Source organism: Nymphalis io, chromosome 23 (assembly GCF_905147045.1).
Source record: "Nymphalis io chromosome 23, ilAglIoxx1.1, whole genome shotgun sequence".
NCBI classification, from domain to species: Eukaryota; Metazoa; Arthropoda; class Insecta; order Lepidoptera; family Nymphalidae; genus Nymphalis; species Nymphalis io.
In genome coordinates, this window is record NC_065910.1 from 2,946,990 (window position 1) to 3,091,168 (window position 144,179).

At 32.4% G+C, this 144,179-nt stretch overlaps 3 protein-coding genes across 10 annotated transcripts; 1 reads left to right on the forward strand and 2 right to left on the reverse strand.

Annotated features, from left to right (window-relative positions):
- The first annotated feature begins 6,737 nt into the window (after positions 1-6,737).
- LOC126777713 (probable 28S ribosomal protein S16, mitochondrial) lies at positions 6,738-8,383 on the forward strand. The gene is made up of 3 exons (XM_050500867.1): positions 6,738-6,964; positions 7,156-7,315; positions 8,204-8,383. Exons 1-3 carry the CDS (start codon positions 6,848-6,850, stop codon positions 8,323-8,325), a joined length of 399 nt encoding a protein of 132 aa, XP_050356824.1. The 5' UTR covers positions 6,738-6,847; the 3' UTR covers positions 8,326-8,383.
- A 1,089-nt stretch (positions 8,384-9,472) lies between these two features.
- LOC126777702 (receptor expression-enhancing protein 5) lies at positions 9,473-19,136 on the reverse strand. Of its 4 annotated transcripts, XM_050500852.1 has the most exons (6): positions 18,892-19,136; positions 18,588-18,820; positions 13,930-14,053; positions 13,128-13,232; positions 11,207-11,242; positions 9,473-10,320 (listed from the first exon to the last, which is right to left on the reverse strand). In XM_050500852.1, exons 1-4 carry the CDS (start codon positions 19,019-19,021, stop codon positions 13,138-13,140), a joined length of 582 nt encoding a protein of 193 aa, XP_050356809.1. In that variant the 5' UTR covers positions 19,022-19,136; the 3' UTR covers positions 9,473-10,320; positions 11,207-11,242; positions 13,128-13,137. The 4 variants fall into 4 exon arrangements, with proteins under 4 accessions (XP_050356809.1, XP_050356811.1, XP_050356808.1 ...); XM_050500854.1 differs by lacking the exon at positions 13,128-13,232; XM_050500851.1 differs by lacking the exon at positions 11,207-11,242.
- Positions 19,137-21,585: 2,449 nt separating this feature from the next.
- LOC126777625 (multiple C2 and transmembrane domain-containing protein-like) lies at positions 21,586-101,463 on the reverse strand. 5 transcript variants are annotated; one of them, XM_050500719.1, is made up of 19 exons: positions 101,247-101,463; positions 83,249-83,464; positions 80,739-80,836; positions 75,389-75,500; positions 73,059-73,213; positions 63,803-63,994; positions 31,842-31,993; positions 31,265-31,423; positions 28,903-29,089; positions 27,737-27,933; positions 26,280-26,493; positions 25,620-25,765; positions 24,464-24,609; positions 24,268-24,324; positions 23,530-23,606; positions 22,926-23,032; positions 22,530-22,639; positions 22,226-22,323; positions 21,586-22,111 (listed from the first exon to the last, which is right to left on the reverse strand). In XM_050500719.1, the coding sequence occupies exons 2-19, from the start codon at positions 83,364-83,366 to the stop codon at positions 22,034-22,036; spliced, it is 2,403 nt and encodes an 800-aa protein (XP_050356676.1). In that variant the 5' UTR covers positions 83,367-83,464; positions 101,247-101,463; the 3' UTR covers positions 21,586-22,033. The 5 variants fall into 5 exon arrangements, 4 of the variants coding, with proteins under 4 accessions (XP_050356676.1, XP_050356678.1, XP_050356677.1 ...); XM_050500721.1 differs by lacking the exon at positions 24,268-24,324; XR_007670070.1 differs by lacking the exon at positions 21,586-22,111 and having other exon boundaries at positions 22,249-22,323; positions 24,257-24,324.
- Positions 101,464-144,179: the final 42,716 nt, after the last annotated feature.

The window sequence follows — 144,179 nt, forward strand, 5'->3', positions numbered from 1 at the left end:
CAACATTGTACCTATCGGGAAATACGGACTTAGGCAAAGCATTCCAAAGTTTCGCAGTGCGAATGATGAGTATAGACTCAAAGCGCTTCGTTCGTAGGTGGGGAATTTCCACTGTGTACCTATGGCGCTTTGGTCGCGTTTGCCTGGCCGTTCGATAGTAAAAAGGGGCTGGAGGAATCAGTTCATGTAATTCCTGAGCACATTCTCCGAAATGTACCCGATAGAAGACTGAGAGTGATGCAACCACACGTCGATGTTACAGACTTTGGAGCCTAGACTCGACCAATGCGTCGTCTTCTATCAACCTTCTGGCACGCCTCTCAATCAACTCTAGAGCCTGAAGGTAGTTCTTGGCAGGGCCATCCCAAAGGTGAGAGCAGTACTCCATACATGACCTCACTTGTGCTTTATATATGTTGAGCAGTTGTTCTGGAGTAAAGTAACGTCTCACTTTGGAGAGGATACCAAGTTTTCGAGCGGCTATTTGGGCTTTGGACTCAATAAAAGAGCCGAAATTTAGAGTCGACGTGAGTAATGCCAAGAAGGTCAAGATGGTTAGTTATAGGTACAGATACATTTCGGAAGGAGGGAGGTAGCTGGAATTCCCTCTTTTTGGCGGAAAACAGACACTCCTGCGTCTTAGATGCATTGAACTTGACCAGATTGGCATCGCCCCAATCGGACACTGCCTTAAGGGTCACGCTCAGGCGCTCTACAATGGCCTCTCTCTGAGCCTGGATTTGGGCCTCACTAGCTCGTGCGTTGGACTTGTAGCTCTCGACAACTGTGCAATCATCTGCGTACCCATGGATACCGGGCATCATTAATGTGCAGCAGAAATAGTGTCGCCGAGAGCACTGACCCCTGGGGAACACCGGCATTTATAGCCATTTGATCCGACGAGTGGCCATCAACCACTACTCGTAACGATCGATTCCTCAGGAAGTCTGAAAGCCACGTACACAGGCTAGCAGGCAGGCCATATGCAGGAAGCTTGCTGATAAGGCCATCATGCCAAACCATATCACAGGCCTTCGAGATATCCAAAGAAACAGCAAGTGCCTCCCCGTGTTTCTCGATGGCCTTACTCCAGATTTGTGTGACGTACACCAGAAGATCACCAGTGGACCGGTTTCGGCGAAACCCGTACTGACGGTCACTGAGAATGTTTTTGGCTTCCAGGTACGTCAGGAGCCTAGTATTTAGGATACGTAACCGACATGGGTCTGTAATTGGCAGGGTCAGCATGACTGCCCTTTTTAGGCACGGGCTGCACGTTAGCAAGCTTCCAGGACTTAGGCACTTGACCAGTCTCAAGATAGAGGCGAAACAGACGTGTCAGGATAGGAGACAGTTCAGGCGCACAGTCCTGAACATCCTTCCTATATAATATATTATTATTTTAAAAAAAAACAGACTTCATAAATCAGATTTATAATATTATATGGAAATGTGTTGTCTCATTAATGGAATAAAACTTTAAGGAGACATTGAAATTTATTCCATCCTGCTAACACAAGTCCCGGATTCTGATCTGCAACATTTGTTTTGTCAACAAATTAAAAATAAACATTTATGATGGTTCCGTTATTAAAATAACAGGTCACAGCACATCTCTACAGCATCCTATCTTGAACTCATTTCAGTTCGCTTCCCGTTTGAAACACACCCTGCTAAACAAGGTTCATTAACTTTATAGTGACTTATGAAAATTTGAAAGTTTCACGGAAATATAATTTTTAAACATATTTAACGCTTAATTTAGTTAATAGCGTCCCGCCTCCCGTAGTCCCGAGGCGGGACTGTTAATGTATTACGAGATTGTCTTTAATTGTCTATTTTGGTCTAGTACATAAGGCCGCAGACTCCAAAGTCTTGGCTTCAAACTCCGGGCCTGTATAATGGGAGTTGCTTATACTCCAGTACCTCGGAAAGTACTCCAGTGCTTCGGAACTGTTTTAGATCGTGACGAACTTCCAGATCGGGTTATGAGAGATAGGAAATAGAGAGTGCACTTGTGCAGGCTACTCTCGTACGGCCACTTACAAGAGACTAGCCGTTTCCGTGGTGGAAATCTAACCGCATCATCATCATTTTCGAAAAAAAACATCAATCATTTAAATAGTAATTACTAACTGGTACATATGTAACACTTAAAGTCACATACAATGTTAAAAGTGGTTTATATTTTTTAACATGACAGTGTTTATGAACCAAAGTGATCAGTGATCATTTACCATCAAGTATATTTATTCCTCTACCTTTCTGAAATAAAAAAATATATATCTAACATATCTTGACGGCGTTGGGGAGATTGCTCCTAAAATAAAAAATGTAACTTTGAACTTCGTTCCTTTCAAGATGAATGATATCTAAGAAAGAGTATAATTTTATAATTCCTTATTTACCTTTCTTTATAATCAATTAATCGTACAGATTTGTTAAAAATAATTTACTTGTATAAGAGAATTTAAATTTCGAACGAAAACGTATTTATATGTACATGATTACCTGAAATTATTTATACAGCAAGCATTAACTTTTGATACTATAAAAGAAACGTGGGAGGATGACTTTGCGTGTCATTCTTGTGCAGCGGGTTGACAGGTGGCCCATTTGCCAATCCGCCTACATATAACATAAAAACGAACAATAGATTTTTATTAACGTTAATAACTAAATAAAACTCTACGAAGTTCGAACCAAACAACTTAATTATTTAATCCGGAGCTCAGGTCAAAAAGCTGTAAGCTAAGTACAAACTCTAGCCCTCTAGTCTAGACTGGGTTCGTTACGTTTGAAAATATATTTTTTTGTTAATTGGTTGACCCGCGCTATTCTAAAAGTAGCAAAATGAAAGCTCGACATCGATTACAATCGAGAAATTTCGTCAATTTATTTATTGGTAGTTAAGCCGGCTTCGCTTCGGCAGTACATGGTGTGTTCTCCCATAAATGGTGCACATATTTAGCTTAAGTGAATGTAAAGCATGTGCTGGATGATACTTTATGTACAACTTGTTTGAAACCCAAATAAAGAAATACATACTTATACTAAAATTAGTTAGTCGGTTACCCTCTTTATACGTTCAACGCCATATTTTTTTTGGAAGGCAGATGAAATGTGCCCCTTGTTATAAATGGTCAGGTAAGTCTATAGATATTAGCATAGCAAGAAGTGAAATCACTTTACGTTAGATTTTAAATGTGCCTGTAGTTACCCTTTTTTCATCGTTGGAAAAACACGTAACGTGGTATGTATGTCATCCCGAACATCGAAATACCCGCTAAAAAACCAGCGGTACTCTTGCCATCATAACGAGGAGCGCCACGGGGTCGCTTGCTACCGTGACGCTCACCCACCTATGCGGGCTAATCTGTAGTAAGCTGAAATGCAATTGTATTGTTGAGTTTCGGTAATAATATTTTTGGTGATTGGAGTCCAAAGCGTGCGGAAAACCCCTTCCACGGGACGGTTACTTTAAAGTTATTTTAGTACAAAAATATTATGTGAAACATCGAAATTGACGATGAAAACCAATAATAAATATGGAGCAAAATAAGTTATATTTATATACGTTACATAAAAATATTTTTTCTATTATAAGTAAGCTGTACGAATCTTACCCCCGAGGCGCATCAATAGATATTCCTTTCAATTACGGGAACAGAGTAACTACTGGTTTTCTTAGAGATTATTCTCGTTATTTTCAATTTAATACATTACATCGGTAAATATAAAAGTTTCTTCATAAAGGATTTGAGAGACTTTTGTATTAATGTTATAATTGGTCTTAAGTCGTTATATACCTTCAAACTGTTAACGTATTGAATGTCTCTGAGTTAACTGATACAGACCTTGCCCACACGCAGCCTTGAGGCGGACTTTCAATACTGTTTTATGAAAGATATCGAGATGAGATTATAGACAATTTTTAGTACATTTTATAGTATTGACATACTTTACGACTTTTACGACCGTCTGTCTGACACCAATTCCCCTATATAATACTTTTGCTGGTGGTTTGTTTCTCAGCAACCTAACAGGTAACTAAAGTGCTTACATGCTCTATTGATTGATCAGCTGATACGTCACTTGATCCGCTCTTACGATACCCATTGGTTCAAATAGGATGACTTTGTCGTAACCACACGACAAATTAATAAATAAATAATTTATTCGAATACTTTTTTTTTATATGCGCCGGGAGGGCAAATGACTCTACTCCACCTGATGGTAAGTGGTAGTAGCCCCCGCCTTGCCGACCCGCAAGATGCCTCTTCACGCCTCGTTTGAAGGAACCCAGGTTGTAAGAGTAGGGGAACACGTAAGCTGGTAAGAAATTCCATATTTTTGTTAAAAAAAACATAACTGGTAAATAACCGGTCGGCTAAGGTCTTCTCTCATTTGAGAAGGTTTAGAGTTGACACATGATTTCTTCATGATGTTTTCCTTCACCAAGCACAATATGAAATAAAAACGCTCACCCCTGAAAATTTAGTACCAGCCCGCTTTGATCCGCGAAGTTTGGTTAATATTGACGTATTTTAAACCAGTGGCTTTGTGGGTCTTATTTATTGAAATAACCTGTTTAATAACAAGAAATATGTTAATTTTCTATCGGCGAAGAGGTTATCGCACTGTTTTTGATTTTCATAGTTTTCAGTGATTTACATTTCGCGACATTAATTTTCTTTTATTCCTTGAGTTTAATTGGTAAAATAAATGGCATATATACTTGGTAGAATGTTTTTTTTGAATGTATAGGTGTAATAACAGTCAAGCTATGTATAGTACTATAGCTTGACTGTTATCACGCCTAATGGAAAGTGAGATACAGTCTAAGGTTGAGCGCGCTTGCCTAGAAGATGCCTATTCACTCTTGACTTGAAGGTACCCATATTGTACGTGGTGGGGAAAACAGAGGTCGGGAGAATATTCAGAAAAGAGGAAGCAAATCGTTTCGTACGTGTCTTAAATACGTCAACTACGTACGGATGCAGATCTTTTCGATGCCTCGCAGTTCTGTGGTAAAAACGTGACGGGGGAACTAAATTAAATAGTTCGTCAGTACACTCACCGAAATATATTTTGTAGAATACCGACAGACAAGCAAACTTACGATGTTCTATGGTTTGGAGTTTTGTGACTAGTGTCTGGTCGCCAATGAGCCCTCTAGGACGACGATCCACTGAATCCAAAGCATCAGGCTTGTACTTGGCAGAGCCGTCCCATAAATGGCTGCAGTACTCCATGCACGATCTTACTTGGGCTTGATATTATTTGAATGTTATAATAACACAAATCGAATTCAAATCAAACTGTAACGGAATATTTTTTTTTTATTGCAAGACCAACAACCCTGAATGTCGAGATTCGAAATGTCCTTAGAAGTAAAAGTACCTAAATATATTATTATAATTAATGAAAATTGATACTGGTAACACTTATATTGGTAGAGCTTTGTGGAAGCTCGCCTGGCTAGGTACCACCCACTCATCAGATATTCTACCGCAAAACAGCAGTACTTGGTATTGTTGTATACCGGTTTGAATGGTGAGTGATGACAGGCACAAGGAACATAACATCTTAATTCCCAAGGTTGTTGGCGCATTGGTGATGTAAGCGATGGTTAACATTTTATTACAATGCCAATATCTATGGGCGTTGGTGACCATTTACCATCAGGTGGCCCATATGCCCGCCCACCTTTCTATTCTATAAAAAAAATATATACAAAAAATAAGAACGTTATAGCTATATTAAAGAATAAACAGTCAGACAAGGAAATTATTACAATATCTACGAAGACGACTTCCCGGATATAAAATAAATTTCTCATTTCTGTTTCATACGGCTTATAGGATTTAATAAAGTGTGACTAAAGCTATATATTTTTTTCGTATTTCTTACACATAATCAAGTTATTTTTAGATAAAAAATGGTTATAATTGTTTAAATTTAATTAATTCAAATTGTATGTTATATAAAAATTTTAGAGCGATGTCAATATTTTGTAACAAAAATTATTACTTGTTTAAAATAGATTATAATTTACATAAAACCATGTCCTGCAAGAAATAAGACTGAAATAAAACAGCACTCAATTAATTTCATTATTTTTTTTTTACATTTCCATTGACCAGGATTGAAATTAGAACACAAGGCTAATTATTTTTTGTAAATAAATCTAAATATTATAGTCGAAGTAAATTATAAACATGTTAATGGAACTGGGTCACGCGACTATGATAGGTTTATGTTTTACTTAAAAATAACTTCATTAGTGACGTTTATTATGCTACAACACACGCTTTCAGAAAGTTTAGTTCTTTGCTTCAACTTCTTTATTTGTTAAAGAAAACAATCTGGATTGTAAAATTAATAGGTAGAAACACTTTTCTAATCAGTGATATTTAATATAAACTGTCATAAGTATAGTTACAATTTTAACTAATATTAATCATTCATTCGCCAAAATTAAATATAGGAATAATATTAATGGCCAAAAGCATATTTGTGTACAGCTAATTAATAAATAAGGATTTTTCGATGTTGAGCGTTTGTGTTAAAAAAGGCAGTTTGATTCAAACAATTTAATAGTTAAATGTAATAATTCACACGGACAGATAATATTTAATATAATATTAAAAGCTTTTATCAGCGTCAATCTCTGCGTGTTTTTACCAGACTGCCATGGACGGGTTATATTTTATCTAGTAACTATAAACACTCGAAATGTCAAATTTGACAGTGACGTTTTAATTACTGAAATTGATCCAAAATCGGAACAATTTTTTATTTTAGGTTATTTAATGCTAATGATTATTCTTGTTCCTATCTGAAAATGCCTCTACCACCAGCAAGTGGAACAGGACGATATTTTGCCAAAGCGGCAAAATCAATCCGATTACTTCGACATGGTTGCACGAATAGGCCTTTTTTTCACATCTCTGTAACTCAAGTATGTATTTTTGTTAGAGCAAATGAATATTAAATATTAGTTATTTCTAAAGTAAAGCAAAAAGGAAGTGGAAAATATATAACAGACTAATACTCAATGTTTATTTAAAAAGATTGTTTCAAAATTATTATGGTTTGACTTTTGTAATCCTCTAACGAACAAGTTTGTCATTATCGATATTTTTTTTCCAGAGAAGACGACCGAATAAACTACCTGTTATTGAACAGTTGGGCTCATATGATCCAATGCCTAATATGGATAATGAAAAACTGGTCGCCCTGAACTTGGAAAGAATAAAGTATTGGCTCGGTCATGGCGCTCACGTCACACCTCCAGTTGCAGAATTATTAGGTATATTTTACACCTAAATAGTTTTTTTTGGTCAGTAGAAACATTTGTACTGATCTATTATAATAAGTTAAAGCTTAGTTTAATTCAAAGTTAGCTACAGCCCAGTGAAGAGGACACCAGTCTGAATCAAAACAGTCAATATTATTTATTTATTTAATAAGAAGAAGCTTCCACAGAAGTTCATATAAAAATACAAAAAAAAAATTGTAGATAGTTTTTAATTATAATAGTTTCATCCTTAGCAATTCCTAAAAATGTTAATAACACTCAATGAAATTAATTAATAAAACTAAGACTAGGTATTATATAATAATTATGATGCACGATTGATAACTTTTTTTTATAAATAATGGATATAAAAAAAAATAGTTAAAATATCATTAATATTTTTTTCATTATTTTGTACTACATTGTTAATGTGCTTAGCAACTTTAAATATTATATGTATTATGTACCTTACCTTTTCGTGTGTAGTAATTGGAGGAAATACTTTTCTTGATTTTGTAAACCACTGTGTTTCATATGCAGACCTACTGTTTTTGGTACATATTATATAACAAAGCTCTCCACCCCGTCTGTTTGTCTATTTGAATGCAATGAACTCAAAATCTACCTAATAGATTTTTACCAATGAACAGAATAATTAATGAAGAAGTTATAGATGTATAATTCATTAAGGTTTAATGCAAATTGGCTATTTGACGATAATTGTTGAAGATGACGGAGAGAATCATATCTACTGGGACTATCCCTGGTGTTCACCTCATAAACCAATAGAGTAATATGTATTAAATATTCAAAATTCATGACAATTACAATATCATCAGAAAAAAATGTGATTCACTCAGTTTTATAATGTATTGTCATCAATAATTGGTCCTTCTCCAGGTTTAGCAGGTTTCTTCCCCATTCACCCCCGATCATACATGACTGCATGGAGAAAACGAGCAACTGAGAGAGAGAATCAAGCAAAGGAAGCCGAAAAAGCTGCAGAGAGTAAAGACGCATAAGCTAAATCACCCATAAATAGTTTTTATTAGGAAATATAATGTTAAATGAATAACTTTCTTTCATTTTTTTTTTTCTAAAAAAATTAGTCTATTCCAATTGAAGGATTAACAATGAACAAACCTTATTTTTACATATTTCCCAATTGCCATGCCATTTCTTAAATGCCAACTATATATATAGTGTAGTTTCTAGCAGTTCTTGGAGACATCTATTGTTTTGTGTTATATATTATTTCAAACAGTTCATTGTTAATATATATTTATCCTTAAAGCCGTGATGGTCCAATGGTAAGAACGAGTGAATCTTAACCGATGAGAGTGGGTTCCAACACGGGCAAGCACCACTGCATTTTCATGCGCTTAATTTGTGATTATAATTCATCTCGTGCTTTACGTGATAGAAAACATAGGAGAAAGTAAGGAAACCTGCATGTGTCTAATTTCACTGAAATTCTGCCACATGTGTATTCCACCAACCCGCACTGGAGCAGCGTGGTGGAATAAGCTCCAAACCTTCTCCTCAAAAAGGTAGAGGAGGCCTGTCTGAATGTCCCACTGCTGGGCTTTAGCCCAGCAGTGGGACATTCACAGGCTGTTATGATATATTTATCTAAAATGAAATAAAACACTATATATTAATTTACCTATGTACTTTTACTTCCAAAGTTCCGATTCAAAACAACTTCGTATAAACCTCCTATTATTCTAGTATAATATACAACACATTTAGTAGAAGTATTGTGAAAACTAAATAATGAGAATATGGTTATTTTGTGTCTGGCAACAATAAATAGAAAACCAACGAGGTTCCCACTTATGATTTTGAATTCAGAATCCTTTTGATATCTCCAAGTTTCTAGAAAATCTATATATTATAAGTATTTATAGGAGTATTTTCCCCCTTTTATCTTTTAAGTCTCTATTATCCATGGCATTGAAAAGTAAATCGATTCTTCTTAATTGCCATCAAGCAAAATATTCTTATTTCGTCAACGGGCTTTTGTATAAGGGACGGACGAGGGAGGGACTCATTGTACGTTGTGCTATATAGATATTTCGATATTTGATCGTTTTCCTTCTAAGACGTATTGATCACAACATTGTACTGTGTACTGTAATCTTGTGTGTTCGATAAAAAAATAAAACATTTACAATGAATTCCTTTTAATACGTGAAAAAATGGCATAATTTAAATACATTTAAAATTGGCAGCCAAACCTTGAAGGCACACTAACGTGGATTTATATAATGAGCCAAAATATATTATAATAGACTTACATGATAAAGAATGTATCCAAGTTAAAACTAGCAATTTAGTTTTTAATTTACAAAAAAAAAGTGCAATTCTAAATTTAAATGCATCAAGTGACGGTTACAAAATGGCGTCATTAATAGTGTGAATATTAAAAATATAAATTCTATAAACGTACCAACATTTTTTTTTTATAATGCAAACTTAACAACAGACAAATACTAACATTCTTTGAGCAAAATATTCAAAAAAAAAAAAAGGAATTTACAAAAATCAGGAAATTCATTGTTCGACGGGTAACTTAAGAATAGGGATAAAATAAAATAAGGCTAGTGAAGTCTTACTTACCTAATCACAAGAAAATCGAAACCTCGACATTTTTGTCGTATTTGAAACAACAGATTATACTACAATTTTTAAACTAATAAAAAACCGTCACGATCATACAAAACCACTTAACTAAATAATATGTCATTCGCAAATATTTAACGCCAAAACCCAGTTAATAATCAGTTCTTAATAATTAATATTTGCCCATTGTTTTTAAATTATACAATTTTGTAATTGATTTTCAAAAATATATTTTGTCTTGTTTTTTCTTTTTTTAATAGCCGATGATTGTGCGTCGAAGCGTGTACAAAAGCAGATGCAATTATATTTTGTACTTTTCGCTCCCCATGTTTTGAAATATGCACTGGGGATTTATGTGTTCTTTCTAACTGCATCCGCTACCAAACGGGAAGCTGAAAGTATAATTTCGAATTTTAACCACAGATATAAAACTTTTTATTTTACATCTTTTTAAATGCATTTAACAACAGAGAATGTTTTTTTTTTAATGAATGTACTCATTATGTAAATGTTAAAAATACATTCTTTTTAAGGTAGAAAAAAAAAATGTAAATATGAAAAATGATATAAGTAAATTTAAGAGATATTGTTAAATAAAATATAAAAAACGCATTTTTAAATATTTCTGGTATCTGGCAAAAAATACCAATAAGATATAAGGAAATCTAGAAAAACCAGGATTTAGTGCAATGGCTTAAAATTAATCTCTACGGGCAACACTGAAAAAAGAAATTACAAAAGTTATATATAAATAGCACAACTATGTACTATTTATTGTTATAACTAATGCATAGTTTTGCTTTTCTATAAAAAAAAAACTACTAAAATATCAAAGACTTTCCTTCAAATACTTCATCTTTAGAAATTTAATATTTTGTGCCAGATACATATAATGTTACAATTTAATCATATAAACATAATATACGATATAAAGCTTAGTAATGTTACTATGCAAACGATACAATGGAAAAGGGCAGGAAAAGGCAAACGGACGAGAAAATTACACAAAACGTTATACAGTTAAGTTTATATATGTTTATGTACATATTAATTCTTTTTATAACAAGCCATAGCTGATAATTTATTATGTACATATCAATTTATAATATTAATTAGACAACTTTTTTTAAATAGAACAATGAGTCACAAGAAAGCATTGACAATAATAATACTTGATATATTTATTTTATGTAAGAAGCGTTTATTTATTTTTTATTTTGGCCAATTATAAAGCACAGAACTAATACATTAGATACCAGTCAAAGTGGTTTTACTTACATATATCTATGTGTTTACAGCTTTATTCTTGTTTACCTATAATCATGGATTGCTTATTAAGATCATGCACAACGTTAAAGGTGTTTGAAAGGACAAAATAATAAACAGGAAATAAATCTTGGACATTGAATAATGAAAACAAATAATAAATATGTACATTAAAAATAATAATGAGGTTGTGATATCTAAAAACTACTTATAATAATAATTGAAAAAAAAATATAAAGAATTAAACCCAAATAAAAAAAAATACACGGCTGTATAATATGTAGCAAAATCTAGAATATGGATTTTTTTTAAGAATATGAACAATGGTGTAAACTGAATTCAATAATACGATAAATGTACAATTGGATATAGTATAATAACTAAAGGAAGTAACAGATAAAAAAACATACATCAATTAAAAAATGAAATCATTTTGACAATCTTTTCAATGAGCTATTTATCTTCATATTCACACCTTGCACCAATTCATTGATATTTACTGTTCAATAAAAAAAAAAAGTATTTTTTATTTTTCGTTTAAAAAAAAAGTTCTTCATTGAAGAAAAAGGTTCTTTATTTAAAATAATAAGCTAACAGCATTACTTAAACAAACACGAAACTTTATTATAGTTAAGCTTAGCCATTATAAACTTTAATTATTCTTGCGGCTTCAAGTAACTATTGGCTAAGCTTCGAGACGAAAACTTGAACTTGCAAAAAGGGGTCCTTTACATAATCCAATTAAAAATAAATGATTACTATTATTTATCTTTCTTGAACTAATGAAAAAAACTCGTTTAATACTAGAAATATTTCAAATTAATTTAGTAATTATACATGTTATACATATTTTAGTTAAATTCGATCTTAGGGAAAATTTATTCAATCTGTCAAAAAAAACCAGCTTAGTTTTTTTCGCCGGTTTTTCTCAGGTCGAGTATTTTCTATTCCGAACCGGTGTTTTGTTTTTTAATTTGAATTTGTAATTTTTATTAGAGCAACATTAATACTCATCCACTTTTGATTTATTGTTGAATATTTTGATTTTTTTATAAAATATGTAGACATGTTGCACACATGCAATAAAAATAAGTCACGGTAAGTGGTCACCACAGCCCATAGACAGTGGCGCTGTAAGAAATATTAACTATCCCTCTTACATAGCGAGTCATATAGGGAACTAAAATGTCCTTTGTGCCTGTAAAAATACTAAGTATAGCTGCTTAGTGGTAGAATATATGAGGAATGGGAGGTAAGAAAAATATCTAAAATATACTAAAGTGACTTTTATCAACCAGTTTGTATTTTTTATCTTCCTATGAAATATAACCGCGATAAAAACTTATTTACGCTCCAATTTTTTTCACATTTAAAATCGGAATTAAACAATATATGAGTAGCAAAGTATCAATTTCACACTGAAATAGAATAATTTGAAAGTTGACAGTCGAAATTTAATATTTAGTTAGATCTTTGAATATATATGGGATCAATTACATGTGGATTCATTAGGCAAATTTATTAAAATAAAATTAGTTAGTATGTGTAGCTGTTTCTTAAGTCATATTAAAAAAAAATGTGTATGAAATTGTAAATTTCGTAAAAGCTATATATATATATAATATTGCATTTATTATTGATCGAGTCTAAATGTTGCAACCAATATACAAAATTAGTAAATATTGTACAAAGCTAGGAAATTAATGACGTCACTAGAAATCTTATTTATCTGACTGTACTTTGTATATATTGTAAGCCCATTTGAGGATCTACAAAACAACTAGATAGTCATAGATTGAATATCAGATTTATAAGGATATATAAATGTGAAGCGTGAGCAAGACATTATTCAAGTGGTTATGATATCACTAACAGATGCAAAGCCATCAGCCCAATTAAGCCTCCTATATCACCCTAAGTTTCTAATACCTACCTGACAAATCTTAATCTTTATGCAGCTCAGACATTTTTTTGTTGAGAGCCTTAAATGTTTTATCAATATGCTTGTTGGCATCCTTAACCAACTTTTCCACGATATCTAGAAAATAAAAATTCAAAAGTGGATGGAATTGGAGTTTACTCATTAATTTACATTATATTTGCGTCTCAAGTTAATGTAGAAACCTATAATAAAACTTTATAATACACCTTTTTTTTCAATTTGAACCATTATCCCAACCATATAACCTGTGTAGTTGTAAGCCCATAAGTTATATAAAACTAAAGATTTCAGCTATATAAAAAAATATATACTCCCAAAAATACCAAAGGCTTTAAACCATTCATCCATTGCATAAACTGAATTTTTACAAACATACTAATATTAAGAAATGAATTATTCCCTCCATGACACTTTACTTAAAAAAAAAAGTTTTATTTCTTCATACATCTTAGACATTCTTTTTTTATAGAATAGGAAGGCGGAGGAGCATATGGGCCACCTGATGGTAAGTGGTCACCAACGCCCATAGACATTGGCACTGTAAGAAATGTTAACCATCACTTACATTGCCAATGCACCGCAAACTTTGGGACCTAAGATTTTATGTCCCTTGTGCCTGTAATTACACTGGCTCACTCACCCTTCAAACCGGAACACCAAGTACTGCTTTTTAGCGGTAGAATATCTGATGAGTGGGTGGTGTCTACCCAGACAAGCTTGCCAGTCTGGTCATTATTAAATAGTGATTCCAATAGAGTATACATATTTAATAAATGATTTGTTCATTAGTTACCTGAACCTGCGAGGTCATCAATACGTCCATGGTGCTTCTGGTAATAGGGACGGATGAGACGGTGATATATGATGAGTGAACCGTTGTAGTCCGTTGGTAGGTAGCACCAGATTATGAAGATGCACTGAAAATTTTATATATTTATATTTAATAAGAAGTTAATTATTTTATAATAATAAGTCTTCGTTTATAAGAAATGCATGATGAGTACATATGCCTAGTAAAATAACAAAGTACATGGTTGTCTCTAAATTAATACTATGAAAATTAAGTATGTTTTAAAAACTGAGCTCCTAATAGCTGAGTCAATTATTATTATATTTTTAACATTGTTAGCTAATTTTTGGAATAAGCTACAAAACCTTCTCCTCAAAACGGGAGAGGAGCCCTTAGCCCAGCAGTGGGACATTCACAGGCTGTTACTGTAGGTAATTTTTTGTAAGTTACGATTCATAGGTTTAAAAATAATATAAAAATTAACTTCTTTTATACAACAAAACAAACAATTTTCATTTCTGAAACCATTTAATGCATGATGTTTGCTTTATGATATCTGTATGAGATTAATCAACTTGAACAGTTTAGCTGGTCACCATTAAAATTGGCACATATATATAAATATGTATATTTTATGGAGAAGTTTTTTATACCATCCCCACTCTTGCACTTGTTTAGCTGATAGTAAGTGATATATATATAAAATACCTTCAATGTTCGCTAGGCGTACTTTAAAAAATAGTATTTGTTTTCTTTCAAATCAAATAAAAAAAAAAATTGCCCTTATAAAAAGGCCACCCTACTATCAATACTTTCATTTTAATCTATTCAGCGGTTTTGACATGACATACTTTCTGTAATACCATATAAAAGAAGCAACAGATATTTATGTTTTTTTTATTGTAATCGTGTTGTCTGTTCCTTTGGTGTATCTTTTCATTACTTATTAGTTTGGTATTTTGTTGGTTGGCATGTTTTCATTTCCAGGCAGCATTTAAGTTTTGCAGTTTGCGTTTTTGTTGTATGTTAGCTGTTTTTCTTGTGTTGTCAATTGATCTTAGTGGGATTCTGGACTCATAGGCTGGTCTGGATGGTATTCGGCCAGTCTGTCCATACTGGGGTCTCTATTACGGATTGCCTTTATAAGGTTTTTATGGTTGAACGATTTAATTTCAGGAACTACCAACAATATTGAATAATTCTTTTGTATGTTAAATATTATAAATGGTTTATAAAATAAAGTTACAATCTATACCATTTCACATTACAACCCTTAGAAAAACCGTAAAGGATATTAATAATTGTATATAAATAAAACAAAATAAAAATTTAGATGAAACAATAATAAGTCAGGTATTATCCAGATAAAAAAAAAAAAACAATGTCACATTATACAGTGCAGTGATAAGGGAATACAAACATTACTTCTATAAATAACTCTTATATACTATATCTTAAATTATACATGTATGTATGTTTATCTTTAACAAACACATTAATGTTTTGTTGAAAATATGAACATAGTCCGAACTTAATAATGCAAAACCTCTTTAGTGTCACTCTCTCTAAAAAAAAGAATATGTCTATCATTGTAACCACGCTCGGTTTTTTTATTTAATCTTTTCCTAGCCTAGCTCTGTAAAACTATAATCTACTACCAGTTTTCATTATGTTTAAATAACAATGAAACCAGTTTTTGTAAAGAATAATTATAAGATGATATTAATGTACCATTGATAAATATTATTCAACATATAACTCGACAACTTGTACACAAAGGCCTCATCTCCTTTTGAGTAGGCTTGGAGCTTGTCATGATTATAAACATAGATTGTACACATGAAAACTCAGTGCTGCTTGCCCAAGTTTGAAACCACAATCAATGATTAAAATGTCCTAGCCACTGGGCCATCATGGAAATTTTATTATTAAATTGATCAAGACTTTTTAATATTGTAGTTTGATTATTACAATATCTTTATCAGTAATAGAATGTAATTAAAAATAGATTAGTTTCGTCATTCGAAAGCGATTATTATTTAAAAACCAAAGTGAGTTACATCTTTGTGTATAATTAGTAAGTAAGGTTGTTTTACAAATGTCCCTGAACTAAATTTCAATAACACAATGGCTATGTAATGCTAAATGATATTTTAATTAGACAGCTCACTTTGCTGTCTGTCTACTATTTTAAAATACATAAAGTATTTTTAAAAGAAAACTTCTTTAAGCTTTACAAGAATATAATCTCAACGTTGATTTTGTTTCTACGTGTAATGTTTCTGATGCAAATTTTTTTTAGTTTAACTTTTATACATAATGGTACGGTAATGGTTATGATCTTTTGTATAGCAAACGAAATAGATAATCACTGGCTTCAATCTGGGTAAGTCATGTAATTTATATCATGTTTATAAATATATACAGATATGATACACATGGATAATTTTACATCTTGTTTAACCATGAATCTACATTTGGAGCTGCTTGGTTGGTTACTGAAAAACTTTGTTCTTAAGCTGAGATGCCCTTCAAGGGTTTGAAGGGTTCAAACCCAGGCAAGCACCAATGAATTTTCATGTACTTAACGAATGATTATAGTTCATCTCATGCTTTACGGTGAAGGAAAACATCGTGAGGAAACCTGCATGTGTCTAATTTCACTGAAATTCTGCCACATGTGTATTCCACCAACCCACACTGGAGCAGCATGGTGGAATAAGCTCCAAACCTTCTCCTTAAAAAAGGCCTTTAGCCCAGCAGTGGTACATTCACAGGCTGTTACGGTATGGTACGGTTTGTTCTTAAGAGGAGGTAGCCTTTGCACAACAGTGAGAGACTTAAATTTTTTGTAACTAAAATTTGTAATTTTCACGGAAGCAAGTTGTTACATAACAAGCTAGTTACCAAAATGAGGTGAGCTATTACGCATTTTTTCATATAAATATTCATTTATATTACATTTAAAAAATTTTTGTTATGTACACCGTATGTACTAATTTAAGATTGAATTACCTAAAACAGTCTTACGTAAGCACTGAAGATAAAAGATAAATCTAGTCAGAGACTTGTTTGATGTGAATTGTTTTATATAGTATAGAATAGTGTTCTTTATTATATATTTAATTGTACAATGCAAATACATAATGAAGGATAATTTTTATGTTTACATCATTGTATACTTATATGTCATTACATTACTTACAGAATATACATATATACTAATAATTTAATGAGGTTAAATTATTAGTATATATGCATATTTAGTTTAGTAGTTAAGTAATATTATACAATTTTTGCTGTTTATTAGTTGTAATGATGTTGAAATTTTTGCTTTTTTTATTTGAGAAATAATCAATGCTGTTTTTGCCACTAACTACTACACACACAGTCACTATTACAGTGGTGCATGTGATTTATGGATTTGTGATTTTACCTTTACAAATTACGGGATACTTTTATAAGACGATAAGTGTCCCATAGGTGTAGGTATGCATTATCTTTTCAAATTGTAACCATGATAATATCACTCAATTAGCAAACTATTGTTAGCATACTACTATTATTGCAAGCATTTTGTATTTAGGTATACCTTGTAATTGTTAAATTTAATTAAATTGTAAAAAAATTGCATTTATATTTATCAAAATAAATATGTAAACTGTGTGTTATGTACAAGGTTACTCTGCAACAATACATTTGCACACCTATTTATTAACTGCCCCACCCTGTTTCAGATAAAACATTACAGCTAATAACCTTTTTCAATAAAAGGTGTAACTAAAGAGGCCCTTTCAAATCTAACATCAGTTTAGCATATTTCATTCATTAATATTTTTTTATTTTATCATGCAGTCTATAGGCATAAGTATGCATAGATAAGCTATTACAGATAAAGCTGATTATTAAGAGTACGAAAATATAATGTAAATATTGAAAACTATTATATTTTAATTAATAAAAATATCACAATCCATACTTTGTTATACACCAAAACATTTTTTTTAATTCTATTTTTTATATATCAGAAAAACGATCAGATTATTGAATTTTATCATTTGATAGAAATTAATTTCATACAATCATTATCAATTGCAAATTGTTGCCATGCTACCTTAGATAAGTATACCATTAGACTTATCAAATTAAGATATATCAAATGCAATATAAGATAATGTAAGATATATCAATTGTATGACTTAAAATATTATTTTTTGATCAACAGTTAGATACTTGGATTACAGTTAAAATTTCATCATTAGGAATAAAATAACCTGATCAATATCAGATTCCATTATATGTCACTTTTTTTTACAGAACTATATGTCTACAATCATGACTCATTCAAAGATAGAATATAATAAGAATATAAAGATTAAATGTAATCAAGTACGACAGAATAAATAATCTCCACCTCCCATGGGTTTTGTGATTTCTTACAACTAATTACTTTTTACTAAGTCTAATGTTATATTACTATACATTTATTTAACTTTGAAGGCCTTTATAAAGGAAATATTATGCTAATTCCCAATTGAAATATAGATATTAATCTAAACAAAATATAATTAAATAGATCATTTATAAAAAAGGATATATTGAAGTTTCGAAGAATGTAATTCGTAACTAAATTGTTAATTTAAAACATATGTTAAACTAACCTTAATCAACCAGTAGAGCGGGAACCAGCCAACAATGAAATCCGAGAAATATTCGACGATGGAGAAGCAAGCGTACACTACCCAATATGTTAGCCACTTAGTATCGTCATCTTTCATGGGTGATTCCAGTGCCTTCATCGACATGTATGCGGGATACACGAATCCTATAGAATTGCATATCAATTCCGCGCCGAATCCGAACACTAAATATAAACCGGTGAACGCGACCAAGCCTGCGACAGAATAAACGTTGAAATAATCGCTAAGGATATAAATAAACGCAATTGGATAAAATGAAACTCACCGACAAATATATATACTCTGTTCACGCCGGTTTTTTGCTCGGCTATCTCGAAATATTTCGTCCAAGGTTTGCTCTTGTCCATTAAGCTGCGCTCTATAGTGACTTTGTATTCTTGCAATTTAGCACTCATTTTGGTTTCGGGATAAGCCTGGGATGTATGGAAATGTATTTGGCACTTCAGCAAGTCTCACGGCCACGACTCATTGACAATGGTCAATGAAATGACAGAATGTGCTACAGCCTATTATGACAATGGCGGATCTGCTTGTGTATTGCTAGCGTAAACACGGTAATTACTACTATTTTTAATCTTATTTTTTTGTGCTGTGACGTTTTTTATAATTAAAATTTAGTTTAACCATACAAAATATAATGGCAAAAATTAACTTGAGCTGATGAAAATAAGCAGAAATGCATATTATTTTATGAAAAATGTATTTATGACTCATTCCTTTATCATACGTTACATTTTTGTTAATAATTCGACGATGTCAATTCAAAACAATAAAAAGTACCATTGCACCTTATTTTTTATTTATGATTCTTATAAGACGCTACATACTTTTCTGCAATTGGAGCAATGGTGGAAAACGTTCGAAATCACTTTATACATCAGATTTACACGTTAGGAATTAGAATATAAAAAATACATATTTCTATTTTGCCAATAAATAAACTGTCCCCTATATCTATGATCTAAGCTAAACATATTCAAGATATCGTTTTAAATATCGACATCTTTACAATATCGGTACGTACGGTCAAATCTTTCAATAGAGACAATTCTATAGATTAGACATCGATTTTATCTCTACTTCCTCTCTCCTTAAATCATCACCTACTGCAAGGTGTGTCGTTAATATGTAAATATGGGTTAATTTAAATAAATCACAGTTAAGATAATAATAATTTTTAATTTTCTTAAAATATGAAAAGCGTTAACATTGATCATCACCGTTTGTCTTAAATGGAAGGAAAACTTATAAAATTGTTTGATTAGGAAATTTAATATTATTACAATTAATTGTTTATTAAGAAATATTTACTATAATCGTAAAGTTGAGACACAAATTTAAGAAATGACAAGACTATTAAATAAATATAGCTAAATTTTTTATGTAGCGAATGTAAATTAGGTAGCGAAAATATTTTTCATTTTAATACATTTAAATAAAAGAGAGTTAACCAATAATTTTATACAAACTTAAATTAATCAATTATAATTTATACTTTTTTTTTTAAATTGACATCTAATATATTGTATCAAAACAATATTGATAAATATTATTTCAACCAAAATAAAAACAACTCCGCTAATGTTGCCTCCTTATTGGAAGACTATATATACTCAACGATAAATAACAAAAATGTACTTAAAGTTGAAATGCTTAAACATAAAACAAAGTTATTTTAAATTAAATATTATAATTTTTTTTATCTATATCACAATAAGATTTAGCTAATAAATATTTTATTTTAAATGTGCATGATGTGCGCTTTTAGTGAATATAGTGCTCACAATTGTGCTAATAGCGTAAAATAATGTTTTTTTAAATTTCAGTTCAAAAAGTTAAAAGGCATGACTAGATATATGTTGATGGAAAATATTACTTGCACAAAAAGCAATTCTAGAAGGAAGTAAAGATTTTATTACAAATATTTAGTAGAAATTATGTAGTCTGAAAATTCTACCGACTTATTTCCAGATACTGTCAGTATTTTTCTTATTTAAGCGACCAATACCATTAAGTTAAATATATTTTAATGACATCGTGTAAAAATCATATACGATTTTGTAATATTTTCTTTTAAAAAAGATATTATAAACTTTAAACAAATCTAACAAGAATCTCGCTATTATAAATAAGCTTTAAACAGCTTACATAGAAGTAGGCTAAAGATTGAAATATTTGAATTTAGATAAGTAGGTATTATAATTATAAATAATTTAATTCATATTGTATTATTTGTATTTTAATGATTTCTAAGTTCTCATGAGATTGGTCTCAGTCTTATTCTATTGCGGTTTTTTTCTAATGAAAATGTTACCGTACATCATTAATAATATTTTATAAATATCAACACTAACAAAAAATATAACACTTCTTACAAAAAAATGGTACATTTTAAAAATTCTACCTACACGTTACAGTTTTAATTATTTACATTCTCATTTTAAATGCAACGATTTGTAATATAATATTCGAATTGTTATATTAAACTATTTTATAATCTAATAAAGTTAACTAGCGGAACCTATCTCGGATCTAAGACTATGAATATAACAAAAAATGGAAGAATCTAGATACGGTCTATATCTGGTCTTGGACCATATTCACAATCATTATTGTTATAAAATAACTCAACATTATTTCATCAAAAAATGATTACTTCCGTACAACCATAAACTAAGATTTTCAAATCACAGAATACATAGCAAAATTTTTTTACATTTCTTATATATAATGTGAAATAATATTATATTTATTAAATAATTTTATAAATACGTTAAAAAAGTGAAGTGGGCAAAGTTTTAAAAACCATTAGTGAATGAATAACACTTAGTGTATAAAAAACGTGGTTATATACAATAATAGCTTTTATGCATTAACTTTTAAAATTGATAAAGTGATCGGTTTTCGTAATATTTTCTGTAACTTGTTAAATTTTTTTAGAATAATCGTTAATAATATTATATGTAACTAACTTCCAACGGCTTACTTTATAACAGTCAGCACCTTGCATAAGCAATATAAACTTATTTCGAAATCCATACTTACAGTATAATATAGTGCATTTTGATTTTAATAAACAAATTTCTAATGGACGCTAAAACAGGTACAATTAATTACATTATATCGTCAAGATTTGCAACATACGAAACATTTCAGATCTATTTTAAATTAATATTGATTTTTAAAAAGTAATAATATAAAAGTTACTAAAATGGTATTATTTTTAGTATATGGCAACATTCAATTTAACACAATTTTACTTTCATTTACGTTGTGATTTGTGATGCACTTACATCCAACTCAATAAAAATATTATCATTTTTACAACAACAATGTTGCCACTTTAAAAACGTGACTGTTTATTTATTTTTTACAATAAAAAATAAAAATTTTTTTTACAATTTTTGTTACGCTGCTTTGTGCTTCTTTCGGGCGTCTCGTCTGTTGTCACCCGGCGGCTGGGGCTTGAGTTCTCTGATATCCAACTAAAATTTAAAATTGAGAGAAATTAGAGTTATGTCAATATATTTAATAGAAAGTAAATTACAACAACTATAAGCTTTACATTTTTAATTGTAAATAAATAAATTCAATCTTACCAATGTTTCATCATCTGGTACCCTCGACAATAAGTCAATTACTTCATTATTAGGTATCGTGTGAGGACGTAGGATTTTTCTTGTAAATTTGTTAATACCTAAAAAGTATTTTTTATTACTTTTAGTGTTCGAAGTTATAAATTCATGTGATCAAATAATAAAAGCTGGCGCCCAACATGGGACTCATTTAACATTTGCCAATATATAATTTATTAATTAATCCTGTTATAAACCTTTTCTAAAACTTAGATAATTTTGTTTAATAATATGCTGTGAATTACATTCATAATGATTGTGAACTCACCCCACGCCATAAGAAGATACCTCAACGGTATCAAATATAAAACGAACATGGCTCCCATTAGCATAATTATAGCTATATAACTAAGATATGGCACTGTAAAGTTCATAAGACTGGAAAAAATATATTAGTTAATAATGCATAATAAAAATTAAGGAACATACAGGATATATCATCTATTTAAGTCTAGAGTGAATGGGCATCTTCATCGCGCTCCATCTTAGACTGTATCATCACTTTCCATCAGGTGTGATAACAGTAAAGCGCTAGCTTATATATTTAAAAAAAAAAAAACTCGAGAATAATGTGATATGTTTGTTTATTTTACATAAGTCTCGGGTTTATAGTGAAGTACTAAAGTTGCTAATGTATTTAAGATAGTTAAGTTCAATTTCTTACTTTTTAACAGCTTCTCCTAAAGAAGCGACATAACCGATCGCGTTTTGTACTGTTTGTGTTACTTCTTGTATAGCTTGCAATCTTTCTTTAAGAGATTTCTTTTCCTCCTGTTATAAAAAAATAAATAAAAGTTCATTAAGAATTTAGAAATGTATGAGTTCCCACATTATTCTCTAATATCTTACAAATTAAAAATAAACTGCAATAAAGTTGGTTTAAGAAAGAACAATTTTTAGATCACACACGACTAGATTTACTTTAAATTTATTAAAAACTCGAATATTGTCAAGATTCGATCCGCAAAACAACAATACTTGGTATTGTTGTGTTCCGGTTTGAAGGGTGAGTGAGCCAGTGTAATTACAGGAACAAGGGACATAACATCTTAGTTCCCAAGGTTGGTGGTGCATTGGCGATGTATGCGATGGTTAATATTTCTTACAATGCGAATGTCTATGGGCGTTGGTGACCACTTACCACCAGGTGGCCCATATGCTCGTCCACCTATACTCTAAAAAAGATATTTATTTAGTTGATTCGTTAATTTATTTATAATATAAAACACTATATCGTTGAATTTTATAATAAATTGTATTTTTGTTACCTTGTCTACTTCCTCCTCGTCATCTTCCTCAGCTAGTAGATCATCATCATCCACAGGTAAGAGCAAAGGATTACCACCTGTAATTCATTCATTACATTCATTCATCATTATAAAAAAACTATTGGCCAAAACCAGTCACATATTGGACTGTTTTTATTTATTTATATATATGTTATCTGTGTTATCTGTAAACAGTACTGTTACTGTTATCTGTAATGTCATATTAAAAAAAAAATGTAAGAGGTTGACAGTGACAGTACCAACTGTTCGCCATATTAATTTTATTTCTTACCAGTTTATAATGTAAAGTGATCATCAAACATTATTGCTTAACATCACACACATAATAAAATGTCATGTTGACATAACATAATGTTGCCACTCATATTAAAAAATAAATAAATTATAATCATTTCATTTCTCTTACTAACTTCTGGATGATATAGTATGAAGAAGCAAAACAGATAATATATTGATGATATAAGCAGCGTTGACATATGGACTAAGCTGTTATTAAAAACATTGACATCTGTCAAAATGATTTCAGAACTCAAACGCATTCATCGTTTTTAATATCGACACCTAAATTACGAATCAATCAAAACGGAAAACATAAGCTTACATTTTACAGCATTATTACAAGCGTTACATTAAGAAATATTAACACGTTGTTTAATTCGCTATCATTTCAATGAAAGCCAATCATGCAAGACGTAACAACAATCACCTTTAACTTACTACAAAATAATTCTTTCAGACACGCCCAAGGATTACATCGGTAACGTTTTAATGGAACTATAAAATAAAAAACAGCTTAACTAAAAATTATATTGAAAGGGTAACTACGGAATCAATATAATATAATTAATAATACTAATTAGAACGCAGATAAGAAATGAATAATAAAGTGTTAAAAATAAACGTTATATCTTACCCGTAAGTCTATAAATAAGCCAGTTTCTCGCAAAAAATATTAATAATAAAAATGGTAACATCCACATTTGATAGTTGTAACAAAACGCTAGCCACGCTAACAGACCTATGAACGATCGAATCCTGGATTCCCATTCGAAACAATCTCTGGAAGAGAAATATATTAACTGCCAGCATATTTGTAACAAATAAAAACAATATTAAAAAAATAAAATACATAATTTGTAAATGTAATATGGACGAATATTTAAATTGTAACGATTTTTCTACGGTTACAACTTTATTCCAAAAAATCACCACAAGCTAAGATTGTCTCTATTGCATTTACAGAATTTTAATGTAAATATTATAATAATAACTATAAATAATATGAACTGATAATGGGTTTTATGTTTAATTTTAAAGAACGTAAAGTATACTTTTAAATGCATAGCGTTAAGTCATTGGGCATATTTTTTATTCTGTGGATTGAATAATTTGAAGCAAAATATAAAAACTAGAGTTAAAACGTTTAATATGGATTATTAATTATGATCCTCGCTTATTATTAGCAATATTGTGTTACAATAACAATTGACTGTCTCGTCGGTCTACTCTCTAGTGGCTATATGTAAGGTCACAGACCCGGAGTTCCTGGGTTCAAATCTCAGGTCGGGCCAATAAAATGTTATTGATATTTTCTGTCGAAAATTCTCAGTATCAACGGAGTCTGGAAGTTGGTAGTGTGTACACTCCCGTGCCTCGGAAAGCACGTGAAGCCGTTGGTCCTGCGCCTAAACTCTATCCGTTCGTGACGGATTGCCTTCCCATCGGGTTATGAGAGTTAATAAATAGAGAGTGCACCTGTGTTTGCACACACACTTGTGCACTTATAATATGTCCTGCGCAGATGGCTAATCTCTCTTGAGATTGGCCGCCGTGGCCGAAATCGGTCTGGAGGACTATTATTATTATTGTACTACAACGGCTAGACGTATATTTATTATTGTGTGTGAGTGTATCCTCGTTTCGGTATATTAATACGTGTTATAGTGTGAGTAAATCCGTATGCAGGGGTGCATGTATGTATTTGATGTTCTCTGTTTATATGTGTGTTCAAATCATTCTTCATTATCTTGTTATTAAATTGAATGTATTAATAAGATGTCGGTACTTACTGTAATATTTTTCCAATTTCGATAAACCACATAATGATAGCCTTCAGTCTCATTACGTTTCGAATAAACAACTGTCTCTTAAACTTAGCCTCCTGGTGCATGTACTTGGGCTCCTTTGGATTTACAACTCGGATTGCTCCTTTGAGCTAAGAAGGTAAAAACATTGTTAAAAAATAAGAAATACTATGATAGTTATATTTAGTAATACATTTAAAAAAAAGTTGAGAAAATAACACGTGGAATGTAATCGTAAGTGTTTTTTTTTATAGAATAGGAAGGGGGACGAGCATATGGGCCACCTGATGATAAATGGTCACCAAACGCCCTTAGACAATGGCATTGTAAGAAATGTCAACCATCGCTTACATAGCCAATGCGCCGCCAACCTTGGGAAATAAGATGTTATATCCCTTTTGCCTGTAACTACACTGGTTCACTCACCCTTCCAACCGGAACACACGTAATGTAATTGTAAGTTGCAATCCAGACAAGTGTTATCATAAGCTGTGTGGTATGAAATAATAAAATCATATTAGCTAATTCGCAATGGAGCAGTAAGGTCTGACACAATAAGATTTATTTCTCGTCAAATGTTACACACGTACAAAATATTATTCCTAACGCTTTCGACTTTCTCTTGAATAATTTTATATATCTTACTGGGTTCCAAATGACGTTCATCTCTAACAAAATCTGTGGGTAATTCCCCTTCGCTCTCGCCCTCATTTTCTTATCCTTCAGCGCGAACCACCGTTTTTCCCCGTTCCTTATGTTCAACAGAGGTATTGCCAGTTTACCGAGGAATTCAACTTTATGATCGTGGTCTTCGTCGTAAACCGTTAATTCTAATATTGAACTTATATCTTTGACTGTGCTGAAATATAGAAAGAATATTGAAAGTTCTTAGAAATCAATATTAACCATTAACACAGAATTTATATCGATTTTTTATGTTTATTTTGGTACGCTTTCCCCGTGAGGAAAACTCAAGCTGAAATAATAAATAAAACGTTTCATATCGGTATATCGCCTTTAAAACATATTAAAATATAATCTCTTAAAATCATAACAGCAATATAACAGTAGGTATATATTTCAAAATCTCTTTTTGAATGATCAATCAAAAATATATGATCTAGGAAATTAAACAGTTTTCATGTATATAGGCTATTGAGAAATAAAATATTATATATATCAAATTTACAATCGAATCAGAACATATTCTATAAGTATGACAAATTAAAACTATATTTACGTATGTATATATTGACAAACGAATTTATCTAATTAATTCTAATTACTATAATTATTCCATATTTTAGATAATATATCGTTATCAAATATTATTCGCTTCGTTAACGTTAATTTATTATTATATTATGTTTATATACAAGCAAAGATGACCTATTATCTTAACATGATATCGCAGGTTAAAGTAATCACACAAGTATTATTATTACAATTTGTCATACATTTTGTTTGTTACGATAACATTACCATTACATATAATAAAATATATTCCTACGTCACGTCTGTCTGTTTGAACGCGATAAACTCAAAAACTACCGAATGGATTTTCGTACGGTTTTCATCCATGGATGGAGGGTTTCATGAGGAAGGTTTAGGTGTATAATTCATTAAGGTTCTATGAAAATTGGTTGAAATATGAGGATAAATGTTGAAGATGTCGGAAATCATGACGGCTGGTAGCTTTACTGACGCGTGCCGCTTAAACCATTGGAGTTACGTGTATTGAGATATAAGCGTTAATGAGGAATATCATTCTGCCCATGCGAAGCCACGACGAGTAACAACAAGTTATTCATATTGTTAATATAATATATTGAATAAATATTTATAACACAGAATGAATAAAAATAGACAGTGATACTCAATTTAATAAAAAAAAATTTTATTACTTTTTTAATAATAGGTAGGCGGACGAGCAAATGGGCAAAAAATATTAACCAGGTTTTAACGATACGAACGGAAGTATGTTTTTTTTTTTTTTAATTTCATGTAGTCCATTTATTGATAAAGGTTACTTTACATTTAATGCTGATAAAATCGCGCGGAGCAACTACTATATAAATTGATAGAAAATTCTATGAACTTACAATGTAAATATCTTCATCCAGTTCGGTGTAAGTGTCTTATACTCTGTATGTGTTTGTAACCTTGCATTACCAAGTTCTAATACGCAGAAAGGGTCTGATTTCCCCCCTAAATCCGCGGCCGCTAAGCCCTTAGCACCGTACACTTTGACGCACAGCCAACCGACACCACTCGTTGTCTCGTTTAATCGGTGCCACGCCTGTAATTTGTTGCAAAGTTTCTTCAAATGTTTTCTTATATTTATATGGAATAGGTAGGCGGATAACCAACGATCATAGACATTGGCATTGTAAGAAATGTTAACCAAGATTGGGTATACAGGTTTCTCTTATTTTGTTAACAAGAATATTTATAAACATAAAACAAAATTACGATTATTTTACGACTAAATAAATTTAAGCTTGTTATCTTTGTAATACTTTGCAGCTTATAAGCATTATATTAAAAAAAAAAAAAAAAAACAAAAAATTGCCAGCCGTATCATTGCCTGAAATTTGTCTTTGACTTTATTAAATTTTCAAATGAAAAAAGAATGATCGTGCTTCACTTTGCTATACAACTCCGTATAAAGAGATTCTTGCTTTGAAAGCATTCTTAAAGACGAGGTCTCACTGATGTTGGGATTGGAATATTGCCAACACACGTGAAGGTTGAATGGAGCATGGATTCAAATTTTAATGAGACGTATGCTTTGTTGAGTGAAATTTTGGTGGTTATAGTAGCGTCAAATGAGAAATGTGGTAGAGAATATATTGAATAGGAAATCGTATGCGTACAGTCACTTAACGGAAAACAAATCGACTACACTTGACACCTCTGAACTAACATTCTCAACTAATTTTAAAAATAAAATAAATATCCAAATCAAATCAAAAACAAAATTACATTGCACTTATTTCTTAAAAATAATGACATTTATTTTAGATTTGTTGTTATATTTTTTTAAATGGTTTAAATATAGAATCTTATCCCTGACTTTCTTATGCCAAATTTTATTTTAATCTGTCCCGTTTTTTGGCGTGACATTATAAATATGACAAAAAAAAAATTATAACACGAGGATTTGTAAGTTACAATATTATTAATACTTTGACACATAAAAACAGTAGTTGGCCTGTATAGCGTTGAACCAGTACACAAATAGAATTAAAGAAAAAGTTATACTTACATATCTCCTTTCAATAATTTCAACATCCCTAGGGTTTTCTTTATAGCTAGCGAGATCCGTGATTGTTTCCGATTGTGTGGTACCACTTATTGTTAGTAGGAGAAATATCTGTCCGTTACCGTCTTCGAGTTCCTGCCATATATTGTGTGTTTTCTCCCTTTCTAATCTCGAGAGATCTATTGTACATCTAAAAATAGAACACATAACATTACACTCCTGATCCCGATGATCTGCGGAATTGACCGAAAAAGTACAAAAAATCATCGAAAATCAGGCTACATATATATAAATAACCAACCATTTAAATCCTTCTATTTGTATTTCATATAATAAAGTCATTGAATACACGAGGTGCGGTCCGCTTATAAGCCGTAAAGCGAATAGTTTGTCCGCGAAATATTCGGGTGTTCACTATTTATCTTTCGGAATACGTAAAAAACAATTGTCTAAATTGTGATAATATACTCCGTAACCGTAACAGCCTGTGAATGTCCCACTGCTGGGCTAAAGGCCTCCTCTCCTCATTTTGAGGAGAAGGTTTGGAGCTTATTCCACCACGCTGCTCCAATGCGGGTTGGTGGAATGCGGGTTGATAATATACTCAGATCGCAATTATACAATAAATTATCCTGTAATATGTGTACCTTTTATAATCCCTGGTCTTATACAATCAATTGATATTATCAATACAGACGAAATTTAAAGCATCAATTTATTTTCAATGCTTACGTTACGTTTGTATGTATCGACTAATAAACGGGTACGGTTAACAAAACAAAGCATGTTGAAATGGTGGCTAAATAATTTATTTTGCTTTTAATTCCAATGGGACTCTCGGCATTATATAACAAATGTATTCTTATTTTGACTTTAAGAATCTATCTTTTAAACATTATATGGTTTATATTATAAAGCTGGAGAGTTAGTGTGATTGAACGTGGTTATCTTAGGAATTACGTCTTATTTGAATAATTCCATTTGACATTTAATAGTCTGTTTATTGATGAAAGTTATAGACTATATAACTTTACGCTACGACTCTTAAGAAGATGAGTAGTAATAATAAACTTTAAGCTATCTAGCAAACTTTACGAAACAGGTGCGTACGAGCCAAAAATAATGCAAATAAAATGGGGTACAGCTAGAAAAATAATAATATATTTTATTATTTTTTATTAAAATAATTTTGTAATAAATATCCAAAACAATATGTATTAAAATAAATAAAAACATAGTTTCGTTAATTAAATAAATATATTTTTCTTATTATAATAATAATACTGGTGGTAGGGCTTTGTGCAAGCTCGTCTGGGTAAGTACCACCCACTCATCAGATATTCTACCGCAAAACAGCAATACTTGATATTGTTGTGTTCCGGTTTGAAGGGTGAGTGAGCCAGTGTAATTACAGGCACAAGGGACATAAAATCTTAGTTCCCAAGGTTGGTGGCGCATTGGCTATAAGTGATGGTTGACATTTCTTACAATGCCAATGTCTAAGGGCGTTTGGTGACCACTTACCATCAGGTGGCCCATATGCTCGTCCTTCCTATTCTATAAAAAAACAAAATATAACAACGAATGTAGATACTACTATAGAGTAAAGTGCGGCGGTTGAGAGGCATGAAGGAGAGCGCTAAGCCGTAAGCATACGGCCGTCAAATAATGCCAGTAGATGTTTCATAGCAAAAATACTACTGATTCATTATCGTTTTATTACTTAATACAGCTATGAATATTTGTTTACAAATGAAACACGTGCAGATAATTTGTTCATATATAATATTATGAAGTATGCAATTAGTTTTAAATTATACATCGCGTACACCGTTCTATTTAATATTATCGTTAGACTTTGTTCATCACGTTACATAATGTTTGCAGGCTTTTAGTTCCAGTAGCGGTAAAGCGTCTAGTACAAACTAAACTAAGCTAAATTTCATTCGTAAATAATTCTGTGATCGTTAATTTATTAATTTATAATATTTCAACAACTTTGAGTTATGATGATAATAGAGACGAGATGGCCCTGTGACCGATGATCGCGGGTTCAAGGGATACATCGTGAGTAAACCTGTATGTGTCCAAGTTCACTAGAGTGAACACATTGATACACACGTGGGAACAGTTTCCCACATGTGTATCCATGTGCTCCCTTCAAAAGCAGACAAGCGTTATATCAAGAATAAATTCTAATTCCTTATATAAAAATAATTAGTGAAAGTACTACAAGCAGTTTGACTTAACAAAAAGATTCGTTTTTTTAAAGATTTTCCCTGCAATCGTGCATACTTGAATAAAGTTTACTTTCATCGAAAATACATAATATTTAGAGTATCTCACTTATGTACTAAGTTCTTACCTTCCTAAAAAATCGTCCTTAGTCTGTTTATCTTTATCCCATACTGTTACTTCTAAGATTTGTTCCTGGTCATCATATAGGTGGAGATCGAATTGTTCCAACCACGATGGGTGGAGAGTCTTCCATACTACCTTACTTTTATATTTTTCATTACCTAATCTGAAAAAAACAATAATTAAAATATATGATACCGAAAATTTTTTTGGGCTCGGTACAAACTTGGATAAAGCTCGTTCGCGTATTATCACAGAGGTTAATGTAGATTTGTTTTTTTTTTATTAAGTAATCGGACGGGCAAATTTGCCACCTGATGTTAAGTGGTCCCCACCGTCTATAGACATTAACCAACCTGTACATCGGAAATGCGCCACCAACCTCGGGAACCAAGATGTTATGTCCCTTGTACCTGTTAGACTGGCTCATTCACCCTTCAAACCGTTACACAACAATACTAAGCATTGCTGTTTAGCGGTAGAACATCTGATGAGTGGGTAGTATCTACCCAGACGGGCATATACAAAGCCCTACTACCACCAAGTAATCTACCTAAATTATTTTATATATTACCTATTATTACCTAAATTTACAATAAGGGTCGCTTGACCTGGTGTCCAGGTCCATTGCTGGCAGGTTTTTCGCTTCAACTAGAACTATTGTCACCACGGAACTCCATATCTGCGCCTTAAGTCTCTTGTTCACGTCGCTTAGCCTCGTGTTTTTTAACAAATACTGCAATTAAGAATTAATTATTATTTTTATTATTAATTCACATAAATCACCACACCACCCGGTTGAGATAATAGTTTACTGTTGTTTAATACTGTTTTGTTGCCTGTAATATTGTTATGACTTTCGACTTTCGATCACGGATTGGTTCATGCTTCCAAAATGCTTGAGACAATATTTTTTTTTAAATTCAATGACCGCTCTGACAAAAATTGTTTTTGTTATATTTTAAAGTATCTTTATATACAGCAACACAAAAAATTATATTTTATCTTCTGTTATTAAAAAATAATTCCACGTCGATTGAATTTGAACCCTTGATATATGACCCACGTTTTGATTAAATCCAACTTATGATAAAAAGGCAAGGCTTTCCAAATACGATACGAATTGGTTCAAATTGGTTCAAATGGCGATGACTGATCTGTACTCGTGAACCTTCTTACAAATTTGTAACACAAACCAAACCAACAAAAAATACCATGAAATAATTGAATACAGTAAACATACGCCGTGATATAATTGCAACGCTGTCTGAGGCTGCATTAATTGCGATAATTATCAAATGTTAATGACTCGAACACACCGGTGTAAGGAAGCGGAAACAAAGCGATCGCTATGTGATATTTCTTATATAACGGCAGCCCCAAAAATATTAAGCGAAACACGTATATACAATGGAGCGAAAACAATCGCAGAGGTTTATTAGCCGTAAGGTTGTATATATTGGCTCAATATTTTCGCTTCGCTTATTCGCACAAGTGTATTCAATCTTTATAACACTAACTGTCTCCCCATTAGAATAAGTTAATGAGATTGGTTAGTAAAACACGAATCTGTTATATTTGTATTTTATGATAAAAAAAAGTATTTATACAAAACAATCGTATTAAAAAACAAAATAATTACATCAGGCATCATTTTATATATTTATTTTTAACATTAGTTTTATAGTATAAGTAAAAAAACGCACGTTAATATTTCAACTCTAAGATTTCGTAAGTTTGTAAGTGATGTGCTTGTTACGATGTTATATTTGACGCACAGATTGACAACACAAAAATCCTAAATAAAAATTGTGACATTTGTTTAACTAAGTAACATAGAAGCTTCAATAAATATAACATCATTATACATTTTATAAAGTAAATGAAATTTCACACAATTAGTCTTTATATAAAATATTAAAGCCATGTTTGGATTTATAAGCACAAGGATACCATTCTGTGATTACCACTAAACTCGATTCTACACATTGAGTTATCATACAAGCACAAAGATCGCGTCCATATAGTCATGCAACCACCACCCAAGATATGATAAAAATACCCTATGAATTCTATCGCCTTTGCTTTTAAGTCTTGGAAATCGGTTGCCAATTCTTTCTATCAGATCTGAACAGGAATTGATGGCTGTTGAAATGTCGAGTGTATGTCCTGGAGGTAAGCTGCCGGCACGAGGTCTTATTTCTGTACTTCTGTTAAAAATAAAAAAATAGTTGATCAAAAATATGAATAATTATTTGTTGTAAATTTCATGTTTCATCAAACAAATGTATTGATGATTCGTCCATAATTATTCTTATATTGTTTCTTAAATATTGTATTTTTTTAATTTTATAAAACAGATAACAATAAAAAAATCAAAACTATTAATAAAATTGTTCCCAAGTCTGTTTTTTTAAAACGTCTATTATTTAATACTGGTGCAATCTCAAACTTGATTTAGAAGTTAATATATTTAATAAATTAAATATTTTTAGATGAAATGCATGAAATATTTCGTGGTAGTGAACGCGGCCAACTGCAGCGTTAGGACGTTACAAAATTGGCTATTACATATAACGTGCGTTAATTATGAAATATGTTAGTTAAGTATTCATTTATGCAGTAACTGAGATATAATTTCTCAGAAGCAATTGAAAATTACAAGCAGTTCACTTAATTTACGATAAAAGGCCAACTTTTTTAAATAAAACTGTAAGAAAAATATTGTAATAACAATAATTACAGGCACAAGAGACATAAAATCTTAGTTTCCCAAGGTTGGTGGCGCATTGGATATGTAAGCGATGGTTGACATTTCTTACAAAGCCAATGTCTAAGGGCGTTGGTGAGCACTTACCATCAGGTGGTCCATATGCTCGTCCGCCTTCCTATTCTATAAAAAAAAATTGATTTGTGTAACTAACAAGTTATTATGAAACGTATTAATAAGTGCATTCTCACAATAATTATATAATAAGAATGATTTGTATCTAAATAGAACTTGATATAATTTTTTTTAAATTTTTAATTGAATATGATGTAATATAAAATGAGGCAATTATTGTCAAAATTTCATATGTTCATTGTCTTTTTTGATTGTTTGTTATTAAATACTAAAATATTAAAAATAAAGTACTTCGTTGTTATAACAATGAAATTAAAAAAAAAGTCAATTATAATTTAAATTTTGGAATCCATTATTAACAATAGAAAAATTGGTAGTAATTAAAGAAACTAAAAGTCACAGATAAAAAGGTATAAATTGAACGCATTTCTGGATAAACATTGATATCATAATATCTATAAATACTAAGCGATTTTATATTTTTACATAGAGATAATAGCATTATTTATGTAAATTAGATTAAACTATATTTAGTCAGATAGATATACATATATATAGTCTAGTAATTTTAGTAAAGTTTGTATGGTGATACTTTTGTTTAAAACAGCTTAAAGAGTGTGTATATCTTTGTAGTTCGTATAAACGTTAGATTCAAAATCTCCCTTTTTTAATTAGATTGTTATAAAATAATTGACTTATAAATAAATTAACCGCGAAATTATTCAGTCCCGTCTTTATAATTTTAAAATCTTGATGTTGAAAGAAAAAATATATTTATGGTTGTGTGTGTGTTGTGTGTTTGATATTGTTACACGTGCAAGTTACATTTTTGCATCAGTTTACGGCTTTGTCTTTTTTATTTTAGAAAAACGCTTCACGCTAAAAAACTTAGGTTATTAAGCACTTTTAAGTTTAATTGAAATTGTTTTATCTGGCGTTCAGTCGATTTCTATTCTATGACTACATACGATATATTTATAACATTTGTGAAATTGGCCGAGATGTGGTAAGAACGCGTGAATCTTAACCGATGATCGTGGGTTCAAACCCGGGCAAGCACCACTGAATTTTCATGTGCTTAATTTGTGATTATAATTCATCTCGTGCTTTACGGTGAAGGAAAACATCGTGAGGAAACCTGCATGTGTCTAATTTCACTGAAATTCTGCCACATGTGAATTCTACCAACCCGCATTGGAGCAGCGTGGTGGAATAAGCTCCAAACCTTCTCCTCAAAAAGAGGAGAGGAGGCCTTTAGCCCAGCAGTGGGACATTCACAGGCTGTTACGGTTACGGTTACGGTTGTGAAATTAATATCATTAATGCATACAAAAACGTTAAATATAATTCGTGAACACGCTGTATAAATTGCCAACGAAACACATCGCTAATGTTAATTTTGTGTAACATATAGTCTTATCATATTTCAAGTGTTATATACATAATAATTTTGGTAATTTGAAAATGGTTAAATAAACAAACCAAAAGTATGAAAGTAGTGTTTTTGTGTTATGTTTTTACTTCTTACAAAATGAAATGAAATAATATCTTAAAAAAAAATAACTTTTATACATCGTTTGATTTATCCGGTAGTACTATTTTATTATTTTTATAATATAGGTAGGCGAACGAGCATATATCCCACCTGATGGTAAGTAGTCACCAACGCCCATAGACATTGGCATTGTCAGAAATGTTAACCATCACTTACACCGTCAACGAGCCGCCAACCTTGGGAATTAATACGTCATGTTCCTCGTTTCTGTAATTACACTGGTTCACTCACCCTTCAAAAGGGAACACAACAATATTAAGTACTGCTGTTTTGCGGCGAGCTTGCACAAAGCCCTACCACTAGTAAAAGTAAAACTTTTAGAATAAAACTATCAAATATGTACTGATGGTCAGATAGCTTTATTGTACTCTCGAGTTTTGAATAGATCAAGTCTTATTAAGTAGTTACAGAAATAAACAATTATAGCGCGATTCAAAATACAACTAGCGCCATCTAGTAAGGAAAAGAAAAAATAAAATAACAGTCGATATAATTCGGTTTGTTTTGAACAAAGTAAGCAATCAACCGTAGATTATTAGTACATTAAACGATCTTTAAACTTAAAAAGGATCTTAGAAGTTTATTGTGTCAGTTATATCGAAATTTATGTTGTATAATAACAGATAATATTTATGTTGACTTGACTTAGCTGCAATCATATACATAAAAATACGGATAATACACATAAACTTACCTTTCATCGCTTGAAGAGAGACAGGAAAAACAGGAATCGCTCGAACTATATAAATTAGAATCAGCGTCTGCTGTTAGATTGGACGTGGACACACACCTTCGGTAAAGTACACCATTTTTTTCAATCGTCAGAAAATCCTTACATATTTGTTTCGGATCTACATTTAAATTTGGTTCGTCGACTATTAAAGACGGTATACTGGAAGACCTTCGCTCAATTTCGCTCGATTCGATCGACGATATATCCACAATATCTTTGTCCAAAGAAATTTCATCCACAAAACTTCTTTCATCCGACAAATGGGACACGAACCTCGACAGCTTCGACTTTTCTATCCTTATTTGCACTTGATCTTGAAAATCTTCAACGCGATCATGAATCTTAGCTTGTAATTTTATTAAACGATTTTTAAGCCTTTCCAATTTATTATCTTTATCCGACATGGTAACTTCACTTGGCACTACGTTTCGAACTAATTTTTCCTGTTTTAAACCATAAATCTTTGACCAGTTGTACTATTCTGTAGTAAATTCGAGACTAGACGGAGAACTCGATCGTGAAATAAATACAACATTTAAAAGATCGCAAGAAAATAGCGTATCTTCAATAATTTCCGATCGTCTCGAGCATCGAGTGTCGAATTTGTTTCTCCAGAATATATCCGATCATACTGATGAATTCGACGTTACATACCGACGTTTCCAAGGAAATAAACAGTTAAGAATTAAACCTGCCGTATCTCAAAATCGTTTGACCTATAAATAAGCCGTTTCACACGATACGCTACACACGAAATAATTTATCTCAAACTATTTCTGGGTACAACCATTGTTTTAAAGTTTACGTTGAACATCTGTTTTTGTACTTCATAAGATTATTATTATCATATATTTTTACTGATGCAATGGTATTGCGTTGAATGTGATGAGTATTATGAAAGATCATTGAAACGTTGTTGTTACGTGAAATTGTTGATAACATCATAAATAATAAGCGATGACTTCAGACTTTGAACATTTATTTTACTAACAAGTAGAAATATTCCTATTTTTACAGAATTCAATTTAATTAATATATAATATTTATCCGACATGTGATGACAAGGTTTATTTATAAGGACTATTTACAATTATAAATATAACTTTTCGTCCACGGCTTTAACTGCATGTCAGAGGGCCCCTCTAACACGCAGTAGATATCCCCATTAAAATATCCTATGTCTTCCTTGGGCTTCATATAAAAATTCAACAAAATCGGTTCAGTGGCTTAGCTTTGAAAGCGTAACAGACATACATTAGTAATAGTATTTTTTTTTTTATATGCCCCGGGATGGCAAATGACTCTACTCCACCTGATGGTAAGTGGTAGTAGAGTCCAAACGCGACGACGGCCAGTACAGTCGGGAAGAATGTTCTGTACTAGCCGTCCCCGCCTTGCCGGCCCGCAAGATGCCTCTTCACGCCTCGTTTGAAGGAACCCGGGTTGTAAGAGGAGGGGAACACGTGAGCTGGTAAGGAATTCCATTCTTTGGTAGTGCGACAAAGAAAGGAGTTGCCAAATTTCTTTGTGCGCGATGGAATTGATGTCACAGTTAGGCGGTGACATCGAGAACCAGCTCGCGTGGACTTAAGAAGGAAGGGGGAAGCAGGAATTAGAGAGAATAATTCCTCAGAGCACTCGCCGTGATACAGACGATAGAAAGCGCTCAGTGCTGCTATCTCGCGACGCAATTGTAAAGGTTCAAGGGTGTTTGTGACCTTTACGTCGCCAATAATGCGTACTGCACGTCGCTGCAACCGGTCCAAGGCCTCAAATAGGTACTTAGCGGAGCCATCCCAAAGGTGCGAGCAATATTCAACGCAAGACCGTACCTGTGTTTTGTATAACAGGCACAGTAGCTTGTAGCTTGGTATATTAAGTAGTGGTAATGTTCATAGTTTTTTTTCTTATAGAATAGGAAGGCGGTCGAGCATATGGGCCACCTGATGGTAAGTAGTCACCAACGCCTATAGACATTGACATTGTAAGAAATGTTACCCATCGCTTACATCACCAATGAGCCACCAACCTGTAATTACACTGGCTCACTCACCCTTCAAACCAGAATACAACAATACCAAGTACTGCTGTTTTGCGGTAGAATATCTGATGTGGGTAGTACGTATCCAGACGAGCTTGCACAAAGCTCTACCACCAGTAATATATTATCATAGTGTATTATTTATGGGTATATCTATTTGTACTATGTCATTTTTAAAGAAAGAAAGACCTATTTGGGGAAATAAAAAATATTAGTCTTAGAGCTTGAGACTAATATAGTAGGAACATTAGTAAATAATTTATCACAATATTGACTAGCGAAAACTCAAACAATTATTATTGACTTTTTTTTAAAAAATATACTTGTAAAGAATATGTAAAAGGATATCTTTCAACTCCTAAGCAATTTGGTCTATACAAGGATTCAAATATTTTCAGCTTAAAGATTTAGAGACTATGTCTACTAGAGGCTTAGCTATTGCGGTCATATGTCTGATTATGTTAAACATTTAAACATAATTGAATTGATATCAATGTTCCGAGTATTCATGAACAAGTTGGTACTCACAGTGAGTGATGATATTGTTTATTTATTTATTCTCCAACAGTTGTACATAACACACATTCAAATCACTTTTTACATTAACTTGAAACTAACTATGCACAACCGATTACAGGAGAACACACCATTCACAAGCACAATTACAAAATATACAAATCAAAAATAGAATAAAAACAGAAAATAAAAATATTTAAATAAAGAACAAAAAAAAAAAAAACAGAAACAGGTAACAAGGTAGTCACTATATATTGTATATCATGAGATAAACCATTTTTTCTGACTTTGCTCTAGATGATTTAAAGTTAGCACATGAGTTTCACGTTTTTAAAGTTCTCTTTAAAGGTTAGAGTGCAAAATCATTTATGAATAAAGTTATCAAAGTCACAAAGCGACCGCTTTTCGCTGGTGCATAATAGAACTATGAATAGGACCATGATTGACACTGAAAGCTGTAGAAGCCTGATATTTGGAAACGACTCCGGGGAAGAAAGAGAAAACGATATCGTTTAGTACAAAAGTAGAAAGAATTTAACTGCAGTTTTAGGGAAAATCAAGTCTTTCTGGACAATGTCGTCTTCCGTTTTATTCAACTACACCACTCCACTACATACTATTATGTACGTTAGGATTCATGTTTCCCATTATTTAAAAAAAAAAATTTTGAATGGATGGTTTTCTAGATTTGAATCTTATAATATTTAATTAGGATCCAATGTGAGACAAATTTTAAGATTCTATTTATGAATTGACATTGAAAGTTTTCAATATCGTATATTGACTAAAACAATAAATATACGTCCTTTTTGTTTTTCGGTCATTCCAAAGATATTCAGATATTATGGTCAATGGATGTTACATGTTTTAAGAAATAACCTTTGCAAATTGTAATTTGCTAATAATAATTTCCTGTGAATGTGGCTATGACCTTGGAATTTGGGACAAATTTCAAGAATCAATCGTACAATACGCACACATAAAAATATCGATGACGTCACACATCTATTCCTTCGTACATTAAAAGTTCTCCAGCAATTAGCAAATGTTTTTTGTAAACAACAAAGCGTGCAACGTTTATTAAATTATCAAGATGGTGGTATTTGATATGTATATTCTACAATTGCTTGCTAATTATAGCAGCTTTAATGGTAAAGCTTATCGCAGCAGATTTGCCAAGCAATATGGCTAAATCGTATCGTTTATGCCAATGATATTAAATACGTTAGTAATATAAAGGTCTAGTGGTTAGCACATAACGCTTTATATCTCGAGGCTCGAAGTAAAACTTCGGGTAGGGATACATTTTTTTGTTCTCTTTATTACATTGTATACCGCATTCCTGGGTTAAAAATAATTAAAAACAAAATGTTTGTAATTTTTTTTTAATGAGGTCAAGCTAGTATTAGTAAGGTGTTTGTGTATATGAATTGATATTAAGAATGTTGGCAGTGCTGCGGAGAGAAACATTTAAATTAACTTCTAAGCTTTTTGAGCATTTGTTCATGCGTCTGATCTCTCTCCGGTTGTCGGATTGCCATCCCATCGAATTTAAGTATGTGTCCCTTACACATATAGACATTGTACTTGTGTTTATGCACACAATTTTGCATATTTATCTCCTGCGTAGGTGGCAATTCTCATGAATATTACATAATCAATTAAATACAACTGGATATGTTCAACATTCTTTATATGTATGTAGATACATATATATTAAGACATATAGATATTATAATAGCACCGCACACATTAGTGTAGCTTAGAGAATAACTGGTGTCAATTACTGTGGTTATTTGTTAATAGCGGGAAGTCCTTGAGATAATGCTAGTGTCCGATTCACTGAGACGACGACGGAGGATAATGACGAATGTTTTAATTGCGGTTACGTGCTTAAATGAATACTACATTTAGAGACAATTTAGGTGCTATTTAGTACCGTTATGGAAATGCTTTACATATTATTATAATTTATCAGAATAGGTATGTAATAAAGGATAAAGTTAAATTAATAAATTACATTGTCATTGTTTTTTAGGCGATGGAAAGCTATTTCAATGGAAATTACTGGTGGTGGTTACTTAGTGGTGCTTGCCCGGGTTTGAACCCACGATGGTCGGTTAAGATTCACGCGTTCTAGCCACTAGGCCATCTCGGCTTTTAGTCTAGTCTAGTCTTCTATACAATAAGCGAATATGTCAGATTATCAAAGCATCAGGTTCATGAATATATAGAGTGACATTTAGATTTTGAACAATACAAATGTATGTTGTAAGCTTTTTATCACCATTGATAAATTTTGTTGCGTCTATAAAAATCTCGTTTTTCTGTTAAATAACAAACAATAACGCAAATCCCCGATACAGCATGTTGATCAAAGTATTACATGATTACATATATAATATGTTTAATTACGTATATATATATATAAAATATTTCATTATTTTAATTGAACAGATTTTCGTTAAAATAAAACTTCGGAAATCATAATATCTTTGAATTTGTTTCATCTCAAATAGATAGAAATGTTGACAAATTGATATCAACTTTAAACTAATTTTCCGATACCCATATACAATAAACGAGTAGTTAAGATTTATTAAATTTGATCAAAACATTACATAAAGATGTTGAAGTCTTCCAGAGTGAGTTTCCAAGGTGGGCAATCTCAAATACCGTGCAAGAATAGAGAATACAAGTATACACAAATACAGGTGTAGTCTATTCCCTAACTCTCATAATGGATCGAGATGGATCCCACACGAAAGGAAAGAGATCAGACATATGACCAGTAGCGTTAAATTGTTTTGATTGGACTATAAACACTAAATACGCTAATTTGTTTTATATTCCTTTTACGTTAAGATATTCTAGCTCAAATTTCTCTCCAATATAACAGTACCGTAATTTATAAATTGAAAAGTTAAATAGAAAATAAAATATAACAACTGTGTATGCATTTATAGTAATAACTTACATTTTGTGGAATCTATTATAGTATTGCCAAAGAGTCCAATCTTGTTAAGTGACGTGGAATATTTGAAATGTTTCCATGTAAAGTTGAAAACAAGTCCAGCGGGGTTAAATTAATTTGCAGGCTAAGGTAATACAGCGTTGGATAAATAAACTGTTATGTAATGGAAATAGGACAAATAACGTTTAGTTTAATGTGAGTATTGACTTGAGCCCATAATTAATGATCAGGGGTCACATTAATAGCTGCAACTTGGCTAGTTGAGCAAATGACGGCATTAGGGACATTTACTACATTTTCCGTAAGCAACGCGAGACACTTTATATATAATAACAAGAGAGGATCATGAAAATTACGTTAAAATAAGTACTTAGCACACTTAACTAAAACAATATTAAGAGGAAGGAACGTTATCCCACGCTGCTCAACTTGGATTCATTAAGTATGTATCCAACACTTAGCTGGTAGAACTTTATAGCAAGCCCGCCTGGGTAAGTAGCTCCACCCCCCACACAGCAATACTTTGTATTGTTATGTTCCGTTTTGACGGATGAGTTGGCCCGTGTATCTACAAGCCCAGGGGATTTAACATCTTAGATCCCATGGTTGGTGCCGCATTGGCAATAAAAGGAACGGTTGATATTTTTTACAGCACTAATGTCTATGGGCAGTGATGGCCATCTACTTTCAAGTGGCCCATTTGTCCCTCCGCACACCTATGACAGACATCCAGGTTTCCTTAGTTCATGGAAACTTTTGCCGAATTCGAACCCGCGATCTTCTGTTAAAATTCGTCTTCAACGTCCACTATCCCTGGGGCCAAATTGGCCCTAAGATATATAAAAGAAATAAATATTTGTAAAAGTAAGATTTCATCAAAATGAATGTGCTTTATGCTTGTCACTTTAGACATTTTACTGCTGAAGTTATTTATTGTTTTGTTCCGGTAATAAGGAAGAGCTAGACGGTAAACTAACTTTAATCAACAAAAGCGTGGGTGTAAAAGGTTTACGGTTCAAAAAGCGGTCCTTTTTTATAGGACTTTTGAAATTACTTCATAATATATATTTTTTTTTGTTTATTTTGCTAGCGTACACAGATAATCTTAGCAAAGTTTCATCATAATCGGTTGAATACTTTAGGAACTCACAGAGGACAAACATACAAACAAGAAATACATAACAGACAGTATTAGAATACATTAGTTACCTTGTCAGTGTTGTGCATATCTATAATTGGTACATATATGTTGCTAAAAGATGCTAATACATTCTAAAATTTTTAATATATTATATGCTGTAGATGTGCCTATTCAAATAAATAAATAAATATGATTATGATTTAGTATAAGAATTAAGCGCTTTTTAATATATTATGCAGTGCTATAAATAACATCTAAAAGGTCTAGTATGGGTCTAGTTTTGTCTTTTAATATATATTTTTTTTCAATTTTAGTTTAAGATATTGGCAGAACTACTTTCATATAATTTCTAATTTTATATAATATATTTAAACACAATCGCATTTTTAGCGTAAAATTAAAGTTTTGTTTTGTATACAGGCAATGTAATAAAACTATTTGTTATATTTAAAATAAATATTAAATACACATACTTAAATAAATAAACATGAAATATTGGCAATAACGATTATTAAGACATAACTGTTAGTGTGAAGTGGTTTTATAAGTAAATATATTATTAACTATCTTCCACCGAATGTATCAATTCCTTGTGGCGTAATTTATAAAAAAAAAAAGAAAAGCGCGCTATCACACGTCACAGAAGCTGAACTTTTTGCCGCGAAGTTTGGATACTTCGGACATACAATCACGGTGACATAAACTATTTGACGTTTTAGTTCTAAGTTTAGTTTTTGTTATTAGTAATTATTAATTTAAAGTACATAATGCTATTATTGATTGTTATTTGTTAATTATAAAGTCAGACATTATTTATGTAATATTTTTTAAAGTCAATTTCACTTCAAGTCTGTAAGAATATAATATATTTAATTATGTTTATATTAGATTTATGTTTATTTCAAAGCAATTAATCTGTCAAAATACGACGAAGCAATATTCACTATATTGTCCGAAACAAATTGTCAGTTTGATTACGTCAGGTAATTTGATTTAAGCCAATCAGTGTTTCGGAAATAAGATTTAATTAACTCAGCGAAGGGTCGCTAAAAATAATCGTACGTTAAACAGAAAACATCCGTAATAAAGCCTGGCTACACTTGGTGGTGCAGCGGGGAGTTAACTGCCAATCAATGTTGCCCATTGCATACATTACAGTAAAATTTGAATTGAATTAAATATTTGATTTGTCCTTTGAATATTGGATATGCCGAAAAGCAATGAATAATCTGGAGCGAGCGATGACGGTGCTTCTTGTAATATTTGTTAAATGAAACTAAATATAAAAATATGGTTTACGGCTTAAAATGCTAATAATGCATCCTGAGAGAGGTTGTTGGCTTAGAACATCGCAAGGGTCGTAATATATGCATCAAGGGAATGATGTAATCATCATTTACGCCGTCGAACACTAAAGCGTCGACGAGACGTAATGAATGACCCGCTGGGGGGGGGGGGGTCGGTGTGTTTATATTGTTACTTACCATGTGTATTTGATCAGTTATGGTTATAGATGAAACAATTTTATGTCTAGAAATTAGTTCTAGACTATACATAGATATCCAGTAACAAGAATCCAGCCTGCGCAGTTTTATAAATTATTTAAGTAACGCCATCTATCGATATACGCACGAAAACACCGTTACGATGCGCGATGTGGTACCTACCCAGACGTTCTTGCACAAAGCCCTACCACCAAATAAACCACCTAGTATTTTACGTACTCCAATCTCGTTCGCCATTTGATGTAGTTAAACATTTACACAACACAATTTACAATGGAGACCACTCTTTATTTATTGGTCGGAACTAGTATGTTTGTCCCATTATTCCTTGCAGGCCGGAGCCGATGCGTCACAAGTAAACAATTCAATTCAACGCATTGATAACAATCAATATTGAGATTAAATTAGAATGTCCTTGCAGATACTTGAACTTTGCCAAACAATATATTTAAATCTGATGATAAAAATACATTGATGCAAGAGGTGATGATCATTTATTTATATTATTTATAAATAATATATATATATATATATATATATATATATATATATATATATATATATTTATAGAATAGAAAGGCTGACGACCATATGGGCCACCTGATGATAAGTGGTCAACAACGCCCATAGACATTGGCATTGTAAAAAATGTTAACCATCGCTTACATCACGAATGCGCCACCAACCTTGGGAACTAAGATTTGATGTCCGTTGTGCCTGTTTTTACACTGGCTCACTCACCCTTCAAACCGGAACACAACAATAACAAGTACTGCTGTTTTGCTATTTAATATCTGATGAGCCCTACCACCAGTGATTACGATAGGATACGAAAACAAAGCAAAACAAATCAATCAACAATTGGTAGCAAATTTGTGAACGTAGCATTACAGGTGATTTTGCATCACGAATTCAATTTATTTCACTTGGTTAAATATTCGAGAATATCTGATCCTTAAGTCATAAAATGGAAGGGCTACTCGTATGTGAACTAAGATTTTATGTCCCTTGTGCCTGTTTTTACACTGGCTCACTCACCCTTCAAACCGGAACACAACAATACCAAGTATTACTGTTTTGCGGTAGAATATCTGATGAGTGGGTGGTACCTACCCAGACGAGTTTGCACAAAGCTAATAGTTTAATTGTAATTAATTAATATGCCTATGTAATTTAATATGTGTGAAAAGGGTAGTTACCCTTATTGAGTTTTTTCAGTACTTTAAATTTCGAGTTGGTAGGAGCCTTACATTAAATTTAATCCTTCACCACTACCAATTCAATAAAACAATAAACACATACTTAGTTTACAGAGAGTTAATTACTTGAAAAGAGAAGAAATTTCAACGATTCACATATACGAGATGATACGATAAACAGTAACAATTCTAATTTTGTTTTTATCATTTACAGAAAATTCTTCAAGTAATTATATCACTCATAGAAATAAATTATGAATGACATATTTATCTGAAGATCTACAATATTATAGTGTAGCAAGGTTAGCACCATAAACTATAATTATTAAACTGCATTGTTTGTATTTTTTTTAAAATATAGACCATATACTGGTGGTAGGGTCACTAGGTCACTCATCAGATATTCTACTGCAAAGCAAAGCAGTACTTGTTATTGTTGTGTTATGGTTTGAAGGGTGAGTGAGCTAGTTACAGGCACAAGGGACATAAAATCTTAATTCCCAGGATGGTAGCGCTTTGGCGATGTAAGCGATGGTTTCCAATGTCTATGGGCGTTGATCACTTACCATCATGTGGCCTATTTGCTCATCTTCCTACCAATACTATAAAAAAAAACTTTGTTCCTTAAAAACTTTGTTGCTTATAATGTAAGAGCAAGGTATTATGTAAAGAACACCTTTTCCAAAATTTGTGATTCGTCTAAATTAATTATTGGGAATTATTACCTTTTTGAAGAGACTTGATACTATTACTAAAGATATTTAACGGTTATCTAATCCAACTTAAATCTAATTTAACTTTGATACTTGGAAGGGCTTGAATATGTCGTGAGAAAAAAATAAAGTTCGAAATTGATGTTCCTTCTAATTCTGAAATCGTTACGGAAAGGAAAACTGCGCTAAAACGGCTCGTGTATTATCGAACGTAAGATAGTGTGGGTGGTCTGCAGACCTCGTCTCCTCATAGGGAGACGGTGTCTAGTGTATTCTGCACGTAAATTGTATTATCTGGTTTCAATTTGTATCAAAAAAGTCTAATAATGTCAATAATATTTATACATTTTCATCGCGAGAAATCTAAAACATTAAAACATATTTCGTCAGTATTACCAATTTTTTTTGCATAAAATATTACCACAAAGTTCGGGGTATCAGAGATATTAATAATCAAAGTCATTAACATTGTATTAAAAGTGATAAAAGTCTCTTACAAGAGGGTGATAGGTAGTGATCACAGTCACAGTCATGATAATGTCTTCCTGACTAATTTCGACCACGGCGACCATCATATCATGGGACAGCAATCCGACACGAAAGGAAAGAGTTCATGTTAAGCCATTGGAGTGCTTTCCAAGGCACGGGGGTGTACTCAATTCCAACTTCCGGCTGTTAATGAGATTTTCGACCAAAAACTTTTTTAATTACCCAACCTGGAGTTCGAACCCAGGCCCTCGAAACCTGCTGCCTTAGATCTAGCCACTGGACCAATGAGGCAGTCGTGATGATGGATGAAAGACCTATTGCAATAATTAATATAAGTAATTATATAGAACTGTAAAATAACTTTAAATACGTTTGAAAATATGCAGATTTGACTTTAACCAAATTCCTATGAATGGATTCCCGCTTAGCTTACTCGTAAAATTCATACAATATTTCACTCATATAGAATTCCCTTTGAGCGCGAAATTTCAGTTCAATGCATTATAGAGGCAAATGCGGTAATATGACGTCAGATTATTGCATTGCTACAATGAATTGAATTCCAGTTTGGAATTCAATTTCGTAGATATAGATGCTTAAATTATGAATTAAATACATATTATAGTTGCTTTCATGCATCCATCATGTTAAATTTAGCTATTAAAGCCACCTTTGAGCAATTACTCTATCGCAGGAGCCGGAATGGGAAATTGCGAAAACCGAGTAAAACAGCGTAAGGTGAGGTAAAGTATATCTATATATACATCTTGTGTAAAGACGTTATTTATATATATGTTGTTATTAATATTTATAATATTTATAATAACAAAAATATTTATAACATAAAATATTCTTTAAAATTGATACCTTTTTTATCCAATGATGTCACGAGCATATCAGCTTGTAAAATTAAGTGGAAATGCTTTACAATCAAAATAATTTTCGGTTCAGAAAATAAGTAATTATAGTTTATTCCAGTAGTAGGAGGAGTAAAGATAAATAATCTTTAAATTTACATATTCCATGCGATTTACTAATAGCTCTGCTACTACACTACAAACAGTTCTCGGCTAATGGTTGACTTTAATATTTATAAAACAACATTATTTTACTTAACTACCTGCATAATATATCCTTTAATTTTACTTCCAAAGTTTCGATATCAACTTCGCCGATATTCAAAACGCCATTTTTTCACGAATCCATGATGGAAACCGTATATTTTTTAAAACAACACAAAAAAAAAGAAATTAGTCCTGTCAAAATCACTTAGTTTGGAATAGTGAACAAAACCAGCATCACTAGATAAAGTGGATAACTATCAATTTACCTTCGTTTCGATCAATCTAATATTTGTCAGAACTAAAGCCAAATGAAAGCTAGGAATTGTTTAATATTAAATATTACTCTATTTTCTTTCAAATTAATTCATCAATCAATTCCAAGTGAAAGACTTTAGTAAAGTAATCGTCAATGTTTACAATAAAACGTTTAAATATCGAATTTCTGTTTTTCTTTTTAAGAACAAAGTTTTAGGAACTCCTTTAAAAGCTTTTGCGTAAAAACAAAAGCGTCTGTGATTTTAGCGTATTCAGGATTTTTGTTATTTAAAGTCATTGAAAATCGTTACATCGAAAAAATTAATAAAGATTGAAATACCATTAACAGAAATAATATAGACCTTTCTAAGAAACTGTGGACCACACTTTGTGCAAGCCAGTCTGCTTAGGTAAAGCACTCTACGCACCAAAGCCGTCCACCGAACCGGCGGCTTTACCCGGCGGGCCAGGCCGGCGGGCTGCTTGTGATAATTAATTGTATTGCCATCTAACCTGCCGACATAAAACGGCGGCTTTGGTGCATCAATTGATATTCTAACGCAAAATAGCAATACTCACTATTGTCGTCTCCCAGTTGCATTTATGAATGAAAAATTAATTTCAGGCAAAATAGACATAACATCTTAGTTCCCAAGGTTGGTGACGAATTGGCAATGTAAGGAATGGTTAATATATTTTATCAGATGATCTTTTTTCCCGTTAGCTTACCGATGTTATAAAAAAAACCCACTTCCAGTGGCTCAAGTGATGCCGTTTACCTAGCTGAAAGAGTGAGCTTGGCAGTTCATAGAGTTAAAAGAGCCGACGTCAAATTTTTAATAGTATAATAATAATAATAATAATAACTATTTCTGTGTACCATATAAAAATACATATGTATGAATGAGCCAATGATGAATAAGTACTAGCAACAAAACAGTACATATGTTTGTTATTGCGTTTTTAATGTATAGAATTGCTAACGAGGGCACCTCTTTGACCTTGATATTTATAATATAAAAGAAACACGAACTGTCTGTTAACACTAAAGAAGGATTTTTGAAAATTGAACTCCTAAGCTTAGTGGAAATGAAATTTTGTTTTAAAATCCTTAATTTTTTATAAAAACTATGACGCGTGTGAAGTCGCCGCTGAAGCGGTAGTTAAATATGATATAAGCGAGTTTTACTAATAAGGTTTCAAGATAAGATTTGATCCAAAATCAAACATAAAATTAAGTCAAGTAAGATGTTGAGATTCGGTGTCAATGTAGACTGTACGTAGACTGACCTAAAGCAAAAATACTTTTATACTTAATTTTACATTTAATGAATAAATTTTTTAGACTTATTTTAAAAAAGCTTGGAATTCGTATTTAATTGATTTGCACACAAGTTTTTTTTTTTTTTTTTTAATTCATTTATTTTAAAGAGGGTTTTTTCTTTAAGAAAATGCCACCCTCATAGTGCTTACAGAACATTAAACTTTTCACATTGCTTAATTACATCATTCATGTCATAGCGTTTACATCATTCTTAATAAGATCATTCACTAGCTTGTACAAAACTTTCGCTGGTTCTGATGTAGGGTCAGCGAGGACACTGTTACATGCCCCCACCTCTCCGCAATAATTAATTAAACGTAAAAAATATATTCTAACTGCTTCGTTTCGAGCACACTCCATTATTACATGATACGTGTCTTCTATGATATTACACACTATAAGGTGAGGGTGTTTTACCCATAAGGAAACCAAAGTTATTTAATGGAATGTGTCCGGAACGAAGTCGAAGAGCTGTAACAATTGAAGACCTGGTCATATTGGCACCATCAAACCAAAGACTTTTCCATAGGCCAGGCTGCATTGTTCTGTACCCGACCCCCTTAGTATGCGATCGCTCATCAAAATACTCTCTCCAAAATTTGTACAATCTTTGTTTAGGCAAATATAATAATTCCGAATGATATGGTAGGCAATGGTAGAAAATACCATTTCGTGCTGCATCTTTTGCTAGTATATCAACCTTTTCATTATTTCCTATGCCAATATGAGCAGGTATCCACTGTAATATCACTTTTTTATTTTGACGAGAGAAACTTAGAATAGATTTCAAGATGGTATAGGCTATCTGCACACAAGTTGCAAAGTATCCACTTTGATTAAATTGTATATATGATTATTAATTACTATTGGCTTATATATTATATGTTTAATAAAAAGAGTAACTATTGAGTTACTATTCGGCCCGGTGTTCGTTTTAAATCGAATTCATCTTATAATATGACGATTTAAAAGTACTCATAAAAACCTACTTGAATCAATTATAATTTTAGTTTAGAAAAAAACCATTCGCTATGAGGGAATCTGCGGGTCATAAGTAGCCTTATTTATATGATAAAATATATATATATATATATACATATATATATATATATATATATATATATATATATATATATATATATATACTTCCATTTAGACTTTAGAGTAGTAATTATGAAAAACATTATATTAACCTTTCTGATTCTGCATTATCAGCTGATATTTATATTACCTGCTTATTTGTTTTGTTTTAATTTATAGAAATAATATTTACGTTTGAAGACTCGTACGCTATGCAATTTACATTAAATTAATTATTATAATAACATTATTGGTTAAAAATATCTTCAATTATACTGTTTGATATAAATCCATTGGTCAATTAATTAAAAAAAAAACAACCTATAAAGCTTGTCGATTGTTGTACGCAAAGAATGAAACAAGAAAAAATACCATTCTAAAAACGAGTTACACTGAAATCAATCCAAAGAGATCACAACACAACACAAAACCTTTTTTTTTAAACAATATCAACATCACCACACGAGAATCATTCGAATGAAATTCGTCGAAAAACGCGATTTAGTGAAGAGAACCGTTTTTATCATTCACCGGTTTATTTATTTGTTTTGCGCGAATTTAGGTTAGGTGAACGATTTCCGTATAATTCGCAGCGCGCGCTCACGCGGCCGTGGGCTAACAGCGACTGGTCTTGCCGTACTTATTCATATGGTGTAATATTGCACAGAGAATTGTATACTCAGAGATTAGAACTCCGTAAAGCAATATTATTTGTGTGTAACACGAGGTAAATTTTGTAAATTATTGACAAACGATTTAGTAATATGTATTTCTTTAGTATATAATACGAAATTAGGTTTATTAAAATTAATATAAAGATTTGAGTTTGCATCTAACATTTACGTATGTGTTATTTATTATATACTCGTAAAAATAAATAGTTACCTGCCCGAAATATATAACAAAGAAAAATAAACAAATGTTATCATATTTTAGTATAAAGAAGTCAGATATTTTTTATTTTATCTTATAAATAGTGCGCTGTGCTTGTAAATATCTACTGTGTTCCATAGAACATAGTTTCGGGCTTATCCCATCATGCTGTTCCACTGCGGATTCATAGATATATATGTACCAGATTTTCGTTTCACATACCCATGTGTATGAGCAATCTTGGGCAAAATATAATCAGATTAATGATTAACGATAACAATATGTAATGTATCACGATTACAGATTAACTTTGATTGATTCTGAAGAGGGCACGTAGGGTGCAGTCCACTGGATTCGCTTACTCATTTTCATTTTTTTGTTTACTATCGTTATACTATAATGGTGATGATTATATATTGTAATCAGAATCAAAAATTATTAATCATGCATTTTGTCCAAGTCTATGTACAAATGCATGATTACAAAACAAACAAACACAATTTATTTCTTTACATTATTATTTAGCGTAATTGTATAAATGACACTTTTGTTAACTAAAATAGGTGCAATTTAAGTTGGTCGGCTTAATCGTTATTCTCTTGAAACATCCGGGCATATAAAATAGTGGCAAAATCGTGAGTTGGTTCTTTATACGTCTTCGTATCTCTGGTAACACCAACTGATTTTGTTTCTAAAAACCATAGCTGTATTTATTATCTGCATCAATCACAGAACCTGATTACTAAGTCTGGGTAACATCGCTTAAGTATTATCAATACAAACACAACCAATAACTTCTAACTCCGGTTTTTATTTTCTAAGAAAAAAGATATATTTGTTTGTAGCGTTCGAAATGATCTATTAGAAATGTATATAATACAAAAGAATTCGCCATGAAACTGAGAAATTACTCTAGCTGATTAAATTACATAACTATTAACAAGTTTTCTTAGCCCACATGTTTAGGTTTGATAGGAACCCTTATTATTATTAATTATTACATCCGTATCTGTATCCCTGCAGACGTATATTTCATGATAATCGGTTCAATGAAAAATACAAGACTATAATAGTAATCGTATTAATAAATGATTCAATTAAAAAAAAAGTTCTATTTTCAATTTCTTATAACAATTATTGTCATTGTTCCATTTGTTTACAAATAACAACAAAGAATATATGCATGCTAAAAACGCTTAGATCGTATTTGGTAACGGTATGATACCTATCTATGGAGTGTTTGCTTTTATGGTATTGCACAGATTATATTAGCCATAGAATCCACCCAATCAGTTTCCATATAATATATTTTTATATGACACCGCAAAACTTACTAACCTTTAACACATATATTGCTATCTCTTTCTTATGCATGGCATTAAAAAGGATAATATATCTTAATATCAAAAATGTGCAGTTGAAATGCTCGGACCTTGGAGTAATAGTGCAAAAACTTTCATCAAAAATATTACACCCCGTTTTATCGCCTCTATTGGCGAGGGGGGGGGGGGTCTAGTTCAGTTTTCGCCCAGAGAATCGGAATTGCGATTCAAAGGGGAAATGCTGCTAGCATTCTTGCCACTATTCCACGCTGTCACGATTTGTACAGTAACTCTTTTTAATTTTATCTGTGTTATATATGTAATATATACATGTTAGATTAGTTTATATATTATAAAAAATAGAGTTCGAACGTTTTGCTACTAAGGTATTTACTTTTTCTTATTTAATTTAGGCACTTTTGTCCTACACAGGCACGTTAGTCCCATTATCCCTTCTACATTTTTATAACATTACTTATTAATTAATAATAAGTAATGTCCTAAATATTATAAGCTAAGGTATAAGGTATACTTACTTATTATGTATGAATTCATTATCATATAAATAGTGGTTATCACCACCGAGATTTTCTTAGATATGTATTCTGACACAAGAGCCAGTCATGCTTACCTAGTTCAAGGACTTAGCCTTGTCATGCAGAGAGTTACAATATAATAAAGGCAACAAATTCACGTCGAGTATAAAACTATTGGCTACTTTATATTACGTGGATTTGATGCATGACCTTTATATATCCACAAACATATATATATTTGTAATTCTGATATTCTTTTATAGAATAGATACGAGTAGAAGGACAGTCATGCTATAACGTTTCGACATGAAAAGGATGATAATCAACAAGTAATATTTAAGTTAATTTATTATATAAAATGAACAATTCTTGTATAAATTTATTTCGTTTATCTCTCGGCTCTGACCATTAGGCTCATATATTGCTTTTTAAGATTCTCTTTATGGGTGTTTTTTCAAAGAAATACAAATTTTACATAAAATTATAACTAATAATTTGACTCGAACAAACCTTGATCGCTCAGGTATTATTTATATAAATATTTAAAAATCGATAAAAATAAATTGACTTACTAAGTGAGTTTTTTTTATTTTTTATAATGAATTGATGTTTATTATTATGGAATTTTGGTCGTCTTAAAATAATTTCTCTATGTTACATTACTCTGTAGAAATTAAAATAAAGGTTGAATGCACCGGGGCTTATGGTTGAGTGTAGGGCATGCCATGCGAATATATAATATGCGATTGTTTTTTGTGGAAGTTTACGACTTTTTTTTCATGTAAATATTAACTATCCATAGTACAACACAGTGTAGTATATTACAACTAGAAATTGTATTTAAATGTATACAGGGTTACAGGGTAATATGTCACGATCCTTTTAAAGGGTTATAGTTCAGGACAATAGCTATCAAATGATATTGTATTTTTATATGATAATATGATATTTTTTTTATTTAAAGGATGTTTAAGATTCTAAAATTCAATAAAAAAAAAATCAACGTATTTTCCCTATTTTTTTTTGTATTTCTTGCTAGGGTACATCCTAGTTAATAATAACCAGTTATAAAACAAAAACAATCTTCAAGCATTTTTAAATTACAGATCCAAAACTGTACAACTTTTCGATTTTTAATTTTGATTCTTTAAGTTACTCGCAATTTTTTTGTAAAAATCACTATGGCTCTTATCGTGCGGATCATTTTAAAAACATCTGCGTTTCCTTAGCTATCCATCGGTACATAAAAAGTACAGTAACAATCATAAACTCAGGAGAAAATTAGATAACAAAGAGACCAGGTAGGAAATTCTAAGAAATGCTATTGTTAAGAAATTAAATCTGGATCAAAGACAAAAGGACCTCAATGCAAAGTAGTTAAAGATTATTTTTAATAGGGGTAATAGGTAAAAAAGGAGAGATAAACCAGAGCTGTTTGTGGAATACTATTATCAATTCCTTTGAATTTACCGTCATTTTTCTAATTTCCTTTTATCTCATTTCTTTTAGGAATAAGAGTAATAAAACCTTGTCGGGGTACATAATACTCACTGTACTTGCACTGCTCGTATAGTGTGGACGCGCTTTAGTGAATATTGATCTCTTAAATTTTTGAAAAAAACCGCTTCGTGTATACGGGTTAATTTCAGTAATTGCAATTGGGACTTTTATTCTCGCTATTAGAGAATTTCTCTATATCATATTCAAATGAGCTAGTTAAAAGCAATTACGCTCTTTAAGAGCTTCCATGGGGTGAGCTGAGTAAAGCGATTTAAGTACATCAAATTAATGTATATCTAAATTGTACCACCAAAGAAGTCCACACACAGAAACCCGTGATATTGTAGCTTATTCCAATAACAGAAGAACTAAAGATAAACAAATCTTAGATTCTTAAATATTTCATGCGATTTTCTAATAGCCCTGCTATATTATACACTACAAACAGTTCTTGACTAATAGCTACTTATACTGCAACCAATATATGAATTAAATTTTACCATTTTGGTGGCTTCTTCACTTATTTCCATCTTAACAACTTCGCCATTTGTTCACGATTCTATTATGAATATAATTTTTTTTAGATTTCTTTGTTGTAAATGACATAATTTGCAAAGCCACCAAAATGGTAAAATTTAATTCATATATTGGTTCTAGTATAAGGAGCTATTAATATATGTACATACTAAACGTATTATCTATTTAATTTAAAATAAATAGGCATTTTATATACAAATTGAAATAATTAAATACAATAAATCTAGATAGCAGAAGGCGAAACCTGATCTTTGAATATTTATAATGTATTTTTTGGGAGCCTAATAAGAGTAAATTATTGATTGCATTCTTATTGATTATTATTTACAAAATCTTCCAAAAAATGTACCGTAAATTACCGTGTGATTATAACTTTCCTTTTTTTAAATACTATTGTTTAGTATCATTCTTATTTTGTGGCAGGAAGCTAGACGAGTAAATGGTTCACCGATAGTTGAATCAATTCTACTAATAAATTGTTACTTTGTCGCAATCGAATCGAAGCGTGATCGTTGCCTTTTTTCCTTTTTTCTATTCTTTAATTTAATTATCGACTATTACCATAAAAGTTAACAATTACGTTTGATTTTGACATATATCAAAATATTATCGGTTAAGTTCCGATTCGAATAAATACAGATGATTCAAAGTTGGATCGGAATTGAATCGGGAAATTAGTAGAATTCGGCCCCTGATCATCGCCAATGAATGAAGATGTGGTCATCCACAAAATTACACTTATATGCCTTAATATTTGGAGGTGAGTTTTATATCCATTGACTGTATCGATCAGACCAGCTGTACTGCGGGCGGACAAGAGGCAATATCCTGTCAAACCTGAATCCCAATATAACAAATAGCGTCATTCCATTTACCGATAAAGAAGCCTCGCCTTTAAACCACAGGAAATTCCCTCGAGAACAACCGCCCATTGAATACGTAACGCCGACTCACTTTGTACTCGTATATATCACACGGTCGTAACACTATACTACCTACCGACAACGTTTTATGTATAAGCTCATATATATGCTTTCTGTTTTCTAAATTGATCCGTCCATTTAAGAATTTTTTGTCATCATCCTATTTTATTTGATGTAATGATGTTCTCCACACAGATTTTGCTCATGGCAACCATTTTTAATGGAGAATAGTCAACTACACAGGACATACTACATATAATAGTGCACGAGACAGGTACACTCCTTATACCCTCACTCTCATAATCGGATGGGATCAATATTACACTATCGTTGAGAATTAATTATACCCGTAAATCTGACGATATCTCAATTTACTTTTTATTTTAAAAATTGGTATACGGAAGACTAAATGGGTCACCTGATAGTAAGTGGGCACTATCGCATAGACATTGGTACTATAAGAAATATTAGCCGCTTCTTACAATCTCGGGAACTAAGATGTTATGTCCCTTGTGCCGTTACACTGGCTCATTCACCCTTCAAACCAGAACACAACAGTACTGTTTATTGCTGTAATATATGATGAGGTACCTACTCAGACGGACTTGCAGACAATCCTACCTACATAGATTGTTATTGTTTACCGTAGGCGTACCTTTTTTTACTGTCATTTTTTTCCTTTTTGGGTTTGCTGGATGAAATATATTTAAGGAATAAGTATGTAAGGGAGAGGAGGCCTTTAGCCCAGCAGTGGGACATTCACAGGCTGTTACAGCTACGGTTACGATAAGTATGTTATAATAATTGCTCTCTTTGTTATTTTCTATTTATTTTACTTCTGGTATTATAATAAAGTGTTAAATAAATAAGTAATCTTTAACAACTATTTTGTAAAGTAATCGCAGCAACTGATAGCATTGATAGTTGCTTGAACGATTCTCACTAATGTTAAATATTTGCATTAGCCATACGGGTATTGTGTTGTGTCTTCGACAAAGGATATCCATGTAAGATAATGTTTTAAGTTTCATTTGCTTTAAATTATATTACTTATTTACATAGTGTTCATCTCTTGAGACGTTTTTTCTATTATTGAAGAACATTTCTCTATCTCTAACTTATCTCACCTTTTCTCTAAATATTTCTTTTCATTACTCTTTTTGACGTATTTTTTATACCGCAAAACCATTTTATAACTTTTTTTCGTGCAAGTAGTATTTTTTCATCTAATTAATGTCTCTTGCAATTTCATTTCAAATATTTATATTACTTTGACGACTGCAGTAAATCCGGATCTTAATACTCAGATTATTATTTATTAATTAGTTATTAATCTAATCATTTGATTTCTTTAAGAATTTCCTTTTATTCATTTGTACCTTATCATTTACTAATATTTTAATGAGTTGAAGGCAGTTTCTACCATGCTTGAATGGGGTCCAAGAAAATTGAAATGAGACGCTTTTCAAAATATTCTTGTCATAATTGTAGCCTTGCATTACTTAATAAATTCGTTGAAAAGAAAAACGAAATGAAGTAGCCTACATGTGTTGAATGAAATTCTACCACGTGTTTTATAATATACAAAAAAAAAAAAATCTGAACAGCACAGGTCATTGACCAGAAGTTGGACATATCCATTCACAAGCTGTACATGACAATGAAAACGAGAAAAAGTAATGAAAATTAAAATAACCATCCGTCCTACTTCTTCCTATTGAAAATGTTGCTGAAGAGAGGGATAGGTATGTTGAAAAAACTGATGACATTTACGAAACATTTTGCTGAATTGCCTGTCATTTTATATCAGACAGACTGCCGCCCTAAGCTTAACTAGACCCGATCTATACAAAAAACGTACAGTCACTGTATAGCGTCATGAAAATAAAATGTTTTATGATAATAACAACTGGGAAGACATATTTTTCATGCATAAATAAAGAAGAGTGACAGATATTGTATAAATTAATACAAAAATTGTTTAATAAGAGATAAACGGTACGTATGCCGTTTCATGATATATATATTTTTAAGATTTTCTTTCGAGAACAACTTTAAATTTGAAAAGTTTAGTTTTACTTTATTACATTACCAACTAAGGAAAAAGTTTTGTTTAAAAGTATATACCCGTTTGAAAATTTTAATTTAGTAAGTTTAACTGAAAACGTAGTGAGAATACTGCTCAAAATGTTTAACGAAAAAATACTGGATTAAACTTTTTATTTATGATCAACAAAAGGCCTGAATAAGCCACGGACAGTCAAGTTGCCCATAAATCTATGGTGATATCGTAAAAGTTCAATTACTTAATATGATATGGAAAAAACCTAGCTTAATTGATACTGCCCCAACTAATAAGAACTTTTTAAAATAATGAGTGAAGCAAGGTTGATAAACAGCCTGTCAATATCCGACAAATGTACCAAGACATCTTAAGCTGTTAAAGGGAAGGTAGCGTAGAGAACTTATCGCACCATGATGGTAAGCTTCAGATCGGTGGAATTTTTATTTTAAAACTCCTTTCCTAACTCCTGCATGCAACTTTCCTTAACATATTTTCCTTGACCGTCGAGCACGAGAATTTTAGCACAGAAAAATTCAATAGTGCCCGTTACTGAACCTGCAATCTTAGGTTAGGTTCACGTGTTCAAACATTTCGGCAAGCTTAGCTTGTCTAGATAGTTCTACTATTGCTCTTATCGCTTTGAAGGTTGAACTGCTCTTTGAAGTTACAGGTATGAGGGTCGTAATTAACATCTTAGTTCCCATGTTAAGCAGTTCTTACATCAAAGGAATAGTTAAGATTTTTATGTCAAAGAACAATGTCGAAGGACCTCATCAGGCACTTTACCCATTTTTAATTAATAAAAAAAATCTATTTTTTTTGATTTATTACTCTGTATTTTTAAAACTTTTTTTAAACATAAAAAGCCGCGTTATTTTACGTAGATATTCCAACTTTGCACTTTAATTTTCAAATACCACAAACAATAAATTGTAAGAAACTGCTTAGTAGCAAGAATTTTGTGGGATTTCAAGATCTACAAAGTGGTTTTTGGTATATATAGTCTAGCTGTTTGGTCTTCGTCAAGGATTAAGTCTGTCGTAACAATTGTTCTTCAAACAATCCACGTCCAAACTTCGCAGCTTCGGGAACCTTTGTTTACTTCTTTGTGATTTGTTCTGGTCGTTATCTTCACTGTGCTGTAATTGTATGTGAGTTTGGTTTTTGTTAAACCAAAGCTTATACGAAAGCTACAATCGCGATTCAGAGAATCAGGGAAACATTTCCGAATTGGAAAGACTTCAAAGAAATATTTTTTGTACTCCTATTACCATTAGCGCAGCCATGATTTATACAGTAGCCATTTTTTTATTTATTTCATTCATTGTCAGATCACACCAATCATTTCTGGTCATGCCTGCTCTCTGATGCGCACAGTCTCACAGTCACATATTTATATACGTCGGAGGAAGTAACGGAATGGAGTTGATTGTTGGTTGCAAAACGCAACTTACATATACATTATAATATAAATAGTTTATATTTTTAAATTTAAATTTGATTGTATTTGATTTGTTATTTAATATAATTTTAATATTGTTTAAAATCTTACATTTTTATTCTATATCGTGTCTTACGTCAAGACCAATCAGAGTAGAGATTAGCCTCGAGCGGGGTCGAGGCGCCATCTTAACGTGTTTTTGGCGCAATTCTAAAAAGACGTGGAATCGGTGTGGATCATTTGAAAGATGGAATAATTGATTTGAGTGGTGTATCGGTGTCGCAAACCTGCTACTCGATTATATGAATTGTTTACTATTATTTATTTTATTAGTAAAGTAACTAAGTTATTAAAAACTATAAAGTGATGATTGTAAAATCAATTAAAATATAAAAAAATTATGTACATTCTGTTGTGTGCTATCATATAATACAAAAGACGCCCACTAAATCTCTGAAGACGAGCCTACGGAATGAGAAGAATGGTTTTCCTCCACTATATATTACAAAATATTATTAATAATATTATAGTCTGTTTGCAAAGAAAGGGCAAAGATATTACAGAATTAATTATACTTAAGACTCGTACGCTATCCTCCTTTGTAGCGACTTGTGACAGGACACAAAGAAATATGTCTTGTGTATTATATTATTACTGGTGGTAGGGCTTTGTGCAAGTTCGTCTGGGTAGGTACCACCCACTCATCAGATATTCTACCGCAAAACAGCAATACTTGATATTGTTGTGTTCCGGTTTGAAGGGTGAGTGAGCCAGTGTAATTATATAGGCACAAGGGACATAAAATCTTAGTTCCCAAGGTTGGTGGCGCATTGGCTATAAGCGATGGTTGACATTTCTTACAATGCCAATGTCTAAGGGCGTCTGGTGACCACTTACCATCAGGTGGCCCATATGCTCGTCCACCTTCCTATTCTATAAAAAAAAAAAAATATGATATGACGGAAGTATATCTGTTACTTTAACGAATCTTGGAACTAAAGTCTCTGCAACATTTTATTCAAGTATTCAATCGTTGTTGTATAAATATTTCATGTCTATAAAAAGCGTTCACTATTATAGAATGTGAAAGAAGATAATCATGAAGAAGCCCCCATTTTTTCTCTATTTTCAGCACATAATATTTAGTTACAATCAAATTCGAAACTGTTGGTAGAGCTTTGAGCAAGCTCGTCCGGGTAGGTACCACCCACTCATCACATATTCTACCGCAAAACAGCAGTACTTCTTATTGTTGTGTTCCGGTTTGAAGGGTGAGTGAGCCAGTAAATTCAGGCACAAGGGATATAACATCTTAGTGCCCAAGGTTGGTGGCACATTGGCAATGTAAGCGATGGTTAACATTTCTTACAATGCCAATGTCTATGGGCGTTGGTGACCATTATATAAAAAAAATGGATTTCAATTTCAAATTCAGTTCATAATTTGCCAATTTAAAGTACATAATACATTATTTTAATTGTACATGTTACAAAATATTTAAATTATTAGGTAGTAGTGATTTTTTTTTTCAGCCTTTTGCCGTCCACTGCTGGACGAAAGCCTCCCCCATAGAACGCCAACCATCCCGATCTTGGGCAGTCTGCATCCATCCCGAACCTGCCACCTTTTTTAAATCGTCGGCCCATCTTGTCACAGGGCGTCCTACACTACGTTTGCCTAAGCGTGGTCTCCACTCCAACACGTGTCAGCTCCATCGGCCATCAATACGCCTGGAGACATGACCAGCCCACTTCCACTTCAGCGAGCTAATTCTAAGCGCGATGTCGGTGACTTTAGTTCTCTGGCGAATGTCCTCATTTCGGATTCTATCTGCCAGAGAAACCCCAAGCATCGCACGTTCCATTGCTCGCTGAGCGACCCTAAATTTGTGGACCAGTCCTACGGTAAGTGTCCACGTTTCGGCACCGTAAGTCATTACAGGTAGGTCGCACTGATTGAAGACCCTGGTCATAAGCGACTGTGGGATCGACGATTCAAAAATATGAGAGTAGTGATATACTAATGTAAAAATAATGTTTTGTTTTTGGTAACTCACAAATACTTATACGCCATATTAACTTATAAAGAGGCAATTATTTTGAAATCACAAAGAGACACTTCAACTTTATGTATATGTACAGAAGTATAGATAAGCCTAAAATTGTGGACAACAAAGATGCGAGTGTGAACTTTAACTTGTTATAACTTTAATACACTTAACCGATTTTGATGAAATAAAGACTAAAGGGTTCGAGTATTCCAAATACTCGTTTCTAATTCTGTTAGTGGCATTTGTATTTTTCAGCCGTTTTGAAGACTACTCCGACAAAGATAGACAGATAGAAGAAAATAAAAAAGATGATTGTTTTGATTTTAATACCTCGCAAATAGCCCCATACTAACTAAATACAGGCATTTATATTGAAATCACAGAAAGACCCTTTATTTTTTTTAATAAATAAGTAGATACTTATTTTATAAAAGGTCAATTACTTAAGTTGCCTATACACTTTACTCAATCAAATACAACTTTATCAATATTATACAGAATATTGAATGCTTACTTTAAATTCAATTTACTTAAAAAAGCCTACTTAAATAAAGTGTATTTTAATTTGATTTGATTTTAATATAAGCTTCAATCTGAGCAAATAAAAACTGAAGAGATCGTTCTCGAGTAATAATGTTAAAGAAGGTTGGAATTGAGTTGTCAATAAAACTCAAGTCGAGTTATCGTGTTACTTATTAAAAAATAAAAACGTTATAAAGACTTCATAAATTACGTCATTTTTTGACAATCTAGGATGGCTACTAGATAATCTATAGAATATTTCAATAAAATCAAATTATTTTATATTTACCCACCTACTTAATTAAAAAGGAATCAATATGGTTATATGTAATAGTAGAGGGGAAACGACCAAGTGGCCGCTGCCCCACACGATGGTCGGACCAAGTTACCAACCTCACTGGTCTCCAAGTGACCACAGCCCTGAGGAAAGCTGAGGGCAGGAAGGAATGGAGAAAATTCACAAAGATCGTGACCCAGACCCTAGATCAGAGTGGACACGACCTTCAGCAATGAAGTAAACGACCGAGAAGAAGAAAATGTTTTAAAACGATCAGCGTCAACTATACAAGCGATACGTTCTTAACGTACGCGTCGCTTCTTATTGATATGTTTTTTTTAAGCATCGAGTAATTAATATTTATATATCCTTAAAAAATTTACGTATTTTGATAGATTTTTTGTAACAAATTAAATAATATCTACATTTTTCATGGTATTCATGTTAAAAGTAAATGCATTAATTTAATTTATGTATCGTGGGTTCAAACCCGGGCAAGCACCACTGAATTTTCATGTGCTTAATTTGTGAGTATAATTCATCTCATGCTTGACGGTGAAGGAAAACATCGTGAGGTTACCTGCATGTGTCTAATTTCATTGAAATTCTGCCACATGTGTATTCTACCAACCCGCATTGGAGCAGCGTGGTGGAATAAGCTCCAAACCTTCTCCTCAAAAGGGAAAGGAGGCCTTAGCCCAGCAGTGGGACATTAACAGGCTGTTACTGTACTGTATATAATTGCTAGCTAATCGTAGATATGAAGAAAAATGTATTTTGGATAGGATTTGTGTAAAATAACAAAATCGCATAAGTGCGCATAGTTTGGAAGTTCTCGAGATGAGTAATATTTTCCTTATACTATTTTTGGACATTGAACTGTTCCTGATATTTTAAATATTTGAAGACGCTCTTCCTTTCAGTTCTTTGAGTAGAATTGTTTGAACGCCAGGATCTCAGGGTCTTATAAAGTTATCCATTATACCAATAACGCAGTCAAATAACAAAACATAAACGTATGTTTTTATTTATACATTCTATAACAAAAGCTTCTAAAGTACTTACTGCTTCTTTGTCCTCTTGCGATTTTGGGTAAAGCGTCACGTTGAGGACAATTTCCCCCAAATCCTGGACAGGTTTGCTTGGATCACGCAAACACAGCACCAGGTCCTGAGAACGTCCCAGCTCCAGCGCTGTGAGGTCCAGGTGGCAAGAGCCCATGAAGTCATCTTGCAAGCCCCAATCATAATCGAAAACCTGTCGATTATAAAATATTTCAATTGTCTTTAATTATATTAAAATGTGAAAAAAAATACACACCGGATAAAGTGTATGGTAGTTTTTTTAAATATAACTAATAGTTGCTGCTCCCGGAGGTTTTACCCGCTTTAAACGTCCGCCCGTGTGTCGTAGCCTAATACAGTATTTACGAATTTCTTGCCGATTCTCTTCAGTGGTAGTTTTACATTCATTAGGTTTTAAATTCCGCAGACCATTTTACATTAACTAATAATTAAATTGAAAATTCAAATTAAATATATATATATATATATATATATATATATATATATATATATATATATATATATATATATATACATATATATATGGCTCATTGTAATGATTGTATATAATTATTACATGTAATTGTTGGATTGTAAAAAAGAATAACTACTGAATTTGTTGCAGGTTCTTCTCGATAGAATCTACATACAAAACCGGTATCTTTGTGTTAAAATTGAAATTGTAAAATGACTATTCAAAAGTGATATAATATTTTATTATATGAAAGTGAAATATAATATAAGTCTACCTAACTTTAACTGCGTTTCTCACTGCGTCTTATCCCATATAATGTCGTCTAGACCGATTTAGACCAATCTCAAGAGAGATTATTAATCGCAGGAGATATTATAGTGAATAACTGTGTGCGCAAACATAGGTGCTCTCTCTAAACCCTAGCTTTCATAATCCGATGGGACGGCAATCCGACACGACAGGAAATAGTTTAGGCGCAAGAACAACGGCTTTACGTGCTTTCCGAGGCACGGGAGTGTACACTTCCAACTTCCAGACCACTTCCACTTTCCAAACTGAGAATTTTCTGAGAGAAAGACACAATAACTTTTTACTGACCCGACCTGGAAATTGAACCCAGGACCTGGTCTGCGGCCTTACATTTAGCCACTAAATCAACGAGGCAGTCAATCCTATCCAATTCACACCAAATGTCGATTAGGCATATTCATTATGTGGAAGACATAATACTACTAAATTAGAAAGGCGTAAATTACTTTAGTAATGAAAGCATAAGTTCCTTTCATTGTTCATCAGAATAGCCGAAAGGGTTTAAATGACAAATGGCAACAATGAATTGTCGGAACAAAACTCATTTGTTACATATATATAATTTGTGTTATTGATTACTTCCCGAACTCAAAGTTTCTGTTGACGTTAATGAGTAAATGATTATGGTTTAGAAAAAAAAACAGTAAGAATATAATTAACAGAATAATACATTTAAGTGGACCGTTTTATATCTTTGTTTTTTTTCTGTCTCGTATCTTTACTCGGGCACAAAATATTCTGCCATTGTCAAGTAAATATTTTATTATTGACGTAAAACTGCGACCGCAATGCCAATGTTTTTTTTTTTGTTAATGGAGTTTTTGTGCCAGCACATATTGTTTCGTTGCATTAAAATTTCAATGTTGAATTTATCTGCAAGGCATAGGTGACGCTTGAAAATAAAAGTGTTTTATTTCGATAACGCCTACTACGTGACACTGCATACGTATCTTTCATAAGTGATAATAAAGTACCTCATATTGTCATGAACAACAGAAAAAAAATTTAAACATTTGTGACTTTAGACATATGAAATATTTTCTATGTAAAAAAGACGAAGGCAATTTTTTTGATAGAAAAACTGTAATTATGTCTAAAAGAACATTTTTTTTTTATTCTAAAAAAAAAAGGGCTTTTTCGCATAAGCGAACATGCCGCCCTGGTTGAGAATTCTTAGGAGGGTACAAAATATAATATATTAAACTTAAAAATACCTTAATTAATCACAGATCTAAGACTTAATTTGGACAACATTTTTGCGAGATTTGACGTCGGATCTGACAGAATGACATTGCATTGTCCAACAGACTTTATATCCAAATTAAGTCTAGTTCTAAGAGATTCGTTCTGAGCACATTCCATCAATACGTGCAAAAGATCATCAGGTACATTACAAGTTGAGCAGTTTGGAGAAGTTGATTTCCGCATCAGAAATGCAAACTTATTGCATGGGATGTGCCCAGACCGAAGCCGCAGAATTAATTACGTTTCATTAAAATTCATGTTACTATTCTCAATCCAAGGATATCTGCATGGATGAGGCTGGATCGTACGGTACCATATACCTTTCTCCTTAGCTCTTTCGTCAAAGTACTCTTTCCATAAATCATAGCAATGCACTTTTAGATTTGGCAAGTAACTTTCAAATGAAGGTGTAAAGAGGACTTCAACACCGTCAGATATAGCTTCTTTGGCTAGTACATCTACTTGTTCATTCCCTTCTATGCCTACGTGAGATGGTATCCATTGAAAGAAAATTACTTTGTCATCTGATTGTAACTTAGATAGAAGCTTTAGAATCGCGTAAGCTACAAGTAACCCTCGACAGATCGAGGTACACCGGGCTAGGTGTTGAAGCGCGCTTTTGGAGTCTGACAAGATAACTACTTTACTGTAGCTTGTACACTCAATATAGCCTAAAGCCTCTAAAATAGCTACAAGCTCAGCTTCCATTATAGATACCTCTATTTTAATTTGGAATTTAGAATAAATGTTCAAATTGAAATCCAAAAATGCAGCTCCTATTCCATATTTGTCTTTCGAACCATCTGTAAATATTTTTTGACAGTTGGAGTAATTCGAATTTATGTATTTTATACAAGTATTTCGCAAACTAATTTGATGATACTCTCGCTTAGAACCGGTAAATCCTTCGATATTTGTTTTTAGAATGCTTGACATATCAATACTAGTTACCCATTGATCTAATGAAAACATGCCTAAACTTGAGAAAGAGTTGCATGGTTGAGATTTGTACATCTCGGAAATTTGTGCAAGTAAAGGTTTTTCTTGTTAGTCCAGAATCTGTTATGTGTCAGATCTGTTAATTGATTAATTAATGAAAAAGAAGTATTATTATAGAGTGATCTGTTTTTAAGCCAAAATTTTCCTGCCAAATATAATCTTCTTAAATACAAAGGAGGTAAACAAAGTTCACTCTCCATCACATGTATGGGAGTGGTCCTTATAAACCCTCCAATGTTTCGCATTGCTTGATTTTGAATTTTGTCCAATTTCGATAAATTGGTTTTACAACAGTTGTCATACAAAAATGAACCATAATCTAATCTACTTCTAAGTAACGTTATATACAGCTTACGAATATGTTTTGGATGGACTCCCCAACCTGATCCTGTTAACACCTTAAATATATTTAAAAACTTAGACACCCTAGACACAATCTCTTTAATATGTTTAGTCCATCTAAGACCGCGATCCAGCCACATCCCCAGGTACTTAACATTATCCACGACTTCCAAAACTACATCATTTAGAGTAATATTAATATTGTGCAATTTGTGCCCTCTTGAAAAAATACATATTTTGCTTTTTGTTGATGAAATTTCTAAATTAATATCATGGAATTTTTTGGCTATACAATCAAAAGCAGTTTGTAATCGGCTTTGAATGTCAACTAAATTATCAGAAAAAGTAAATATTACAAAGTCATCGGCATATTGCGAAAAACTAATATAATCCATCGAATTAATAGTATCACATATATCAATTGTTGCAACATTAAATAGTAATGGAGATATAGGATCTCCCTGTGCAAGGCCTACTCCCGTACATCTTACAATTTTAAAGTCTTGGCCTTCAATAATCAGACATCGTTTATGTAAAAAATCCCACAAATAATTACAAAGCATACTGCCTACACCTAATTGATCTAATTTACAAATAAGATATGTAACATCAACATTGTTATAAGCATTTTCTACGTCTATAAAACACCCCACTGTCATTAGATTTTTACTAAATCCAATTTGTACACTAGATACGAAAGAACATTTCGTATTCCACAAATATTGAAAACCACCATCAGTCGTTGATGCGCTATTTTGATGCGGAGGTCTGTTAAATGTCATAAATATTAACAATTTACGGTCGTGTTCTTCATTGCAATTCTGTAAGAACAGACTGTATTAATATTGTTTTATGAGTATGCCGTGTACACATGCTTAGAAATGTAATCTAGCTTAAAATTGTATCGTCATCATCATATTCAGCCCACATTAATCCACTACTGCACATAGGCCTCCTCAAAGGCGCACCAATTCTCCAGGCCCTGTGCTAATCGCATCAATTGAGCACCCGCCATTTTTGAAAATAGTCGACCATCGGGCGGGTGTTCTGCCCACTGACCTTTTTGCTTCTCTAGACTCTCTATTAAAATTGTATAAGTTCGTAATTTTAAATTACGTCCTAATTATAAATATAATACAAACATAATAATAAATAAGTTTGTATGTATGTATGTATGTATATATGTGTGTATGTATGTATGTATATATGTATAAGTGTATATGTATATATATGTATATTAAATATTTGTATTAAGCTCCTTAAATTTTAAGTATAAGTTGTTCGCACACTATGCCCGATTAGTGATCCTGGCTAAAAAAAGCACATTAACATTTCTCTTTACAGAGGTTGCCTGGAAGAGATCGCTATAAGTGATAAGGCCGCCTTTGCATACTATATGGTCTACTAGCTATTATATGTTACTAAATGATTGTAAAGTGTGTGCAATAAAGGATTAATAAATAAAATAATAAATAAAATATAATATATAATATATCCTGGGACATTTTTCACACAAGGTCATCTGATCCCAAATTAAGCTTGTACAGAGCTTGTACTATGGAAACCAGACAACTGATATACTACATATACTATTTTTCTTTTGTAAATGCATACTTATATAGATAATTACACCCAGACTCAGGACAAACAGACATGTTCATGCACACAAAAATCTGTCCTGGGTGGGAATCGAACCTTCGGTGTGAAAGGCAAGCATTCACCAACCACGCCAACCGGCTCTCAGTATTAATAAGTGTAAGGGAGTGAGTTCTTTATTTATAATATATATAAATAAAGGACTCACTCCCTTTTGATGATGCGTGTGTTCTTGAAATGCTATAATTATTATGGTCAATGTCACATATCGCTTTCTGATATTTCACGATCCTATTTTGCGGCAAGTTTCGAGTCTGTTCTTACATTTAACGAGTCGCAATAACAAATTCATGTAATAACTTCTCGCTATCAAATTTCTTAAGCAAAATATCTTTATACAGTGAAAACATCTATGGAACAAGTTATATTCAAGATATCTATGCAGTGAAGGAAATTTGAAATTACAAGTTCTCATAATAATTGCAAGTAAAATAAAATTTTAGCCTGTAAATGTCACACATCTGAACTTAGATTACCTCTTCTATAGAGGCAAAAGATTGAAGATTATGCCACGTTGCTCCAGTGTGTATAGGTGGATACAAATGTAAAAGGTCATAGAACAGGTGATGAATTATAAACATGAAATGATGTGAACCCGAAAATTTCGGCTAAGATTAATAGGGCCTTGAAGAAATTTCTAAAAGTTAGGTAATGTAACTGCTTGTAAATGCGCCATTGATGTGCTAAGATCGCATCTCCCTTTTGATGACGAAGTTTGGCGATCATTGCGCCACGCTACTCCAATGCGACTTTATGGATGGAAGTGTTAGAAATTAGACACATGCAGGTTTCCACACGATGTTTTCCTTCACCGCCGAGCACGAGATGAAAAACACAAATTAAGAACATGATAATTCAGTAGTGCTTTCCTGGGTTTGAATCCGCGATCGTTGGTTAAGATTCACGCGTTCTAATAACACTAAGCTGTCTGCTCTCTTAAATTATTATATAATCATTGTATAAGTCAAACCACACATAATTATTTCAATGATTCCGAGTTCCCCTCAAGCAATTACCCTTGTATTGTTGTGGTTTGTGTAAGCCGACCTGATATAATTATACCATCAGAGCGAGACGCCACAAGTATTATAGTTTTAATTTTTTAAGGAGGTCATTTGATGGAAAGTGGTAACCATCGGCAATAGACTATTGTAAGAAATATTCATATTAAATATCATTAACAACCTTCAAATAGCACAAAATAAAAGAATAAAATTTCTCTTTCGTTATCCCTTTCGAATTCTACTACAAACATTTTTTATAATAAAACCAAAATTATGAATTTTCGGCAGCTTTATATATATAATATCTATATAATCAGAAAAAGTCTCAACAAAACTTTCCACACTAATATAAGTTTTACCAAAACAAAAGAACATCGTAACCGTACCACCCATCGAACTAGCTTTCTTGTCTTACCGAAAACTAGGACGTCATATGGTACAAAAATCCGAACATATGAAGGAGCACGACTTTACAGTAAAATACCTACACACATAAAAAAGTACACTCATTTAAGGCATTTAAGACCAAACTGGCTGAACATGTATTAGAACATTCACTTTAAAAAAAACAATAACAAAAAAAATAAGCCATTGCGTTAAATGGGTAACTACTACAGACGAATATGAATGTTATATTACTATATATGTGTATTCTCATGTAAGTGACATGCCTTTTTTGAGAATAAAATGTCTACAAGCTTAAAATTAATATGAACCATCCCTTATATCCTCAATACGCCACCAATCTTGAACAAAGATTCTATGTCCCTCGTATCTGTTACACTGAATTATTTACCCTTAAATCGGAACACAACAATATAAAGTACTGCTGTTTTGGTACACCAAAACAGAATATCTGATATATTCTACAGAATATCTGATGAGTGGGTGGTACCTACCCAGGCGACCTTGCACAAAGACGTACCATCACGTAGAAGTATTAAATTAAAAAAATGTACAGTTTAGTTAATCTCTTTTTCGGAAAACCATTTCCTTGTCCGCCTTATTTCCTGGGGGCTGTCTGATTGTCATAGCGGTTTTTAAGTGTAAGATTGTGGGACACTTAGCTTGAAGACAGGACTGTCTCATCCAAAACAGGACATATGGTCGCATTAGGTTTGGTATATTGTGGGCCATATAATATTGTGATAATTCGAAACACAAGAAAATAATTATTCAAAATGTAAATTTGCTAACTAAATTATAAGTTATGCATCTCAATGTACCAACGTACTACCTCTTACTATACAGATTAAATTGCATGTAGGTTTTTCGTATCAATTAAAATACATGTTACGTTTGAGTTGAAATTTGAATTAAAAAAATATTTTCCCGAACTGACCGAGTTGGTAATTTAAAAAATAAATAAATAATATAATAATAAACTGTATAATAAGCCTTTTATACTGTACAGGATTATATAAATGATAGAAGAGCTTGGCGAACTCGTAGTATTCGTTGATGTTCATACAGGATATATAAATATAATTGTATACGATTATTATATATACATATAATTTTTTGATTGTTAATCGATGGTGGTTTAATTGTATTTTAAAATTAAAATTATAAAATGCCGATTTAAAAGTGGTTATAGAAGTTACCTGGATTTTGACTTTTTAAAAACCAACTAAAATATGTTTTAATAAAAATATATTGTTTATTAGCCTGAGTGTACGTTTCAAATAATAATTTGGTATGTATGTTACTCTCTTGCTATGTACTTATTGATAGGAGAAATGATATTGTAAATTATATATATATATATATAAATTAAAAAAAATGTACGGTATATATAATGTACGGTAATGTACGGTATATATATATATATATATATATATATATATATATATATATATGAAGGAGAAAGAGAACTATATACATATAATGATGAATAATGTGAAAGAAGTTATAATTTATGAGTTTATTTTATGACAGTGCACTGTCATCGCCGTGAGTGCCCGGGTGACACAGCTGGGACGGGTAATGTATATGACATATACTTTCTGTAATCCCGTGATATTCTCCTGACGTGTTTGAGAATAATATTATGTATATAGGAAGTCGGACGGGCAGATGGGCCACCTAATGGTAAATGGTCACCATCACTCATAGACATTGGCGTTGAAAGAAAGATTAACTATTCCTTACATTGTCAGTGCGCCACCAGCCCTGGGAACTAAGATGTTATGTCTCTTGTGCCTGTAGTTACACCGGCTCACTCACTCTTCAAACCGGAACATAACAAAATACTAAGTATTGCTTTTTAATATCTGATGAGTGGATGTAAGCTACCCAGACGGGCTAGTACAAAGCCCTACCACCAAGTAAAACTGTTAGAAAATAAATATTTTTTTTTTTTTTTATAGAATAGGAAGGCGGACGAGCATATGGGCCACCTGATGGTAAGTGGTCACCAACGCTCTTAGACATTGGCATTGTAAGAAATGTCAACCATCGCTTACATATCCAATGCGCCACCAATCTTGGGAACTAAGATTTTATGTCCCTTGTGCCTGTAATTACACTGGCTCACTCACCCTTCAAACCGGAACACAACAATATCAAGTATTGCTGTTTTGCGGTAGAATATCTGATGAGTGGGTGGTACCTACCCAGACGAGCTTGCACAAAGCCCTACCACCAGTAGTATATAAGTCAAAGGGAAAACAAAATCAATGAATGTATTTACGATTTTTCTTTCTTTATTCTATAAACGATGCTCACTAATTGAAAAATCAATCAAAGAAGAGTGGAACAAGATGTAATATATATATTTATCTCTTTCTTTCATTACGATTTCTCCATCTCATTAAGAGAGTCTACAATGGCACTGTAGGGAATTAATCAACCTTATCGAATGGAAATACTCAATCAAATTAGATAAAAGAATTACTTCTTCTTTCTTGTGCGTTAATTGAAAATCTTATATTAAATGTATGTGGTCAGAGCATCTGAATATAAACCGATCACTGTGGGTTCAAGCACACCACTGAATGTTCTTGTTTTTATTACATTTGTCGTTATAATTTATCTCGCGCTCGATGATGGAAAACATCGTAAGCAACCTTCAATCATAATCAATAATATACTTTAGTGGTGCGATCATAGAAGCTCTTTTAGATTGTCATTATATAGGTTATATTAAATGTAAAGCTGCCACCGAATTATATCTCTTATCAACCACATTCAATATATATTTAAAATATAATAAGACGACATCTCACCTTCAATTGCACTGGCTGGAAAGGATCTTCGATTGGCACCGTGAAACATTCATCCCACACAGGATTAAGGTCCCGATACACTATTCTTGATTTATGCAGTAGTCTGCCCGCAGCCTTAAACTTCACGTATGGATCACTGGTGCCTGACAACAATCCTGGTTTTGGGACCCCACAAAACGCGTAATTAGAAAAAATTAAGAAGCAAAAATAATATAACGAACGAACAAAGCTTACTTTATCTATAGGAAAGGGGCTAGTCTACTACAGTTTAATTATATTTTTATCTGTTATTTTTGTATTTTTAAAAAGAACCGTATTTTTATTCTTAAATTTCGAAAACGGAATGAACGCTTAGCGATCAAAATGAAATATGATTCATAACTAAAAATTATATTCTAAATACAAATGCATAGCTAACAATGTATTGCCAATTATGTGGTTTTTTTAATAAATTATTTTTTTTATTCTACTTATTTACGCTACGGTGTCAAAAATAAATATTGTAACTACATCTACAGGAGAATTACTAAAAGCAAAAGCACTAAAAAAATGCAATAAAAATTTAAAAAAGTGCGAAATAAAATAAATACATTTATATAATATAATACAGATTGACGTGTTTGTGTTGAATTTATATAAAAGCTATAAAATTATTGTGTGGTAATAAAACCTCCTTGCCTTATAAGAAATGGTTGTCTGGAATTATATTTAGTCTGTAATTTTTTAAATGAATTATATATTATTATTTATCTTTTATGGTTATTCTATTATACGAATATTTTTATGGTTTATATATGTTAGATGTGCGACATTATTATCAACGGAAATCAAACCCACTGCTTATGGCTGAAATGTTAATTCCTAGATAAGCAATCATTCTTTTGAAATATTTTTATAATTATAAATTTTTTGATATTAAATGTACTGGATTTAATATATAATATATTTTTATAAATACCTACTAAATCATAAATAGCTTATTACTTAGTAAATAAATAACGTTTTGTATAATATTGTCACATGTCATTATCGTATTTAAATTATAAAAAAACCCCCACCGGGCAAAACACGCATTTATTTTTAATTAAAAACAATATTTATTGTTAATTATTAAATATCGGTTTGTAGGTCTACCTACCAATTACTCAGTAAGTAGGTATCTATACCTATTTATTAAGTCTTTGACTATTTTTGTGATATTGATTAGGTTTCCTAATTCTTTAGAAAAGTCAAATCATAAAGTTACAAAAAATGGCTAACTACCGCTCCTACAAGACCTGCCCGGCCGCGTGTCCACTTGGCCATTGGGTAAATATGCGTGATCGTTGCCGTTTTTCCGTTTTCCTATTCTTTAATTTAATTATCGACTATTACCATAAAAGTTAACAATTACGTTTGTTTTTGACATAACGGTATATGTTAAAATATTATCGGTTCGGTTCCGATTCAAATAAATACAGATGATTCAAAGTTGAATCGGAATTGAATCGGAAACGTATCGTATTCGTTATAAATTAGAAGAATTCGGCCCCTGATTGATGTTGCAGGTATATACAATTTAAATAAAAAGTGGTTTGTACGAGAACATACTAAGCCATGTAACTTTATTTCAAACGTCATACTGTACATATTTTTATCAAAATTTAAGTTAGTAATTTTTTTTTCTTTTCTTCTTTTATGCTCCTATCTTTTCAAAGCTGAGGTTAGAGGACCCCTGAGCTCCGGGGCCCTGGTGCATGCACCACCTACACCCTACGACAGCTACGTCACTGATTATGAATTACTCACATAAATAGTAAGAACTATTTTTATCTGTTCGTGGAATCAGTTTGTACAAAATCACGTTATACGATTCGGAATTCACACATAGTACTTAAAACTTTTTTAATTGGTTATAAATATTAACTACATTCAGTTTTATAAACATTTAAGCATTTTATATATTAAATAATCATTATTGAATAATATATTATGAGAATTCAATGCATAATTGATTTAAAAATATTTCTTAAATGCTTGAGTAGAACGGAACAGTCACACATTGATTTATCTTTTTCTATCATTTGTAATTTGACATTCGAAAGAAGAGGACAACTCATACTCTAACTATACAACCCTTGACGTTTCATAGTATTTAGATAAGTAAATCGTTATTTGTAAATTAAGCATATATCATAAATGATTTGCACTCGTGTTGAAATGTGTTTTTTTTTTGCTCAGCCTTACTTGTGTTTATGTGTCTTATTTGTGTTTTGTGGCTCTCGTGCGAGTGTAGCTTCGGCCTACGTGGATGTCATGTCTTGTGTAGTGATAAATAATACAGTACTTACCATTCTTGTCCATTGCGATTAAATTTTGACCTCTTTTTAAATGTATCCTTAGTTGAAAGAAGGCATATTGTCGTAAGTGCTGTTCTCTTAGTTTTTGACCTTCGTCTGGTTCCTACGTGAAATAAAAAAAAAACGTTAATTAGACTGTAGCAATTTTCAGGGTCGTCTAAATAAGTATTGTTAAATTAAAATGTTTTCTGTTGCTGAATGCCACTCTTTTTTGAATAGAAAAAAGTTAAGCTTTAATTTTTTTTATTTTGTTCGCAAAACTGGATTCAAACAAGAGAACATAACAGAAAACAATACTGCATCCTACAGATGTGTTCCGAACCGGAATAAACTTCTAATGAATTTCTTATCACAATTTATACTGGAAATTTATTTATTCATTTTTGTTTCAATTTATAAGACCAACACAATCTTTATAAACAAGATTTATCTAGTTTTTTATAATTTTTTTGGGAATGAGTTTTGAGTGCTATTTTATGTAGAATAGGAAGGCGGACGAGCATATGGGCCACCTGATAGTAAGTGATCACCAACGCCCATAGACATTAGCATTGTAAGAAATGTTAACCATCGCTTACATCACGAATGCGCCACCAACCTTGGGAACTAAGATGTTATGTCCCTTGTGCCTGTAATTACACTGGCCCTTCAAACCGGAACACAAGAATACCAAGTACTGCTGTTTTGCGGTAGAATATCTGATAAGTGGGTGGTACCTACCCAGACGAGCTTGCACACCTACCACCAGTAAAGTGCTTTCATCAATAGGTGCTTAGGCTCAATTCCAAGTTGAAAAAAATAATTTAATTTCTTCTATGTTATTTAAATATGATTATAATGATAATTGAAAGGTAATTTATTCACGTTCGCAGGTTTTGCTATATGTTATATATATTGGTGCTGAAGCTAGTCATATTAATATCATGAACGCTAACATTTTCATATAAAATTGAACCCATTTTCGGCTTTTTCGGCACTAATTTTAATAAAACTATAAATTTGATATACTGCGATCGACAGAGGGTAATTACACTTTTGAATACCTATGTGGAGTTTTTATTCTATTTGTAAATCTATATCAGCTGGCATATTAAATATTTTCCTTAGAAAATAAAAAAGTATCTTTTTTATTGAGAACTTGTTCCCGTTTACGATATCTAGATACATTGAAACTTTTTTAAACGAATTTAAATCGCCGTCTGTCGTCAGCGTCACCGTTGAAAACAATTATTTAAAAACGTTCCGAATGCCAGGAAGTCAAAAAAATGTACACTCAGTACGTAAACGTGGATAAAATTTTTGAACGAAACAATCGTTTAAAAAAGCCAAAAAAAAAAAATTAATAAGCCTGTACTAGTACATTTTACAATATACAAAGCGGTGGAAACACATGTGGCCCATTTTGATTCGACAGATGCACGTTCCCGAGAACGAGATGAATTATAGACACAAATTAAGCAACTGAAATTCAATTACGCTTGCCCGAGTTTGAATTGATGTTTTCGGTTAAGATTCTCATGTTCTAACCATTGAGATATAAGAGCTATTGCTATTTGGTTTATAGATATTTATTTCCCATAAAGAACACTTATAATGAGAAAACACAATTATTATTTTTTAATATGGAAAAATATAAAAAAAAGCTCGAAACATGTATAGTTATTTTTAAAATTAAACAATGAAGGTATTGACAAAAAACTATGATAAAATATGTGTAAAACTATAAATAAATATATTACCAAGAAAAAATATAAATTTTGTAGGTAATTACAAAATATTAAATTTTACATTAAATTATTCGACTATATTTAATAACATGTTTTTTACATATAATAAATATCAAAATGTTTAAGATTTCATCGGGCTTATTTAACATTATAACACCATCGAAAAGTATATTTTTTAACATAATTATTTTCGTCCTTTTACTTAGATAATTTACAATACCAAGCATAATGTAGGCTTCGATTTTATTGATGCATCTATTAATAGCATTCGATAAAACAGAGAAAATTTAAGTCACGCAAGGCCTCGCAAAAAATACATTAATATTATACGCCACGACGAATACCCTCTTGGTAGATTTAGGACGTCAGAACATTCTTTAATTTAAGAAAATGTTACCACAAAATCATTTAAATCATTTATTCATGACATAAAAATTGAACGGTTTATGGATATGTCATAAATCTCCTCTTGACGATTCATGCACATATCGAATAATCGTTTATATATTCTGAACTCAAATGATACGCTTTAGGGGTAAGACCGACGCGTATAGCTAGACAGCACACATCATGAGTTATCTTATCAAATGTTTTCACACCCCTAATCTGCTGCCGTTCTCTATATCTTGTGTTGTGTGGCGCGTATACTATATAACCTTATTATATTATTACAATAATAAAAATATACATTTATTTAATTAAGATGCTATGTTTTTATACAATTTTATTATATATTTATCTGTTTATAATATATTATTTTAGGTCCATGAACTCATATGATCGTATTTACACCAGGGCTATATAAATCACAATCTGGTAACCAATCAAAATTAAAAAAAAAAAACATTCGTTGCAAGTCCTTAATGTGTATATAATATATAAATATATATAAAATACTTTCATGAACGTTTGAAAATTAGTTTTAATTCGAAAATTTTTGTTTTATAATACACCGGTAATTCATCGATCATTAGTTATAATTAAAACAATTTAATTAAGAATATTTTAGAACTACATTTTATTGGATAAGTATTACACTAACTTTAGTAATTACGTAATTACTAGGACTTATGTCTAATGGTAATCCAACGTAAAAAGAAATGCTTAACATGAAACAGTCTCACCTTTAGAGGCAATTGAATTTAGTGGTCGATATTACCATACCACCATAATTATTATTCAACATTTGAGGTAAACATACTTGATTTATTTGGTATTAAGACTTTGTACAAGACAGTCTCGGTAGGTAACACCATTTCATCAGATATTCTACTGCTAAATAGCAATACTTAATTTTGTTGCGTTTTGGTTTGAAGAGTGAGTGAGCCAGTGTTACTACAGGCCCAAGGGACATAAATTTTAATTCCGAAGGTTGGTTGCGCATTGACGATATAAGGAACGGTTTAGATTTCTTACAGCGCCAATGTCTATGGTGACCGCCACCAGGTAGCCCATTTGCTCGACTCTATAAATAAAAATATATAAAATGCATGATACGATTGTTTTTTTAACAAATTTTCATTAATAAACTAAACTTCGTCAGTAACTACACAACAGAAAAAAGAAATAACCAGTTGATAAACAGAGAAGGGTAAGTTTCTGAACTGTACTATCTTTGTCTATTTTTATATAGGTATATTCTCCTAACATAATTAATGTCAATCACCTAAGTTTGTGAGGTAATCAGGGACGATAGCATAGCCTGCCTGTGATCCCGAAATATAGGCGCCGATCAATAAGGACATTAAAATCCAATTAAGAACTTGGTTTTGTACGAATTAAGAATACTAATTACATTATAAATTAGGATATTGATAATCAATTTACATAAATAATGTTTATTTTATACTATTAAACTGCTTATAAAAGTGGAACAAATCATCCACTGATAGGCCCTCATCTTCTCTTTAATGTTTAGAATGTATTCCTTTACTCTAATTTTGGTGGTACCACCCACTCATCATATATTCAACCGCAAAACAGCAGTACATGGTATTGTTGTGTTCCGGTTTGAAGGGTGAGTGAGCCAGTGTAATTATGAATTTTGAAGAATTACTAATATTTCTATTTACCAATTAAACGAAAACTTGCCCTAAGAATGAGCGTGCCGTAAACTCCTTCGCTTCTATCATATATAATTGTACCATATATGTTAATTATGCTGTTTCCTTAAAAGTCCACGTTTACGTGAAAAATTTCTGACAATTCATATCTGAAGTCATACTGTACGGTCTCATGTGATACGTTCATAGTTGAATATTTACGGGTTTCCAACTTATATAAAGACTTATGTTATAATGAATTCTTTTCATGGAAGACAATGCTTTTGCTGCTTCAAATTTAACACTTCGTCCTTGACGTTTATAAGTTCTTTCTTTCAGTCTTTTAAACTGTGAAGTGACCTTAGCGACGGTTTCGCTAAGAATAACCGAGAATTAGTCAAAAACTGTGAAACCTCAAGATTTTATATATTTTTATATATTAATTATTATTAGAATAATAATTTTCCGTTTATAATAGAAGTAAAAGTGATTTGGTTTTTAAAAAGTTCTATTAATTTTTATTCCTTTTTGTTTGCCTAGAATTTTCATAATAATGATTGAATTTAATTATTTTATAGTTTTGGAAATTCGAATTCGGAAATTACTTTTTATTATGTTCTAATTAGTATATAACAAAAATCTGACAGAACTGTATCCGTACTTAAATATAATATTTATTATATGAAAGCATTTGGAGACAATATTCGATAAATAATGTGTAATGTACCATACAAAAATAAGAACAAGAAATCAATCTGAGCATATAATTTACTTAGCCAATACCAAATTTCACCAAAATATTTCTCATTGAAATCTATTTAAGTTTAATTTAAGAAGGTTAAATGCTTAATCTTATTTTGTAAAAGTAATTTCATAATAAATGAAGCGACATTACAAACATATGTCTTAGTAATACAATGGTTCAATCTTTGTTCGTAAATGAAATACATCGCAAGAATGGGTGAATAGCGAATAACAATACATTTGTAAACAAAGAAAATAGAAAGAGGTTCTATATAAAATTGCTTCTCAACTTGCATAAAAATATGTGTACATATCGTTTGAACAATTGAAAATTGAATGTCTAAACATTAAACAGAGTTACGAGTATCAATTGATACGACAAATTTCGAACGCTTGGGATAAGTTGTCCATTTCCAAAGATCAATAGATTTGACATCATTTTAAAATATTTAATCTATCTATCTAATATCTTTCGCTTTATAATTAATTTTACTTACCTTTTGTTGTCCAGATTTCCTTTTGTTAGAATTACTAATTATTATCATAAATCTTCTTAATTCAAATACTTAATTCCCAGTAGTTCTAGGAATGTTTTTTTATTGGTTTTCCGATATTTCTATTCGCCTATTTACTGTTAACATTATTTTATAATGTTTGTTGAATGGATAAGCAATTAATATTAATTGGCACTCAAAATCGTATTTTTTTTAATCTACAATAACATATATTTTAAGAAAATTTGAGACATAATTAGGGAAATTCATATCTTTAATTTGCTTTTGTGTCTTAACTTAAATTTATTTATTGAAAAAGTATTTTTTACAGTACCAACTGCAGTAGATCCACAGGCGGACGCGAGATGTGCGCAGGGGTACCCGAAGTTGATGGCACTGGGTCGATTGATGTTTGCCGCGTTAGTGAAGAATCTGTTGACAATAGTAACAGCCTGTTAATGTCCCACTGCTAGGCTAAGGCTTCCTCTCCCTTTTTAGGAGAACGCTTGGAGCTTATTCCACCACGCTGCTCCAATGCGGGTTGGTAGAATACACATGTGGCAGAATTTCAATGAAATTAGGCACATGCAGGTTTCCTCACGATGTTTTCCTTCACCGTCAAGCACGAGATGAATTGTAAACACACATTAAGCACATGAAAATTCAGTGGTGCTTGCTCGGGTTTGAACCCACGATCATCGGTTAAGATTCACGCGTTCTAACCACTAGGTCATCTCGGCTTTTTTTTTGACAATAATTAAACAGTTAACCTTATTCTTGTAATTATTTCGTGAATTTTCTCTAGGTGACTACGAAATTTAACAAACTTATATTATCCATTAGCATTCATATTTTTTTACGTGAGTAATATTTAAAATTATGGTGTATTTTTTATAGTATTATTTTTATCTACAAATGTATATTATGTATTTGAAAAAAATAATAACGATTGTAATTATCAGATAATTATTCAAAATATATTTTAAATATATATCAATATTTATGTATTATATAAAATCATCTATGATGAGGTCTATAGAAGTTTTGGTGGCAATTTTAAATATTAATACGAAATACAGCTTCAGAATGCTGTATGAAAGAGAGTCAAGGCAATATTCTTATTAAATATTCAATCAATTTCGCGCCTTATTCGAACCACGTCTCAACTATAGCCTACGTTTAACAAATTCCATGCGGGTTTCTAATAACTCTGCTATATTATACACTGCAAGCATATCTTGATAAATATATCTTAAAACTCAAATTGATTGCACTTAACTACTTAAATCTAATTTATTTTAATTTCGCCGACCTTGAAAATGTATTTTTTTCGCGAATCCAATTCCCACCCAGGATAGATATAGTATATGTTTGTCTTGAATCTGGGTGTAAATATCTATATAAGTATGTATTTACGATTTATAAAAGAAAATTAGTACATGTAGTATATCAGTTGTCTGGCTTCCATAGTACGAGCTCTGTTTAGTTTGGGATCAGATGGCCTTGTGTGAATAATGTCACAGGATATTATTATTATACCAGACATTATTAAAAATCTCGACCAATAGATCGTGATAAAATTATATCGTGTCAATTCAATGCCAAAGTTGTTTTTTTGTCTTCACTGCTCCTGTGATTGAAAAATATTTCTATGATTAGTGTGTTGTCGATTTCAAATCAATACCAGTATTATTTATTCTATAATATATTAATTAATTAAAAATAATAATTATCATCAGAAATTCTATCGCTAACGTGGGTGGGGCCAGTGTTATTTCAAACACAAGTTAAAATATCTTGGTGACGAAGGTTGGCGATGCATTGGTGATGTAAGGAATAGTTTATATTTTCTTTTTTGCTAGTGCCAATATGTGTGGTCAGTAGTAACCACAACTGCTGGCAATTAGCCTATTTGCATATCTGCTTTTTTTGTTTTTGTAAAATGTTCAGATATTATGGTTTATTCAACCAAACCTATTTGCACTAAAGAGCTGAAAGGACTTATATGAAATTTTACCGCATTGTATTTGTATCTATTAATGCTTCGTGCTACTCAGTTATATTTGTTAGTTTAGTTCCAAACTGCTATTGGAGAAGCAAATGCAGAAGTTTCGAAATACCCGTAATCAGAAACTTTTAAATCAACATAGAACCGCATTTGCAGCTGTTTGTTTGTGCTGTCTGTGAAAATTTATTCAGTCTTGCATACATTTAACACAAAAATGCTACATAAAAATCCATTACACATAGAGTTCACAACGGTAACATTTTCATCACTAAACTTTAGGTAATATCACTAAACTACTTAATCGGAAAAATAATTCAGTTTATACAATTCTAAAGATCTTTTTTGTATTGAAAACTAAAAGGACCATTTTATTAATAACAGTTTTACTGGATAAATATTAATAACTTACGATTTCGGCAGCGTGTGAGAGCGGGGTTGGAGGGGGCAGGTGTTAACTAGACTTCCCCCCTCCAACCTCAACCTCCACCTCTAGCTGTGAACACTATAATGGTTATAGCACACATATCAACTCGGAAATGGATAATTTGCCTTCAATCCTTTCACCGTCAAATAAGCGTCAACCTAACAGACTGAAGTGGGAACTGCAAGTTGTCAGCGCATCGTACCGCGGTACGTAAGCTTGTCGAGGCGAGGCGATTACGTTACGATTACGATTAGTGTAGTGTAGGGAATTTCATATAAAGAATACTGAACGACTCGAGTTCATACGGTGACGATCTCATTCCGAGATGATATATATGCTATGACCTTAAGAGACCTAGTCTTGCTTCCTCGTCTGCCTTTCAATTAAAAAAAAAAATATATAAACATCTTACCATCCCTCTTCCGGAAGAGGCGCATCATCCGCCACTTCCTCACAGCTGTCTTAAGTTTCTTCATCAGCAAACAGTTCAGAAAAGCTCGAATTACTCTGTGACGCCATATTGAACACATCTACTTATTGTCTATGGCTGCATAACTTAGCACTTGAGTCATTTGCAATATATTTTCTACGAATAACATATAATTTTAAATAGATTTAAGTAACACTGCTACAAAAGAACAACAGCTATATATAAATAATAAATCATATGTACATACATATATAGTTAAGACATTTTATTGTTACATCTCTTTTAAATGTATTCATATTCAAAGTTATTATTAAGTTCTTCGAAGCAAATGAACGGTAAACATTTTTTCGATTCATCAAAATAGTTAAGCGATAAAAAGATAATATTTGCGTGTCACGTTCCAATATGAATGCACTTATTTTTATTAAATTCCCGTTGTATGAAAATTGTAACGATTATATTAATATTTAGATCGAGAGATTGTTATCATGATTTGAAAAAAAAAAACTTTTAATGAACTTATAATGGGTATTGTTACTTAAAAATAAACTGATTAGTAAAACAATGCTTTTTTTTTCTTTTTTAAAAAGATTTATAATTTACTTTTATCCAGACAAAACAATAAAAGCAAATACTTATAAATTTTATTATTGTATGAAATGTCATCTCATAAATATATTCGAAGTGAAAATATTGAAAACGTGCCCGTAATTACGTTTTATGGACGTTACAGAAATACATCATTTGACAACCCAGCGGGACAGCAGAACTGTTTGTAAGAGAGATTCAATCTATACGCAATAATTGTCATGAAACAAATTATATAACGATTTTATTGATTCAAGACACATAGGCTTTAGAATAACAACATTTCGTGTCTTGATAAAGGACACGCCAAAATTCTGTTACAAAAAAAAACCTGTGTTTTCTAACTAACGATTTATTAACGGAACGGAAACGGCAGCGGAATACATACAAACAATAATAATTAAGGAATAAGTGTATTAATTAAATAAGTAAATGCTTTAGGTTAAACCTGTAATGTTTACTTATATTTTGTAAATAAATAAATAAATAAATTAAGAACATCAGTATTAGATTACGACACAGCGATGTAAGACTAACTGACATTGATTCTGATTTATTTTCATAATATCTTGTATTTTTGTACGTTACTAAAGGCTATATCTTGTGGTATTTTGAAAGATATAACTGTAATGCGATTCTGTAAGAACCCACTTAATTACTCAACTCAAATCTTGACAAGCAACTTATGGTGATATACTATTTTGATGCTTGTATTCGTGAAAGGTTATAATTATTATGGTTATAGTCGCATATCACATTCTATCATTTCACGACCGTTTTCTGCGGCGAGTTTCGAGTTTGTTCTTACAGAATGGCCCTACTGTATTCTTTTTTCAAAAACGTACCGTTTGGTATTTTGTAATGCTAGAGACAATTTGTCGAGCTGTCTTTAAACAAAATAGGAGTATTTATTATATCGTCACAATATATTTACAATAATATCAAATATAGATCGGCGTATCAGTAGAGACATTGAGTAAAGCCATCTTATGTTATAATTCAAACGTAATTAAAATTAACGGAGATCGATGACGTCCAACCACGATATATGGCTGTCCGTTTAACGTTCTACTAGAGTGGTATAAAAACAAAAAGTCTGCTATTACTCTTGTCTCAAATTTAATAGTCTAAATTGATGAAGGCATCACAGTCTCACCGTCATATATATAGCCACAATATAATCGATTGTAATGATAGAAACAGTGAGGAACATTGTATAAATACGACAAGTAAAGACAAACTCGTAAAACAAATTGTTCTACTTCGCAATGTCAATACAATTTGTCCTGGGACAGGATATTCGAGTCAAAACCAACTCACGGATCGTTTTACATTTACCATTGAGTGATTTAAATAAGGCTTATTGTTTTGTACAAAATTAATCACAACATATTATAAAACAAAGTCCCCGCCGCGTCTGTATGTCTAAACGCGATAAACTAAGAAACTATCATATATATATATAAGAACATATTTTAATACGGTACGGAAGATTTAAATGTATAATTCATCAAGGTTTTGATCTTTGTTTTGATGATGATTGTTGAAGAAAAAAAAACATACTGACCATCTTTATTAACGTGTGCCGGGTATTATGCAGATCTATATTTTGACTAAAATATGACAATATTTAGACTCTTTCCATGCGAAGATTGGATAGGTAAGTGATAAAGTAGTCGTTGATTCATACGTGATATATAATATTAATTACATATAACTATAATATATATTTTTTTATAGTATAGGTTGGCGGACGAGCATATGGGCCACCTGATGGTAAGTGGTCACCAACGCCCATAGACATTGGCATTGTGAGAAATGTTAACCATCGCTTACATCGCCAATGCGCCACCAACCTTGGGAACTAAGATGTTATATCCCTTGTGCCTGTAATAACACTGGCTCACTCACCCTTCAAACCGGAACACAACAATAACAAGTACTGCTGTTTTGCGGTAGAATATCTGATGAGTGGGTGGTACCTACCCAGACGGGCTTGCACAAAGCCCTATCACCAGTAAAGATGAGTGTCATGCGCAGCTTTTTCGGTAGAATTTACAATACGAATCGATGATAACATGAAAAATAATTTATCTTGTAAAAGTACGTATCGAAGAGTAAGTCTTTTATAATGGCTTTTAGTTGTGCCAACAGGGCACTGATTATTTCGTCAATGTCACGTATGATGGAGAAGACACGAAGAAGATTGATCGGTACTGTCGAGGATACTTTATTGACTCGTAAGACTACTTGGATAAACATTAGATGCTAGTATTGTTTGCGTGAGTATCCACTCCGACGGGCCTGCAGAAAACCTTACTATAAAGCCTCTTGGAGGACATTTATTGCTTGAACACTTTTTGATATTCATTGTTTTTTTATATATTTATTTTATTTATGTTTTTAATCAGATGCGACGATTATTACACAAATATATTATTTTTATAATTTATATTTATAGTTTTTGTTATTAGCATAAGAATTATTTAAGAATATACATAATACAATGAAATGAATAACTAAATAAATAATAAAAACTTATTGAGTGCCTTTAATTAATTTAACGTGAAAAGAAATCGATAGTCGTTTGATTATGAAGAAGCCCATTTATTTTTAATGTTTCTAATTTGTATTTATAACTCATCTCAAAATATTACAAAGAACCTTCATTGATGGATTGATTGATTGACAAAATGTTGCGATATGTACCTGCACCGAAACATTGTCGGAATAATCTCGAAATATTTTCCTAATTTGGGCTCTTACTATAATATTATACTTGCTTTAACAAAATTAGTTTTATAATTATCAAAGTTTGTTCAAAACTGTTATTAGTAATAATGTTCGTATAAGAGTTAAATGACTTGTAGATTTTTATAGCGGATATGACATTGGTTTTCTGGCAGTTTCATGAAAGGCATATTTTGGAGCGATAAATGCATTTGGTAAGCAATTTAAACATTTTATACTGTTTCAAAGTTACAAATGCGTTAAATTTTAGTTTAAGGAAGTACGAATGTATGATATTTTATGTTAAATTTTCCATAAAATTTGTTTCACAAAAGATTAATTTTATTATTAGAATTATAAATTTAAAAGTCTACTGGTGGTAGGGCTTTGTGCAAGCTCGTCTGGGTAGGTACCACCCACTCATCAGATATTCTACCGCAAAACAGCAATACTTGATATTTTTGTGTTCCGGTTTGAAGGGTGAGTGAGCCAGTGTAATGGCAGGCACAAGGGACATAAAATCTTAGTTACCAAGGTTGGTGGCGCATTGGCTATAAGCGATGGTTGACATTTCTTACAATGCCAATGTCTAAGGGCGTTTGGTGACCACTTACCATCAGGTGGCCCATATGGTCGTCCACCTTCCTATTCTATAAAAAAAAAAGTCATTTTAACTGTTTGTATTTATATTACCTTGTCAAGCTAAAGATGAGGATCAACGTAAATTTTTTCACTGCGACTATTTTAGTAGATTAAGCTATGAATTATTTTAAGTCATGTCAATACAGGGCTATGCGGCGGTTGAGGAGGACGGCAGCCGAGATGGCCTCGCGCTGCCGTACACACTTGCAAGGAGTGCGGGAGGGCGAGGTTTGCCCCCTGAGGAGAGCTCCGCCGAGCCACGAGCGGAGCAAAGCACGGGAGAGGCCGCGGATGCGTTATATAAATAGATCCCGCAGCCTCTCCGATCCGTGCTGAGGACGGCCATCGCGGTTTTAGTGGATAAGAATCCCACATAACCCAGTTCCACCTCCATGGGACCCGGGTACCTTTCTGATGGTTTCCATTGCGAGAAAAAAAGGTCTATTTGGCGGTACTATAAACGTTATTTAGCGAGTGATTAGTTAAACAATGTTCGTCTTCTTCTTTTAAAGTTTTTTTGAGTGTTGATTCAATAATGACAGAAAGAAATAAATCTGTTTTTAACTTAACAGCCACAAAGTAATGTTACAATATTATGTCCCTTGTATTATGGGTATTGAGGAGAAATTCGAGAACTTTTCATTTTAATATAAACATTAGAAGGCGGAAAGCGAAATTGGCTACTTAAATACGCAACCGTATTAACTCGGAGGTATCATAAAACGATTTTCATATAAAAAATTCACGATCCACTCAAATATCGGGTTACATAACGAGGTGCTGTTGGCCTTTTCATAGCATTAACGGAAATTACGTGTAATAAAAAGGTAATGTTTAAAGTCTTTATATTTAAGTTTTATGTAAATATAAAAGGCGATAATCGTTTATTTAATATATTAATATCAGATATCAGTTGTGTAAAGTAAGTAAGTGTACATAAGTGTGCCTTAGAATAATAGGAATAGGATTTTAATGAAACGCTCATGAAGCAAAATTTGTAGTTTTTTTTCGGTTATATATATATTTGCAAGGTTCTCTGTCCGTGGCATTTTTGAATATTTTTTTTTAATTTTAACCTTCAGTAGCGATTGTATGAACCCGTTAATATTCCATATGGAACTTCAGTGTGAAAGTGCTCTTAGTTATTAATGCGATAACATGAACGCATTGATATGCGTTTTGCAGTATACAAAGAAGTCGTTTAATAATATTAAATTATTTGAGTTTCGATACATAAAAACGTATCATTAATCGTTATACGGATGCGCGTTCTTTGCATTTTTAAAACCATGTTTACCATATCAAGGGAATACAAAAAGACGTAATGAATTTGTAATGGGGCTTTTATATCGTATGAAATTGTTGTGTTAAAGGCAATATAAACGTAAATATCAAATTATGGATTAGTGCACTAGTATACGTTTATTTTCTATTTTTAAAATATAGGTAATATTATTAAAATAAAAAATAATCTCGTGATTGAATATATTATAGCTCTATGCGCGATAGTGCAATATTGGTATGCTGTACAGTTTTGGTTGTCGTCCACTGTTTGACATATGTCACCCCAATGGCACGCCTGCGAACTAAGATGTGATGTCCCTCGTGTCTATTTGTACTGGTTCTGTCACCTATCAAACCAGAACACAACATACTACTAGGATTTTTTGAAAAAAAAAAGAATATTAGGAGTTACTGGAACTGAAAATTTAAGGAAATTAGTAATATTCCTATTTTCCCCTTCAATTAAGTATATATCTTGTGTTTGGATTGTGGATGACAATAGCCCAATGGGTCAGGATCAAAACTGCAACTTTTTACATCTCTAGGTGGCCCGAAAATCATAGCAAAACGAAAACTATTGCCGCTTAAAAATTGCTTTTTAGCGGTAGAATATGTATTGAGTGACAAACGGTCTTGCAAAAAGCCCTACCGAATATAGTATATCTATTCTACAAAATAATTAAAAAAAGAATTTCGCTTTCAATTTCAGTTAATTTCAGGTTAAATTTCTCGTACCGTTTAACAATTTTCGTTTGAAAATTATAAGACAACATAAATTTGATTGAAACTGCTTAATAAAGTTTGAACTTAATTGCTAACTTCATAGACGGAACGGTTATTACTTAGTCATTTTATTCCAAAACATTGGTATTATTTTTATATAACGAAGCTTTTTTGACGATATTGTTACATACGATAGCAAGTACCATAAAACGGAGAGAGAACCCATCACCTGGTTTTATGTGGTATTCAACGCGCCCTATATTTTATGCTTGATGACGTTATGTGTGTATATGCTCGTGATACCTCTAGATTTTATTACACTATTTCTAAAATTGAATACGTTGAAACATAAATTCCCGGTATTTGGTTTATAATGTAAAAAAATTAGGCCGAGATGGCCCAGCGGTAAAAACACGTGAATCTTAACCGAAGATCGTGGGTTGAACCCACCCAGTTGAACCCGGGCAACCACCACTCAATTTTCATGTGCTAAACTTGTTATTATAATTCATTTCATGTTTGACGGTGAAGAAAAACATCGTGAGGAAACCTGCATATGTCGAATTTCACTGAAATTCTGCCACATGTTTATTGGAGCAGCGTGGTGGAATAAGCTCCAAACCTTCTCCTCAAAAAGGGATAGGAGGCCTTAGCCCAGCAGTGGGACATTGACAAGCTGTTACTACTGTATAAAAAATATTGTTTAAAAGTTTCAAAAATATTCGAAAATCGAACGCAATCTTACAGTGACATCTGTTTGAAATAAGTTTTCATTTAATACTGAATGATTTCTTTTTAAATATATAGACGGCCCAATGGCTCGAAAATTTAATCCTAAACAAAATTTAAAATAATTATTTTGTGACTTTTATAAATAACTGAGTATTTACTGGTGGTAGGGTTTTGTGCAAGCTCGTCTAGGTAGGTACCACCCACTCATCAGACATTCTACTGCAAAACAGCAGTACTTGGTATTGTTGTGTTCCGATTTGAAAGGTGAGTAAGCCAGTGTAATTACAGGCACAAGGGTCATAACATCTTAGTTCGCAAGGTTGGAGGCGCATTGGCAAAGTAAGCGATGGTTAATATTTCTTACAATACCAATATATTATAAAAAAATATGATGCAGGAATTCAATCATGTAGTCATCATCAAACATCAAATACAAAATTATTGTTGAGGTAATAACCTTTTTATATAACTGAATAATCAAAGTATAACAAAAAATAACATGCCTAACGTTTTTTTATGATATAAAAAAGTGGAGAGGCATATGGGCCACCTCAAGGTAAGTGGTCACCACCGCCCATAACAATTGGCGCTATAAGAAATATTAACTCCTTCACCCTTAAAATACACACCCGGAGTGACACACCAACACTGAGTTGGCGATTACTGTTTGGCGATAGGCTATCTGACGAGTGGCTGGTACCTACCCAGATGGGTTGACACAAAGTCCTACCCAGTATATAAATTATAATTCAAAAATGCTTAATTTTCAAATAAGTAAGAAAATACTTCAAAGTATTAACAACTCTAATCTTTCCGATCATCGTATCAGCCAAGTTTAAACAAGTTCAGCTAAAGTTTAGGGCAAGTTACATAGACATTGACATGACCCAAATAGAAGCTGAATGTAACAAGATATTTCCAGGTCTCTGTGAAAGGAAGCTACAATGAAAGCATCGAAATCGAAATTTCGACTGACCTAGATAGAAAATTTATTCTACCTAGAAGGGCTACGAAGCATATATTTTATGTATTTAAATCATGATATGCGTCACAAATAAAGATTGTTACGTCATCGTATTGAACAAAATGATCCTTTGAGCTGCGAACAACTTAATTTAACATGGGAAATTTTATCTTATTTCACCAAAAGCGTAAAATAAATTTACAAAATTTACCTTTTCTCAAAGTGCGTCGTTTTGCGTTTATGACATTGTGCTTTTCAATGGTTATGGTAAAAAAGCAGTTATCTATAATATGTATGCTTTGCGTGTTAATTCAACCTAATGATCATAAGGATAAGTAAAAATATTCATGTCAAATTTAATGCGAAGCAATTCCTGTACCTATTTTTACGTGAAGTTTACTCGTGCAAATACAGGCCTGACGCATTGATATTTTAGTAGACACGCAATGGCTATCCATTTAGACAAACAATTGTTCGTCTCTTGTGTGGAGTAAATATATATAACGGTAGTGTTACGATTATATTTTGCTATAGTTCTAATGTTATATAAAAGAATACCTTAATGTCTTAATGGCTTAATTCACTGGCATAATAACGTTCAACGTTTCTTAATCATAAACGATTGAAATTGTATGATTTTGTTCATTTGTTTTATTACATAAACTAAATTAAGATAAGTTAAGATGGGCTCGAAATGTTTTATCATTAACTATTTACTATACCCATTAACTGACTGTTACGGAGCACCTTAAGTAGCCGTTAAACAACTCTGAGTGTGGTTGTAAGTTTAAAAAATAAAATATCATTAACTTGCGCTTTTCACCTTAATTTATGATCAGCTCAGCATGTGTCATAATATTTGAATTCTGGGGATGGTTTGCTGGTTGGTGGTTTCCCAGCACCATACGGGTTATAGATGTGTGCTATATTCAAAAATCCTCAACACAACGATTTCCCTGAATCAGTTCTTACGACACTCACAGTTAGAGATAAGGACGATAGGGTGAGTATAGATGATAGGACGAGTACAGAGATAGACAATAGAGTACGGGGAGTAAGATCGCTTTTTAAAAGAGCGCGGGAACTATATAACTTCATCATTCATCACAAGGAGAGCTTTTTCAAGACACGATAAAAAAGAAGGAAGTCGTTGTAATATTGAAACGATACCGTCATCTCTTTCTGTGTCCAAGATGGCCATAGCAAAGATTTTTAAGGGTTACCGTAACAGCCTGTGAATGTCCCACTGCTAGGCTAAAGGTCTCCTCTCCTCTTTTTGAGGAGAAGGTTTGGAGCTTATTCCACCACGCTGCTCCAATGCGGGTTGGTGGAATACACATGTGGCAGAATTTCAGTGAAATTAGACACATGCAGGTTTCCTCACAATGTTTTCCTTCACCGTAAAGCACGAGATGAATTATAATCACAAATTAAGCACATGAAAATTCAGTGGTGCTTGCCCGGGTTTGAACCCACGATCATCGGTTAAGATTCACGCGTTCTTACCACTGGGCCATCTCGGCTCATTAAGGGTTAAGATATCATTAAGGGTTAAGATATCATAAAAAATACTCTGAAGGTTACCTAGATCGAAAAAACTGGAGATGGGTTGGCTATGTCCTACTTCGTTTAAAAACACATGGCTCATGTGATAAAAATGTAAATTATATGTAAAAATGTATGCAGATTCTTATTCATGCTTCAATATACATTACTTCATAATATTCTTGTATACTTCAGGATTATTCAAAAATCCACTCATAAATCGTACAATACTTGTTTTCTCTATTTAAACGTTGTGTAATCTCTTGTAGAAAATGTCGGACAAAGGATTTCTCCGAAGGTCAAATACAAATCGTACCATGCGAATGGTTCACGTACAAAACCTGTCGTAATTTTTTCGATATGAATTTCAAATTATATATCACTAGAGACCCAGCCCGGCCTCTCAAAGATTGAACTGAATATATAGACATGTTATGTGTAATACTAGGATCTTCAGGCTACATTTAAGGGGTTTCATTCCACCTACATTTTCTATGACATAACTTTATCGATTTACACATGCACGCTATGCAAGCTCTAGAGTCGATAAGTACCATAATAAAGTCAGCAATAAATATTCATAGATTACACATAAGTCATCCTTGAAAATAAATCTGTCTATTTGATGAAACGAAATAACACACAGGAGCTCTAGTCGATGATCAGGTTTTGTGTATGACGGAAATATAGATTCAGGAAGGGACTATCATTCTTAAAAAGATATTGATTTAAAACGTTAAAAGTTAAATTAAACAAAAATGCATCTCCTCTTTCGATCTCATCTCTAATTCTTTGAACTATTCTGTAAGTATTCACTTCGTATCTCACTTTTAAAAATAAAATTAATTATTATACTTAATACCGTATATTATTCTGACATTCTGATTTTGTTTTTACTAGCGTCGTAGATAACTTGATAACACTGAATATTCAATTGATATTCATGACATTTAATCTAACAATTTACTGAAAAAATCTTTGATTTATTAAATAAAAACAAAAGGTATGCAAAGAAGCTTCAAATTAGTTACATAAAAGCTTGAATAGGTGATCTCATTAAGTGATAGTGGAGTTATCTCTTTCAACCACGCTGACAGAAGACTTCATAAAGTCATGTTGAGAGCTATATTGTATAAGTTCATATTTTTTTTATATACATATATTTCACATCGTCTGTCATTAATACGGACAATGTTACGCGTTCTTTATATTTTATCTCTGTAAGCGACACTCAAGTGTCACCAGGTAGCGCTGTGCTGGGTGCGTTCAGTCAGTTGCTTGTTTGAAGTAGTGATCGTTGGTCGAAACAAAACCTACCTAGGAACTGCTCGGTGAAATTTCAGTATCTTCCGCACCGTTGGTTATTCTTTGAGATCCAGTCAGTCAAAACAATAATTTTAAACGTCATAACTATTTCTGTATCTTTAATATTTTTATTCGTTTGTTATTTTTAATCTTTCGGAATTCTGACGTTTATTAATGTCAAATCAAAGGTTATTCAGTAAGAATCGTTTATCGACAAAATTTCGAACATAAAAGTATTTTTAGTTAAAATATTTGATGCATAGATAACTTTTTCAATGCGGATTTTTCTACGATTTCACCTGCACAATAAAAAACACTATTAGTCCACTGCGTGTTGATACATGTGTCAGAATTACTTTCAATTTACATACACAGTTTCCGTTTAATGCTTTAAGTATAACAAACTTTTTAGTCAGATTGTTATTCAATTAAAAATATTAAATATAATTAAATTAAATAGCTCCACTATTTGGCAATATCTAGACGCCAAAAAAATAACATTAATTCTTAAAGCAGAAGAATGATTTGTTGGCAACTGGTGCAAAGATTAATGATTGAAATTCCAGAGATCTTACACTAAAATCCATTTATTTTCTTGATTTATAAAAATGTAAATCCAATCATAGCCCTAGTTTCTCGACATATAACTGACATGCAAACTGACCCGTTCACGATCGATATGCGGCGACAAATTTTCTCCATAAATGGAACGATGTTCATTTTGTTGCACGTGATTGATTGCTATACAAAAAAGGTAAAGATTTTAAAAAAAGGCGACCTTTTTTTAAAATCTTTAAATGATTCGAAGATTGAAGTTTTGTGTACATACAGTATGGTACAGTAACAGCCTGTTAATGTCCCACTAATGGGCTAAGGCCTCCTCTCCCTTTTTGAGGAGAAGGTTTAGAGCTTATTCCACGACGCTGCTCCAATGCGGGTTGGTAGAATACACATGTGACAAAATTTCAATGAAATTAGACAAATGCAGGTTTCCTCACGATGTTTTCCTTCACCGTCAAGCACGAGATGAATTATAATCACAAATTAAGCACATGAAAATTCAGTGGTGCTTGCCCGGGTTTGAACCCACGATCATCGGTTAAGATTCATGCGTTCTAACCACTAGGCCATCTCGGCTTTTTTTTTGTGTGTTGTTATATAATTTTTGTAGTTATATATTATGACATAATGATATATAAGCATGTTCTATTATGTTCTTCCCTTGTGTACCAGCTTATCTGGAAAACAATTATATCTACAAATGGTAGGGTTTTAGGCAGGCCCCTCTTTTTCAGTATCATCTATCATTAATTATTGTACCGACAAATATACGGTCTTGCCTTTTGTATAACTATATTCTAATACGCATAAGGGATAAAATATTTAAGTGGTTGGTAGCGCACTGATATTGTAAAAAGTGTTTCATTCTTCAAGTGTCAGTGCATAAAGGCAAAAAGAAGATATATTTCAAACAGTTGTAAACATTGTTGATCAATTATTAAAATAGACTCATTAAGTTTCTTGTTTTATATATATTTAACATCAAGTTGTGAAACTGATTTAATACAAACCTCGAATTAGTCTTTTTAAAAATAGAACATCACAACATTTAATTTGATGTTACTTAATCACTTAATTGGTTTTTTTTTAACAACGCTGTTGTATGAACCAAGGAATCTCTTAACTATATATATAACAAGAGTAAACAGAGTAAATAAGCTTTTATCGAATGAAACATAGATATTGACATATCAATTGACATTACACGCTTGTTTTGGATAGACAATATATACTTAGGCGCGATTGTTAGCAACATTGTCAGGTGTCAAGACATATTACGATAAGACCCGTAAATATATCTGTTACGTAAATTTAAATTTTATGTTGAATAGCATAAGCGCTGCGCCTATATAAGTAACGTTATACCCTCATTTTTCATAATCAGATGGGTTGGAAAATGCGACATGATTCGAAAGAGTTCAGAGGGTGAAGGGGTTTACGTGCATTCTGTGGCACGGGAGTGCTCACTGCCAATTTTCACACTGGGCTGATTGTTAGAACTTCTTAACTGGAAAAGCTTAAAACATTTTTTATTGGTATGACCCGATGTTCGAACCCAATATCTTTGGGTTTGCGACTTTATAAGCCAAATGTATAAAGGTACTTGAGACAAGGTCGTCCTCTGACCGATAAAGACGCTCTTGCAATTTTCTAAACATTCAATACGTTCCAAGAAAAGTGCACGTGAGAAAAAAGAAATAAATAAACACTGGTAGTAGTAGCCGGTGGTTCTTGGTAGCATTTTGTATTAAACGGATGGGTTTCTATATGTTTCGAGAAACGCATCACTTCGTCATTAGTAGCAGTTCAATATTATACCTGACTTAATTCAACTTTATTCATTGTTTATTACAACTGGTTAAGAGCATATATTCTATTGAGAATAAGCGCAAAAACCTCAGTACTTATCCATCTATTAAATTCTGTATCCTGCATGAAAATCGACGACTTCTGACTGTACAATATTTTATCATATACACAGTAATAATAACTTGTGTTGCTATCTTCTTAGTGAAAGTATAGTAAGACAGTGTAAATAAATAGAATACTCGAGGGACAAATCATAACAATCAGAAAGTGCCTTCAAAATGAAAATGTAATAAAATAAAGTTAAATACAGATTCATCTCGCTCGTTCTATTTCCGAGCTGCAAAATTTCACAGCATTATGGAGTATAATTAAACTTTGAAGGTACAAAGGATTAAAGACTGCTCCTAAAGGATATTACAAAATCAATAACATTTTAGATAATTGCACACATTGAAAATGAAACGATCGCCTCCAGGCCATTTTAAATAAAAAAAAACTTAAAAAAAACGTTATAATATACAAACTATAATTGTAATATATGGGGATATGAAAATAAAATAACCCGCTGAGTTTTTTTCGCTGGTTTTTCTCGGGTCTGAGGTGTGTATTTCCGAACCAGTGGTAGATTTATGACAATCAATAAGTAAGTGTAACGCTTCTATATTGAATAAAACTTTTTGATTTTTGTCTTTTTGAGACGGTATCAAGTAAGCGTAGAAATAGTTGGTACTGAATATTGTCATTTATAATTAAATAATAATATTGTCAATACAATACAAAATACAAAACAAAAGCCGATATGGCCTAGTGGTTAGAACGCGTGAATCTTAACTGACGATCGTGGGTTGAACCCGGGCAAGCACCACTGAATTTTCATGTGTTTAATTTGTGATTATAATTCATCTCGTGCTTGACGGTGAAGGAAAACATCGTGAGGAAACTTGCATGTGTCTAATTTCATTGAAATTCTGCCACGTTTATTCTACCAACTCGCATTGCAGCAGCGTGGTGGAATAATCTTCAAACCTTCTCCTTAAAAGGGAGAAGAGTCCGTAGCCCAGCAGTGGGACCTTAACAGACTGTAATATGTGTGTGGTGGTATGTGGTCATCACTACTCATAGACATTGGCACCATAAGAAATATTTACATTACATCGTCAATGTGCCACAAATCTTGACAATAAGGACGTTACGTTCCTTGTGCCTATAGATAGACTGGCTCGCTAACCACTTAGTCCAAAACAAAACAATACTAAGTATTACTGTTTGGCGGTAGAATATGTGATCAGTGCATGGTACCCAGTCGGGCGTGTCTAAAGCCCTACAACCAAATCATCTAAACTAGAACTTGACAAGCAATGCAAATATATATTATTGATTTTAAATATAATAATTTTACTGGTGGTAGAGCTTTGTGCAAGCTCGTCTAGTACCTCCCACTCATCAGATATTCTACCGCAAAACAGTAGTACTTGGTATTGTTGTGTTCCAGTTTGAAGGGTGAGTGAGCCAGTGTAATTACAGGCACAAGGGACATAACACATTAGTTTCCGAAGTTGGTGGCGCATTGGTGATGTAAGCGATGGTTAACATTTCTTACAATGCCAATGTTTATGGGCGTTGGTGACCACTTACCATCAGGTGGCCCATATGCTCGTCCGCCTTCCTATTCTATAAAAAAGAAATATATTAAACACTTTATAATTCAGAACAAGTGAAAGAAACTCAGCGTAATAAAATATAATTTTTCAACGAAATATTTACTTAAATTTGACAAATATAACGAAAACAAATTCGTCATAAATCTTTATGTAATGTTATGCATAGCATTCATTTATTATCTTGTTTTTCTGGTTCCAATGTCTCTGCGTTCTTAACTTCAACAGCTGAAACAAAACTGAGAAAAAAATAAGTCACATAGTATGTAACGGTATGTAAAAGTTTTTTATATCATTTGATATAAACGTTGCTACGTTAAAATTTAGAAGCAAGTTTTTTTTTAATAGGTACTTTTAATTTCTTTTGGCAAAATAATTTATACCGCGTTAGTAATATACGGTATGAATGTCCTTCCACTTAAAAAGGATAGTTGAAAAAACTGTACAAGATATAAAAAAATTACTCAATACTTTTTACTTTGCTAGAATATTTATAAATACTAATAATTTTTATTGGTATATAAATGCTTAAAAATTATTTTATGATGTTAACTTGTTTACAATATACGTAATTTAAATAGATAAAATATTGTTAAATGAATTAGATAACAGCCCAGGCTCTTGAGCAAATACCTCCTCTCCTCTTTAGAAGAAGTCTTGGAATAAGCCCCACGCATATATGTGTTAGAATTTCATCCGACACATAAAAGCTTAGTTAAGATGTTTTGCATCACTATCAAGTATATAAATAAATAAATAAATATATATTTATTATATATAAATTAAGCACATGAAAAGTCAAAGTGCCTACCCGGATTAAGCCCGAACTTTTTGATTAGGATCAACATGACGTGAATCTAACCGCTAAGCCGATTTGACTCCTAGGATCTCGATATTAACAGCATCTATACATACAAATAAAATTAAAGTATCTGTGTTTTTTAAAAAAACTGCTGCCTGCTACTTTTTTAAGTTTATATGGCTGTTTGCGAGTTACCAAAGCAATATTTTAATTAAGTATACCTCTGTTACATAATAACTGAAATATTTTGTAAAATATTATTTAAATAGGTAGGTATTACGTATCTAAAAATGGCAAATATATGTTAAGATAAATATGTTAATAAGATAATAATTATTTATCCTTTGACCTTTCCTTTGAACTATAATGTAATCATTTATTATATATAACTTACCAACTTAGAATCGAATATTATTACTATTCGCCTCTCATTTCAATTTAAATACTTTGGAAAAGACTTAACGCTCTAACTCATTTTATTGCTCCCTTGAAAGGAAGACTAAGAAATTCTTTCCCCAGAGGAAATAATCGGAAATGCGATTCTACGAGGAAATGCAAGCAACTCATTCTGGCAAGAATTGCAACCTTTCCACGCGGTATTCATTTGGCTTCTATAATATTCTGTGACTAGCTGACCGTCCCGACTTCGTACGGTTAAAATACGGATTTTATCCCGTGCTGTTTTTTAATCAAAGAGCTAGAAACGTTCGCCTACCGATCTATTCGCCCATACAGTGAACGGGCAAAGGCATCGTACAAAACGCCTAGCGTTAATTTTTATGAGTGTATTTAAATATTTCGTGTTAGTTATTATATCTATCTACATAAAGCGTTTACAATTTATATTTTATTTAACTTGATAAGGATTTACATTTCGTGACAATTAAACTTTACTACAGCAGTTATATTTTTTTATTATTTTATAGATAACTCATTGTGAGTTGTCTATACAAGATAGATGTATGCTATCGCGGACTGTTCAAACAGATGCCTTGGTTTATGAGATTACGAACAAACATAAGCTCACTAAAATTCGCGCTCTTTCTTACTCGTAATATTACAATTGTTGTGTTCCGGTTTGAAGGGTGAGTGAGCCAGTATAATTACAGGCACAAGGGACATAAAATCTTAGTTCCCAAGGTTGGTGGCTCATTGGCTATAAGCGATGGTTGACGTTTCTTACAATGCCAATGTCTAAGGGCGTTTGGTGACCACTTACCATCAGGTGGCCCATATGCTCGTCCACCTTCCTATTCTATATAAAAAAAAAGAACATATTAGTATAGAAATCACTAAAAAATATTACAATATCCAAATACACACACATACATAGCCAATAATTGTCACGTACATAAATATCACTTTTAATTATAAAAGAAATAATAAAAAATAATATCTAATACTCAATAAGAGTTTTATTACGAAACATTTTTTTGCTATCGGTAGGAAATGTCAATTTTGTTTTGATGAGTTATATATGTATATTCAGTATATGAATTGGACGTTCGGTTGATATAAAAATGATTTTGTATAAGTCATACAAAAACATTGCAGTATCGCAAGAATAATTACGACAAATGAGACAATTCGCTGTATCAGATAGATAAATTTATCGTTTAGAAACGCTATATAATTTATTATCAAAACAGTCGGGAGACGTTGTCTGCTATGCATGAACTAAACTGTAGGTTATATTATTGTATATATACAAATTAAAAAGGAAAAAATATAATATACCATATTAATTTTTTTTTAGGTTCCAAAAATTTTTAGAGCTTTTATTTTTGATATAAATTATTGCAAAATCATTATACTCAGTTTTTCGCCTATCATTATCATCGCGATAATATTATTATTGATAATTGTATTTCCTATAATACTAATATAATATCTTAAGCTGATGAATAAAAACGTGAAAATAATCCTGTATAAAGCTTCTCTGAATATATTTATATTTATGGCAATATATATATTATAAACGCTTTTATTTAATTTAAATATTAAAAATAAGGTTAAGTTATTACCCGATTAATCAAAAAAATAAACAAAACTAATGAATTCGTAGAACCTCTACGATGGCGTTACGCTGTCTACTTTTAAACTATTTTTATTTGAATGAAATTTATTTTAATTTAGATTAAAAAATAACATATTATAATAAATGTAATAGCTACACTTTAATACACTTTTATATAATTTAAAATTACTAAGCTGATATATTTTATGGTAAGCTAATGCTTAGTGCAAAATACCTATAATAACCTTTGAATTTGTTTACGAAAAAAAATTCATTCAATTCACATTACCCAATCCTGATTGCTTAAATATTGCTTATGTAAACGCGCTATCCAATGTTAACACGACCTATGAAAAAGACGATTGATTTTCACAGTTTAATTTTAACGAATAATTTTTGAGAGTTATTACACTGAATTTTCATGTAATGTTGATTTAGGACGAGGGGATATTTCAATTAAAAATACGTTAATTGAAGGATAAAATCCAATAAAATTTTACATATCTCCGATTAAAGGGTCATTATTTTAATAAATTTATATAAAATCAACAAATTTAAATTATTATTTAATTAACCTAGTTATCTAATAAAAGTATATTTTGTAAATGTAACACTTTTACTTCCTAAATTTCATATTCATTTAAAATTCGAACATTATCATTCTACACGCACACTAACACACTGCATCCTGTTACATTTTTATCACACAGCACGAATAACAAATAAAATTCCTTTGTGACATAAATGTCAGTTCCGTAGATAAAACAGAATTGATTGAACGTATGAAAGGCGGGAAAAACGACAGTTTGTTAAAGGAACGCGTCCTCCACCCGCGGAGTCTCGTGGCCTACTGAATTGAATGCTGATTCTGAATATACTAGGGTCATATAAAATACTGGCTGGTGGTATTGGCTGTTTGATGACAGGCAAAGTTTGGAACGATGTAAAATATATTTTATCCTGCTAGAAGAAAATATCAGAATTTATTATAATCTGTACTTTTTTTTTAAGAAAAGATGCAACGCAGTCTAATTAAAACATTTTGAAGTCCTCATTATGTATATTCTAAATAACAGATTGTATTCCTAAGAGAATGTACGAATTTAACTAAACATTTAGTACACTAACAAAATGGAGATATTAGTGTTATTGTACGATCTCGAACGAATTTAAAATAAGATTATTTAAAGTAAGCTTAAATTGCTTTTATTAATTTTCAATTCTTTTTTTCATGGATTGGTTTTTTGAGGTGACTGACATTTAGAAGTAGATCTAAGAAATATTTTCCTTATTTTTCGTTCTGTTGATTTACTTCAATATCGTCTATATTTATAATGTAAATATACTTAATAAATTAAAAATAACGTATCTTTCTAATATAAGTAAATGTTTAGATTTCATAAAAGCTCCGATTGACATGCGAGCTTTGCCGCGGTTCGTGTGGCTTGCCGGTGAAGCTCGCTAGCGGGTCATCGCAAAACTGTTCGTGGCTAAAATAAAACTACGCTGACATGTTGCTTTAACAAAAAATAATAACTGTTTTGTTTTTCCGTGTATCAGGGGCGACCATCAACAGCAAGCCTAAGGCTTGCTCGTCGATCAGGTAAACCTTAAAAGTCCAGCGTACTTTGAAAACACCACTCAATATGAAAAGGATATTACCCCTTTTTTGTAATAGTGGTAGGATAAGGATGAGCAGATGGGCCACCTCATGGTAAGTGGTCTCCACCGCCTATAGAAATTTGCGCCGTTAGAAATATGAACCATTCCTTACATCACCAAAGCGCCTCTAACCTTGGAAACTGGTATGTTACACCATTCAACCCTTGTGCCTGTACTTGCACTGGCTCACTCACCGTTCCAACCAGAACACAGCAATACTAAGTATTGATGTTTGGCGGTAGAATATATGAGTGGGTGGTACCTACCAAGACGGGCTTACACAAAGCCCTACCACCAAGAAAATGATTCAGATTGTTACATACTTTCAAGTTTTTTATAAAGGTATTTTAAGGCATAGAGTAATAATGCAATACATATTTAATGATAAGTTGGCAAAGTAGTCTTGAGTTTAGTCTCCGAAATGACAAATAATCCAAACATGTATACGGTATATATTTTTGATTGCTCTGTACGTCTCTCGAAACATGCGTTTTTAGGGACCGTTGACTGTTGTCATCTATTTATTGTTATTTGAAATCCGTTTTTTAAAGAAATACCAAAAAAAGGATTTTATATAATGTAACACGTATATTATTCCCGGCAGGCTGTTATGATTACTACTACTACAGTAAAATTCCACGGATAAACTTTGCAAATTAATAAATCAAACTTATAACTAAAATCGTTAATAAATAAGATGCACTCAACCAAACATATAGTATTTGTCGATATACAGGCATGATATATATAGAAAATATTGTGTTTAATTTCTACTATTAATTCTAAGGCACCGCCCATTCATCAATTATTCTATCGCTAAGCATCAATACTTTATATTGACGTGTTCTGATTTGAAGGTGAATATAGCCTACAAGGCACATAGGATACGTTCCTTGTGACATGTGTACCTGTGACGTAGACGGTGTAAAGTCATTTATATTTTGGTAGCGTTAGTTATAACATTGGGGTAATTTGCTGGTCTAATTTCCTTAAACAAATAAATATAACAGTAATTACCACAGATCATATGTTTAACAAGATGCGAAGATAAAAATTGTTGGTAATAAAAACTTTTTTAATGAACCTCTCTTTTGAAGTAAATGTATTACTGCAGTGTAATGGCCCGTAAATTTAGTTGATAAAGACCTCGTTAAAGTGAAGGCTCTGTAACTAAACCCGCGTGTGGTTCGCAGATATATCTCAGAAATACTCCGAACAAAACATTCTCGTATTAAGTTTTTGTTACTTGAAATATTAATGGTTAGGATAAGAATGTTTGTAAGGATCCGGAGTAGCGTTAATATGAATTTTGATATCTCTACTAATATATAAATGCGAAAGTAAATCTGTCTGTATGTTACGCTTTGAAGGCTAAACCATTGAACCGATTTTGATAAAACTTAGTATGTAGCAAGTTTGAGCCCCAAGGAAGGATATAGGATACTTTTTAACCGAATACGTCCCTACCTTCTTAACACGCAATAACAAATACTACTAATGAGTAAATTCTATAAACGATTATTAAGCACTAAAAACATTTAGGAAATTAAGCGATTTTTTTTTTAAAGCAAAGTATTATACAGTTCTTAATTATAACAGAACTTATTAGCATATAAACCGGACTTAAGTATTCCAATCTAATTTATATGTGGACGAGTTTAACAGCGAGTATTGATCGTGTTAGCTGTAAGCGTGCGTTCTCTGTTCCCGATATTCCTTATCTACATATATAATATAATCGTAGAAGCCGTGTATCTGTTTATTGAATAAATTTATCAATAAACGAATACAGATAAAAAAGCGGAACATAAAGCAAGAGAATGCATTTTTTTTAAATATATCGTAATAAAAGCGACTTTAGCGGACGATTTCGCGGGCACCAGCTACTGGAGAAATAATTGTAAAAAAACTCAATATTTCAGTACTTTTTAATGAAATGGAGTTTTTACAGCGTATGACGCAATAATTTAACTAGAATTTTCTTCCATATTTCGTGTATAATGCGTTTCCATTAGCACATACTAAAAAATATCTTAACGAACATAATAATATACAAGTAAAAGTTCCAAGCTGATAACAACTCTGATACTATCAACATTTAAATTATCGATGCGTTCCTGTGCCAAATGATTATTGAATATAGTTAAAGCGTATTTTTCACAGATAAAAAATACTAGTTAAAAAAATTACTAGTCTGTCACAGTAAGAAGACTTCATCCATACCTGAACTGTAATTTACACTAGTCCTGTAGTAACATCCTGTGAATGTCCCACTGCTGGGCTAAGGCCTCCTCCCTTTTTTTGAGGAGAAGGTTTTGGAGCTTATTCCACCACGCTGCTCCAATGCGGGTTGGTGGAATACACATGTGGCAGGATTTCAATGAAATTAGACACATGCAGGTTTCCTCACGATGTTTTCTTTCACCGTCAAGCACGAGATGAATTATAATCACAAATTAAGCACAAGAAAATTCAGTGGTGCTTGCCCTGGTTTGAACCCACGATCATCGGTTAAGAATCACGCGCTCTTACCACTGGGCCATCAATAATTTTACCAAGGGGCCATAATTTACATTATCGTTGAAATAAATATTCATAAAATAACAGTACTGTTAAATATAATTATTTATTATATTATTATTATATCACAGCATCACGTTAGTACTCGTGGATATTGACTGAGGACCGTTGGTGCAAATCTATGTCGTGCTCAGCGGTGATTAAAACATCAGAAACCTACATGTGTCGAATAAAATTTTGCATGTATTAACACCAACCCGCAGTAGAACAGTGTGGTGGAATAAGTTGTAAGTCTAATTACCTCTAGACGAGATGTTTGACCATCTGAGGCATTTACGAGTTTAAAATGTAAATGATAGTATCAAACATTTCTATATATTATTTAATAAGGATTTTTTTTATAGTATAGTTTGGCGGGCGAGCCACCGGACAGTAAGTGGTTACCAACGCCCATAGACATTGGCATTGTAAGAAATGTTAACCATCGCTTACATCGCCAATGCGCCACCAACCTTGGGGACTAAGATGTTATGTCCCTTGTGCCTGAATTTACTGGCTCACTCACCCTTCAAACCGGAACACAACAATAATAAGTACTGCTGTTTTGCTGTTTAATATCTGATGAGCGGTTGGTACCTTCCCAGACGGGCTTGCACAAAGCCCTACCACCAGTGATTATGATAGGATACGAAAACAAAACAAAACAAATTAATCAACAATTGTTAGCAAATTTGTGAACGTAGCATTACAGGTGATTCTGCATCACGAATTCAATTTATTTCACTTGGTAAAATATTCGAGATATGTGATCCTTAAGTCGTAAAATTTACTTATTCACTTTAGTTTTCTTTATGAAATTGCTAGGTGGACGGGTAAGTATACAACCTGATGGTAAGTGGTCACCACCACCCATAAACATTGATACTGTAAGAAATATTAACAATTTTGGTAGCTAAGACCTTATGTCCCTTGCACTTCTAGTTACACTGGCTCACTTGCCTTTCGAACACAATAATAATATTTTTTATTATTACTAAAATAGTACCAATATTTTAACATATAGAGATATATAAACACTAATGATAACATAAATTAATTGCACTTTTTATTACGGGTAACTACAGCATGCTTAATACTTCATTAAAATGGTAATTACATTTAAGGAAAAGTAAGTCTTTTTATAAATTATTTTGTCATGTCATCCTTGTTCATTATATGTCTATATTCCAAAGGAATTTACTATAGCGTATTTAATCTATATCATATAAAAATAATAAATAATACTATAATAAATAATAATTTTGTAGCACTTCAAATAAATTATGTCTTCAAAGTGAGACATCAACAGCATTGCAAGAAGCACGTTCTATTGAATTTATGAACTTAAATTTACTCGACGAGTACAAGTTGTAAGTCTTCAACTTGAGACTTAACATAAATTTGAAATGTAACTTACTTAAGTTAAGACCAAAGGATTTAGTTTTTGACATGTTTGAATGACATTTTCATTAAAGTACGAGACACAATGTGGCAAAGAAAAAATATATTTAGCGTTATTAAAATTTGCTTTTAATTATGCTGAATATTTTAATCATTTTGCGACAGTTCGACAAATTAATATCTGAACTTGACAAGGTTAATGAGAACAACGTCATATTTGATTATTAATAAAAATAGGCAAATTAACTGTTACGTCATGCATTGTGAAAAATATATAGGATTTTTTTTTTATTTATTAATTATGTCTTTATAGCATACAATTTACAACAAATAGTATATAAAAGAATAAATCTATATTAAATATCTTTAACTTCAACGACTTCAAATTGTGTTACTAGGAAATCAATCATTATCATTTTTTTTCATTTTATTGTTAGCCGGTATTGCAAGTGGCCACGTGATGGTCACTTGGTAAGTAGGTATCACCATTCCTTACATCACCAATGCGCCAATAACCTTGGGAATTATGATGCTATATCCTTTGGGCCTGTTATTATGTTATACTGGCTCAACGCCCTTCAAACCGGAACACAACAATACAATATTATTATTTAGTAATAGAATATCTGATGAGTGGTGGTACCCAGACGGGCTTGCACAAAGCCCTACCATCTGTACCAGATGATTATTTAATTATTTGATTATAATTATTTCCAGTTAATATACAACTTTAATATAAATTTAACGAATGAATAAATGCGAAATATTCATTAAGTACGTTACACGTTTATATTAGGTCCTTACATATGAAATTGGCGTTTTGTACGGGAGGAATATAAAGTAAATTTTTTTTTGTATTTTTTTTTAATTAATCAATGTATACACCGTTGTTATTTATGCACTTTTGCCATCTCATAGGCAAATTGATCCCTTTACTAAAAAAATCACGGAGGCGAGAATCAATAAACTCTTTGAAGGTGGTTTGGACTGCCGCAACGGAGTTGAATTTTTTTCCTTGTAAGAAATTGTCCAAATTCCGGAAAAAATGATAATCTGTTAGAGCAAGGTCCGGGGAGTTCGGTGGATGTCGCAGACATTCCAATTGTAGCTCATCTACCTTAGTGGTTGTTTGATGTGCAGTATGTGGTCTTGCGTTGTCATGAAGCAGCAGTGGCCTAGAGCGATTGACCAATCTCGGTTGCTTAGCAGCTAGTTCTTCCTTCATGGCTTGCAGTTGCTGACAATAGATATCTGCCGTAATCATTTGACCAGATTTTAAAAAGCTGCAGTGAACGACACCGGCGCTAATCCACCAAACACTCACAAGTAACTTTTTCTGAGTCAATTTTGTTTAGGGCAGGATTTGGCTGGGTCTCCAGGGTTCAGCCATTGCAACGAGCGCTTCCCATTATCGTACAATACCCACTTTTCATCAAAAGTAATGATTCGATTTAAAATCTTTTCATTATTGTGTCGGTTAAGCAAAGTAACACAGCAGTCGACGCGTGTTTGCAAGTTCTTTTCACTCAATTCATGAGGTACTCATCGTTCATCTTTTTTTACTTTTCCGATTTGCTTCAAGTGGATTAATACAGTTTTATCACTTACCCCGAAGCAGCTCAGCTATCTCTGAAGTGCTTTGTGATGGATCCTCTTCCACAATAGCCTTTAATTCTTGATTTTCCACTTTGGTCTCCGGCCTTCCATGGGGTTGGTTCTGAAGGTCGAAATTTCCAGAACGAAAACGTTGAAACCAAAAACGTACCGTGCTTTCTTTTGCAACACCAGCGCCGTATACATCATTAATCCTTCGAGCTGTTTCTGTAGCACTGGTACCACAGTAAAACTCGCACTCGTAAATATACCGATATTTCATGATTATTCGCTTATTACCGCATAATGGATGTGCGGTAATAAGCGACGCAAAAGAAAAAATAATGAGAAAAAAACAAATGAATGATTGTCTTCAAAACTCAAATGTACCAGCTAAATGAATTTATAAATTTGAATTTGGAATTTTTAACCAAAGAGGAGATATTTCAGATCAAAGTAGTCAGTACGACAAAACACTAATTTCATATGTAAGGACCTAATATAACCTGTACAAAAAATAAATGAAAAAAGATTATTTTTTCTTCATCTCATGTCGCATTATTAGACAAATTAAATAACTCAATGTTACCATTATTTGAATGTCATATTCGACATTGTTAATGGAATATTATATTAGTATAATTAGTAATGTTTAGAAAACTGTAACTCTTATTCTTACTGTAATTTTGTTAATTTAAAATGCTTTTCTTTAACACATATTTCATTTTGATATTATTCCCAGACTTCGTTGGAATAGTTCTTTCTACTTTACAAATTTTTCATAAGCTGTTTCCTTTTATTTTGACAAGAGATACACATAAATAAATTTAAATGTACGTTTTAAATCTTTCCTAATAAATTCATACAAGCATATTTCATAACTTGGATGAAATCCAGTTCACGTCAAAAAAAATTACCAATCCTTATCAAAGATGGCATCAATTTATTTTTTCATAATTGCAATTCGATTTTATTAAATTTATTTTTACATTCAAGCTGCAATTCATGTAGATTCGTGAAGATAATCAAAAGCGTCTGAACTGCGTCGCGTTCTTAGTGAGATTTCTATTAAACCCACCCCATTGCCCTCACGCCCACAATGGTAAGAAGGGTGGCATGCTTTAGACATTGCACAAGTGGGGAACCATTTTTAAGGCATTTCACATACGATGAATGTAAAATATTTCCTCTGTACCTTAATAATTAACTTTTCACATCGTCATTTTCAATAGTCTTAGTTTAAAGAGGGTGAAACTGCAAAGCGCAGTTAGTTATTATAATATAATATAATTATAATAATATCATATATTAAAACATTCTCCGAAACGCGCAGCATCTTCTGATATATATATATATCAGAAGATGCTGATATATATATATATCAGAAGATTTTTTTCAGTTACGTACGTTTAATATTTTTTTCAGTTAGTCATTACAAAATAATAATTCCTCATTTATTAGTATCAATTATATTTGGTAATTAAAATTAGCATTTTATTCAATAAATATGTATAATATGTATTTATTTCACAGAATATAAATAATTAACAAGAAATTGAAATTAAATTTGTAAGAAAAGTAATATTAAAATTAACTTTCGTTGGGTAGTCAAGTTATCTAAGACAACAGTTTCCTTAAGCCTCGTTAAAAACATGTAAAATAATGCAAATTATATTGCACTAAGTTTTGAACAGAAATAGCGGATTAAATAATTATTTTGGAAAAGCTCACTTTGCATCTGAGCTGCAGGTACATGAGAAAGGTACACTATGAGTTCTCATTTACATAATAATCCTATTTAGAGAACGCAATCGTATTTATTATCTGTAGTAGCAACCATTTTACCGCTATTTTTACAAGCAATTAAATCAAATTGACGACGTTAAATGAAAGTTTAACATACCAATCGGTTCGGTCAATAAGTTTAGTAGTTTCACTTTTTAAATATTATATAACAATCAAATATGTAAAATGAAATATATTTTTTCTGCTTGCAACAAAAAACTCAGTAAATTTTTATTACCGCACTCGAAATTGAAACTAGCATCTAGACCATAAATAGCAAAAAAATAAAAATATCTTTCAAAAATATCACTTGAATTTTTTACATTACGAGTTAATCAAACTGGCCATAGCTTTAGCAATTATAAATCTTCAAAGCCTCTGTATTATTATCTATCATAGTATTCCTAACACATAATTGATACTTTTTATTTTATTTGCATTTCCTATTACTTCATAATAGCATTAAAAAATTGTTACAAAGTTTTTCTTCAAGGTCCATATCTGCTTGACCTTTAAAAATTGGGCAGTTTGTTCGTTACGAAGGCGACAGTTTGTAAAATATCGATGCTGTGATTCACCTGAGGCACTCCAATTTTGTAGTAGTACTTTTTAAAATCCAGCCTTTTTATCTGATTACTATACGGGCCTAGCCTGAAAGTTGCAGGTTTGGTCTTAGCCTTGCAATCCAAAGCCACAGTACAGTCCTATGTGCGACTTAGATCATCAATCAGGGATTGCAAATAATCACAATGCATTTTTCAGTTCCAAGGAAGTTAAAGACTTTGAACTATAAGACAACTACATTCTAATAAATAAATGTTTATCTGTTTGTCCTCTTTGCAATCCTAAACTATTCATCCGATTATAACGAAACTTTGCTGAGGTGTTCAACGTATGTCAGCGAAGGCCCAAAGAAACAAGTTTTTCAAATAAAACGTTTTATATAGACTCGTAGAAACATTTTATGTCATTTAAAATAATAATAATCTAAGACATATTTATAAATTTTAAGTATTTAAAGTATTATATTGTAAATTTTAGAACTGATACTGTAATACATTCATATATTTATTTATGTATTCATTTAATAAAATACAGTATTTCCCTGTAGTTAGAACGCATGAATCTAATGTTCTGTGATCAGAAGGCACTAATTTTCATGTGCTAAATTTGTGTTAATTATTCATCCCATATTCGGTGGTAAAGGAAAACATCGCGAAAATCTTAATATGTTTAATGTCACTGAAATTTTGCCACATGTGTTTTCACCCACATTGGAGCGGCGTGATGGAATATACTCTAAACCTCCTCCTCAAAGAAAGAAAATAGTCCCGCAGTTGATAAATTTTGGCTTAACTCACAACTATATGGCACACTACACAAACGTATATACTGTATAATTGAACGCCGTTAAAATTCTTATATATATTTATACCTACATACTCAGGACGAAGTTTGCCGCATTTCGCTACTATTATAATAAGTACTCGGCTCTTTGGCTCTTAATATAAAACAAAGATATACAGCATACATAACTGAACAAGTTACAATATAAAACGATATACCGCTGTACTAAATATAATATTTGAATGTAAATAGACGCATCTTTTTCTACCAAACAATTTATTTCACAGTTAATAATTAATATCTATACAAATAAATATAATTGAAGTGTCTTTAATTTCAAAATATCTGCCTCTTTTAAGTTAATATTTTCGTAACCAAAATCAAAAGAGCCTTTTTTTTTATTTTAAACTACCGCCGCTAACTTAGTACTGTTAACCAATAATTTAAATATTTTATAATGTCCTCCAGACCGATTTCGGCCACGGCGGCCAATATCAAGAAAGATTATCCAACTACGCAGGAGATATTATAGTGCACAACTGTGTGCGCAAACACAGGTGCACTCTCTTTTCCCTCACTCACATAATCCGATGGGACGGCAATCAGACACGACCGGAAAGAGTTCAGAAGCAGGACCAACGGCTTTACGTCCTTTCCGAGGCACGGGAGTGTACACACTTCCAACTTCCAGACTCCGGGATGCTACTGAGAATTTTCTGACAGAAAAACACCACCTCTGGATCTGCGTCTTTACATCAAGCCACTAGACCAACGAGGCAGTCAAATATTTTATACGTGTAATACGAAAAGGCATTATATATTATAAAATGACAGATTTTGAAAGATTTTCGTCATAAACTGACTTCCACACTGGCGAAGCTACAATGCAGATAATATACATCATTTTACATTTGTAATTTGTTTCGTAAAATGATGATATTTTTTGTTTGTTTGACACGAAGAGCCAACAGTGTAAAAGCATATAAAAGCACAGCTAGTTACGTCATGGCCTCTACAAGCTATATTACGTAACAAGAAAAGTATAACGAATGGCGGTCATCATATTAGAAAAACTTTTACTAGCTTCAGCTTATTATTTACGAGCGCTGGTATCTTCTACATTCCCAGTGGAAGTTTAAATGAGAAACTATTTATTTTTATAAAATATAAAAAATAAGTTTAATATTTATTTCTGGTAGTTCTATTTTTGGTGTGACCACATCACAGTCTGCTTGCCTAATACAATAAAAAAATGCAATTATAAATATAAATTTTATTAATATTCAACGATGTCTCTCAGAGTTCGAAATGACAGAATGTAATTACTCTTAGAGTTCAAAATAACACATTTATTTTTAATAATGAATACTTTTTTGTTTAATTGAAAAAAAAACAATAATACATTGTCAATTTTAAGCTGTGACAAAAATAAAGATAATGCATAAATTAGAATCAATAACGATCTTCAATATCGAATATTCAATGAATAGTCAACAGTTCTACGCTCGGGAACTTTACATCTATTGTATATACATACTTAATATGTATGCATGTATTCCTAAGAAAGTCAGCACCCATCAGTCACATTTGAATGATATATTTTCAGTAATAAAACGTCTTTGATAATATGTTCTGGTATATCGTACTGGTGTTAAAGATTTATGAAGAAGTAATTATTAGTAATGAAAATACGTACATTACATTCGGCTGTGAACAAAATATACATCTGTATATATGTTTGGGGTTACCAGGTAGTATTGGTACTGTGAGACTTCAAAATAAAACCACCGAGTATATACTGCTGGTCAGATAGTGTATTATCTATATCTTATAGCGTGATGTAAAATACATCTAACGCCATCTATTGACGAGAAAATAAAATAAATAATATTTGGCCTAATGTCATTTGATTCTGGACATACTTAAATTTATCTCGAATCCCCGAAGCGGTAGGCGAGATCTCAGTAAACTGCGTCATCGGACCAGTCAAATCATAAATTTTAATACGGTTCAAAAAATGGCGCTAATTTCACCATGAGTGCGAGTCGGTAGAAGATCCAACGGTTTTCCTTCACCGCCGAGCACGTATTATGTATATATAAATACAGAATATAAATGTAGCGTTTGCTCAGACTTAAAATTGCGACGTGTTCTATTTATTGAGACATCTCGGCTCTTCTTATGAAAAATATTCTGCAAATATTGGTGCTAATTCTCTAATACAAGATCTATAAAATTATTTACCTCGTTAGAACTACGACAATCTATCTTTTTTTAAATCATTCATAAGAAAGAGATTCTTCTTTCAAAAGAAGCCTCAGAGGAGGTGGACCTGGCGAAGCCCCGATAACGTGACAAGGAACGAGATAGACTTTATCATCTCGAATAAAAGGCACATATTTAGAGATGTTTCAGTGATCAACAGGTTTAATACCGGAAGTGATCACCGCTTGGTTCGAGGCACTCTAAATATCAACTTAAAAGCCGAAAGATCGAGAATGATGAGGTCTACTCTCCGACCTACCATGCTCCAAGCTGCTCAAGGCTCCGAAAAGTTCCAAATGGAACTTCAAAATCAATTCACCGCGTTGGAAACCATAAGCAGCATTGATGAGAGAACCGACACGCTGGTCAAAATACTGCAAAACACATCCCGCAAGTGTTTTCCGCCACAGAGAAGAGACAACGCACCAAAACTCTCTGCTGAGACACTCGAGCTCATGAGAAAACGACGAGAACTACCATCGTTTTTGTCAGATAAGGCCTTAAACCGAACAATAAAAACGCTGACGCGACGCGATCTCCGACGCTCCAATACCCGTGCCATCAAGGCTGCGATTGAGCAAAATCGGGGATCGAAAGTGTTCGCTCGCAAGTTTGGGAGGCCGCGTCTGACAAAACTTAAAACTGAAAATGGTGGGGTCGTTACCTCTAGGCCTGAGATTATCGGAGAAGTAGAGAGGTTTTATGGGCAGTTGTTCTCTTCAAGATCGGATAAACCCATGGGAATCAGTATTGATGACCAGCGCGCCCCTCTTATGCGCCATTACTCCGAGGAGCTCCCGGTCGTTGACCAAGGAGAGATTAGGGCGGCTCTAGAACAGCTTAAAAACAACAAATCTCCGGGAGATGACGGAATCACAACAGAGTTGCTTAAGGCAGGCGGGACTCCGGTCCTGAAAGAGCTAGCAAGCCTCTTTAATTCCGTCATCCAACATGGCATGACCCCGGAAACGTGGAGCGGGAGTGAGGTGGTACTGTTTTTCAAGAAAGGTGATAAAACCCTCTTGAAAAACTACAGACCAATCTCCCTCCTGAGTCACGTGTATAAGCTGTTCTCAAGAGTCGTCACGAACCGTCTCGCCAGACGACTTGACGAGTTCCAGCCCCCAGAGCAAGCCGGCTTTCGATCAGGCTACAGCACCGTGGACCACATCCATACTGTTCGGCAGATTGTGCAGAAGACCGAAGAGTACAATCAGCCGCTGTGTATGGCATTTGTGGACTACGAGAAAGCCTTCGACTCCATCGAAACCTGGGCAGTGCTCGACTCATTGCAGAGATGTCATATCGATTGGATATATATCGAGGTACTGAGATGTCTGTACAACGCCGCTACAATGACTGTCCACATCCAGGACTGTAAGACGAAGGCGATCCAATTGCGCAGAGGGGTGAGACAGGGGGATGTAATATCCCCGAAACTGTTCACCAACGCGTTGGAAGACGTTTTCAAAACGCTGGATTGGACTAGGTATGGAGTCAATGTAAACGGCGAGTACATCTCACACCTTCGATTTGCCGACGATATCGTCATCATAGCAGAGTCGCTGGAACAACTCACCGAAATGCTGCGTAGCCTAGGCGAGTCTTCCCGGTGTGTCGGTCTCGGCATGAACTTGGACAAGACCAAGGTCATGTTCAATAGGCATGTCGTGCCGGGACCGATATACGTCGAGGGGAAACCTCTCGAAGTTGTTAGTGAATATACCTACCTAGGACAGATAATACAAGTCGGTAGGAACAACTTCGAGAAGGAAGCCGATCGAAGAATTCGCTTGGGATGGGCAGCATTTGGCAACCTTCGTCAAGTCCTCGTCGTCTATACCGCAATGTTTGAAGACGAAAGTCTTCAACCAATGCGTTTTACCTGCCATGACATACGGTGCCGAAACGTGGACACTAACTGCGGGACTAGTCCACAAATTCAAAGTCGCTCAGCGTGCTATGGAGCGAGCTATGCTCGGAGTATCTTTGAAGGATAAGATCAGAAATGAGATTATCCGGAAAAGAACCGGAGTCACCGACATAGCTTGCAAAATTAGCAGGCTGAAGTGGCAGTGGGCTGGTCACGTATGTCGTAGGACCGATGGCCGTTGGAGCAGACGAGTCCTAGAGTGGAGACCGCGAATCGGCAAGCGCAGCGTAGGGCGCCCTCCAGCCAGGTGGACCGACGACCTTAAGAAGGTGGCGGGCACCAACTGGATGCGGAAGGCGGAGGACAGGGAGCTTTGGCGCACCTTGGGAGAGGCCTATGTTCAGCAGTGGACAACGATTGGCTGTTGATTGAAGAAAGAGATAGCATGATGATCATTTTTTAGTATTCCACGCATTGTCACAGATAAACTTTATATGACGTCACAAGGTATTCGATGCCTTAAGCATTTTTTTTTAAATCTCCACAGACTATTTGCCGTGCCGTTTTTGAGTGTATGTTTATTATTTCGTTTCACTCAGTTAATAGATAATTTATAATAAATGAAATTCCCTTAGCTTCTCGTCTCTGTTATAATTTAAAACGTAATGATTTATATGTTATATAAGATATGTTAGGTAAAATATATCTCTGTATTTGGTATCTTTTGTTATACGAATTAAAGATAATTGTATAGGTCCATACTATTTGTAGAGTCAAGGTGAACAGCATGATATAATCAGAACGAAGATTCTCATTTCACGATAGATCTCGAGTAGGTTTGATTTAATAAAGTCGTTCTTGAGTAACTATACTTCAAAATATTTCTCACAAAATGGCGTCTTGTACGATCGTGCAGTGTATCGGTGTTTTTGTGATTTTGTTTTACGTCACAAAATAAATACAAATATATAATATTTTACTTTAATATTCCTGATATGTACATATATAATATACATGCTGACTTGTTAACTCGTTGGTCTAATAGTAGTCGGGTTTTTCTCTTGGAAAGCGTAGTTCTTGTTTCAACACCTAAAATATCTCGTTTTTGTCGAGTTAGGACGTGTCAAAGTGGCGGTTTTTTTTATTTATATGTTTCACAAAAGTTAGTATATAATTAATTTTTACATATTTTTTTTTCATTGTAAGGAAAAAACAATAAAGCTTATATATAAATTTGTCTATAATGTCATTTTTATGTTAGATTAAATACTCGATTTCTTTATTCGAGATAATCTTTTAAATTACTTCACAGGAAGAGCTACGCAGAAAATTACACATTCAAGCCAGCGCCTTAAACAGTGTTCATTTGGAATAATGGAACGTAGCTTAGCTATTTAATTCAATATATTAATTGTAAAGTTTCTGTTTCATAAAATAATAAGGTTACATACTACTGTGTCACGCCTATAAATTGAGGTCACACGAAAGGATGGTGAGTTAATTACATTAAAAGGAATTACAATTTACTATGAAGTAGTCTTTAGTTTTAGATATGACATAATTCAATTTAAATATTTAATTAGCTTTTTTATTATTTTTTATTTGAAGGGTCGGGTCATATCACCGCCAACTGTCACATCAATTCTATCGCGCACGAAGAAATTTGGCAACTCTTTTCTTTGTCGCACCACTAAAAAATGAAATTCTTTACCAGCACACGAGTTTCCCTCCTCTTAAAACCTGGGTTCCTTCAAACGAGGCGTGAGGAGGTATCTTACGGGTCGGCAAGGCGGGGGCGGCTAGTTCAGAACATTCTTCCCGACTGTACTAGCCGTCGTCGCGTTTGGACTCCACTACCACTAACCATCAGGTGGAGTCAGAGACCATGGAAAGAGAGTGCTTTCCCGGTTAATTTAAAAAATATATATATAACTTATTATTGTGCAAATGCCTTCTTCTCCTTGAGGAAAGTTTCGAATTTATTCCACGACGCTCCTCCATTGCAACTTTGTGAATACGTATTTGTATTTTATTTCATACTATGAGCTTTACACATTATACATTTTCGCATTTTTTTTAAATAAGACAATTAGACAAATTGCACAACACCGATATGTTTTCGTTACATTTTTAATTATGATTATTGTACTGAATTTCAACCACTGGGCGAATGCTAGTTTTTATAAAAAAAACGTTAGCATCGAAAATGTCATATTTTATTCATGCATAATGTCTTAGCTTAAGTGAAATGTACTATAAACTGCTATGTGCAGTTTTCACCTTAAACTCCACAGATGGCGCTGTAGACAGCACGCACAGTAAGTTCAGCCGAATGAAATATTCAGCTGAACGTTACGTTAGGTAAAGGGAAGAGCGGAAAATGTATTCAACGTACTTGTAGTTTCACAGTAAAATACTAGATGGCGTTACTAAATAATTTTTCAACTTTAATATAATAAATTCTATATTCACATAATTACTATTCTTAAGCTTTTTCAAACGTCTTTTTTTTTAAACTCCTACTACATTCTATAAAAATCGTGAAAGATGCGTTAGATGTCGCCACTCATAGCAATTTTTCTTCCGAGTTCCAAAAAATTTGGTAGCACCTTTATTTTTATTAAATCAAATAAGATCCCGGTGTGAACCACAACTTTCCCATTTACACTCTTATGATTAAATGATTTTCTCAATGGTAGTCGTCCTACTGTACCTTCAAACTAAACTTCAAATAAACTACTTCGCGAATAAATGCTCAATGGATATGACTTGTAATTTTCAAGTCTCATCTAGACCTCTAGATATCCTTGTAACTATTTATTATACGATCGATATTACGATATTACGATCTAAGCCGGTTCAACAGAATTGAGTTATATTAACTACGGATAAATAACTGATGCTCTTTGAATGGAATATTAGTATTTTTAAACGTTAAAAAAATTGTAAAGGAAAAAAAAGGTGCTAAAGGCAATTAATGAATTTATGGGTGATAGCACACTTTGGTAATAAAACGATAGCCTCCTGCCTTTTTCTTACACTGAAAATTGTAAACGAACCATGATATAAAAAAAAAAACCGCTGAGTTCTTTCGCCGGTTCTTCTCAGGGCTGGGTGTTTCTTTTCCGAACCGGTGTTAGTTTCTAGTTTGACTATCAATAAGTAACCGTAATGCTTTCTACTGTTTGTTGAATAAAGTTTTTTTTTTTTTCGAATTTTTGAGTTTGGCTTAACAATAGTTTTGTTTAAGGTTCTAATTATAGTGATAGTATTAACGTTACCATTTATTATTTACATATATATTAGAATTTTAGGCAAGTTATAAAATACGATGCAGGTAATAATTGGAATATATGTCTTTTTTATGTTATATGTAGGAGGACGGGCAAATGAGACATCGGATGGTAAGTGGTCACCAACGTCCATAGATTAAGCCTTGGTAACTAAGATATTATGTCCCAGGTGCCTATTGTTACACTTGCTTACTCACCCTTTAAACCGGAACGCAACAATACTAAGAATTTGCTGTTTAGCTAAAGAATATCTGATGATGTGTTAACCAACCAGATGGGGTGGCACAAAGACATATACATACTTAAATTAATACATCTAATAATTACATATTTTGTTATTGTAACCGATTTAATGAAAATATAATCGATTTCAGAACGTAATTAGTATAGCTGAAGAGAAAAAGATTATTCCCGTGCTTAATTAGAAGCCGAATGACAATCAACGTATTAATGTAAATATGATATTTAATTCAATTTATAAAAATCTTAGAATTGTAAGGATACGCTTTTATAATATTAGTTCCGTATCAATAGTTTTTGCGTAACATTATAAAACACGGACAAATAAAACTTAATACTTTATAATATTTGTGTGATACCCAATCATTGTTTGTTGCTATTTCTGTTTCTTTCTTATCCTTAACAAACAAAAGAGTTAGTATACCTTTCTTTCGCCTTGGTGAGTTCGCTGGTGTACTGTGCTCCGAGCTCTGATCTCCTGCATATTCTGTTCCACTGCTGTCTTGTGGAGCTAGAGACAATATATTGCCTGCTGGACAGCGCTCCCTGCTTCTACTGCGTTGCCAACGAGTCTAGAAATGTTTTATTTCAATTATTTACTGAATATTTATTCTGAATACTGTTAGTCCATTATTATTTTAATCATTAACATTTTAGATTTTTATAATTAAGTTTTAAATATATAGTTATATTATTCAATAAAACGCATAGAGAGCTTTTTACGAAAATTAATTAATTCTCGCTTGAAAAATCGTTGTAAAGATGACACACGACATTTAATAGCAAAATTTTAAATATAGTTACTAAATATTAAAGTTCAGTAACAGTAACAGCCTGTTAATGTCCCACTGCTGGGCTAAGGCCTCCTCTCCCTTTTTGAGGAGAAGGTTTTGGAGCTTATTCCACCACACTGCTCCAATGCGTGTCGGTGGAATACACATATGGCAGAATTTCAATGAACAATAGACACGTGCAGGTTTCCTCACGATGCTTTCCTTCACCGTCAAGCATGAGATGAATTATAAACACATATTAAGCATATGAAAGTTCATTGGTGCTTGCCCGGGTTTGAACCCACGATCATCGCTTAAGATTCACGCGTTCTAACCACTGGGCCATCTCGGCTTTTTAATACAAAGTACAATTTGATTAAATTACTTTTTACAAAATACCAATGAAAACAAAATTGTATTTTTTCAATTCTTGGTGATGTTGTATAATGTCTATTCTAATATTATAAATCTTAAGAGTTTGTTCGTTTAAACACAATAACAGTATAAACCAGTCCTATTTAAAAAAATGAGAAAGGTCCATAGACTACAATTACATTAAGCTCATGATCCAAGATGGCGGAGCAGTAATGTGCAATGCGGGTAAAACTTATTAAAAATGCGGACCAACTAGTGAATTAGTGATAGTCTTACTTGAAATGTCAAATCGATTCAAATAAGCAAAATTACAATCGCAAAATTTATAACATTTTCAAAGATCACGTTCGAGTCTTTATTGTCCACTATTTTAGGCTTATCTATACAAATAAATAAAATTTAAAACTGTCTGTGATTACAAAATAACGTTTAAACAATCATTTATTTATTTTAAACTAGCGCTACCATTTAATAATTTATATATTTTGTATTTATAATTCAAATAGGCAGTATACGTTAAAATGGCCTATTTTGGTTGATATTTGTCAGAAATTGTATTCCACGCTGTCAAAGCCACTGGTTTTGCAAGTATTTTAATAAAACTGGGGGTGAATTCTACTAACAAATTGTCACTTTATCGCAATCGAATCGAAACGTGATCGTTGCCGTTTTTCCGTTTTCCTATTCTTTAATTAAATTATCGACTATTGCCATAAAAGTTAAATTAATTCCGTTCGATTTTGACATAACGCTATATATGTTAACAAATTATCGATTCGGTTGTGACTCGAATAAATACAGACGATTCAAAGTTGGATCGGAATCGAATCGGGAACGTATCGTTATCATTATAAATTAGTAGAATTCGGCTCCTGTTTCAACTTTAAGCAATTGCAGAATTTCAAATGGGTCCTCGAACGATATGAGACCTCCTCCCATACAAACACACTACGAAATACAGGCCATTTCTTACACAGTCAATGTGTTAAGGTATATAATAGATTATGTCCCTTGTCATATATAATGTATAATAGTAATTATAATTAATTATACTGGATAAAATAATCAAATAATACAAAGTATTTCTTAATATCATAATGTCCTACGGGCCGATCTCGGCCAAGGCGGCCAATCCCAAGAGAGATTCTCTTGGGATTGGCCGCAAGACATATAATAGTTTACAAGTGTGTGCGCAAACAAAGGTGCACTCCCTATTCTCTAATTCTCATAATCCGATGGGACGGCAACTTGACACGACCGGAAAGAGACGCAAGACCAATGACTTTACGAGGTTTCCTAGGCACAGGAGAGTACACACTTCCAGATTCCGGGCTGCTACTGAGAATCTTCGACAGAAAACTCAATAACTTTTTATTGGCCCGACTTGGAATTTGACCCTAGGACCTCGAGATCTGCGGTCTTATATCTAGCCAATAGACCAACGAGGCAGTCAGTTTAATCTTAATATCCAATAATAGAAGACATTATCAAGTATTTCATAAAAGGGCGTCGTAATAGGATTAAGCGATTAAATAAACCTTAACAACTTAATCCCCCCACCTTTTAACCTTGTTCACGTAATCATACTATTTATATAATTTAATAATAGCTGCTCCACGCGGTTTTATGTTATAGTTTGATGTAATGTAGGCTAAAATATTTTACACGATAGACAAGCAAATATTAGGTTCTTACATATGAAATTGGCGTTTTGCACGGGAGGAATATAAAGTCAATTTTTTTTGTAAAATATATTTAATTAATTAAAGTATGCACCGTTGTTATCTATGCACTTTTGCCATCTCATAGGTAGTTCAAGGGATCAATGTCCCTTTACTAAAAAAACCATGGGGGCGAGAATCAATAAACTCTTCGAAGGCGGTTTGGACTGCCACATCGGAGTTGAATTTTTTTCCTTGTAAGAAGTTGTCCATTTTCCAGAAAAAATGGTAATCTGTTGGAGCAAGGTCCGAGGAGTACGGTGGATGTCGCAGACATTCCAATTGTAGCTCATCTTACTTAGTGGAAACAAAAAAAGTACCGTGCTTTCTTTTGCGACACAAGCGCCGAACACATCATTCCTTCGAGCTGTTTCTGCAGCACTGGTGACACGGTAGAACTCGTACTCGTAAATATACCGATATTTCATGTTTTCCATTGTGCGGTAATAAGCGACGCCAAAGAAAAAAATAATGAGAAAAAAACAAATAAATGACTGTTTTCAAAACTCAAATGAACCAGCTAAATGAATTTATAAACTTGAATTTGGAATTCTTAATCAAAGAGGAGATATTTAAGATCAAAGTGGTCAGTACGACAAAACGCTAATTTCATATGTAAGGACTTAATATATTATTTGTTAACAAGTATTAATATTAAATAAAGATCACACCAATAGTACATTAAAATAATTATATTAATATGTGTTAAATGATAGGTATATAAAATGAAATTTGGTTAAAAATTAACAATAATAAATTGAATTAAATGATTTACTTAAGTTTAACATTTTTACTAAATAACATAATATAAATAATTTGTTAATGATTCAATTCTCATTAGTTTAATTGGTAACATTAAACTAAAAAAAAATAAATAAAAGCTTTTCAAAATTATTATTTACTTTTACAATGGTTATTATTTATACTATGTTATAGATGAAACATTAATGTATAGATATAGTATTTTAATTATTTAGGGAAATATTTCTTTCATCACATATGCGCGTAATAACCGAAAGTATTCAGATAACTTTAAACTAGTAATTGTCTTATTTTGTTGGGTACCGTAACAGCCTGTGAATGTCCCACTGCTGGGCTAAAGGCCTCCTCTCCTCTTTTTGAGGAGAAGGTTTGGAGCTTATTCCACCACGCTGCTCCAATGCGGGTTGGTAGAATTCACATGTGGCAGAACTTCAGTGAAATTAGACACATGCAGGTTTCCTCACGATGTTTTCCTTCACCGTAAAGCACGAGATGAATTATAATCACAAATTAAGCACATGAAAATTCAGTGGTGCTTGCCCGGGTTTGAACCCACGATCATCGGTTAAGATTCACGCGTTCTTACCACAGGGCCATCTCGGCTTCATTTTTGTTGGGTACATGTATGGAAATCGAATTTAATTGATCCATTCAGTAGCAGCAGAAAATATTTAATAATACACACAAAATTAACCTAGAACACGATCGTACAATTTTAACTTTTTAAATAGCGTCATTGTCTATAATTAATATTATGATCTGTAATGTATATGCGTAGCAAGATAGCGTAAATCGATTTCTAATATTTTACGTGTGGGATACGGGTGATAGTTCAGAATATCATTGCAAATATGTCTACATTTTTGTGACAACCTCTATCGTTCGTAAAATCAAACCAAGATTGTTGTCTAAAAAGATAAAAAGTTTTCATCAACTTCTTTAGATACAATTTCAGTATTATGATCGTTGTCTTGTTCTGATCCGCTCTGCTTTTCTGTATGTCGAAAAATATTGAAAAAAAAACATCTATCAAATTAATTTATTTGTTCTTCTGTTTAATTATAGATAAAATTCTTAAATGCACTAATAAAACAAGTGTAAATTATAACAATTTCTAAAGTATCTGCTCTAGAAATAAGTTATACCGTTAAGCCGGCTTTACACTCGCCTATGAACCGCAGCCGCGAACTAAAGCAGCGATTCGCGAAAAAACACTGGCAACGCTCTCTTCACTTCCCTCTCGGGATTAAAACCGTCACAGAACGGGGAATGCCACGAATCGCGAATGCGGAGTCGCGAAACCATCTGCACTTGCGTATGACGGCTTTCGCGCCGCGAGTGTAAAGCGGCCATAAACATTTCGGCAGATAGATAAAAAAGTTGAAATAAGAAAAGTTTTGCCTTGTAACTTTTTGTTTGGCACATGCGGAAATACGTCACCATATTTCCACAAGTATTCGAATATATGTATGTCACCATAGAGTTCGACATCGTTTGACTGATTGTAATAAAAGCTGCTACATATATGTATTTTTTGACAGAAATTGTTTGTATCCATTTCGTTGTTATAGCTGAGATGGCCCAGTGGTAAGAACGCGTGAATCTTAACTGATGATCGTGGGTTCAAAATTGGGCAAGTGCCACTGAAGTTTTCATGTGCTGAATTTGTGGTTATAATTTAACTCGTGCTTTTCGGTGAAGGAAAACAGTGAGGAAACCTGCATGTGTCTAATTTCACTGAAATTCTGCCACGTGTGTATTCCACGAACCCGTATTGGAGCAGCGTGGTGGAATAAGCTCCAGGCCTTCTCCTCAAAAAAGGGAGTGGAGGGCTTAGCCCAGCAGTGGGATATTTAAAGGCTGTTACCGTTACCATTACCGTTGTTGTTGGACACAGCACATCAACTTCTATAGAAGTGCACTTCAACCGCTATGACAATTGTTATATAATTATACGCAGGCATAACATCGCCCGCTTGATTTTGCTAGTTATATATGTTTAATTGTCGTCGCTTGAAACTTAGTATAAATATTGAAATGTTATGAATCATCATGTTAGTATTAGTTTTTTATATAAAAAAAAAATGTCCGTTACTTTTTTTTAACAATAAAAAGTATTTTATTTTAATTGGAATAATTAATTAAAAAATCACTACCGTCGTGTCATTAACTTCTTGTGTTTGTATTAGATAGATAGATCCACGATATTGACCGATGATAGCAGGTTCAAATCTAGGCAGAGACAACTGAGCTTTAATTCATTTCATTTTCGCGAGGAAGAAGCCAAAACAAGCCTTAATTTCAAGCGTTATTTTCAACATGGGCCATAATTAATTGTTTAAGCATAATATTGGTTTATACTTTATTAAAATAATAAGCATTATTTTATTATGATTTTTGTTTTGCTGCTTAAGTCGGGATGGATAACTAGCTTCCTATTAAAATGTAATATAAGAAAACTTCGCATTAATTTGTAGTTTGAAAACAAGTTTTCACATAACCGTAGCAGTTCAATTAAGCGAGTTAACTGTTTTCGTTACGAGGGGTCTAGTTAGACTGGTTAATATCAATTAATCACTGAAATATGTTGTTTAAATCAAATTTTAATTAGAACTTCAAGCTAGCCTGTAAATTAATCTTAGCTCTTAAGCTAAAATGAATGGGGAAGCTTACACCGTATATAGCGTTATTACATACTCTATGATATAAGATTGCGACATTATAAACTAGTTACCGCCCACGTTTTTTTTTGGTTTGGGTTTAAAAAAGTAGCCAATGTCTTTCCTGGGTGTATCAAGCTTGCTTCATAATAAATTTCATCAAAATCGGTTCAGTGGTTTTGCCGTTAAAGCATAACAGACAAAGTTATTTTCATATTCATAACATTAGTATTCTATTATATATTAATAATCATAAAAAATAAATTCTGACGTAAATAAACAAAAATTTTACTAATATTATAAATGCAAAAGTTAGTTTATTTATTTGTTACGTTTTACTCGACTCACAACTTGCATGTGTCAGATGAAATTCTCTCAAATGCGTACACACCAATCCACATTGGATCAGCGTGGTGGAATAAGCTCTAAATCTGCAACTCAAGAGGCTCTCCTCTTTACAAACAGTACGCTTAGAGTCTGTTAGTTGACTACTGTTTGATATTGCGTCATAGAATACAAAATTACATTAACCTTATACAAAATTACATTATTTTAATTAAATACCTTTAAATTATTAAAAAAATGTTGCGTCCGATGAACAACGGAGAGCGGCGCGTGGTGGTGAGCTGATCGGGCACGTGGCGGTGCTGTTCGTATTGGAGATGAACAGGATAGCTCAGAGGCTGACTTAGACAGCCTCCCGGAGAGTGCTTCTGACCGCTCTGGAATAGGACAATGTCATTTATCTATACTTATATTATATATAAGCTGGAGTATCTACGCTATAATCTGAGGTACTAGCAGTCTACTTGGAATAATTGTTCTTGCGTTAGAATACATTTATTAAGTACTGGCTACCAAGCCCTTCTACGAACGGGAAGAACACATAATACATACACATAACTCTATTGGTTTACATAGCGTATGCCAATAAAGCTCCCGGTTCACATGTTTTTTTTTTTTTTTCGACATGTTCATCATCATTAAATTTAAGCCAATTAATATAAAACTATAACGAATTATACATGTAAACCTTTTTCATGAAACACTCCGTTCATTGGTGAAAACCGTGTGAAAATCCGCATGATAGTTTTTGAATTTATCACAGACGCACAGACGCGGCGAGGCGACTTTGTTTCACAATATGTAGTGAATGTTATACATATGACTGCAAGCTAGAACTCTAAAGAGTGGAACAGAAACCATAAATGTTAAACTAGATGTCAAATTGTAAAAAAAATTGTATTAACCGTATGTGTAATCGTATAAACGATAATGTATTCAATAATCATTAGCGTCAATTACTAAGCACAGCTAATTGTTACATAGAACGATGCTAAAATCGCAACTCAATTACACATATATTTTTACTGTATTTGAAATGAATAGTATACTTGTATCGTATAAGATCGACTTTAAACCGAGATCTCTGATCGAACTGCCCAGTGTTAGCCAAACTATTTTGCATGTATTTGTCTAGCCGATATAATAAGAAAATGCTAGGTGATCGCTGATAATAAAATCATTATTCTTATTTTATGAATTGTAACAGCCTGTGAATGTCCCACTGCTAGGCTAAGGCCTCCTCTCCCTTTTTGAGGAGAAGGTTTTGGAGCTTATTCCACCACGGTGCTCCAATGAGGATTGGTGGAATACACATGTGGCAAAATTTCAGTGAAATTAAACACACTCAGGTTTCCTCACGATGTTTTCTTTCACCGTCAAGCACGAGATGAATTATAAACACAAATTAAGCACCTGAAAATTCAGTGGTGCTTGCCCGGATTTGAGTACGTCTTTGTTCTTACCGAACGCATGAATCTTACCCGTCTACCCACCTTGAATTGAATTTTTTATTAATTTTTGACTATCTATCTTGGGCGTCGTCATGAAAAAAAAACGAATTAAAAATTCTGTTTTAAGTTGAAATAAGATTTTAATGATTATAGTAAAATATAGAAAACCGGATGTAAATAAAAAGGTCGTATACACCAAATACAGAATTGTAACCGATTAAGTAAACATAGTTTTTGGGTTATCACATCTTTTTAGCATCAATGCTTTTACAGTATGACATAATATTTAATATCATTTTATTTGAAATGTGTCGGCGAATAATCTCGTTTACAGATACGATGAATAATATAGAAGGATGAGTTTTCTCTGGGATCCGAATTATTTCCCGTGTTCGATATATTTAAGCTTACATCAAAACATTTTTTTTTTACATAAATATTAATTTACTTTACATAATACGTAAGTATCAACAGCTACATTTAACATACGTAATAACGTTATATATGTATAGTATATATTTCTTAAATAGTATATCTATAATTTTTGACAAGACATTTTTATACGTTTGTATGGTTGTCGTGTGATGCATTTTTTTATAATATTAAAAATATACCCAACTAAGTCCAAGTGGTTATTTATTGATATTCCAAATAGATTGAAATCAAATTATATCAGCATTTGACGCGTCTACTCTTATCCCTAATCTGTAACGAAGAAGGGTTTCGGAGGGTCGCTATGAACTACTACTTCGGTAATACCCATTCTCTTATAAAATGTCTCTTGATTCAATCCTTTATTCATCCTTTTTGATATAACTATCTTATTTTGTTTGTCTCAAGAGCCGAGATGATCAAGTAGTTGCAACGCGTGAATCTTAATCAAAAACTGAGGGAATACTGGTGGTAGGGCTTTGTGCAAGCTCGTCTGGGTAGGTACCACCCACTTTTCAGATATTGAACCGTAAGACAGCAGTACTTAGTATTGTTGTGTTCCGGTTTGAAGGGTGAGTGAGCCAGTGTAATTACAGGCACAAGAGACATAACATTTTAGTTCCCAAGGTTGGTGGCGCATTGGCGATGTAAGTGATGGTTAACATTTCTTACAATGCCAATGCCTATGAGCGTTACTATCAGGTGACCCATATGCTCGTCCTACTACATATATTATAAAAAAATAGAGTGCATTGTGTTTTCGTACACACTTGTGCACTATAATATGTCCTGCGCAATTGGCTAATCACTCTTGAGAATGACCGCCGTGGCCAAAATCGGTTAGAAGGACATAATTCATATATATACTCTAAATAATCATTATACAAACTTAATTAAATATGACTAATTTAAGGTGTTATTTTTTATATATATCTGTTCCTGTTCTTGTATCTTAAATTATTAATAAAAAGATAATGAAATAAAATGAATAAAAATAGGGAAATTTGGTTTCAAAATTTCAATTAAAAAATCGACTAAACATTATAACCTTTTTTTCTATACCCTATTACAATCGTACAAATAGTAAAGGTAAACACAACAGACAGTATTATACAAAACAAATAGTTCTTGATTAATTAACAAAACAAAACTATTCCATATAATTAGTTCTAAGCATTTTAACTTTACTTCAAAAGTTCCGATTAAAACTTTGAGGAAAAAAGAAATTCATTGTGAATATTATAGATATTCAATCGCGATCAATGGTATCGCGTCAAGTCGAAGCCAAAGTTATTTTATATTTACTCGTCTTGCGGTTGAAATAGGCTTTAGTTTGTTAAATTTTTGCTAACCTCGTTTATAAAGAAGAATGGTAATCGCAGTTAAATAAATTATTTTCTATAAACTTTTCCCACCGCTAATGACCGATTGTCTAAAACGCGAAGGCAATTTATCATTTTCAAAGAAAATCGCATAAAGTTTTACAATTCAAGTTATGGTAACTTAAAAATAGAAAGCTCTTTTTACCGTTTCTAAATATTTTCAATTTATATCAAATCACTTTTGAATCGTTATTTGACAGTATTAAATATAATTTGCCACTACCGGTTCAAAGTGTAGATTCTTCCTAGAAGAACCGGCAAGAGATATAGTAGTTAATCTTTTTCAATATTATAATTATATAGTCAATCAAATACGATTAAATTTATACACTTAATAGTGGTCTTACTATACAACGGATCTCAGATTGTGAGTTCGTATTCCAAATCGGTTATCGTATTAATAATTTAATTAATTAAAAGTATTGGATATATCTCAGTAGCAGTCCAGATTGTTTGTTCGTGGTGTTTAAACATTCGTCTCTTGCAGAAAGTATGCAAAATCTCTTCTATTCGATAGTTGATAAGGGAGAGAATAGATAGTGGACTATCTTTGTGCTTGTATAATATCTTCTGTGCAGTTAACTATATAGTTCTAGAAATGGCCGACTTAATCTAAATCTGTAAGACTAACAGCGACCATACCCTCGTTTCGGCAGAGATGCATCTCTCGTGTTCACAATCGAACAGTCAGCTAAATGTCCAGAAGTATTATAGGCACTTATCATACATTGTAAATGTTTCAAGTTTTCTAAGTAACACGAAAATTGGGTCAAAAGTATCACCAATAAAAAAGGTTCCACCATAAAAAAAACCCCTAATAATGTCGTTACGACACACTTTAAAAGAGTCTTTTTTGAGAGATACTTTAGATCTAAATTTAGGCGGTTCTTTACAAACGTAGCATAACATTTTTTTGTTACTCTAAACAATATTTTAGCTGTTTTATATTTAATATATTTGTTTTTGATTACTTTGAGCTACCACACAATTTTTATCAAAGATCAGTTTTGTAAATATCTTGGATCTTATAATTACGTTTTTAATGCACCTTTGCCGTGCCAGTACCAATGGATGGAGATACAACTAGACTATTTAGTGGCAGATTTGCTAGAATGATGAGAATACATATATATTATACTTTTTTAAAACCAAACAACGACGATGAACAAGAAACAAATACGCCGACATACAAAAATGACGATGTGACAGTAAATTATTCAATTTGTGATTATTGCGTGTTTTTTATTAAACACACTTATATAAATAAATTTAAAAAGCAAAACCTTACGAAAATATAACACAAATCTTTAGAACCATTTCGGAGAGGAACTAAATAAATTTATGATAAGAATTTCTCGTTTAATATTACAGGATGTATACAAGCTGATCGCTCTCTGACGTTATCTCCGTTATTACCCTTTTTTCCGAAAATCCTCTAATATTTTTGCCTACCCATCTCCAAGAACATGTCAATGTCTTCTTAGATAATTTCATTACGATCAGTTCAGTAGTTTAGTCGTAGTGAGGTAGCAGACAGACAAGTGTGTTACTTTCGCATTTATATTTATTCTGAGAATAACACGTTGAAAAGATTTTTAATCATTGCTCGACTATTGGAACAAATTCCTCGACAAATCTAATTTATATCAGTACTGTATAGTAACAGCCTGTAAATTTCCCACTGCTGGGCTAAGGCCACTTCTCCCTTATTGAGGAGAAGGTTTGGAGCCTATTCCACTACGCTACTCCAATGCAACCCGTGGAATACACATTTCGATGAAATTAGACACATGCAGGTTTCCTCACGATATTTTCCTTCACCGAAAAGCACGAGATGAATTATAAAAGAAATTAAGCACATGAAAATTCAGAGGTGCTTGCCTGGGTTTGAACCCACGTTCATTTCACGCGTTCTTACCACTGGGTCATCTCGACTTATATCATAAGTGCTTTAAATGCCGACAAAGAACAATACTAGGGATTCTGGTCCATTGTAAAATGAGTGCCAGCCAGTCAGTATACGCACAAGGGACACAACATGGTAGTTCCCACGGTTGGTTGGGTGCATTGATGACGTACGAGATTGATATTTCTTACAGTGCCAATGTCTATGGCGATGGTGACTATGAAGTTACCGTCTAGTTGGTCATTGGTAAGACTACCACTTTTAAGAAAAAACATGTATGTATATCATTTTTACTACGTTAAACTATGCATAACGCATATAACATATTCTCGTCTGGGTAGGTACCACCCACTCATCGGATATTCTACCGCAAAACAGCAGTACTTGGTATTGTTGTGTTCCGGTTTGAAGGGTGAGTGAGCCAGTGTAATTACAGGCACAAGGGACATAAAATCTTAGTTCCCAAGGTTGGTGGCGCATTGGTGATGTAAGCGATGGTCAACATTTCTTACAATGCCAATGTCTATGGGCGTTGGTGACCACTTACCATCAGGTGACCCATATGCTCGTCCGCCTTCCTATTCTATAAAAAAAAATATACATACATACAAACTTGAGAAAGGAAAATTAATATATTTGCATTAAAAACTTTTCATTTTGAAATCATATATAAACGTAGCACCCCCTTTGAATCCTGAAAGTTTTTCCAACAAAACATACCATTGAGTTCAACGTTTTCGTTTTTACATCAAATATTGAAATATTTTAGACTCACAGACACACACACATTGAATATTTGATTGGATACGTCCTCTCTTTCTTTAAATATCGGTAAAAGCGAGATACATGATATGCGGAAAACAGATAAATCATCTTTGCTGATGAAGGTACACTAGAAGACAATTATGATATTATAAAAATAAAAAGTAACAGACTGTAAATGACCCACTGCGGGTCCTTTTTTGAGGAGCAGGTTTTAGAACTGACTCCACCACGCTGTGCTCCAATGAGAAAGAAACACCAGCAGATAATGTGCTCCAAGTGGCGTATCATTTATAAGTTTTGATAACCCAAAAAAACACAACAAAATAAATACACGTATATACAAGTAACTGCCGTTTCCAATTTCAAAACGCAACATTATATTCATCTAAAAACCCTATTAAAGTATTGTGTTTCACTACAACCTTTTTGCTTTAACTTAAAAGGAATGTCACAGAATTCGCTTATTTGTATAAAGATACAAACTAGGGTAATCCCGTTAACGAGACCGGGAGAATGTTTCGTATTCTGTCTCTTTCAAAAGATTGAGACTATTCTCACCTATGTGAATGTGCAATTATAAATGTTGGATTATTTTGTCTATTTTCATTAAATCTTCAGACTGAGAATCCGTGTCCTTATTTAAATTAATTGCTATTTTTTATTACTCACGATTATTTAAAAAGTAATCTCAACAGTCTGTAAATGTCTCACTGTTGGGCTAAGTCTTACTTACCTTTAAAGTAGATCTTAATTCTATCACGTTACTCCAATGCGGGTTATACGAACCACATTTAGCAGTTGATCCGATAAAAGCAAGAGATGAATTATAAACACAAATTATGCACATGAAAATCAATGGCACGTGCCCGGGCTTATATCTTCGAATAAGATACACGTGATGTAACCACTGGGCCATCTCCGTTCCCAAAATTCTCTATTATTATCAAATTAAATATGAAATTAGTATATTCTGAAACCTAACCGGATAAATCATATAAAAACCGGTAAAAACCGCATCAAAATTCAACGCGTTGCTTAGAAGTTTGCGAACAAAGGGACAGAGATGTAAAGTAACGGTTTTATATATTTTATAAAGAACTCACATCACACTAGAAGTACATTTTTAAATAACATCCATTTTATTCCAAGCGTTTGTGAATCTGTTTCTTTTAATACTTTTGTAACATATTTTGTTTTACTTTGCAAATGAGTTTAAGTTAGACATTCGAGTTCTTTTATTAATTTTTATGAGCTTCGTTTAAATTCATAAAGTCGAATTACAATTGTTTTGTCCATAAATAGAAAGAGAGTAAAATTAAAATTAGACATTTACTAACTAATATTAATATAGTGTCAAAATATCTTAAATTTTTACTCACCCGTTTTTTTATAAATTTATATAATGTATTCTTGTATTTATATTATGATTCGTGTATCCTTAGAGGATACACGAATACAACGCGCTAGTACTTACGTGCTAGAAATTTATGTAATGTAAATTATTTACATTATATAAATTTCAAAAAAAAAACGGGTGAGGGCGATAAAAAAAAGATTCAGTATAATAAAATGTTTTAACTAGTTTAATGATTTATTAAAAATATAAGAAAAAAATAAAATATAAGCAAAAATAGAAAAAGCCAAAATGAATCTAGTACTTTTCTACATCAAAGGTAAACTCATAAAAATATCACAATAACTTAATTAAAATAATAATAGCACCTAAATGTTCCGAGGCTTCCGTTCACATTAAAAAATTTGAAGTTAAATGAAATAGGTTTCCCGAAGGACTGACGTATTTCTACAATGTAAAGTACGAACTACGAATACTTTGTATAAGAAATAACATAATATACATTTACGTATACGTTTCTTTAATTTCCTTTGTAGGACTTTGTGTTATTTATTTTAGTATCCCCTGGCCAATTGTTTTATCGTTAAATTACAATCAATTTTTATTGCATTGTTTCACTTTGAAAGGAGGGTTCTAGTGTAAATATTAATATTATATATGTGGTATTAATTTACATCTTTAGCAGTATTGGTGGTGTATGAAATGATAAATATTCTTACACGAACTTATACAAAGCCCTAACACAAAGTGATATTTTTAAATTAAGAATTTTTAGTGACGGTTAGCTGGGAACATGGACCACCTGATGGTAAAAGTGTGCACAATTTATTAAATTAATGTTTCTTTTAACTGTTTACAGGCCCTCTTACTTGAGTCTCATTTAAATGTCCCAATCGATTAGGACAAAATTTATAGTGAACACAAATATATATATGAATTCATAAATTAGCCCTAGGATATTTATTGTAATATTATAAACGTTGCTCCAAATAAATGTTAGTTGGAGCACGCTAAGCTCATGAATAACAGACTCGTTTCACGACAAATTTACATTGTGCTCAAATTACGATTAATAAAGTCAGCGATCGATTTATCCTCTATTTTATATCCCAAGATAAAATAATTACATATACTATTTGTACACTTACAGAACAAAATGAATATGTAATTTTTTAATTGAAACTTTAGTGAAAGTCTACCTACTATGAATCTATGATTCGGAGTAAAGTAGTACCTGTTTTCTTACAATTTGCTATGTATACGTAATTATATGTATAAAAAAATATTGATCCATTCATTTCTCAATATTCTGAAAGCTTAATTACCCAATTGTATTAAAAATTGGACATTACATATTATATTAACAAGCAAGCAAGTTTCGTGACGGAACTTGAATGTGTCGGATGCGATTCTGCCACATATGAAGTCCACCAACCCGTATTAAAGTAGCGAATGGAATAAGCTCTAAACCATTTCCTCAAATAATAAATGAGAACTTAACCCAGCAGTGAAACAATTACAGGCAGTTTTTTATAGTCAAACTGTAGGTAAAACCTACAGAGTATTTAAAACATCTCTAAACTTTTAATTAATTCTGCAGTTGAAAACTTCAACGAAGGGTTAAAAGGAAATAACAAAGGTGGGAATGGTGAAGCAAGAATATGCCAAAAGAAATCGACTCTCAACATCTCAACTTTAGTACATAATGTACTGAATCATGATTACATAAGACCTTCTAACAGCTCTCGCTAGAAAACATTTTGGTAGGGATTCGCAAGAGTAATTTGTCACTTTGGGGCTAAGACAAAGTTTTCTCAGTTTGAATAGAAAGTTTCAAGTTATTCCACCACGCTCATAAGCACTACAAGAGGTACATTATATCAGTGCATTGAAAAGTCTGCTTATTGAGAAAGGTTAAGCGCTATTAACTTCAAGCTGCGATCTTTAGTAGCGGAGCAGTAACCATAAACGTCAACCAATATGACCAACTTTATGGAAACACGGTTGGTCATATTGGTTGACGTTGGCTGTATTTCCATATAGTTGGTCATATTGGTTGACGTTGGCATGTATAAACAAAATTTACATCCAGAACCAAACAACTATATTGCAGTATATCACAGAATAATACAACAAAATTATGTTGTAACAAAATAAAATGACGAAACAAGAATGGTTTGCTTAGAATTAATAGCAATTGCAATCGCACTAAAGCGGAGACTACGATACGATAAAAAATAATATGTATTTTATTTTACAGTATGACAAGATATTCTATTTTAGTTGTTGACATTTATATACTACTTACGTTTCCACCCGCGACTTCGCCTGCATTTAATGGGGGAGATGTTGGTCATCCTATGTTTTTTTCTGTATCATTGATCAATCATCAGGAAATTTTTGTGCAACGTGTACATGATCGGTTGAATAGTTAAGATATGGAAGCGTAACAAACAAACAAATTCATATGAGTTTGTAATATTTATATAATTAAATATTTATATAATTAAAATATATAATTTAGATATAACAAAAAAAAAAATAATAATAATTTAACATCGAAAAAAAAAAAAAATTTGTAAGGATACATGAAATTGTGTTTCTACAATAACACTATATTCTACCTGTTGGAATTGTACTTAAATCATCGCAATTATATATATTTCTTCAATATTGTATTCGATTCAACGTATTAGTGTTTCAAAAATATTTATAAATTTAGTTTCTTTTTTATTGCGCCATTTTAAGTACGTCAAAGAGATTTTAATATATATTAAGTACGACGAAGCAGCTAAGTTCGTTCTCCTGCGTTTTATTACTGAAGAGATTTAGAAAGTCATTGCTTTTGACATAACAATAGAAGTTACGCCCTTCTTTCGTGAGGCGCACAAATTATTAAAAACACTGCAGCCGCTGGGCTCGTTGTTTTTTTTTTATTTTCATACATGATATTATGAGGATTTGATCGTAAGGCATTTGCCTATAAAATTAAACTAGAACTGTCACTTAAAAAATAAAAAAAAGCTGTTACATCGTCAATACAGTACTTAGTACGGTGTTTTGTCCCTTCTGAAAGTTTGCGTTAGGTCATAACGAGTTTTAATGTTTTACGTTAAAATGTCTGATAAGTCCTCACTCATTGCCCACCTGGGTGAAGACCCAGGTGGGCAAATTCCAGCAGTTAATTTGCATTTGTAAAATATTTTTTGTTATATTTTCTTTTATCTTTTTAACACGGTTGTACTTTTTTTTTAAATGCAGCTTAATGTAATGAACTGAAAAATCAGATAAGTATATTTCATGTAACAATACTATGAATATTTTAACGCGTATATTTAAAAAAATTATGTTGCTTAAAATAAAAATAAAAACAGCCTATAATTTTCATCCTAGTAAATGGCGTTTGGATTTGAACCTGCGGTATTTGAATAACATACAAACATATATATGCGGCTGAGTTTAGAAGTTAATAAAAAACAGGCAGTCATAGGGATTGCCGATAAAAGTGAAAACTTGAAACAGTTCAATATATTTGTCAAATTTCCACATCACATTTGTATTACAAATAATAATTCAATCCCTTTTTATTATAAAGCTTTTATTTATCAAAATACACACTATGCCGCACACTCGTTCAAAATTTTAATACAGCTTAATTTAAATAATCTGACCTAGGTTAAAGGTAAACTCTATTTGAGTCTCATCTGATTGATTTGTCAATTTAAACCAGCTTGACAAGTACTGGCTTCCCTCGAGGTAACTGAGATGGATGTGGTAAGAACGCGTGAATCTTAACCGTTGATCGTGGGTTCAAACCCGGGCTAGCACCACTGAATTTTCATGTGCTTAATTTGTGATTATAATTCATCTCGTGCTATACGGTCAAGGAAAACATCGTGAAGAAACCTGCATGTGTCTAATTTCACTGAAATTCTCCCACATGTGTATTCCACCAACCCGCATTAGAGGAGCGTAGGGGAATAAGCTCCATACCTTCTCCTCAAAAAGGAAGAGGAGGCCTTAGCCCAGCAGTGGGACATTCACAGGCTGTTACTATATTAAATAAATAATATTTAAAATACACTTATATTATTTGTATATACTGTTAGTACATTTACATAAGTTTCAATCATCATTATCCTCATAACTTTCCACAACACTTAAAATACATGTTCAACGATTTCATTATATTAACATTAGTAAGTCGGTGACGCGAAGGCACCGAGTGTATCCCCTACTCATCGTGCCTAAAGCAGTTTTCACTTCAAAAATATTTGTAAAAGGCCTAACATCCCTAAATTACACCGCTGGTTATAGGAAACTGGTTATTTTTTGCAAAAATATGCATAAATTATATTAACATACATCAATAAAGTATGTGCTTAATGATAATTGCTACACACACTTAGATTGTGAGTGTACAAGTAAAAATAATTATTTGTTTACCCATCAAGTCTTAACGACTTAACTGATATCAATAAAACTTGCTGCGGGGATAACGTGTCACGATTTACAAGTTAAAAATGCTATTTGCTTTAAAACAAATATTTAGAGGATGAAATGTAAAATAGTAATTTACGCGAAAAAAGGCATGGGTTATTTTAGCACAAACATAATAAAGCTCGATAACAAAAGGCTCAGCGAATTAAAAGTAATTTGAGCTGCAATTAGTAAGGTCATTAGGACATAATAATTGATGTAAGCCGACATCCTTACTTATAAACCCTTTTAAGAGAGACCCTAAAATAATTCGACTTTCAAGCAGCTTTTGATTTCAGCAAAATAAAAACACTAATATTTATTTTTAGCCACTCTTTACCTGTGGGTTTTCCTATCGTCGTGGGTTAGACACGGTAATGGGGCGAAATCATTGCGCTTTACTGCATCTCAGCAGATACGACTGTTTTCCGCTCGGCATTTACTGCGCGTATACCGCGTACCTTTTTACTCGAGGAAAACATAGTCTCACGGCGGTACAAGCAGCTCCCAAAAATTACATACCAATACGTGCGTAGCTGAAGGCAATGCGGCTATCGTGTCGGTATCCGAAACACATCATCAAGTGAGCATACACTGATATGTATGCTCACGTGATCACCAACGCTACATTAATATATTAAGTTAGACAAAGTTTTAAATATTTATTTTAAATAAATAAGAGATATTTATTATTGACCGTTTTTTAACTTAACTGTGTTCTCGTAATTAACCTTATTAACTGTTTTTTATTATTTCCTTTTAATAATTAATAATAATTATCATTAATTCTGAGAAAGGGGCTTTTCTTTAAACTTTTATATAACAATATCTTATCATGAACAATATTTATCAATGCTAATTAATGAATATCAAGGGATATTTTCCTTAGAAAAAAAGTGTCTTATTGTAAAAATTAAATTTCTTTATTTATAGTATAAAGTTCTCGTTAGCCCTCGTTAACCAGAACATTGCCCTTAAAATATATTGATAAAAAAATAAACAAAATTTAGCGGGAAATGGCGAGCTACTCCATTGAAATGCATACTCAGAAGGTATTCAAATCAAACCAAAATATTTTTTATTCAAATAGACTTTTACATACACTTATTATTACAATTAGAAATATGCATGGAATGAATACAGACTAGATAATAATGAAGCGTAGTTACTCGTATTTTATCTGAAGAGCAACATAACATAAATCCACAAAGCAAATTCCAAGCTATTCAGCCCTTCGAAACATATTTCATTGGCGTATACGTGTGACGGCGAGCGTAATTGGGTGAAGTTTACGATTTAGGGAAGGAATAATTCCATTGAAATAAAAAATGTCATATCTCACAAAGTTGTCGTCGGTGACGGGGCGAATTCACTTCAGAAGGCACTTTAATCTTTCAATTATTCAACCATTTTCACGGTTATATATAACAAGAAATACAAGTAACTTACGAACACTAGTTATTATCCAAAGCATTACTAACTTCCAGCGTTCTAATATTCGCTGAGACCTTTCAGTTTGGCAATGTTGGAGCACTTAATTAGAAATAAAGCCGAGATGGCCTAGTGGTTAGAACGCGTAAATCTTAACTGATGATCGTGGGTTCAAACCCAGGCAAGCACTACTGAATTGTCATGTGCATAATTTATGTTTTGTGTTTATAAGTCATCTCTGCTTGGCGGTGAAGGAAAACATAGTGAGGCAACATGCATGTGCCGGGAGGGTGCATAGAGCAGCGTGGTGGAATAAGCTCCAAATATTCTCCTGAAAAAGGCGAGTCGGCCTTAGCCCAGCAATGGGATATTCACAGGCTGTTACTTACTTACTTAGTAAGTAAGATTTTTATTTCAATTTGAATTTAAATGTAGAAAGCTTTCACTAATAAGCAAAGAAATGTACTTAATATAAAGAGTTAAAACCTTCTTTTGTTTTGGACAACCTTAAACCAATTCAATGTATTTGACTTATAAATTTGAACGAAAAATTCCCCATCGATTCGACAATTAATGAGCAATTATTAGTTCCTAATGTTTATGTGATGTGAATGAACGATAGATTTACAGTATTACACATATATAATGTATTATAACGCGTAGGAGCGTCTTTACATTCTGACTCACAAGTTTAACTCATATTTTTTTAATTTATTATTTATTATAGATAGGGTAGGTGGACGAGCATATGGGCCACCTGATAGTAAGTGATCAGCAACACCCAGAGACATTGGCATTGTAAGAAATTTTAGCCATCGCCAAATATCTAATGAGTAGGTGGTACCTACTCAGACGAGCTTGCACAAAGCCATACCATATTTTACTAGGTAACTTAAAAAACGGCCTCACTTATAAACATTGCTTAGCGGCTCTTTAGTTAAATTGATTTTCTTTAGTTACATTGATTTCGCTCTTTCTGTCATTATTGATTTGACGTTCGAAAGAAGAAGACAATAATGTATACCATCGGGCTTATTTATAAGCGTTTAGCAGATTGTGATCACTGTTATACGATTTCAATGAAAAAAAACCTAAATGTCATCAAGCTGACCTTTATTTACTTGCAAAAACCGCAACCAAATCCATTCCGTAGTTCAGACAGACAAAATATCCGTTTTATTTTCTGTAACCCTTTTTTATCGTCAATATTATTTTTTATAAATTTATTCAATGTACGGACTCATTGTGTAGGTTAACTGCTTTATTATATTTATAGATAAAGTGACAATTTCAATAATTTTAGGTGTGTAGGTTAGGTACTGTAATTACAAAATACTGGTACTATTATCTGTACAAATACTTTACATTATGGAGGATTTATTACTATGAAGCAATGTGACTAACATTAACAATTACTCACAGTGTTCGCCCACTTCCAATAATCTTAGGTCAAATTATTTGTCATAATAATTGGCTGTAATTACTAATCAAAATTAATAACGTATTAATTTTAACGCCCGGCAGATATTAGTCATCAAAATCAACATAATAATGCCATCATAATCATCAATCATCCTTGTGCATGCCCGTCTGGGTACTAACACGTCACATATATCTACCACCAAACAGCAATTCTTAGTATTGTTGTGTTCTGGATTGAAGACTAAGCGAGTCAGTGTAACTACAGGCACCTTAGTCCCCAAGGTTCGTGCCGCATTGGCGATGTATTCACCACTGCCCATAGACATTGGCATCACAAATGACACCCCATATTTGGTGACCACTAGTAAAAAATATTATTAAAGAATACCAATAAATGAATATGGAGTAAAAAAATACACATATTAATAAGTCATGCTAGAAATGTAAACGGTAATACAGAAATCGATATGAATTACAGTTTGAAGAATACATAAATAAATTTTCTCTTCAAATTACCAACTGAAGTATAAAATAAATCAATGTCTATTAACGGGCAGTAATTATTGAATGTACGGCTTGTATCGTATCGTAAAATAATTCTTATAATTAATTTTATCATAAAGTACCAATACAAAAGGTCACGGCTTTTAAATAAATTTACAATAAATTTTAATACACTTATAAGAAGAACACGTGGCACTTTTAGTAAGATGTATACAGTAATTATTTGTAAGCTAATTTGAACTATTTTTAAGTCCCGACGCTGTTTTAAGTTTAATGTGTGGCTTTATGGTTTAAATTATTTTGTTTGAAAGGTGACTTGATTGATAGTGTTTTCAGCTATGATTGAAGAAAATCGGTTCAGCTATTTGAATATCACCATTTCTTTTCTAGTTGTTGAAAGAACATGAGCAACCTTTGGTCTGACTTCAGTGTATTTACAATAATATGTTTTTTTTTTATTGTAATATCATGATAACCCTGGTCTGTAGCATCATCTGGAAATAGCATAATAATTGGATCAATAAGTCAGTAACAGCCTGTGAATGTCCCGCTGCTGGGCTAAGGACTCGTCTCCTTTTTTGAGGAGGAGGCTTGGAGCTTATTCCACCTCGCTGCTCCAATGCGTGTTGATCGAATACACATGTGGCAGAATTTCGGTGAAATTTGACACATGCAGGTTTCCTCACAAATTCAGTAATGCTTGCTCGGGTTTGAGCCCACGATCATCGGTTAAGAATCACGCGTTCTAATTAGGCTATCTCGGCTTTAATTAGTTATATATATAATTGGATATCCTGCATATATAAGCAGTTGGCTTCTTACCAACTTACAACAGAGCTTTCATGTTTCAGTTCATTCTCAAACCGATCTGCAGTTGTTCAATGAAAATGGAACAATCACACATCGGTATTCGAAGCAGTAAATTCGCATAGCAAGTTACCATAATGTGAGTATTGTTTGAGAATGGTTGACCGTAACAATTGCTATGACTAATGCATAGCATAGCGTTCTTCCACACCTGACTAAACTATTATGAACATTAGTTTGGAATACGGGTGACAGACCATGAAAGCTTTTATGGTACAAGTTTACTAAGGTTCTTTTCGATATAATTACAATAAATAGATCGATAACAATTATAATTATTATTATATAATGTATTTTTAAATAGTTCAGTACGTCTCAAGAATTAATTTTTATATTATTTTGGTGTTATTACTAAAATTAATTTCTAATAGAATTAGTTGTGACCGATAGCTGAAATTATCATAGCAAGTATGTGTTATTTTGGAAAATCTATTGACGCCTGGAGATATAATTTTCTTCGATAGAAACTGTTCATAGATTCAGTTTGCACTGTAAACACACCAGAGCGATATAAATTATGAGCTCAGGTGAATCGTGAGCAGCGTACGAAAAGTTCGACTTTAATAAATTGATTCGACCGTATTTAATATAAAATTGAATCTTCGATCTCGAGACTCATTACGAGGAATTTTAATCCCAAGTAGAGACCACTCCTAATACATACTTTACCTTTAATTGGAGGGGTTATTAGGAATTTCTTGAACAACTGGTATTACTATTATTAAAAAAAACCTAATGAATTATATTATTGCCATACATCAACTTTATTGATGCGTTTCAATTTAAAGAAGATTAATTAGCATTTATGTAATTAAAATACACAAGAGACATGTTCGTTCTCATTGTTGGCAGTATATAAATTGAATATGTACGTTATGGTTTTTATTTCAAATGTCAATATGCCATATAAAAACAATTTAAGTATATGTAATAACTGGAATTGCAAAAACTCAGTCACATTTAAAACTTCGAATATCATTTATATTTGATACTGCCTCGTTGGTCTTGAGTGGCTTGATGTAAGGCCGCAGACCCGTAGGTCCTGGGTTCAACTCCCAGGTCGGGCCGATAAAAAGTTATTGGGTTTTTCTGTCAGAAAAATTCTCAGTAGCAACCCGGAGTTTGGAAGTTGGAAGTGTGTACACTCCCGTGCCTCGGAAAGCACGTAAAGCCGTTGGTCCTGCGCCTGAACTCGGTTGGTTCGGATTGCTGTCCCATCGGATTATGAGCGTTAGGAATTAGGAATAGAGATTGCACCTGTGTTTGCGCCCATACTTGTGCACTATAATACCTCCTGCGTAGTTATCTCCTGCGTAGTAGTAGGCTAATCTCTTTTGACATTTATTAAATAGTTTTTAATAGTATGTAAAGTTCTTTGTCTTTTACAAGTTAGTAAGAAGGTTTTATTTTTAAGTATCTAAGAAAGTGATTCAATTAATTACACCTGGCAGAAGTAAAACCTTTTTGCGAAACAAAGTTACTCAGAAACTTGAGATACTAAACCTTAATTAGTAAAATATACTGTCATTTCACCCTCAGAAATTTTATTTTAAAAACAAGTTATATATCTTTGAACGGTGTTATTAAAATTAATATTATCGTGGTCAAGTCATGTGATTCCAAGGACGACACATAAAATGTTCATTTAAACAGTCTTTTTAATGATTGGGAGTGCATCGTACACATACATGTAGTGTTTTTCACACTTATGCACTATGTATACCGAGTAGTGGGATCTATTCCCTATTGAGAAAACCGCCATGGCCAAAATCTGTCAGCTTGAAGAATCATCACAAAGTTGATTACACTTCAGTGCACTTAAAGTCTGACCCTTCGCCTAAACTCTACGGTCCTAAACTCTCTCCATTGTTGGATTGTCGTCTGATCGTAGCTTGTGAATAGCTGAATTCGATCAAGAGGACATCATCGTTACGTCATGATTTTCATTTTTTTGATTAAAAACCACGTGCTCCATTTGGTACTTTCAGATCGGTATTTATAAACGAATAAGTTTTGTAATACTATGCAAAATAACCAGATTTTATTCGTAAGGTAACAGCACCTACATTTTTGCTCATAAATTATCTCGCATATTCCCCTATTTCTTCTGAAATACACCTTATTTCGTGTGACATAAGATAATTTCCCGACACGTACACTTTCAGGAAATAATTCATGAGAATATTTTTACAACTTAAGAACGAATAGCTTTTAATTACAAATGTTAGCATTTGATCGAGCACGAAATCTTGCTGTAATATTCGTATATATTTATCATAAAATATTTTAGTATGATAAGTAATTCTGTATTTCTCTTATATATATGTTATGTACATAGTGCGATGAAATATACATAGGTCTCAAATTATATTACCGAGGCCATTTATTTGATACACCACAGCCGTACTCTAAAAGCACATCTTGGTTAAATTTAACTAAATAAAACAATGAAATACTGATTAAAAGAGAATCATGTGACTAAACTTACTTACGTTATATTTTTATCTTAATCTAGTAGAGAATAGAAAAACCTGTTCTAATATATTTTGTTATGCACAAAAACCTTTTTATATTGCATTTTTTTTTAAATTCATAAAAGAATTACTATTTATTATTCTCATACGTCATCTTTTAATAATATGGTGATTCATTGGTAACACTTAATTACCTGATAAAACAAGAAAACTAATATCGCTAGCGAAAAATTTAATATTCTAGTTTAAATATTTAATTTTTCAGTCTTGTATCCCGTATGGCGTTTTAACATATATTTAAAGCAGTAAGAAGATCCGCTACTTAATGCAGAGCGAGAACACATTAACATATTTGTTAGAATTCAAATTATAATTTCTACACATATAAACAGTAACAGCCTGTTAATATCCCACTGCTGGGGTAAGGTTTCC

What these genes read in the sequence shown, in the direction of transcription:
- LOC126777625 (XM_050500719.1), bottom strand. Translation starts at nt 83,366, where the DNA reads ATGTGTTCAATATGGCGTCACAGAGTAATTCGAGCTTTTCTGAACTGT. An exon ending in CTGTGGATCTACTGCAGTTG is followed by an intron (nt 75,501 to 80,738) that starts GTACTGTAAAAA and finishes TATTTCACGTAG; the next exon opens with GAACCAGACGAAGGTCAAAA. An exon ending in GCTTATTTATAGACTTACGG is followed by an intron (nt 24,325 to 24,463) that starts GTAAGATATAAC and finishes TTTATTTTATAG; the next exon opens with TTCCATTAAAACGTTACCGA.
- LOC126777702 (XM_050500851.1), bottom strand. Translation starts at nt 19,021, where the DNA reads ATGAGTGCTAAATTGCAAGAATACAAAGTCACTATAGAGCGCAGCTTA. An exon ending in CGCTCTACTGGTTGATTAAG is followed by an intron (nt 14,054 to 18,587) that starts GTTAGTTTAACA and finishes TAAAATTTTCAG; the next exon opens with TGCATCTTCATAATCTGGTG. An exon ending in TGATGACCTCGCAGGTTCAG is followed by an intron (nt 13,233 to 13,929) that starts GTAACTAATGAA and finishes TTTATTTTCTAG; the next exon opens with ATATCGTGGAAAAGTTGGTT.
- LOC126777713 (XM_050500867.1), top strand. Translation starts at nt 6,848, where the DNA reads ATGCCTCTACCACCAGCAAGTGGAACAGGACGATATTTTGCCAAAGCG. An exon ending in TTCACATCTCTGTAACTCAA is followed by an intron (nt 6,965 to 7,155) that starts GTATGTATTTTT and finishes TTTTTTTTCCAG; the next exon opens with AGAAGACGACCGAATAAACT. An exon ending in TCCAGTTGCAGAATTATTAG is followed by an intron (nt 7,316 to 8,203) that starts GTATATTTTACA and finishes GTCCTTCTCCAG; the next exon opens with GTTTAGCAGGTTTCTTCCCC.